Source organism: Coffea arabica, chromosome 6c (genome assembly GCF_036785885.1).
Source record: "Coffea arabica cultivar ET-39 chromosome 6c, Coffea Arabica ET-39 HiFi, whole genome shotgun sequence".
Lineage (NCBI taxonomy): Eukaryota > Viridiplantae > Streptophyta > Magnoliopsida > Gentianales > Rubiaceae > Coffea > Coffea arabica.
This window is the reverse complement of record NC_092320.1, coordinates 62,867,313-62,977,143: the sequence shown is the minus strand read 5'-3', so window position 1 is coordinate 62,977,143 and position 109,831 is coordinate 62,867,313. Positions and strand designations below refer to the sequence as shown.

Genomic DNA, 109,831 nt, shown 5'->3' with positions numbered 1-109,831 from the left:
AAATTTAATTTGTGAACCCTAATTTTTGCATAAATTTGGCATTGGATCCATTTTTATTGAATGTCTTCATATAGGACTAAATTTGAAGTCAAAAAAAAGGTATCTCTGCCAGCATTTCAAGAATCATTCACCGGATTGCTTAAATGTTATACAAAAATGATCCTTGAAGAGATGAGATTTGGAATCAATAATAATATTATGTTGCACCAATCTTTCAAATTTCTAATGCATAACCATGCATTACCAATTAACACTATTTCCAGCTACTTCAAGACCTAATTGGCTTCATATTCTCCAATGTTGTATGCTACTAATGAGCTATTTATCTCATGAGAATTCTAGCTACATTATTTATGTGGTTCAGTTTGACTTGAACAGGAACCCACTCAAATTCTTCCTCCTTATTATGCTTACGAAACCTCTTTGATCTTGGCCTGTCTATCTTTTGTGCAACTATTTTTGTTAACTTTCACGATAGAAATTGATGAAAGAGTTTAAAAAGGACGGGGAATGATGAGGAGTTGAAAAGTGGAAGAAGAAATGTGGGTTATAAGGATGGGCGGAGAAAAGAGCGAAGAAAAAATGAGATTGCAGAGATATAATAGAAATGACAAAAAAAAATAGAAAAAGTGGCACCATGATAAAAAGTATGAAAGTCGTAAAAGGCATCTGATGACTAGATGGCGATCAAGAGATGAAGAAAAGAATGGTGATTTTTAATAATTTTTAGAACTCTAAAAACATATGTTACAGAGATTTTTTTTTTTAAATTTACGTTAAAGTATATGAAAAATGTTAAACTAAATGCAGTCAACAATTTTAGGGGCACAAGATAGGAGAAATATTTTTTTTTCTAAAAATCGAAGAAAATGAATTGGTTATAATTTTTTTTTTGTTATAAGTTTTGATATATGGGTATAACATAATATGTTTTGTCGAATATTGATAAATTGATTTTTTTTTTAAAAAAAAACTCTTCTCACCTTACCACCCAATCTAACTCTCTCCTTAATTGTGTTAACAATTCCTATATCATGTAAATCATTATAAATTAAAAAATTTTCAACATGTTAAGCATACACTTCTTTAAAATTTTTAGTCTATATATTTTATTTTTTATTTATTATTCTGTACCACAATATATAAATATATACAATATTATTTTGATTTGAAATATAACCCGTGCATAGCACGGGTCAAAATACTAGTGTATATATATATATATATGTATGAATTAGCCACATTTGAAAGAATTTTTTTCTTTAAAAAAGGTTATTTATTTTTTACATTTATTTATAATTAAAGTTAATATTTGATGTTTTTAGATGTCATGTATTTAAATAAATAGAACTTATTTTAAATATAACATATTAAGATAATTTTTTAGGAAAAATTTTGGCCCCTCCTAAGAAAAAAAATCCTAACTCCGTTACTGATTGAAATGTTGTAGGTGGGATTCGTCCAGGGTGAGAGTATGATACAAGTTTCGGTTTTTTTTTTCTCACTGTATTGGTTTATGCGGATGCCGAATGAAAATGGGTTAGTGATCTTTAGTTTTGTGAATAATTATGAGTGTAAAATACGTTACGATAATAATATACGTGGAATTGTGGGAATTGTAATTTAAATGGGCTCTTAAATTTTGGATATGTAATTTTCATAATGGTAAGTTTTTTAAATTATTAGTTAGTTATTACTATCAGTTGTGTGATAAGTGTCAGATGTTATTATCCGTCAATCAAAATTTTGGATTTTTTATTATGTGGTTTGGCAAGTGGGAAGGGATAAGCAAAAGCAATAAAGATTAGTGAATTAGAATTATAATAAATCTAAAATTGTAGTAAAAATGAATTCAGGCTTCTGACGCTGGAGGCTCCTGGTAAAAAATCTGTCCTCTAATACATGTAGATATAGATATATCTGTAGATATAGATATAGATTACTCCAATTCATTTCACTATGGATTAGTATGAGAAGGCTAGTTTCATATATCATATATATTTGAACTCCTACTATTGTATATACAAAAATTACACGTATAAACTTAATTACAAACCTTGTCATGAAATGTATATCCAATGAAGGTAACCTTATCATTTTTATTCACAATTTTGAAGTTTAAATTCATGAATTCTTTCATAAGTTAAACAATTCTATTAGTTAAATTATTCAATATTACATTTAATAAAAATACAATTTTGGTTCCCTATGTTTGCTTTATTTATCCAACTAATTAATATTTTGACCAAAACAATATCATTTTAAAAGTTTTGATATTTGGTAAAGTAGGACAATTAATAAAAAAAAATCAACAATAGCTAACAATCAAAATCAAATTAGGTTGGTCAAAAGTTTTCCCTTCACATATTTAATCTCTAATGTTTAAAGTTATAGATTTATATGATCCCTTAAGTTTCTAATAGTTATTGATAGGATTTTAAGATGAAATAAAATGTGAATTAAATTAAATATATATGATATATTCCAAAATGCCTAATAAACCAAAGCTTAGATAACAATTTTTTTTTATCATATGTATGATATTGAAAATAAAGACTCAATAATATGTATTTTCATTAAACTATAAAATACTTATCATACTAGTGATATTTAAAAACAAAATTTTTTTAAAAAAAACCCTGATAAAAGTATGGAAAAACACTTCATTTTGGCACTATAGTTTCCTCTAATCTTAAGAACACAATCTTTGTCACACTAGTTTCAATTGAATAACAATACACATATCATAAGGAAAAAAATAATGTGTATTATTGAAAGAATAAGATAATTCTTTAATATAACGTTATTCGAACTAATACAACACAAAATTCACATGACTTGTAGATGTAGATTATAAATGGTTGTAGTTAGAGATTGCGATTACAAACTAAGAAAGGGTAAAGAAATGCCTCGAGCTAATGTTTGAGTACTAGGTGCTACGGTATTGAAGTAACCCACGTCATCCTCCCAAGAAAAGATCGAAAGTAAATACATGTCAAGTATTTTTTAGAGATTTTTTAAAAAATATTCCCTTTATTTCTTCTTATCTTTCCTTTTTATTGAAATCTATTATTTCATCATTTCTAGGTGTTTCATTTGCATGCATATATGCTGATGATTTTGTTTAATATTCGAAATAGTTCTATTAAAAATCTATATCATTTGAAACTTAATTGATAGTCTATTAAAATACAAAAAAAAAAAGAAAAAGAATTAGCAAGATTATCAATTTAGTCCACGTATAATATATATTGCTTATATTTAAAAGGACTATTTAACTTAGTCTTTTTAATTTTCAATATAAACGAAACATGAAAAACTTATCATCATCAGCTATTCACAATGAAAAACAACATACACGTACATGACATGACATTTGAAACAGTGAGATTAAGTAGATGGGATAATTTAGAAACCTCCCCTGAGGTTTCTGACGTTTTCATTGACATCTTCTGAGGTTCTAATAATTTCACTGACCTCTCTTGCTTTTAAGTTTTTGATAACAATCAAGTCCAAATCACATTAAATTATTATTTTCATGAGTGAGATGATATTTTTATTCCATGGATGCCCTTTTGGCCCTTATATTAGTAGAAGATTGAACGAAGATTAAAAGATTACAATGATTACTAAAGTTGAGGGGGTGTAAGTGCAATACAAAAACTTTTGTACACCAGATGCAAAATGAAGCAGTGATTTAGCAGCAATTGCAACGGCTACTACGAGTGTTCCAATGGCCAAATTTTACTTTCAGCATCAATAGTATATAAATTAGGAGAACTATCTCTATACCCTCAAGCTATCATCATTCTTTGTAGCAAGTTTTGGAGTGCTAGCAAAGTTAATCTCTTGTGCTGCATTTATAGCTCATGGTGAAAAGTTTTAGCAGAAATTATGGCTTCTTCAAGTCATAAGGAAGAATCAAGGGATTCACCCACATCTTTCGCCATTAAAAATAGATATTGCCACTATAATTGCAAGGCAACAGTGAAAATACCTGAGAGTGAAAAGAATCCGGACGAGCATTTCTGTTGTGCAAAGTGTAGGTATTTTGAATGGTATGATGAAGGTGAAGAAAAAGAAGGTAATAGTAGAAACCGAGATAGCATTTGAGCGAGGCAAATTGAGGGCCAATGCAAGAGCCAAAGCAATTTCTGAAACCAAAAGGCTTAGGGAATGTCCTCCTCATCATCAATCTCACATTGCTAGCTATATTTATTTTCATTCAAATTGTAAAATCAATTGGATGAACTCATGTAAATCTGCTGTAACATTGTACCAACCAAATGATGCCTTTCCTGGTGATAGGAGATTCAAACCAGAAGGCTATGGTAGTTGGAATTCTTTTAAGCACCAATGTTAAACTCATGCATGCATGCAGCAGCATGTATAGACTTGAGAGTGAAACAATGAAATAGCTACATTATTTGACTCAATCATGCACTAAGCTAAGCTAGCAAACAATTATCTATGAAAAGTAAGTAAATGAAAAACTAGATTAAAGATCTGACAGGGACATTACATTAGCTAAAATGCCTTGAGCATATCAGTAGTAGGACCACAAGAGCATCAATACAATTCGACAATACAAAAATTTACTGTGGCTACAACTATCTCGGAAGAACAAAAATCTTCACTTTGCCGCTTCTAGTCCAACACATATTAGGAGAAGAAAAATCTTTACTTTGCCTTCATTTTGTGAGTAAGTTAGTCCTCTATTTCTTCTCCTCTATATTTCTTTCCTTCCACTTTATAATATATGGCTAGAAGTCACACAAGTGATCCCAGCAGTCAGAAAAATGGCGCCTGGTCGCGCTTGGTGCCTTTCACTAATCCAGGCTAAATTGATGCCTTTCAACATTTCGTGTTATTGCCTTTAAACGCAGCAATTAACTACTTTAGATCTTTCTTTTTTCCGTAACCATGCAATGGTAATAAACCCAAACTCCGTAGGATATACTAGTAATTTTAGCCTTCACGAGGTCAGCAAAGGGTCCCAAGTTTTTGCTACGGGAGGTCAATGAAATTTTTAGAAGCTCGAGGAATGTCAGTGAAAGTGTCAGAAACCTTCCTCAGATTTTTTAAATTATCCCTAAGCATATAAAAGAATTGATTCCAAGTTTGCAAAAAAAAAAAAAAATTAGAAGAAGCACATGACAATTGTAAATATTGAACGAGAACAGAAAAACAAATGATAGGAAAAAATATTCAATTAGTTTTTCCAAGTTTTTTTTCATGAAAATTCTTAATACACATCTAGCACGTATTTGATATAATCTGCATCTTTTTTTTTTTTTTTTAAGTGAGAGGACTTGAATTTAAGACCTTCTACTTACAATTCTCTTTCCTTTACCGCCCAACCCTTCCTCCAATGTAATCCGCATCTTATTTCTTCACGAGGCTATCACTATCACTAGTTTGAAATTTAAAGATCTGTCATGTTTCAATTCCAAAACATTGACAAAACTTGCAACGTCAAAATTTTTTAACATCATCAAATTGATTTGGATGGTTAGCAAATTAATACATTTTTGTCAATTGTCCTACTCTGCTTAAAATTTAAAAAGTTTTGGACTAATTCTTTCTAACTGTGTAATTAGATCCATAGTTATCAAAATATAGGATGAGTATAATATGTACTTGTATTATATGAATTTTTGTTCGAAAATATAACTCAAAGTTTGGTGTAAAAATACGAGTACAGCCAAAATTATGCATATGAATTTACACGTGAATAGTATGACTATATTTGAAAGTCACAAAATTAAAAATATGGGTAAAATTATTGCAATTTTTAGAAATTATACTACATTAATACCACTTTTAACTCTTATTCTTTTGTATTAGACATTAAATTTATTAAAATTTTATCACCTTGTTATGTTTATATTTATAAATCTACTAAAATTATGACATACGCACAAGGATAGAGATAGGGGATGGGGAGGGGCAGCCATCTCCACCCTTCTCCCCTCCTTAAAATCTTTTTGAAAATTCTATTTTTGTATATACTTATTTAATGCAACTTAATAAAATCTCATTATTTTGAGACCATACAATTAATTTTTCACATTCTTTCTTTACATAATTTTCATGTAATATAGAAAACCTTTAATCTCTTAAATAAGATAAAATATCAGTCAAAATCTAATTAAACTAAACTGAAATACCAATTAGTAGTCAGTCCAGAATAATTGAACCTGCCATCGCTAACGGCTAGTTGGGGAGATGACGCCCTAACGGTCACCTGGAAGAGAATCGTCGGCAAATTTGAAGTTGACACATGCTGGAACGCGGTGGTGGCGCACCTCCCGACAAAACATTTACACTGGAAAGTGGAAAGCCCTACCAACAAGCCTTTTTTTTTTTTTTTTAGGAACCAGAAAAAGCATTTCAAGTAAATTATTAGTATTATATTCTTATACGTATAAACAAAGGGATAAAGATTACTAAAAGCCAAGAAGATTACATCATAATTCAACAAAATTTGTATGATTGAGGAACTAATAAAACCATTATACGATATGTAGATCAATAGGTTAGTACTAAAAACAATTAACAAACCAGTTAAGTATATGTTTTTTCTTTCCAACAACCTCTAGACAATTGATTCCCAACATCACATCTTTATCCTCTCAATTTCCAAACTATAATTAATTTAAGAGCAAATCTTATATACACTGACGGTGTATACACTATCACGGTTGAATATACGACACATATACAAAATTTGAGTCTCAAATTCAAATTCGAATTATGTGTCATGCATCTAATGATGAAAGTGTATACACTGTCAAGTGTACAAAAGATTAATCCTTAATCACATATATTATACTAGTTAGAAGACAGCTCATGGGCAGGAAGTCAATCTCTTAGTAATTGGCTTGGTGACCAACGCAGGTGTAAATGTCTTACATTACATTGGGGGTATTACACGGCCACCCATTGTGAGTGGCCGTGTAATGGGTGGCCCTCGCTACAAAATTCTCACGTGCCTGACTCACAATTTCTAGCCAGCAACGTTCATTTTTTTATTTGGTCGGCAAGTTTCATCAGGTTTTAGCAACGGTAAATTTGCAACTCCTACGGTGAGATTTTAGCTTTCTATATAAACACGCAACACATTTTGAGGTATCAGATATTTGTTTAATTTTTTGCATAATTATTTTTGAAAAAATAACAATATATTATTTTTGAGAGATAGAAAAATATATATTATTCAAAAGGTACAAAATTTAATGAAAGTTAGTACTTTTATTTTTTAAAAATAACAAAATTATTTTTAAAAGTTACTTTATTTATTTATGGGATATGAGTTATGCATTATGAAAATAAATATTTGATTTAATTGTGAACCCATGCTATTACACCTTGTGGAGTGTAATCCATTGTGAGTGAAAGTGTAATAAAAGAGGAGAAAGTGGAATGGTGACGTGACATGTGGATTACACTCTACAAGGTGTAAACCATTGTGAATGCCCTTAGTGCAAGTTTAATTATTTATTCAGCTTCGACTTGACACCCAAAATTCAAAACCTTTCTTTTTAAGCTTTTTTTGTAGTAATATGCAAAACCATTCAAGAGCAAAGACAACCATCCATTCATTCAATATGCGCCACTCTCTTAGAAAGATTTTTTTTTCTTTAAACGAAAAAAATGTATGATAAAATCACTTTATTACTAGGGCTCTAATGGATTAGATGTATACTAGGATTTAACTCAAATAGAATCTATTTTTTGAGATTTTTTATGTGTCATCCAAACCCATTGCTCCATATTTGATCCGTTTTAGATTTGGATGACATTAATACGAAGATTCCGATAAATATATGTACTATACAATTCATTATACTAGTATTTTTGAGTTTGTTATAAATACACCTATTTTTCTTTTTTTTTTTTGAAATAATCATCGTAATGTAATGTATACGAAATAAAAAGATGACTAAAAAAATAAAATGAATATTAAAATATATATTTATGATGCAAATAAATAATTTTTATTTAACCTTGGAAGCCTCCCGTTGTGAATAATTCGGGTAACTGAGAATTGAGGATGAGTGTATGGGTCGGGGGCCCGACGAGAAGTTTCTGACCGAGGCCCCACTACCAGATTCATAATTCAACATGCTGCTTATTACTCGTATAATTTATTTTAATTTTTTTCTTTTGTCGCTCTCTAGGCGCTCTCTCTCTCAAAACTAATCAATAAATCGCCGAGTTAATCATTTGTATCCGCAACATCTGTGCACTGTATAGCAGTAGTTGCATAATAGCAGTGGTCTTGTAGCAATGCAATCTCATTTTTCTGAGTTCTGGTAATCCGTAGGTTTAGTATTATTCCATCCAGTCTGAAATTGAAAAGCCAAAGAAGGTGGAGCGGAAGGAGGGCTTGCAAATCAAATTTCTGCCCTCTAAACTACCCCGCTCGCTCATCAATCTAAATTCCGAGGTACAATTCTATTCTCTTTCATCCGGCCCTTCTTTTCTTTCCTGATTGAGATCACTTCTGGACAATTTATTTGAACTATTAATTGAATTATCGCTTTTCCTTTTTTTTTTTTCTTGATCTTCTATCGCTTTTCTGTTTCATCTTTTGTTTTATTTTTCCCTCTTAGCTATCTCCTTTCACGGTGATTGAATTAACTGGTCTGCGTGGGGGGTCTTTTGCTGTTTCAATTACCATCTCAGTTTTGTTACATTTATGTATGTCTTTGAAAAAGCTTTTCTTTACGCAGGTCCTATTGAAAGTTATTTTCTTGTTGCCTAGCCTTATGATTTGATTTTTTCCACATTCATAATAATTGTTATCCTCATAAAGATTGGACTTTTATGAATCTCATAATTATCATTTTTTACTGACTTCCTTCCTGGGCATTTGTTGTCTATGTATCCTCTCGCCTTTAGCGTGTTATGACGTTCGGTGGGTTTCAAGAACGCAACTATTTCTACTAATGGGAAGATTAATTATCTGACAAGCTGAACTTGGTTAGTTGGCATAACCAAAAACATACTGCTAGTCTGCTAGTTGTCTTCTTCTCTACCTGGTTTTTGTGCCGCGGACTATTCTGGCCTAATTAGTTATTGGATTTTGTTGTTTCATATAGGCATCTTGGTACTAGTTTTAAGACCCAAAAAAAAAAAAAAAAAACTACTGTATCCAGTGGACAAAGGCATCATCCCTCTTCGTCTTCCTATTCCTTTTGTAGTACTTGGAACACGAATTAATTCTTAACATGCTGGCAAAAAACTTGGTTACGTTTTTAAGTTTTACAGTTTTGGTTTACATTTATATGTATGCTGCTTGAATGCTTCAAAAAAGTGAGCGTATTCTCTATGGACAGTGGTAATCAACAGGGCTAATTATGTTAGTTCCTCAATGGGTCTGATTACCAAGAACATTTTTGTTTCTTTTGCAGGATTTCCATTTGTTGGCTCGATAACCTTTTGTTGTGTCAAAATTTTGTGACCAAAGTTTCAAGCAAAGTCGGTTGCAACGGGCTCAGATTTTCTAGTCTCATCATGGTAATGGATCTATTATTCCTTCCTTTCATTTTCAAACAGAAATCTATTATTCCTTCCCCCCCCCCTCCTCTCTCTCTCTCTCTCCCCCTTTTTTTCTATGTTAATCAAGATATGCTTGACTCAATCTATAAGTGATGTATAAAGTTGTTCTTTATGGAAGTCTTTATTTGATTATTAAGTGTTGTATTAAGCAAAAACAAGTTTCTTGTTTTATTTTACTTGTTGGAGCTTGACATCATAGACTAGGATATGGGCAAGTCCAATGCTCGTGCTGTACTTTGATGGTCTTTTTCATTTGGTGCTTCCTTCACACATTGACACTTATTCCTTTTTTTTTTTTGTTCTTTCTTTGAAAGTAAACAATATATAATTACATATTTTGAATTAATTGAACTTATTCTTCTCCTTTGCCAACTGAAATATTGTTTTAAATTTCTTTAATACAGGCAACAAATGAGAATCTTCCGCCAAATGTGATTAAACAACTTGCTAAGGAATTAAAGAATCTTGATGAAATACCTCCTGAGGGCATTAAAGTTGGTGTAGATGATGACAATTTTTCGACTATATATGCTGACATTGAGGGCCCAGGTAGTGCTTCAACCGTAAGAGTTCCCACTCTTGAAAAAGTTTTATCTTTATCTCACTGATATTTTCTGTTCATTGCAGCTGGAACTCCATATGAGAATGGCATTTTTCGTATGAAGTTGATATTGTCTCATGATTTCCCACATTCACCCCCAAAAGGTTGGTAAACTGGCATTTTTGAACGTCTAATTTTCTCCTATGTTTGTTAAGAGTGGAAGTGGTGTGCTTCTTTCTGGCCTACACAGTTTTGCCCTACACAGTTTTGCTCTACAGCAAAAACCTTTGCTTTTATCTTTCTATTCTTGGGTACTTATTCATTTGTAGTTGTTAATTTTTTTCTCTTTAAATTTAGACATGGTACAAGCGTTCTCACCTTGCTCAGTTAATTGATTTGGTGTTGGTTTGCATGTTTCTATGGGTTACTGTTGTAATCCATGCATGCTTTCCCCCCGTGTTTTCTCTTCTCCATGCCTTTTTATCATATTGATGTAATGTGTCCTATACTATGAATGAGGATCCCTTAAGCAGTCAGAAAATTCCATTGTCTTTGTACGGCATTGAATGTTACTATTACCATAAGGTAATACCTAGGCTTCATGGTTCATTCATGTGATTGGCCTCGGGTTGCATTAAACTTTCTTGACTCACAATTCAAGTACAAACCTTGTTCTCCATCATCTATGGTATCAACCATATTTCATTATTCAAAGAACTATTTGTTTGAGATAGCCCTTTGAGGTTTCAGCCTTATTTGAAGTCCTCAATTTTGGCTAAATATGTGTCAGTTTAGAGGTCTTGTTTTCAATACCTTGTGTGGTCTTCTTGCTTTTACTGCAGGGTACTTTCTTACAAAGATTTTTCATCCAAATATTGCAACAAGTGGTGAGATCTGTGTGAATGCATTGAAAAAGGATTGGAATCCTAGCCTTGGCTTGCGGCATGTTTTAATGGTATTTTTCTTTCTCTTTAAATTGATTTGATAAAAATTATTGGTTTGAGATTGTCAAGCAATCGCAACAAATTTAGTTACTTGTCAGTTTGTTGTCAATTAGCAAAACTTTTGTCTGCTAACTCTTTTCTTTTTATAACAGGTTATTAGATGTTTGTTGATTGAACCATTTCCGGAATCAGCCTTGAATGAGCAGGCTGGCAAAATGTTACTTGAAAATTATGAGGAGTATGCCCGGCATGCAAGGTGAGGTCTTGTTGCTTCATTGATTTTGGTTTTTTTGGTGTGGAGATGTCTTCTTTGTTTGGTGCTGTTGTACTCACCTGTCTTCTGTGTTTGATGCTGTTATACTCAGCTGTCTCTTTTCTGATTCTGCATGAGTCGTATTACACTGATAGTATTTTAACTAGGTTGGCCAAAAGCAGTACTTGATATAATGTTTGCTTCTAACATTTTGTCCTCAAGCCTTGGTGGATTTTTTATATTTAGCCTACTTAAATCATAGTTAAAATTCAGTTCTTTTAATCTACTTAAGAAGGGCTTGGTAGTTTGTATCCTATGATTGGAATTTATGGACAGGAGGAAGAAGAGAAGGAAGTGGGAGGAGTGGATAATTTGTAGTTGGGAGCTTTGTGTAAGGAGTTTTAGGTTTATACTTGATTTAACTGTGGAGTATGATAACTGTGGATTCCATTCTATATACTTCTTGTCAGTATGATTAGCCATTTTGCATGTAAAATGCAGCATTTTAGGGGTCTAGCTGCTGAGTTGATTGTCCTTGATTAGACAAGATAAGGCTTGGTAAAAAGCGAGTATGTCCTAATGGTCATACTATGATGGTCTTCTACATTATACTAGTTGTTTTGTCTTACATTGATGTCTTTCTAATCCCAATGGAGTGTTTCGGGATATCCTGCCGTGTATTCTGGTTGTCAAGTATAATAGCATTTTAAGATACTCTTTAATCTATGCATACATGAGCATTTTCACTCGTAAAAGTCATCCCATTGTTTGTTGGAGCACAGACTCTAATATACTTTTAGCTTTTCAACAAGTAGTAGAGCCAAGGTGTACATCTAGAAATGTGGCAAGATTTCTGTGTTTCACTGCTTGGTGAATATGGGAACAAGCTCCACTAGAAGTTCTGGAATTATCTGCCTTTTTGTATATTTGACATTTAATCTTTATAACACAGAAGAATTTCTTTGAAATTAATACAATTTTGCATCACATAATATCTAACTTAATGCTGTTTGATTTTCATATAATGCATTTGAGTAACACCTGGGAATGTGGAAATATGGAAAGTTTTGCGATATACAGTTTGGATTGGTGGATGAGTTATTATACTCGAGTTCTATGTACTGAACAGCAGCCCAAGTACCATGACTTTGATCTACCAAGAAGATGTTAAGCCAAACCTGGTTAACAATCTTCTCCAGCATGCGTGCTTCTGGAAATGACCCTGTGACAATGAGTCTGATGACACTATTTAAATTGCCGCCTCATCTGAAAGCTCTTGTACGGTTCGGCTGTTATGAGGAAAGAAATATATCATTTTTGAGGTCCTTCCGTCTGATACTTTGAATTGTATCATCATTTAAGAGTTCAAGTTGTTAAATGGGAGATTAATAAAATGTATCTTATACGGCACACATGTCTTCATCCTAACTTCAATTTTGCAGGATCTACACGGGAATACATGCACTCAAATCAAAGCCAAAGTTCAAAACAGGAGGAATTTCTGAGTCTACAACTGCCTTAAAAGTTGACCATCTGAATAACTCAGCTTATAGTGTTGATCCCAAGAATGCGGTATCAGGTGCAGCTCTTCCGCTTCCAGTTCCAGTGGTAGTCCCTTCTGCAAATGCCACCAATGGAGGAAATAATCATGATCAACTGGTTGACCTTCCTTCAGCCATGGATGCAGGAGTAGGTGCATCAGCAACACCTTGTATGCAAAAGAAGGAAGTTTTATTCGCCAAAGTTCCTTCTGACAAGAAGAAAATGGATGCAAGAAAGAAAAGCTTGAAGAGATTGTGAGGTTTTGTGTGTCTAGTGGCCCCAATTTTCACTTATTTGGTAAATGATAAAAGGAACAATGCATAACTGGCACTGTTATGTACCAATTGAGAGCTCCCTTCCCTCCTCTTTCACTCCATTTGTAGATCTTCCAATGTTTTTAAAGCATTCTGCAACGGTTGTCGCTCTCGGAAGAATTCCTTATATAACTTTTTCTAAAATGTTTTCTTTAGTTTGGTATTTATCTCCCTTTTGTTGCATTTACTTTGCCTTGTTTGTTTGTTGGAACTGATGCTGGTTGTATCATGTTTGTAGTCCCGTATCTGTAAGATCAAAACTTTTTTCACACACACATCTTATTGTATGCGATGCGCATATGCTGTCGTCAAAACTCATCTTCACTCAGTAATATACACCAAGGTAAGATGCTGCAATGGTAAATAAAAAGAAGCAGCCAGTAGCAAATTACTACACATGCAGGATTAGGACATGACATTAAAGAAAACCAAACGCATTCTCCATCAGTCAAACAACAGCTTACAGCTTTACAACCAACGTTTGCCAGAAAGGGCAAAATTTTGGAAAAGATTCACCCTATGACATAAAAAGCGAAGAACGGAAAGGGGAGGGGAGAAGAAAACTCGGACGTCATTACAACAGAGAGACCATTATGCTAAAGATGTTCAACCTTTAAAACCAGCAGACAAGTAGTAAAAGTACACTAAAAGCATTAAACCAGTTGAATCTTTTTCCACTCCTAAATGTAGATCTATTCAGTTTAATGCAGGATTGCAGGCAGGGATATCACTTGGCCATCATAACCTTGACAAACTCTTCATAGTTGATTTGTCCATCACCATCAACGTCAGCCTCTCTGATCATCTCATCAACTTCCTCGTCTGTAAGCTTCTCCCCAAGGTTAGTCATGACATGGCGAAGCTCAGCAGCAGAAATAAAGCCATTTTGATCCTTGTCAAAAACTCGGAATGCTTCTTTTAGCTCCTCCTCAGAGTCGGTATCCTTCATCTTCCTTGCCATGAGATTTAGAAATTCTGGGAAATCTATGGTCCCATTTCCATCAGCATCAACTTCATTTATCATGTCCTGGAGCTCAGCCTCAGTAGGGTTCTGCCCCAGCGACCTCATCACTGTCCCAAGCTCCTTAGTGGTGATGCAACCTAGAGATCAGTAGAACATTCAACTAATCAATGCAGACCTTCAATGGTACAAAGATTCTAAATATGATAACTCAGCCTGGGTAAGGAATGAAGATTGAGAATGAAATAAAAAAATAAAATTTTCAGCTATCTACACCATAACTTCTACAAACTAATTCACAGCTTGCAATGGTACAAATGATGCATAGCTATCCAAAAATTGACAAAACACACACCAACGTATCATTGCAAGCTAATAACAAGGCACACTAATATTTGAACATGCACACGTACGGTCATAATGACAAAAGATGATTCGATAGAGAAAAACATAGAGAGACACATTTTTTGAAACAAGGGCAGATTCAAATCCTGTAATGTTACTAGAAAAGTTTTAAGCCCATAACCACTGCCGTGATCAATGACCTGGAGTTCTGTAGATGCTGTTTATTTTCAGCACTCAGAGAGTAGTCATTAGCCAGAGAGGATGTGAATTGCTGGACTGGTGCATAACCACAACAATCATTGACTGTAACAATAGTTGACGACAAGCGGCAAAGCAGCATGCAGTTGCAAAGCGACATAAGATTGCTCACAACTCACAAAGACCAGTTATAGGAGGTCAAACAATTTCCATCACTAGCTCATTCAACCTATAACATACAGTTTCAAGAAAAGAAACGATTTCAAATTCAAAAAGTTTCGAACCACATAACAGAAAGCTGATCTTTGCCGGTGTTCAGCAAAAGCACCAATCGGTTAAAAAAAAAAGTTGTCAACTTTGTTGCTCGAGAGTCAAGAGCAAACCAAATGTACACCAGAAAAGAATTGACTGAAATTTGAAAGAAAATCAATGTGGCAAAGAAGAAGAGAAGGAATGATAAAGGAGCACTTTCGTAGAAATTCGGATTGATAACGTTCTTGCATTTATTGTTGTTCACAATTTTCCCTCGAAGAAAAGTTTCCCTTTCCTCCAAACGGGGCCATGAAAGTAGAGCCTGCTGTTAATTAATCTTTCTCCGCAGAGTAACAAAATTATGAGAATTAAAGGAAAGGGTTCATTAAAGCCAAATAAGTCAACAGCAGCGAGAAGGGTTAAAGAACCAACAACGACAAGATAGCATTATGATATGAATAGGCAACCAACAAAGAAATAATAGTAAAACAAGAACCCCCAGAAGAGAACCCACCCCATCCAACCCCCCAGATCCGATAATCATATGTAAATTATACTAGAACAAGTTTCAATCTGATCTCATGTAGGGACAAAAAGGGTACCATCTCCATCCTTGTCAAAAAGGCTGAAAGCCTCCTTGAACTCAGAGATCTGATCATCAGTCAGCTGATCAGCCATTTCTCCTTTTATTTTTCCTTTTTTCGGTTTAATTTAATTATTTCTCAGGATGATGATGAGGCCACAAACCAATCGATAGATGAAAAAAGGAACACCAAAGGGTATGGAACGAGTGAAGGAAGGAAGAAAGAACGGAAGGAAGGATGGAAATGGATGGAAGGTCTGCAGCTCTTTCGGCCTTGAGAAAAGGGACTATGAATTTATACTACTCGTAGTCCATAGTCTACCACTACCCATGAAGAAAAAAAAAAAAAAAAAGTTTGCAATTTCCGATAGAAAATGGATAGGAGCAATAAAGTAGTAGGAGACTTGGAGTAATAAATTACTATTTCGGCAGTTATATTCAAATTTTACGTAATTGTTACCATTGGTTCCGTTTGAATTAGTTATTTTTAGAATTATTTTAAAATATTTTATTATAGTAATATAGGTGAACAATTTTTACTGTAAATAAGACTGTTTTGAGATTTTTTCTTATATTTTTAAGTTGTTTATAGTAATTTTGATATTATTTTTATTTGTATATTACTATAACATAGTATATAAAAAAAATTTGTTTTAAAAAAATGATCAATTTAACAATTTATAAACTGTTAGTATAAAAAATATTAATATATATTGACATTGTCAAAATTATATATATATATATATAAAATCTTACTCTAAATTAATTAATCTGCAATGGACCCTGCCGCTTGGGGTTTACCACTTTGCCCTCTACAGTAATGTATTGTTCCCCCAAGTTTTAGAAAGTTTTTTGTTTTCGTTTTAAAAAGATTTCATATATTTCACATCAGTCCCTGAAATTGTTAGTTCTAATCTAAATCACGTCATCTTCAGCAGCTAGTGTTACAATTTTCTTTTATTTCACAAACGTGGGACTACACGTTTGCTCCTAAATCATTGCTTTCAATGAAGGCATAGAAGTTGTGAATTATGCACTTCCTATATGACAAAGATAAATTCAACTTGGTGGTGGTTGGTCTAATTATACCATATTGCAAAACATTAATAAATTTTGGTGCCACTGATCCAATTAAACAATGAAGGGACAAAGTGAGAATTATGTAATTTTGACGGTGCGTTTTGTAAATTATAATTAACCCTTTTTGACATGCACATGAAAGGTGAGTTGTGTCTTTGAGACAAAAAAAAAAAGTTTGATAGTGATAGTTCTAGAGCAAAACAATCACATATGGGTCATATTAGAATTACCATATTGCAATGGTGGGGATATTTTATTAGAAGAATCACATCACAAAGACAAAGTACGTTGACAGTCCGTGTTTCATTCTCTTCCACTGGCATGGACGCGGTTCCGCGCTTCTCACGCGGTGGCATTGTAAGTTCACTGACAGGCTAGAGCTATCAAAACGAACTGGTAAGTTTGATATTTTAGATTCTTTTCAAGTATTTTCACTGAAACTCTTGTTTGGATAGAGAATATTATTTAAAATAATTATTATAGCACTTTTTTGTGATGTGATATATGTAAAATAAAAAAATAATTGAGAATATAAAAAAATGAGTTGAAAAATATATTTATAACACAAGTGAAATATTATTTGCAAAATTTTGATATCCAAACTCGTTTTATTCGAATTAAAACCCAGATTCAAATCAAGTTCTCTCAAAATCCATATATATATATATATATATATATATATATACATGCGTGCACACACACACATACATATGCACACACAAAAAATTTATAAAAATAATCTAATATTCTATACCATTATAATTGGTACAAATATATTTTCATGAAAAAGAAAAACATAAAAGTAAACAAATGAAAGATTGAATAAATTGGTGGGTGAATCAACTGCTGACATCCCTGCGCCAATATATGGTCCAAAAAATTAAATTTCTACCCCTACAAACCTTTTGGTTTTGAAAAATGTTCTTCATCCAAAACAGTTCAAAAACTTTATGCCGACTCCAAAATCCATCTATGGTTGTCTCTGGTGATTATGATGTTGGGTCATGATTTGTTTGTTCTTTTATAAAAGAAATGGTATCAGCCGAAGGAATCAAAAAATGTTTCAAATGCATAGTAACAAAGGAAAGGTTACTGGTATAAATTGTGAAAAATAATTTCCAAAAATTTGCCGCTGACCCCTATTGCGGTTCAACAATAAAGCCAGCCAAAGAACACTCACATTACGCCCGGAAAATTCACATTGAATGGCTCTCAAAACTATCAATTAATTGTGCTTTAACTTGAAATCCCACCCACATTTCGGTTCTGGAAATTCACACTATTCAGTTCTAAATAGACCACAACTAGACAGTATGCAACAAATATGGGAAGCAACCATATAAAGGACCGGCTGGGATTTTGTAGTTCAAAGACATTATTCTATCTACGCATTACACGGTGCCGTTCTCGCCTTCGGAACCGCTCAAGCATGAACTCATCCGTGGCAGCCTGTCTTTGAACTGCTGCCTCCGCACCTGATTCCACCGGTCTAGACTCCTGATCGCTTTTCTTTAGATCCTTGTCTTTGTACAACTCTGGATGTTCTGCAAAATTTTGTAGCTCGGTTCAATGGAAACCACAACAATTAGGAAAGGGAACATGGATGTAGAAAGGCAAGTCATATGCAAAGCAGGATCAACATAATGTGCTTTAAATCTTGAGAAACCCACCACTAGGCTACCTCATTGCCCTTAATCTTTATGCTTACAAAACTTTGATGCAATTGAGTAAAACTATACATGTGAGGTGTTCAAATTCATTATTTTGAACCAATATACAATATCACCCATTTGCCCACAACCCAGCTACGTCGGGCCACAACATTATTCACTTCTAAGACCAACCCCCTGCCCTCAACATAAAAAGAAGGGAAAAAAAATGTTAGTATTACATCAGGTTTGTCAGAACATATATGCTTTCCCATACATAGCACCCATCTACTGCACAAAAGGATTGATTGGAAGGAGCGTAAGGGCTTTAAGGGGTGATTAAATCTCCCAATTGTTATTGGAGGGAAAGGATGGGTGCTACAAGCAGGGTTTACCAAATGAAGCAGGGCCAAAACAATAACCATTATCCCCAAATCTATGCAAACAAGAACGGATTTCAGATACCATAGCAAATATGGAGGGAAAAAAAAAACCCCTTTGGCAAACATGAACAGGTACAGATTTGCAGAATAGAGTGGCAAATGCCACAGCAATGTAGATCAGCTCCTGTAAGAAGTTATTTTCTAGAAGTCACTAGGCTAAGTTAACTAAGCTGTTGCAATGGAGGATCTGAGGGGTAGAAAGTCTAGTTAAACTAACCTAAGAGCATCTCCATAAGAATAACCGGTAAATCAGAAATATGTACTGTCACAAGCACATATTCCAAAAGATAACCATTTAGCACGTGTACAAATCTTATGCACAAGGAACCTGATGAACGAAGCATAACCTATTTCCTTTTTTTCTTTTTTAGCTTATTTTAATCATTACTTCTCTTACTTCTCAAAGGTCATCCTCAGTTTTCCTTACCATTCTAAATACGGCCAGATCTGCTTCCAAAAAATTTCTGATCTTTTATATAACGATATGATACAACAATCAATGAGTATGCGTCCAAACACAAAAGTTTCGCATACAGCTAGTCTTCCAATAATGTGTAAATCACGTAAGAAAGTTTCCTACTTGTGGTATAAGATTTAAAAAGGTTCACTTGAATGCGTAATATCAAAATGTATTCAACCAACTACAAAAGGATTAAGTTAGACTGGATTCCCTCAAGGTTTGCCAGGTACTCTTTCCTCTCCCTTCACCTCACCTCCTCGGCTGTCTTATCTCTTCCCCTTGAAGACCCCCCACCTTTTGGCCAGTCTAGTGAGGAACCATCTCAGACCATAAAGTGAAAAAAAAAAAAAAAAAAAAAAAACATAAATGCGGCAACGTGTACAGAATTGATAATACACAAATCTGGAGTCAAGTACAAAACCATTTGCACTTTAAGCCTCTTATAAAAATATATTAAAGTGGGTGTCCCTTCTTTTTGGAGATATCTACCTATAATTGCTGCTCCTACAGTTCGAATAGAAAAGCATTGTAGAACTAATATTATAACTCTAGAGGTTTACACTTTCTTTACACATGAGAGACGTCATACTAGATCATTCAATATTTGTTTCCAATGAGATTCCAACTTCAGAAAATTAAATCAATATACATGAAACAAAAGAAATAGAGGTCGTAAGGCAATATCACATATATAACAAGGTTAAATGTTTAACGTAATTTAGATTTTATTCTATAATCACTCACAATCCCATATTATATAAAGTAATAGAGTATCTTCCATTTCCAATCTAATCAAACTAGAGAATGAGCTAATTAATATGGCGCTTTTTGCTATAGTTGAAAACTCCCCAAGTGAACTGCCAATTCACATAACCAAGCCAGTTTGGTTTTGTTCAGACAACTTCTATACTGAAGTTAACAGTTCAGCTTGAAAGAGCAACTAAGGGTGGTGTTTGATAACCCCATTAAGCACTTAAACTTAATGGATTAGGCGTTTTTCCTATTAAGTTTGTTTGATAACAAAACTCCACAACATCTGAATCCATTAAGAGACACTTAATTTCTTTGAAAAATTTTAAGTGAAAATTTAATCATTTAATTTGCTGAATGTTTGAACTAGGGTAATATTATTCATCAAAAATATTATTTCACATACTAGCACACTTTCATACATGCACACAGCCTCTTTCTCTTTCACACACACGCACACACATATAGTCTCTCTCACGCACACTTTCTCTCTCTCTTTGACACACACACTCTCTCCCTCTCACATATACTCTCTCTCTCTCTCTCTCTCTCAGGCACACTTGTCTCTCCTCTCTCTCTCTCACACGCTAACATTTGTTGTTTAGCATATTTTATTTCAAACATAACTCGCTTATTATACACAGACATGCATTTTTGTTCCCAACATGTATTTGCATACATAAACACCATACACTATTCGTATTGGAATTTCAGTTTAACAATATTAATGAATGATATTTAAACTTCATAATTTGTGTATAATAAAATTTTTTCACTCAGTCCATATAATTTATGTATAATAAAAGTTTTCATTCAGTGCTCAAATTCAGCAGATTATCAAACCGGTTTGACTTAATGAAATCAGCAACGTCAGTACGTAAATTTCAGCCTTCAAATTTCAGTTTTATCAAACACCCGTAAATCAAATGAAATTGAACCATGGATCACCCCAACCCCTGATCCCACCATTCCAATCTACAACCTCAACTAACCCACAGCAAACCCCCCCCCCCCAAAAGAAAAAACTCCCTCACCTGCTCGCTAACCCTTCCTCTCCTTCACAAACTTGCCTGCCACCCATTGACCCCAGTCTTCCCCATGCTTGTCCCTCTCCCTGAAAAAGAATCTAAGCTTGATTTGCCACTTCATGGAGGCATATATGGCATTGACATTATTCTTCTTGGTTTTGAGTGATGACATCAGGTGGGGTAAAAACTATCATACTGAGGCTAATGGCAGAGGCTGAGGATAGCACAAATGATCAGTGCCAAGTGTTGCAATATTCCCTAAGCAATCAACCAGGCATGCAAACATACTCAGGTATACATACATACTTAGGCAAACATCAGATCATAGAACCAAATAAGCATTTTAAGTGAGTAATTGCCACAAACCTCTCCTAAGCTTCTCGGCATAGTCCTTCCCACGTTGCAAGTAATCTGCACTATAACTTGAGGGAATACTAGAGTCAGTTTTGGTGCGACCCATGAGCCTTTTTTCTTGTAAGAGCTTTTTGGCAGCCTCAGTTTCCTCAATATTCCTCAATTTGTATCTGTCACAAATGAAAGAATTTGAGCACAACTTATTGCATAGAGATCTGCAAGCTGAACCTATCTGTATAATGTTTCAACAGAAATTAAGATGTTCTATTCTTGACACAGACAACAAATGCCACCTCAAGACATTTTAGTTTTCCCAACCAAAATTAAATAAAAAGTTTGCAGTAGAGATACATCATGTTGTATAAGACAAATTAAGATATGCCTAGTCACAGTGAGGAAAATTAGCATACTCCATGGGAAGCTGAACCTCGGCAATACCAGTAGTCCACTGCGTAGAGCTTTCCTCTGAATTTCGCCTCTTAACCTAAGGGAAACATTAGGACACTTCATAAAAAGAATATTAAGTAGATAAATCTTAAAAGGATATTGAACACAATAAAGTGGGAAAAAATGACTAATTTCAGTGACCACAACTCCTTAAGTAGATGGTAAACTGAATGCCCCATGTACAAAATCTGCACTTGATTAGGGCCAAAAAAGTACATAGTACAATTTCTTTGCTTTCGATTGATGCTGCAGTAATCATCTACAAAATCTTACTTTTACAGTTATACGCATGTGGTATGATACCAAAAAAGTTCTTCACTAAGTTTTTATGGCCATTCGTCACTTTATGAAAAGGTTGTTTCTGTATCCCCATACAGTTTTCAGCCATAAGCAGTGACTAACTATTTTTGGAAGGTATTGATCCTTTTATCCAAGGGGAATAGCTTCTCATCACATTGCAGCAGGGACATTGGGCATATTCGCTTTTAAATTAAAATTCTGTCCTCTTAGTATTAATCCCTCAAGAATAAACTATTTCCTCTGTAAATCTCCCACCTTTATTTTCTGTACCATCTTAACAGGACAATAGAAGTGGAACAGCATATTGGCTTATTGTGTTAGAAAATATAATATCGGTATTCCTAGCCTGAAACTGAAAGACTGAGGAAAGGGTACGCACATGTAGGTACAGACGTTAATTTTTTAAAAGATCTACACTGTTTGTCCTTAACGCATCACGTCATCCTCCATAAGGAGACTCTGCAATAAGGTAGAGATTTTCAATTTGAAGAATAAACTTGGAATTAATGTGAAAGACAAGACAAAAGGCTCTATCTTACTTAACCAACAAAAACAGATATATGAAAGAAAAAAATAAACTATTGACATCCCTTTTTAAATGGGAAAAAGAAATGAAGGATTGATGCAATTAAAAACTAATACAAAACCTTAATAGAAAGAAACCTAAGAAGATTATTTGCGGAAAAAATTTGTGTTTTTGTTTTGTAGAGACCACTCATCAATTACTTCACCTGTGACATGTAGTGAAGTCAAGTAGCACAAAGATGAGTGTTATCTTCAGTTGAAGGCCAGGAAGATAACCTTAAGACAAAGAATTACTAAATTAGCTAAAACCACTCATGTAGCACTCGTCAATTACTGCACCTGTGACATGTAGTGAAGTCAAGTAGCACAAAGATAAGTCTTATCTTTAGTTGAAGGCCAGGATGATAACCTTAACACAAAGAATTACTAAATTAGCTAAAAGCAATCAAATTTGCAGTTGAGGTTCTTTTTCTCTCATTCTTCTGGTTTTTAAGGAAGAGCAAAAGAATGTAGCACACTTACTTTAAGGTGCTCTGGAATTTCATAGAGTTCATCTTCTGCACGTTTTATATCAGTCTCAACTTCATTCTCTACACCAATATTCCTGCCTCTTTTCTTCGCCAATTCTTGTTCAACATATCTCAACCTGCTCATACAAGAAGATAGCAATCAATTGCAGCATCACATTGCCTATCTATCTTTATGAATTTCTGCTTTATTTTGTTCATTGCCTCTGTCAATGACAACTGTACAGACATGTAAAAAGCAAGAAAAATGGACAGTTATGTGCATTTAAGCTGTCAAAATTGTCTGAGACAGGTGCAAAAGGGTTATTAAAATTGGTTGGTTTTTTATGGTTCTGAGTCAAAACTTTTGTGCATTTCCAGTTTCATCAGAGTGTTAAACATTTTGCTTACTTTGAAATGCAATCTGGTTGAATCAGTTATCAGACCAGGTCTTCCTTGGCTTCGGATTTTGTTGACGTGGATTAAGCTTTTTGATAGATTTCAAGTCAACAAAACTCAGAACTATGGATAAGGAGCAAGAAGTGATTTCATGTAATTTTGAGGAGCTTGATGCTGGAACTAAAAAAGCCATGGGAGATCCCCCATGTGGGCCAGTGAGATTTTGAGAAAACACAGCCCATATTTGGAGTGTGCAAAAGGATTTGAGCCAAACTTTAACATATCTCTCTGATATTGTAAATTTTATTTCTGGTCAATGCAAAAAAGAATTACCAAGAGACCATGAAGCTTCTAGCATTTCATAGTAATTAAAAATACCCTGTCATTTCCACAGAGACCGATCTGTTCCTACTGAGAAAACTAGCAACAAAACAAAAAATGGAGATTTTGGACAAGTACACAAAAATTCCATAATGTGATAATATAAACACATGGAGATAAATATATTAAAGAAAAATACCTTTTCACATGGGAATTTACTTGACGTTCCCTTCTCCCCAGTAGTTTCAGTTTATACAGTTTAAAATGTTGACCTATTTTTCCCACATCTAGCATGATGACAAATTGGGTTTAAATGAAAACCAACCCAAAAAGTGTAACTTAGGGAGTCAGAGAACCTGAGGATTGATTGTTTGTAACTAAACTTTGAGAATTATCTATGTAGAAGCATATAAAGAAGAAAGAGCTCTAAACAAAAACATACAATGAAATGAACAAGTCAAAAGAGAAAAAGAAAATAATGAGTACAGAAGATTTCATACATATTAGGGTCTTCAACCATCACAGCAGTTTCCTGAGCAAAAGTATCCTGCAAAACCAAGTCATCCTTCTCCCCATCCCCATCAGTCTTGTCATTTCCTTTCCGGATCAAACCACCACTGTTGCCGTTGCTAGCCCCACCCACCTGAGTTGTCATAGAGATGGCTGGAATTCCTGACTTTTTCTCCCTCTGTTTCTGAAGGAACTTCACCTCCTCTAGCACCAATCTAAATGCATGTTTTAGCAGCACTTCCAAGAAGCATCATAAGAGTAACAAGACTAGCAAGTTAACGGTACCTCCTTTCTTGGTCATCATCTGAATCGCTTTTGCTGTTATGAACAGAGTCTTCCCCTGATTCAGCTGTGCTCCTTTTGCGAAAATTCTTCTCCTTCATCTTGTTTTCTTTTGTGTTCGAAAAATTAATCATACACATATATCAGCATTGTTTAAAGCTCAAAGAACAGAGAATACAATGAAATAATTCAAATCTCTGCAGAATTCATTGACTGCTTCACAAAAAAATTTCCAATCCAAAAGTCAAAGCTTTAACACAGAACCATTAGTGATCATGCACGTTAATGTATTAGCACCAACAGATAAATACAAGAAAGACCATAACTAAGAACCTGTTATATCAGTTTTGTCAAAAGTGATCACATAGTATATTCATCTTTTCGGGCTCTTCGCTAAGCATGAAGGGTTCCAACATCCATTGGAGGAATTAGAGGAAGCATGTTGGGTCATGCACTGGCTGGGTGATGAGGAGAGAGATAAATTTCATCTGTAGGCAGGGAAGGGGAAGAGAGCTGTATTTGAATATGTGAGAGCAACTTTCTAAGAGTCACGTTCTTCAAACAGTATTTAACGAGAACATTAGCCCAAGTGAATTCATGGAAAACTTGTGTCATCAGTGAAGAAAGAGAATATTAGCCCTTTTTGAGAATATAACAAATTGTCACATAACTCAAAATTGTCACATTTTGAGAATATCACTCTTCAGAAAATAAAGAAAAAGAATATTAGCCCTTAGGGATTTATGTAGGAACTAATGCCATAAATTATCTAATAATTGCCATGTCTAGAAGATTCAGTCTCCTATGGAAATGTAAAATTCAGAAAAATCTTCTATTTGATACACCTCAAAGATCTTAATTATACAACACATATGAACTCCTTAAAGAGAATGAAGAATGGATAAACTGCAGCCATAATTAGAGCTGTCAATTCCCACCTATTGTGCAAACCTCCTCAAACCTACCCTATAGATTGCCAGCAAAAAACCACTACCATGCCATCACAGCACCAACACAGGTCAGCCACCAGACATAAAATTTTTCAAATCGGCCATGATCAACTCTCAAAAATCAATAAGAATTCTTGAGCAGGTCTATAAGCAGAGCTATGATTATGTGTTCATAAGTAAGAGAACGAAGTGACTTGCTAGAGATCCGAACTAGAAATAGGAATGACATAACAGAAATAGATGAAGACTCGAACTGAAAAAATATTGACTAGCAACGTCTGGTACCTAAAGAATTTGTAGTTTGAGAAAAGACAATGAAATGAGGGAAGATCAGAAAGTCACATAACTTTAAAACTGGCAAACTAACCGTCAGCGAGTCTACCTTTTCTCTACCTGTTCCATTTACATGAAGAAACAACCAGGAAGAAGTCTTTGAACACAAGGCTTTCAATCACAAGGCTTGCAATCACATCAGATAGATGGTTGGACAAGCATGAATGAGAAATTTTAGGCATTCCTTCCGGCCTCCCCGCCCCCCCCCCAACCCCCAAAAACAACACACAAATAAAACCGAAAAAAAAAATAAATGAGAACAGGATCCTTAGCCGACATTGGCATGCTAAATTGCTTGCTATTTCCCAAACGCAAGAGTCATAAATTAAAAAAATATATATTAAGATGTTACAGTTAGCTATTACCCAGAAACAACTAAACGAAATTTAGATGCGAACTTACCTAGCCAAGGGAGCTGTTATGCGTTCTTCGATTTCTCAACGTCCACGATACAAAATTGACTAAGTTACTGACCGAGATAACTTGCAGAAGGGGAATTAGGGTTGAGGACAACAAAACTGTGAGGACTTACAAAGGCAGAAGCTGCAAGTGAAGAAGACGACGACGAAGCAGAATGAAAAACGAGACACAGAGAAAGAGAGACTAACCGGTAACCATCTACCATTTCTCGGAGATCGGGTATTTTGTCGAACTATTGAGGGCTGGGCTTGGGTCTAAAAACAGGTTTAGACTAGAATCATATTGGCTGGGATTTGGGTGTGCTGCAACCCAGGCCCACTTCTCAAACCCAGTTGCGTCCTAGGTATACCCATCTATTTTTTTACAAACAAATTGTGACAATAAAGCCTGTTTGGATTCCATTTTTTGGGAAGTCTTGGGAAAAACATTATTGTGGCACTTTTTAAAAATGTGATGTATATGAGATAAAAAAGTGATTGAAATTTATGTTTAAAAAATATTTATGAAAAGTGAAAATTTTTTCTTGAAAAATATCACAATCCAAACTAGGCATATATATTTCTGTGCATGTAAAACTTTGAACTTGTAAGTAGGACTGTCAATGGGGTTAGGTCAGGCCAAACTTTGCTCGTTTAGCTCGATAAAAAGCCCGATGAGTTAGATCTTTTAGTGAATCGGTCTGAGTTTAACCCTAAAAATTAGATCCGAATTAAATATGAGTCGAGTTTGAGTCTTATTAGGCTCAAACCAGATATAGGTCTGGGCCGTCTGGCCCTTTAATTACCTATATATATAATATTTATATTTTGATATTATGTATAATTATATATCCAAATATATATAAATTACAAAATATAAAAATACATCTAAAGACTTTTTCATGAACTTTCTTAAGAGCCAATATTAGTAATGCATAACTGAATCTCTAACTTTTCTTATTGGTTGAGTAAATTTTTGTGTTGGCATAATATTGATTGATTTTTTTTTTTGTCTATAAACACAAATCATCAAACATGTTTGGATTCAAATCACAAGATTATAAAAATAAAAAAAAAAAGTTTCAACTTTTAAAGATGAACTGACTTATGATCGTGTGTTTTATTACTATTTTTCATGCATTTTGAATGAATTAAATATAAATATTGTTGAAGAACTTTTGGTTTATATACTTTTTGAGAACTATTATTGGTTCATGTTTAGTTTGAATATTATAGTCTTGTAAATGTTAAATTAGTTTTACAACTTAATAGTTATAATAATTATATTAAGAAAATTAATGAGTAATAAGTGAGTTTGGACTAAACCCGATTAAGGCTCACAACCCGAATATTATGTGAGTTAAGTATGAGTTTCACATTTATGAATCCGAAACTCATAACCTAAAACCAGAAAATATTCCAAATTAAATGAACTGAACTTGATGTTATAAAAGTTTGGCTCATTAGACCCGATTATAGGCCTACTTGCAAGTAGGGATAAGAGACGAACTTATAGAGTTTTTGGATTACAACTCCGGCAAAATAAAGATTTTTTTGGAATATTTTTTGATATGCATTTTTGAAATACTTTTTTTTACTTTGCATATAAAATATTACTACAATAATATATTTTTTTTAAAAAGTAAAAACTTACAAGCGAAATAGGACCTTAGTATGTCACATGATGATGCCCAACTTGGGTTGAAAATTTGCAAAACCGGTACATAACTTGGTATGTGATGTTTTAGTATAATGTCTTCAAGTGCCCAACTTGGGTTGAAATTTTGCAAAGCCGGTACATAACTTGGTATGTGATGTTTTAGTATAATGTCTTCAAGTGACGTGCATACCAATTACCAAAGACGGTATTATAATTTTCAAGTAATGAAATTTATCTTAAAATGAAAATTTGCTCTCCCTCCCTCCCTCTTTCTTCTCTTCCATCCTCTTCTCATTCTTTCTCCGTCTATCTCCTCCACTCCCTTTCCCTCCCCCCCTCTCCTTGGCACCATTCCCCTTATAAATGACGACCAAAGGGGAGGAGGAAGAAGGAAAATGAGAGGGAGAAGACAAGACGAGTGAAGAAAAAAAAGAGGAGGTTGGCATCGACTAGCGATCAAGGTGGTGGTGGTGGTGGTGGATTGAGGGAAAAGGAGGAACAAGAAGAAAGGAATGAAGGAAATTTTTTTTTTGTGTTTTTTGGAATTTTGAAGTGTATATTTTAAAACTTTAAGGAGTTTTTTAAGGTTATTGTAATTAAATTTTTAAAAAAAAAAACTTGTAGAAGAAAATTTGGTAAAAAAAAATCATTTACCAAACAAGGCCTGAGATTTCACTGGATCACTAGTTTAGTCAATGTTGATGATTTTCTATCACTCTCCGGCTTTGGCATACAACTAGACCAAGGTTACCACCGATTTGCATTTCAATCAATCAAACCGGCTAGCCTGTTTGAATCTAAAAACACATCATAATGGCATATATTAGACCTAATACTTGGGTGGATTAGGCAATTTTTAGGTTATACCCATCTAAGTACAGATTGGATTGACGTTGGATTGGATCATATTAGGTCAATTTAAATATAAAATCACTTAAATATAACCCAACATGTTATTTCATATATTTTAATACATAACTACAATGTTGCCCGTGCCTTAGCATCGTCATTTTTTATTTACTGGGAATATATACAAATACAAATAATTTAAATACAAAAATTAACAACAATTTTACATGTTCATCTATATTAATTTGAAAAAATAAATGTACTCTAAGGCTCCGTTTGATAACACTGCATCTGAATTCTGAATACTGAAATAATTAATTTGCTGAATTTTAAGCACTGAAAAGAGATATATGAATGTCTGAATCTTAATGTTGAATCTATTTATATTGTTTGATAAATATTCATAACTTAATGCTTAATAAGCTAAATTGTACAATTTTGCCCTTCTATCTTTTAATCCAAAAAGGGAATAGAACCTATGATTTAATTAACTTAAAATTGTTAGGTATGAAAATGACAATGATTGTGAAGAGCAATGCATACAATGACAATGTTTCTTTGTGTGGGAAAAGGGTATGGTTTCATCGTTTTGAGAATGGGAAAACAAGCTTGTAATATTCCAAAAACACGTTCAATTACATTTCTCAATCTTGCATGTACTTGGTTAAAGCGTTCTTCTTTTGATATTGGACGAGAAGCATTTCGAAAATCAGACAACCAATATCTAATATTTCGATATGGTGTCATAAAGCCACGTGTGTGTGGATAAGCTGCATCACATAAATAATATTTATCTGCACAAAAAATATATATATATATATATATATATCAAAATATAAATATTTGTGGATGAAAATTATTGCAAAAAAACACTATTGTTAAAAAAAAATTTTTGAATAGAAAATATCAGGTTGTTTTGTTTAATTAGATAAGGATTTTGAATAGGGATTATGAGATTGTTTAATTAGATAAGGATTTTGAATGTAATTAACAAACAGGGATATATTTGATAGATAAGATAAAGTAGTTGAAGTAAATCTCTTGATTCTTATCAAATTAAGCATTCTGCTACAATTCTTGTGCTGAAAAAAATACATACAAATTCATCACCACTTAATAAGTTCAGCAGGTGAATTTTTATTTATCAAACACCCACAACATCTGAATGTCTGAATGAATTCAGTTTCAGCACTTTTTATGTTATCAAACAGGCACTAAATGTTCAATTATTTACTAATTTTTAAAAATTTGTTTACATACTTTCACTATAATATGATAGTATACATCAAATCTTGTACTCCATATTAAAAATTTAGTAGATATTCTTTTTTTTTACAAATATTGTTTTAGATAATTTAAATTTTTATAATAACCATAGGTCTAAAACTATATATTCATATTTAATTAAGTAGAAAAAATACAACAATTCATTTTTTATCAATAAATATTTAATTTCCAACAATATTAATAAATCTATCAGTATAACAGTTAATTTTTTTTTGCACTAAGTTAATTCAAAATTAAGAAAAGAAATGATGAACAATTTGAATACTAATCACGGTATGGTAGTGAAAGAAAGTAATTTGAGATATGTAGATTTCAATAATTATAATTTAAAAAATATTTTACTATAATTCTATATGTAATAATTTGATAGAAAACAAAATCATTAAAATAAGATTACTTGTTTTTTAAAACAATATCTTTAAAATAAGATTAGTTAGTTTTAAATTTATATTAAAATTAGAGATAATTTATAAACATATAATATAATCCAATTGTGATTTAATATCGGTAAAACTGAAATGATTCGTAACCCGTTAATTCTCTTCAATTAAGCATGTCACGTAGGAATGAAAAACAACTCTGATTAAAATAGATACTTTCATATATATATATATGGGAAAATCTTTCAAAACATCCATCGCATTTTGTAAAATGACTTCTTTCGACCCTCACATTCAAAAATATATTTTTACGTCAATTACAAATTTACATTGATCAAATTTGGTTCCTACCTAGATTTTCGACTAGTTTTTTACCTGAATTCATCACGTGCCTTGCATGTGATCATTTTAGGGATAAAAATTAACAAATTAAAATTTAAATAATTCGATCTATAGTTCCTTACATTTCACAAAATAAATTGTTTCGTCCCTCACATTTTACAAAATAAATTTTTAATCTCTCACATTTGACAAAATGAATTTTTTCATCCCTCATTGACCATGTGTATAAATAGTTTTTTTTTAAATCCATATATATATCTATTTAATTTCATCTGAACAATACGAATAGCATATAATATATCTCTATGTGATTTCACCTAAACAGACTAATTGTAATTATATACATGCTATTCAATAAATATATATATGGGTTTAAATCTAACAATTGTGTTTTAAACCCCCTCCCACACAACACACACACACACACACACACATATATATATATATATATTTGATAATTTTGATTATACCATGTGAATCTGTTCAATATTTGTAACATTTCTCTTTTTATAATAATTCATTTATTGAGTTGTGTAATAAGACCATCTAATTAATTGATCTTATTTCGAATTCTATAGTCATATTAACAAATTATAGTTTAAATCTGAAATTTTTACTCGCCACAACAGTTGAATTTCTTATCTTGTAATTGATTTAAAATTTGAATGTGTCAATCACTTATTTCTTTTTGTCATACTTTTCATTTGTTTATTTTTTCTGTCTAAATTTAATTCGATATAAACACTTGATAATGTTTAGAATTAACTGTCTTTTTTATTTTCAATTTTCGAGTAAAGGGAAATAAACATGAGTGAAAAACTAATAATTTTTTAAACTCTTATATATATCTATTTAATTTCACCTAAACAGTATATTCTGACAAAATCAATTAGAGATATATTACATGCTATTCGTATTATTCAGGTGAAATCAAATAGATATGTATATATATATATATATATATATATATATATATATATGAGTTTTAAAAAAAGTTGTTCGCACACATGATCGATGAAGGATGAAAAATTTTATTTTGTAAAATATGAAGAATGAAAAAATTCATTTTGTGAATTATGAGGGACAAAAAAGGTTGTTTTATGAAATGTGAGGGACAATTGATCGAATTATGTAAATTTTGATTTAAAAATTTTACCCTTAAAAAATGATCACGTATAAGGTACGTGGTGGATTCCAACAAAAAACTAGTCACAAATTTAGATAGGAACTAAATTTGATCAATGTGAATTTGTAAGGGACGTAAAAGTACACTTTTAAAAGTGAATGATGAAAAAAATCATTTTATAAAATGTGAGAGATGTTTTAAACGATTTTCCCTATATATATATATATATATATACACACACACACACACACTCCTTGGATGGGAACACATCATTTTCACACTAAAACACATACTAACATACTTTCACACATATAGACACACACACACACAAATTTTTGAAATTGTTTTGATGGACACATTATTTACGATTTGAATCTATAATGAGGTCAATTAGCATGCTTATAAGATATCGTGGAGAACACCGCGACACCACAATCTTATCCCCTCAATTGCTAATCACCAGCCGTCATAATTAATAGTTAAAAAAAATACCCCCAAATTCCTCCATTCATGAAAAGGTCTGCCTACATCAAATACATAATTATTAATTAACATTCGGGATAATTGCAGAAACCTCAGGGGAGGTTTCTGACACTAGCACTCATCTCCCCTATGATTTCTAAAATTGCACTAACCTCACTTGGGAGGAAATTGGACCTATTACTAACAATAAATTGTATGATTGTACTTTTATACCATAACTAATTGCAGAAACTTAATGAAAGGATTTTAGAAAGGAAAAATAATTTTATCAACAAATTGAATGACTAATTAAACTAGATTACCTATGAGTGTTAGCATCATTAACCATTGTAAACAAAACTAAGGAATGGTGCCAATTGAGGGGAGAAAACGACGTACATGTTTCTATATTATGCTTTTTTTAAATCAGTCAATTTAAGTCTAATTTTATACAACTGCAGAGAGAAATGCTAGTAAGCAATTTTTGAGGTTCTACTAAAGTAAGTATAAAGAGAACTTGCACAAATATATCTGCTCAAGTTATTTCTACTTCAAAATCTTTTCTAGTTCAGTCTACTACTACTTCTCAGGTTGTTACGTCTCTTTCCATTAATATAATTATAGCCCTATAATTTGGAAATATCAGCAGCAGCACTAGTTTTAGTATGTGGTTCTAATGCACTTATCGTAGTTTTTATTTACTAAAGACAACTTTATCTTATTAGTATGCACTTCTAATTACTTGTAATTAGACTTATCTCATACTCAGTAACTTTTAGTGATGCTTAAGTATGTTGTTAATTAGTTGATTGTTCAGTGATATTTTTTTGTTGTATGTGATTGGTGCTAACAACATAAGCAACCGTGTTATCCCTGCAAATAGCTATTCATATTACTAATAGAGAGTTTTAAAAGTAATGCGTATTCTTTATAAACTTTACTGCAAGAACTTGGATATATAATCATTTAACTAGCCATCCATCGTTGCAAGAACTTGGATATATAATCATTTACCTAGCCATCCATCGTTGCTTCATGTATTATTGGTAAACTTTATTCAATTGCACTTATACCCCTTGAATTTTGTTAATTCTTAATAGCTTTCCATATTTTGTCATTTCTCTGTTAATATAACTTGACAAGCAGCATGAAAGGTAAATTTAATACGAATTTCTCCTCTCACTTCTTAAAATATTTTTTTAATGGTAACTTTTCTGGTATGGGCTGAATTTGCAACACAAACCTCAAGTTTAAGGGTGGTAAGTGCTATTTTCTAAATCATAAGGGAAGTGAGTGCTAATATTAGAAACCTCAGGGGAAGTTTTTGCAATTATCCCTTAACATTATTCTAACCAAACACTGGTTAAGGAATGAAAATCGTAAAACAAATTGAGTATCATCCCAGTTAAAACATTTCCTGGCGGAAAAGTAGCCAGGGCAATCACGTTTCACAATAAATCATATATGCAAATTTGACGAAGTGTCATGCGAATATAAAGGAATCATGCATTACATTGAATCATCTTTCAATTTTTTGCGCTGAACTGGTTCGTCTAACAAATAGCAAGACTGAATAATTGCAAACTGATTCCATCTTCCAGCCATTAGCAACTTAGGCTCTTCGTCAGCACTCAATACACAAATTTTTCAGCGCTCCACGTTGACCTGGACTGAGTAACAAGCTGAAAACCTTAAAAAAACTGAAGGCGTGTTAAGTCAATAACCAGATAAACAAAAGCAAACTTGGTGAATTCCGAAAGACACTCAAGATTCTCTAGTTCACAACTGTAGCATAAACAATTAATTAGTCAGATAACTCGATCACCGCCCCATAAGGGCATGGATTATGGTACTTTTTGCTAAGTTTAAAGCACATTGTTAGTTCAAAATTGTACACGTAAAAGAATTATAATTTCTCTATATACCTCTTTTTTACTAGAAAATATATGGAAATTAACCATTTTAAAACTCGTAACTGCTATCAAATGGAAGTAGTTATTAATTGGAAGATCCAAATGCAACTAAGGCATCCCATCTCAAAGGAGTATTAATCTGTTGTATACGAGCACGTAATAGTTTTGTTGATTAGAATGGGTTGTCCAGGTCACATCCATCATAAAAGTCAAATACCAAATATTTCGATTTGGTGGAATTTAACCTCACAAAAACAATCTAACAAAAAGTTTGACAATGATTCTAAACCCATACCTGAACCAACAAGAGCGTTGAATGTACAACAAAGTGTCGTCCCCAACGGCCGAGTTTGTCAAGATCATCTCACCAGGTGGGGCTATCCATTAATCAAGGTTCGCCCAAGTATATACTCTGTAAATGCTGGAACCAAGTAAAGTTCCGTACTATCTCTTTTGAGGATCATCAGACATGCCCTGGACAAAGGACATACAAAGAAAGATGTAACCACATAACTTGGTAGAAAACTTGTCCCAGTAAATGTTTAACATCATGTACCACTAGCTGGTAGACTTTGAGGAATTGTTGTCAATAGATATTGATGTTATAAATCGATAAACAGGATCATAGAGATTTGGTCAATCTGACGCCAGATAAACCCCAGAACCAAGGGCAGATCCACATAATTTTGAAAAACTGGACAAGTCTCTGGCAATTTCCAAAATTTTCAACTCTGCCCCGCTAAATTTTAAGAAATGTAAACATACATAACTTACTTTATAATTTGACGGAAATGTAGTACAAAATAATCTGAAACCATATGCCTTTTACTTTAGTCTTTAATTCCCTTGGAACTCGTTACATTTTACTACTCCTATGCTAAAGGAGTTGTTTGGGCTTTTTTCAATATAACAAAAAGTACATTACTTCAATATGCCTAGAAAATGATTAGTACAGCCTAGCAAATCAGAGGTGACATATCCTAATAAAACAAAAAAAAAAATGTAATCCTGACTATCACAAAAAATCGCAGGGACAAGGGAAATTGAAATGTTGTGTATGCTTTTTGAAAGAAAATGATTCTTGTATTGGCGAATTTGAGTCTGTTATTTCCGGTTCTATTATACATGAAATAGTTGTACTACTATTACTTGTTATGTGAATTTCGTTGTTATATCCAAAGTTTTTAAAGGAAGAATTGCCCCCACATGAATCTATACTTCTCAGAAATGAAGCATGAGAAGCCAAAGAAGGAGAAGGAAAAGAAGAATAAAACTAATCAAGCTTGGTGCAAGATGCACCAGGGTCAACACTTTTACAAGTTTTACAACGAAATGTATTTAACAGTGTTCTAAACACTTTCATAATGATGTAAACCTGGAAGCTGCAAAGTTTAGTGCAAGCAAATAAACTAGCATTTTTTTTTCGCACATCAGTGTGCAAAGAATACCAAAAAAGGAGAGCAAGTGCTCCAGAAGATGCTTCACAAAATTAAACAACCTTGAGGTGGGTCCTTATATTCTTTTGCCAAGTCTTATAATCAGTTTTGTTTGACATGCAAAGTTTCCATGACAGGACATGTGGAAACAAATAATGGTCATTTGTGGATCAATACATGGTAAAGCTACATGGTAAAGCTTAAATAGAGATCTAAATGTTTGTATGCATGAATAATTTGAATAGATTGCTTTGAAAATTAGACGAACTGAAAACAGTGGATATAAAAATTCGTTTCTGATTCTCGTGCGCATAAATCTCTGAGAGAGCTGTTCGCTAATTCTAAAAGCTGAATCTCAACAATGTAAGAAGGGAATAAACCACGTTGCTGATGTGTTGTTGGCAACTAAACCGTATATGCCCCAAAGCTCTGGATTTTGAGAAGAGTGAGGGCCTCATGATTCATGGGAAGACACTCCTAGGCCAGTTATTCACTAAAAATTTGGAAAAGACAGAATAAGATTGCCTCTTTCATAAGCTACTAACAATCAAAATCGGCAATCAGTCCCCTGTACGACCAATATAACAGTCTTTTGGAAGTAGTAATGCAAAGGAAACAGGATGAAATAATTAGATATGAACTGCATACTGAAGAGTTAATGACTACATTACCTCGTAAACTTGAACTGGCACTAAATACATGCAGAAGGGTGGGTTCAAATCCCAGAAGTGCAGGACTTTTGGGATTTCTAAGTAGGTGTCCAGCAAGATAGGGAATAAATTATTCGCCCTTTCCATCCCAGCAGCAACCACTGACTGTCTTCATCAATGACAAAATCTTTGTGGTAACCTGACGTCACCTTTTCTATTGCCTTTTTCATGATTTCCCGATCTAGAGGGATTTGCCTGAAGCCTGCCCTTAGATTACGGACTTGCCACTGCTTATATGTTTCTGGCCTCTCAACTCTCTCCCAACCTTCGCAAGCTATGACATTCAGAGCTTCTCTCCCAAAAATTTCTTTCTCAATTAATGTTCTTTCTGGAATCTCCCTTGGTACAATAGTTTCAAGCATATCAAAAAGAGCTGAAAAGTGGAAGAGAGCCTCTCGGAAGCGGGTGACAAAAAAGGGAGCACTGTAGGCTCCATTCACAATCCCATGGATGAAGATATCTGGATTAATGCTTCTTATCAGCTTAAGAACGATAGTTCTTGAACTCTCTACAGCCACAGTCTCATCAAATAAGTTCTTAGATCGGTATATACAATTCACCACAACAAATTCACCCTCTTCAATCTTAAGATCCTCAAGTTTGATTGTTTCCCATTTCTTAGCTACTGCATTGTATTCGAATGGCACCTTAAACATCTTAGCATATTCTGCCAAACGATGACCTGTCTCCTGAATGCGCTCTGCTGGTCGGAATCCAGGTTGAGGAAACTCTATGCCTGTAATCCGAACCTTCGGAGGGCCACCCTCTCTTCCTGCAATACGTTGAAAAAAGGTGGGCCACTGGAAACCGTACAGGATACCAAAATCTATGACATGAACCCTCACGGCATTTTTTGATTCAATCATGATTGTTTTGTTTGAAGCAAAATTTGAGATCTTCCTGAATGGGCATGATGCTAGATATAGATGAAAAGCTTTTAAGAAATCAGCAGCAGATGTCCTTTTATTCACAAGGGCCTTATATATCTGGCTACCAGTGCCAGCTATCCGTGCCTCAAGACCTTGGGCAAAGCAATGAGCTAACCTTTGATTCCCATCACCAAAAGGAGAAGCATGCTGCCTGATCTGTTTGAGCAGCTCATTTGCACTCCTATGGTCATCAGCAGCAACAGCCTGTGCACAATGAATCATGAGGGTTCTTAAATCTATTACCTGCTTCTTCACATTTTGTTTCTTTCTACGACCCTTTCCCCCACTAGATCCCTTCAGTTTCGGTTGCCCATTCTGAAGCATAACTTTGCTCTTGGCAGTCCTCAAGTTTTCTTGATAAGCTGCCAGCGCAACCTGACCCTCTCCCATGCTATGAAGCAAGACTATATCAAACTCCTCTGATCGCACAGTTGATTCAGTGAAAACTGCTGCCAGCTTGCTACTCCTCTCCTCTAAATCTGTATCCCCGCCATGAGGGTTCTTCCTGCCCCTTGACCCAGTTGGTAGGAAGTTCACGTCATCTCTTCCCTCTTCCTGAAGTATTGGCTCCTCAATTTCTTCCGCCAGCTCCAGGGGAAACAACCCATTGATGCTGAAGTTTAACAACTTATTGCCATCTGGAAGAAACTTGCTAGCTTCTTCAACACCCTTCTTGAAATTCCAAACAGAATGGCTCCCATAAGGAGGACTAGACGGAGAGTCCAGGAAGCTATTCACCATTGATGAGCTAAGTGATGAGCTTGGAGCACGATGAGCACGGTGACAGTGAACAAGAGAGGTAGCGTCGTAATGAGCAAGGTTGTTCAGGGAACTAGGTTCTGCTATGTAACTTCCAGGATTGCTGCTTGTACTTGTCAGGTTACACTGATCCCCAGAAAAGCATTCATCAGGGCTAGCACCATTTTGGAAGATAAAAGTAGGATGCGGCTCAGGGGAAGGAGGGTACTTCTTGCCAAGGGCCTCATAAAAAGACTTTTCTTTTGCTTGGAGATCCAAGGATTCTTGAAGCATATACGCCTTATCCTCCATATCTTCTTCCATAAGCATCTGGTTTATGTACCGCAGAACTGCATCGGAAAAATCAAGGTCTTCACTGAAATCATCCTCAACACCCAGACTGGAAGTTGAGGTTAAGTTACTCGGGGAGGGATCGCTGGGAAGGAATTCTACTCCTCCATCAAAGTTGTATTGGAGAGGGGCATTTTTAGTTGTAAGGCCGTGATTCACCCGTTTCTGGTCCAGATAAAGAGTCTCAAATGTGGGTCCATTTGGATTCAAGTCCCCAAAGGTGGACAGGTTTTGATTCCTCAATCGAATCCCTCTTGCAGAAGCCGGAATCCCAAGAAAACTCGGATCCATACCAATCGCCAACTAACTAGAATAAGAAAAACTCGAACAAGACTCTTTGTGAGTTCGTCAACCCTGAGATTTAGTTATAACCTACAAAGTGTATTCCGTAGTCAGAAAGGTGTCTTGAGAATTTGTCCCGAACCCTACAGCAAAGAAGAGGAGGAGGTAGCGGTACCAGTCAGGATTTAATTGACTTCATCACTCTCCCAAAAAAAAAAAAAAAAAAATCATATCGAGAGTCAACAAGATCGTTTATTCTTATTAATTATTGTCCTTTTTCTTTTTCGGTGGGTAAAGAGAAGAACTATGACGAAATCTGTACATACTGGAGTCCGATTCACAAGTGGAATTTAGGTTGGATATGTAACATAGGTCCCCCTAAATGCTGCAAGTTGAAAATTATTGAGTCATTTTGATTGTAAATAAAGATATAGAGATGAGCAACAGCATTCACCGGACAAGAAGAAGAAGAAGAAAAACGCAAGAAACGTACCATTCGCCCTAGCCATCGTCATTGCGACATCTATGATCACTTTATCGTGTGTGGATTAAATACTACTAGTACTCAGTAACAGCACGAGGAAACAGCGTACAATAGAATAGACAAGGAAATCGCAAAAAAAAAAAAAACAGAAAAAGAAAAAGAAAGTGGTGGTGGAACCTGGGAGTGGGCGGTGGTCTGGTGGGAAGACGGAGGAGAAAAATCGAGATGGACTGAGCAGAAGTTAAATAAACGAGCGAGAGGACTGAGCAAAAATCGAGATGGACCTGTACGCTTTTAGGAGAGCCTCCTTAATTCACAGGCTATCATTCTACAGTATTCATAAATAAATTTTTTAAAGCGGTATTTTTTTTAGTAATATTAAAGCGGTCTAATCTAGAGAAACACGTACAATCAGAGCCGTTGAGGTGAAGGTGACATGCAATTGCAGCTGACCAAGGTTTTGGGTGTATTCTCCAAAAAAGGTTTTGGGTGCTCGCAGGGGGGGAAAAAAAAAAGGAAGGAAAAAGAATCTTACGATTATGACCTATTAGAGATAATTTGGGTAAATTTCATTTTGAACTCCTAAAGTGAATGCAATTTTTGACTTCAATCTCTAAACTTCAAAATAGAACACTTAAGTCTCCAAACTGTTGAATCCGTTCCAATTAATTAAATTGTTAATAGAATCCAGAATATCGTCCGAATTTTTTGAGCGTGTAAAACACTCCATTGACCAAGGGCAATAATGAAAATTTAGAAAAAAAATATAATAAAAAAGAAATTTAGGTTTTTGAACTCTTCTTGTAGGACATGATTTTTGAACTCTTCTTGTAGGTTTAGAATGTGTTTTACCCATTTTTTTTGGATATCCATATATCTTTTTGGTTATGCCGAAATCATTTAAACAGAACAAAAGAAACTTCTGGATCTCTTAAAATGGACATAGTTGATTTATTATTCATTTACTGGTAAATAGGATAAACAGTTATTACTGGTAAGTTCTTCAATTTCAACTTTCCAAATACCTGCATGATCTGTCCTCTTTATAGGAGTTCTTATTTCTTAAAATTCCTTTACAACTCAAATTGAAAAGATACACTGGAGGGAAAAAAAGTATGATGATATAACTAATGCTTTGATATGACTTAGCGATTTTCTATGCTGTTCATTTGGACTATTGGACATTGTTGTACTTTCTTTGACATAGCGTCTGCAAGTCATATCTCGAGGAAGAACTTTCAGCTTCCTGACAGCCCAGAGGGATGGGCCTTTCTATCCATCATGTCTTGTCTACTAGTCCGATTTTCCTCTTCAATTTTCTTCAAATTGTTTCATGGACCAATTACTCATTTCATGGCCCTGTCGTTTGGTTTCATGTCTTAGGTAAAGCTCCCACTATTTAGGTGATATCCCATTCTCCCATTTATGTCTCATCTGCATATTAGTGGGCCAAGAATTCACAAACCTGCATACAAAGGCTGTTAGTTGATCTATGAAGTCCCTCCAATCCTCTAAGCGCATAAGAATGAACTCCTAAGATTAAAACATCATTAATCTCAAATTTGCATTCTTGATTCTTGTAATTTAAATTTTGGCTCTATTGAAAACCCTTCATTTTGTTACTATCCATTGCACCCTCTTAAGTGCTGGAGGAGCCAATAGCGCATGCCTATCTCCTTTTTTTTTTCTAGAAATTGAAATCCGGAAATTTTTTGGGCCCTCACTACTGTAGACATCATCCGCTTAATTGAATTGATTCATGCTGTCAAAAGGAAAGAGAGGGGAAAGTCAATGAATATAAATACAAATATTTAACTGGGAAAAGAGGTAATGTAATAAGTAAAGGAACATATTTACAGAACAGTGATGCATTAAGATGGAAGTGTAAGCAGTTTCATGGTAAAATAATATTTTTTGAGAAATAAGTTTTTAGGGATGACAATTAATGCTATAGGAAATATTTTGTTTGTAACCTGTTCATCTGAAAACATGAGTCTGATGAACCAAGATGTTTGATCTTTTCCTGGGTAGATTGGTGATTTTTCAGTGACAATCACCTTGATCATCCAATCCTTTGTTTCATGAGTCAAAGTGCTAACAGGAATATATCTGCTGGTCATAACTACATAATATCGAACATATAAATTGGTGAAAGTGGTTAATAATACTGATGGCTGAAAATTATATGACGTGAATAAGCTAAATAGAATGGACAAAGAAGAATGCAGTGGAAATCATTAAAATGCAAGCACACATATATTAATTCTAAAATACACAACAAGCAAAGTGATGAGCATAATTACTCAAGTGAGTGTTGCAGCTGTAAGGATTTCTTGATAAACAATGTTTCGGGTGGTATTCTGTGGTATGCATTCAAGAGTAACTGGTCTTATAAGTATTTTTAGTTTTTTTGCAGTTCTTGCTCTGGACATTGCAACATACAATTGACCATGTGAAAAGACTGGCTCTTTTAAATATATTCCTACAAAATCAAGTGTCTGTCCTTGTGATTTGTTAATGGTCATTGCAAAACACAGAGATATGGGAAATTGAGTTCGTTTGAATGGTATTGGATAAGACTCATCATTTGAGCTATGAAGTGGAATGCGAGGGATGAAAACTTGTTTTCCAATGTGATTTCCTGAAGCAATTTGTGCATGAATAAGATTACGAGCAAAATTCAAACAAGTTAAACGTGTTCCATTACACAAACCTTCAGCAGGATTCAAATTTCTCAAAAGAATAATAGGACAGTAAGGTTTCAAAATTAATTCATGGGGTGGTAATCCGGGTGGTTGGATAGTGTTCAGAAAATCTCCATGATCAGCTTGTTTTGAAGGGTCAATTGTTTGATTGAAGCTTATGTATCTTGTTTCTTGACCAGGAAATCTTTGAATCAAAAGGTTGTTTATATGATGGACAAACTCATTTGTTGTAGTAAGAATGGCTCTATTGATAACAGCGGAAGTATTGTAAATGAAATCAGTAAGTGAAGGATAGACAGCACTTATCAATTCATCGAGAGAAGCAGCATCGTCAACAAAAGGTATCAGAATAGATGATGGCAATTGAATTCTGCTATCTCCAACTGTTGGTTGTGTGCCATTCCCAATTCTAAGCAGCAAATCAGAAAATTGAGGGTCCAATCGTGCTCGCATATTTTCAGTTAGCTGTATTTTTTCTAGATAAGGCCAAATGTAAGAATTGATCAGTGATGCAGATATATAATCTTCTTTCTGACCTTTTTGAACAACAGGGAGAGTTTGTCGAAAATCACCACCAAAGACAATAGTTTTGCCATCGAATATAACATCAGAATCCAGAATATCACGAAGCATCGTATCAAATGATTCAATTGCATATTTCTTAGCCATTGCTGCTTCATCCCATATAATTAACTTTGCAAGTTTTAGAAGCTTACCGATGCTACTTTGCTTTGAGATGTTACAGGTTTGGCTATTGTCTTGGTGAAGTGGAATCTTAAAGCGAGAATGCGCCGTCCGTCCTCCAGGTAACAATGATGCTGCAGCACCAGAAGTCGCTGTTGCTAGTGCAATATGACCCCTTGATCTCACAGTTGCAAGTAATGCTTTATATAAGAATGACTTGCCAGTTCCACCAGGGCCATCAATAAAAAAAACACCAGGAATATTTCTATTCAGCTTTTCGATTATTCTGTCAAATGCAGACCTTTGCGCTTTGTTCAACATTGAAACTGAAGCCAAATCTTCATCGGAAACAGGTATTTGGTACTCAGTTTCAATATCTTTAGTGCAGCTATCTGAGCACAAGAGATGGTAAGGAATGTCTGTCAAGTTGTAGTCATCTATATTTTTTCCCATAATTTGCATATATTGATCAATGAGTCTGAGCACTTGAATTTGTACTTGTTCGTTTGATAATGCCAAATTCTTTTGAATGTCTTCTGATAGATGATTTCTGTACTTCAACCAAAGAGCTCTTGGATTTGTTGGTGGAGAATGCACAAGCAACACAGCAAAAAGTTGTCTTAATGAACTTGGCATGTTGTATACAAGTGCCTCAGATAAGCATTCATCAAAACCATTGTTTACTTGAAGCAGTCCACGAACTTCTGCTGCCTCTTTGTATGTAGATGATATATGACCATGAACAGATTTTAAGTCATCAAAGGAAGTTGGTTTTCTTACGTGCATGAGTAACATTCTGAGGTAGTATCTTTCTCCTTCAATAGGATGGGCTGTGTTAACACGGCCAATGACTTCTCCACGTTTTCTGTCCATCCATATTCGATCACCTTCATCCCAAGTGAAATATTTGGGAAATTCTTTGTAGAGACAATTCAGATCCTGTGCTCTCTTATTTGTTTGATTCATAGAGAAGAATTCTGTTAACATTGTCCTTGAATTTCTCTCATTAGCAAGAACATCATCCAATGTTTGATTTTCAGCAAATGATATCGACTGATGATTTTGTAAATGCAAGTGCATTGTCATTACTGATGGATGAATATTGGTTAAATCGAATGCAAATATCCTCCACATGGCTTCAGGAGCACAAATCCATCTAGCAGATTGGAAATTGCGAATCTCATCAATGATATTTTCAGTTTGTTGAGAAGTGATCTGATACATAACTTTGTCGTGTCCTTTGTAAATATACTTGTAAATATACTTCACTGCTTCAATACCAGAGCATATCTCTACATTGATGTGGCAATCAAATTTTGCAAGAAGATATGCGTTGTATGGAACAATCCATCGATTATCAAGTGTGTGATTTCTGATAATAACACTTCTTCCATCATTACGTCTTCTGTAAATGGGATAAGAGTTTCTTCCATGTTTAGTGTATGCAGAAAAATCTTTTGGATAGTTATTTCTGCACTTGCGATTTTGACGCATACATGGAGAATTGGGATTTAGAAGACCACATGGTCCATGAACCATATGTTTTAGCACCAATGAATGTAAATAAGGTGACTCTTTTGGATCTGGTAACTCTGCAGAAACAATCCTATCATATGCTTCAGGAGAAAACATCTTTGATCTTTGTTTGAGGATAATTAGAAAATGAGCGTGTGGTAATCCTCGTTTATGGAATTCAATCACATAAGTATAAGCTGCAACTTCACCAAATAGATTCTTCTTGAACAAATCATCCTTTAATTGCTCAATTTTTGCTCGAAATACTCGAGAAACCAAATCTGGTCTATTTTGGATTTCATCTTCATCTGCTAAATGTTTTTTAATCTCTGGCCAAGATGGATTGCATGTCATTGTAAGGAAAATATCAGGTTTTCCATACCGTTGAACAAGTGACATAGCATCCATGTATCTTCGACGCATATCTCTGGGACCTCCTATAAAACTTGCTGGAAGAATAATTCGCTTTCCAATGTTTGATGCAGAAGTTTCACCACCAATTATAGTATCCATCAGTCCTTTATAAACCTCAGTTCTCAAGTTTTGCTGCCTATGTTTGTGAAATTCCAATCGTGATGTCTCTAGTTTAATATATGTTTCCACTGAATATTGCTGCAGCAATCTTCCTATGTGTAACATATTTGATCTATCATGGTCCCTTATTTGGAATTTGTATGCGTAGTATTCACGGCAAGAGACCGTTGGTCTCTTGGTCTTTTTTTTTTTGTTGCTGTGGAAAGCAGATGAAAATATGAAATACAAATTAGATGTGAAAAATTTAAATATAAGTAAATTTGTATGAGTAGCTTGGAATTGTAAGCAGAGAATAAATAGACAGAAATTATATAGACATGTCTGAAATATAAGAGAATATGTATCTGAATTTTCCAGTCTTGATTAGCTATAAGGAACAATAATATAAAGCTGCAATTCAATGCAATATAGCATAATAGAAATAAATCTAAATCAGTGTTTTGGTACTATAGATAATGATGAATTTGTTATTTATACCTTTTTCTTCAGCAGATATAACTTCATCTATGTGTGAGCAATTCTGGAGTGATACAATATTTTCCTTCTGACATGTTCCGGATGCTTGGTTCAGAATATCAGATTTTGGTATTCGGAGTATGCCTTTGTGCCATCCGGTCTCACCTCTTGCAAATATAAGAGGATATTGGAGGCTATCATAGCATCCATAGTACTGTTTTAGTATACGTTTATTTCCTGCTCTTGTGAAAATCTGGATGTCTCGAATGCCATCACCAGTGTTATAATCATTTTCATTCTATATTGCTGCTACTTGAGATACTGTAGGAAGATTGTAAACTCTTTGATCCATACCTGGATCTGATTTGAGGGAAATCTTATAGTGTTCAGCATCATGAAGGTCGATCAAACTTCTTATAAAAGTGGAGTAAGGATTATCCTGTAGAATATCCTTAAGCTGTTCCACAATAGATTCTTTGAACTTGCTAGAAATTGCCATGCGATTTGCTATTTCATGTTGTGTATCATAGAAATATAACTGCAGATTTGTTGCTCTCTCACCTTCAGAAGGAACCAATGGATTGATGAAGTGATAAACTTGGCCTTGCACTCTGAATGTGTATATACCATTATTCCTTCTGCTTAAATCTTTGTCGTAATGAACCCCCAAGGATGTAAAGGCAAACATATTGTTGTAACTACGGATGCACAATCGAAACTCTCTAGCTTCAGGAGTATTTGCCTTATAAAGGTGAATTAATTTATCTGGCATTTCAGTTTCGACTAAACGAATTTCACCTGCCGAGCAACAGAATCGCGGTGGTCCCATATAAAAGCGCTTAGCACGACAAAATATGCAATCTGAAACCTCTGGCAAAACACTTGGCTCAGATGGTATTTGTTCTAATAATGGTATTTTCCTTCGTCTGTGATGAACATCTATACCATATGAAATACAAGCCGTTCTAAGAAATTGAAAGAATAGACAGGCTGTAAAACATCGAAAATAGGAGCACACAGAGATTTTCATGTAGGCACTTAAAGTATATAAGTACCATTTGAATGTTGTGGATTGCTGGTGGACGAAGAGCCTTCATGTAGAAGAGTTGGTAACACAGGTGAAGAATGGCTCAGGCTATTTGTTTCAAAAGTAGTGGAAGAAACGGTGTTATCAGAAACCACATGGTCAATTGTTGTAATAGCTGTTCATATAGCAAAAACAAATAGTGGTAGGTTGTTGGTTATCATTAAATTTCATAACCAATATAGGATATAAATTCAGGAGGGTGGAAAATACTCTGATCAATAGCATCATTCGTAGAGCTGCATTGGACGATTGGCTTATCAGAAATATCAGTGACAGGAATTTCATAGCACATGCACTTAGCTTTCAATAAAGCTGAAAGTGATACATGATTGTCAACAGGCACATCAACAACTGTATGGTCTGTTGGAGAAACAGGCATAACATCTGTGTTGCAGCTGTCCTTGTTTTGACGTTCACCACTGTCTTGTATGTGGTTCTGTTTCTCTGTTACTTTTTTAGCATATCTTTGTCGCCGGCGCTCATTAGCTTGTATACGACATTCATCCTCAGATGTATACTTGCGTTTTCGACCCATATTAGAAGATGGCTCTTCATAGGAAAAAGCGTACAGGGCATAATAGACGCGATAGAAAGTTTCTTGTAGTATAGGACAGATAATAACTCCAAAGAAGAAAATTTATAGGAGGAAAAAGTAGAAATATCATAGCTAAAAGAAATTGCGAACAATGATCGCATTTAAACGAAACACAAACAAAGCCACAGAATCAGAGTACATTATGCAGCAAAACACACAGTCAGAGTAAATTATGGACATAGTTGATGGAAATGCAAAATTTGAGTATAAAACAAATGTTAGTACCTCCAAAACGCTGCAACAAAAGTCCAGAGCGTAAATTAGAGGGAAGGCAGCTGATACAAAAACACATAACATAAAGGAATGTCAATATTTTTGACACAAATAGAAAGCAAGAAGAAATAGCACACACCAAACAAATTTCAAAATGACAAAGGAAAAAAACCGCAGCAACACAGAAAGCTAGTTAAAAGAGAGAAAGGGGAAAAATGCATACAGAGCACAACATGCATGGAAAAGCTCATCACAACGAAAAAGCATGAGGACAGGAAAAAGCAAGATAAAGGACAGATAAATCAAGATGGTAACTGACCAGTAAGAGAAAGGATATGGTAGCTCACCAGTAACACAAAGGAAGACAAAACGGAAGAGGCAAACGAAGCAAAAGCACAGAACACTTGTAGAATTTTTGCAAAACAGAGAAGAAATAGAAGATAGGGAAAAGAAAAAGAACGACAATAATGGAAGAACTCCAAATCAGCGAGGAACACAGATGAGATAAGATGGCTTAAATGTCTAAGATATTAAGAATGAAAGGTTAGCTGAAGATAGCTGGCTATCCATGCAAAGCACACGCGGCATGCATGCAAAATATATCCTACGTTAATGACCCTAATGCAACAGCAGTGGAGTTGCTGAGGAACCGAGTGGAAGACAAACAGAAGAGTCACACAGATAGCTGGAAAAAGAAAGCGAAATCGATAAACAACTGAGCAGAATATAGAAAATGGAGAAACCTGACATTAACATTTAATACAGATGAAAATGGCTCAAATCTTAAACTGAACAACACTGAAAGATAACTTCAATATAGCTGATTATCCACGAAAAATACACGCGGCATGCATGCACTATATACTGGCAATGACATGTATATGAAGAGGTGGCTGACTTCATATTCATATAGATGAAAATGCGCAAAGCCAGATGAAAACGCGCAAAGCTAGAGTAAGAATGATGGCAGGCAAATATGGATAGAAATGGATTTTGGTCGAAGATAATGGTGATCTTGCGGGGAACAGAATGATAAGAAACATGTGCTATCTGATGCCTCCCAAAGCATTAAAAAGACCGTGATGTCCAAAATGCATATATAAATAACAGCATAACCAGGACAAAGGACAAAAAAGTCCAAAAGAAAGTCAACCAAGGAAAATGAATCAGAGGAAAATAGAACCCATACAAGGCTGCAGCTGAAAAATGACAAGAAAGGGAACAAATGTGAAATAAATTACAAAATAACCGGCACAAATCACTGTTCATCGCCCTTCCACGGTTTATGTAGTGTAGGATTTATCTATGGGCTTGTTACTAATTTTTGAGTGTTGCATGGTAGATAAGTAATTTTGTAGCTTCTAGAAATTATAGAGATTTACAAGAAAGGTTCATTAGGGGTTGCTTTTGGTAATTCTACAAGGTTTAAGCAAAGAGTACCAGTACATACAAGGCTTAGAAGTTAGGTGAATTGTTTAAAGTTTTGTCCTTTGCATGCAAATATTGGACTCTCATTTAACGACTTTGTACTGTAGCATTTGATTTGAATATTGCGAGTCACTTGGAATGCATCTAGGCTGGTTAAAAATCTGGAATATTGTCAATGGATTTAAGATAAATACTGTACAGGAGAAAAAAGGTCAAGTAGAAACTCAATCTTCGGTTTCTGAAAAAATGTTCATTTTGAGGGGTTTTCCCCTTTCCATTTTACAAGGCTTAAGGCGATGATTAAACAGAACACATACTAAGTTTTAGAAGTTTGCTGCTAGCGGTGTGCGGAGTTTTCTTACCATTTTTCAAGGATTACGGCAACAATCAAATAGAACATACTACGTTTAATTAGAAGTTTGCTAGTGTTGTGCACTTTTGTCCGTTAAATAGAACATACTACGTTTAGTTCCTGTTTTCAAAGAGGGAAAAAAAAAAAGAAATTCAAGGATAAAAGAGACCTTAGATATTCAAGTATCCATTTTCTATTACTTGTTTGTTAAACAAGTAACAAATTACGTAATATATAAGCCATTCATAAATATAACAAGAACTTTATATAAATTCCAAAAACTCATCTTATTTAATTTGCATGTTGATAATGTACTACCAGGTAACATTAAAATGAAAACTGGAATTAACCAAACACAATTCAATCATGGATTCCACTTCAAGAACAATCTAAGAGCAGGATATTTGACTGCCAATAGGTTTAAAGGGGTACTGATTATCGGCTGCATAATTGAAACTGAAATTGCCGTGTGTAACACCATAATAGATCGGTTGGCCACCATTAACGAGGCAAGAGCCGCCGCCATTTTGAGACAGGACGGCGGGATTAATCTTTTCAACACTTTGGAAGCCGGAGCAGGATAGCTTGACCTGGGTCTGAGTGCAAGTGCAATCGTTAAAGATGGTGAGTTTGAACTCCGGCTTGGATTGTACCTTTGCCCCTGTTGGAGTCTGCAATATGATCAGACTTGATAGAGAGCATCCTTGAGCATTTGCAGTGCCTGCAAGTTAAAAGTTAAAATGAATTACTACTACCAATTAACAGCGTAACATATATTATTTATTAATTTCAAAGATAAATACATTATACACATACATATTATTATTAAACTAATAATGAAATGCATGCATCAAAAAACATGGAAATACATGCATTGTATGTCAAAACTGGACCAGCCAAAAGAATAGAAGTTGATAACACTACTATTTTATCTCCCACCTAAAAAAAAAGATGTTTTGAAGTATAGATTTTAATGAAAATTTATCAATACACATATCTAATTTCTTTTTCTTTTTTTTTCAAAATTAAACGTGCACCTGCTCGACACAGCGTGCACACGCATATATATATATATATATATATATATATATATGTATATGTATATTTATATGTATATGTATAGTTTCTATGATTGTTTTCGAAATTTGCCGCAGTTGATATAGTGATGCATTTAGAAGCTCTACCTGCGCTCAATAGACCAAGAAAGAGAGACAAGCAAAGGATCTTGAAAATGGCTGCCATCTTCTTTGTTCTTGTCTCTTTTCAAAGATTCTGAATCTTAAAGTGTGCTACTTTTATCTGCATATGCATAAGAGAACTTAGGAATTTATATATGCAAGACTTTTAGATATATATGGAAAAACGAGCATTAGAGGATAAGAATTAATTTGCATGCGAAGGCCAATCCATATACATGGGATGGTACATTCACAGTCGACCAGCTTCAAAGGTGTCTGTCTGGTTATCAGTGAAACAATTAAGACACCAAAGATTTTTGCTAAAAAACAAAGAATCTCTCTATGCATAGGAACCCGATTATATTTCATTAAATTAGAGATTTTATTATATCAGCGGTGCATTTGACACATTAAGAGAGGCATTAGGTGATCGATTTGGTGTTTTCCTTTTTTCTTTCTTTGCATGTTAAAGTGACTAAATAAAGATAGTGGAATTAATGTGATTGCGTGCATTTATATAGCAAATGAGATACAATTGTTAGGAAAATCCTTTAAAAGATGGAGAGTTATTAATGTACCTTTGATTGACATCCCAAAATTCCACTTACTGTGATTTCATATCATTTTATTTAAAATGTCCCAGATTGAATTGTTTTAAATGTTAAAAGAAGATTCTCATTAGCACATTAATTCCCTTGATTTCTGTATTTAAAAGGCAATCGCTTTCAGTTTATATTTGATTCTCATTAATTTATTTCCCGCAATGATTTGTATCCTCATTTACAGATCTCTTTTCATTTCCTAATTTTTCCCTACATTCTAACCTAAGTTCTTCCAGGCAGCAAGTTTGGCCGTATTTCGGACTGGACATTTCTTGCCATCACCATCACAACATGGGGTGTTTTTGGCCCACCCATTTTTTTGAAACGGCTTTTACAAGCATTTAAGGGAACAATTAGCAAATTGTTCTTGCTGTAACATAAATAAATGTTAAGAGTTCTAGTATAGAATGTTATCTCCAGCTATTGGATAAATTATGGTAAATGGATTTTCAGTCAGAAATCCATTGATGTTTGGACTTTTCGTGGTAATAGATCGTGTGTTAAAACTCCTTGCAACTTGGAATTCCTTGCAGAAGTCATGTGTTTTATCTAATAATATTAATTCTGCCGGATATAATTAATTACCAGAAAGGAGAAAATACCATCCCGTAGAAATACATGTGCGCGTGCATGCGCATACAAACACGCACACACACAAATACACACACAAAGCTGAGTTTGATGTTATAAAAGTATCAATTTCTATCATCTAAACAGACTATTGTAGTGTGTTGTAAAGTAATCTCACTCCGGTAAAACAAATAAGATAATCTTAGTTCAAGTGTATCTGCATGTTAGTTTTTGCACTGCCATTACTGGATTAGTTATAATCTGTGATACAAATTGTTTGTTCACACGTCTTACCTTGGTTAATTGCAATACTATCAGAAAGAAAATTAAAAGGAAATTTATTTAGAGAAGGGCTCCCCAAGGTGATACGAATTCTATACGAGACCCGAACCTAGAAGATTGACTGGTAACACGTTGGAAAGACGGAATTGAGAACGACACAAAGAACCGCTCGAGCATCAAAACAAAGGTAGAAAGACACCGCGATTGAGTGTGTTTCTCAATCGATGAGTCTACGAGCACCTCAGGAACAGCACTAAGATTCTGTAGCTAGCTTTTGCAAGCCATGAAAAAGAGGTTTTCCTAACAGCACTTTGCTGGAAAATTCACCAAACTCTCATCTCCCAAAACGAAAGAAAAATACAAATATAAATAACCTACCAACTCCCAAGATGGGTTGAGCCACGGCTTGACCCAACTACCCTAACTACTAAAGACTAAATTCGGGCCTAATAAGGCCTTAAGCTGGCCGAACTTAACCTACTAATTAGCTAACAAAATGACATCTATCAACATGAGATTTTGGACCGAACTTTATTCCTACTAACTAAATAAATATCACAGTAAAAGTACTAATAATAATAAGGTATGATAACTTGAATCACTTGAGCTCATTTGTCTTGGATGAATTAAACAATTGGAAGCTCCATTTTACATCATTCCCCTCCTCTTGAAAAGATTTGTCCTCAAATCGTGGATAGGATGATTGAAAAGCAGCAAGTGATTGATGAATTCCTTGACGAAACAGCCACACATTGGTTCTCATTGAATGGATGATGCTCATAGATGTCAACATCCACACAATTGTTTGGACATGTCGCTAGGATAGCTTGTAGAAGTTCATGCACCAAGTACATATTGCATGTTCAAGAACCCTCCAATAGCCTCGGACCTCTTGCGAACAAGTAATATAGCAAAATGTCGACCATATCTTGAAAAAGACTAACAAAATAGCATGTCGTCTATGCAAGCGGAAGATGCACACGACCTCAAGTTGCACATCAAAAACTTAGCTCTTGTTGGTAGCAACATGAAAGAATGGGAAACAATCACTTCGCATGAACATGTAGACGGCATCGTAGAAATGAAGGACAACGATTGTCTCAAATCCGTAGGTGAATGGAGGTCTAAACGCTCACGAACCATGGCTAAAACCCTAATTGTAATTGAGAAATAACAAAATAATAAAAAAAGTCAGGAGCTACATTGCAAAAATTAAAAAAATTTTGGGATCAAAATATAATTTTACAAAAGATTGAGGGTCAAAATTCAATAAAAATAAAGTTTGAGGGCCAAAATATAATTAAATTAAAGGTCTAAGTGAAAGAAATTCAAAATTTTTGAACCACAAGAAAATTACTCAAAAGATCACGAGCCAAATGGCTTAACTGATTACACAAGAAAACAATATTAGGCCATTTTATACATTTGGGCCATGTCACTTCGGCCCAAGAAAAATAGGCAAATCCATCTTATTTATAGATAGCCCAACCCAATTCATTTTTACAACCCTAAACCTAATAAAGATATTGGGCTTGAGTTTCAAAGCCCATATCACAAACTTAACAAAAAATAACATATCAGCCCATTTCTTATCTAATTCATTTGCATAAATTTTTAAAATTGTCTAATTAAGTTATCTAAAACCAACAAATTCTATTCAAAGCCCCAACTATACTCTAAAAACCCAAATTAATTTAGTCAAAACATGCATAAACATATGAAAAGAAATTAAGGCTTTGAAGGGAAGAAATTTAATCCATTTTCACAATCTTTTGAACCTTAGTGCAATTAAACCAAAATTAGGGAGAGGGGCAAAATGCAAATATTCATTATCATCCTCCAAACTCAGGCGGAATCAGCAAACTAATGAAGACTCTAAGTGTTCAACCAGCCAAGAAAACATTCAAATGAAACACCAAAAATAACTATTCAATCTTGAATAAAAGGGAAAAACCAAATATTTTTTTTTTCTGGCCAAACACAAGCACAAGATCATTCAACCCCAAACACCAACACAAGATTCAAACGTCCAAAGGCAAGATTTTGGAACCCAATACAAGAATATGTAACATGAAGTGGAGAAAAATGAAACATGCACAGCAAAGGCAAGACTTTTGATCTCATATTTAATGGATGTAAATGCAGATGTGAGCTTATATCCAAAGGAAAGTATGAATAAAGGTTATCTGTGATGCTTATTGAGCGTTGCAAAGTCCCAGAAAAGTGTGTAGATGTCGAAACGAAGCAAGATCCAGTGGCTGCTGTTGGTGCCCAGAATTGCCAAGGGAGCAACTTCAAGCTCTGATTTGATCGTCTTGAAGCTGTTTTTCTTGAAACCTCTCAACGCAAAAGTTTCTCTAATGAAATGTAGAAGACGCAGAAACATAGAAATCACCAGAAAGATCTCAATAGAAGCGGGAAAATGATGACGAACATGACTGGTCGACCAGCCTGTTCACTGTTTTGGAAGAAAACTTTTTTAGGAAGGCAGTTTCAGGCTTCGATTTGAGGGCTCCGTACTGGTTATCAGAAAAATATTTCAACACAAAATTTATTCCTCTATATCCTTAGAAGGTGCATAAAAAATAATCACTAGATCAATAAAGAGAGAGAAAATCAAATTGGAAGAGAGCTGGTCCACTAGCTTGTTTCCAGATTTTGCAGAAAAAGCTGCTTTTGTTTTCTTGCCTTTTCTCTCTCCTCACACTCCCAGATCTTGTGCAACCGCCCCCTCACTCGTTTCCCTTTCTTAGAAACCCTAAAATCTCTCTTTGCTAGATATTTAAATGGAATAGAACTCCCAAAGCCTAAGAATAAGGGTTTGGATTGAATGTGGGTTTATGTTGCTTATTTTGACCCTTTTGATCTGCTTGTTGACTTGATTTTTGGATAGAAATTCGAGTGATGAACTAGTCCTGTACTATCCAAAACATGGAGAGAGAAAAGGAGGAAAAATCCATCAAATAAAATCTGCCCCAAAATTTCCAGCTATTCTGCATTTGTGCTTCTGGTTTCATACTTTGCATGAAAAAGGAATGCGTGCGTGAATAGAGATTTTTTTTTTTTTTTTGGAGAAATGAACTGGGCCAATGGACCTCCTTACTTCCAGGCTATTGCTTGGGTTTTGCATGGGTTTTGTTTGGGTTTTGGGTAGATTTTTGGTTGAGTTTTGGATAAATTTAAGATTTTTTTTGGTTGAATTTTGATTGGATTAAAAACAAAAAAACCACTACTACTTTTCCAATTTTGAATCGCATTTTTCTTTTCTCCTTTTCACCTTTTTGCACAAACCTATAAAAAGTAAAAATTAAAGCAACTACTTAGGCACTTTTGTAAGTGAAAAATAAAAATAAAACTAAAAGTAATTGAGTTGAAATTAAGAAAAATTTAGTGTCTACGATTACTTACCTGGGATCTTCTCAACCTACAATTTCCTGCCATCCCTGGCCAATACGAATATGTCGTTCACGAAAGATCCCAGCATCCCGCTAGGAAGCACCTGAGGATTCAGAACCATCTTCAAGTAATGATCACCCACCTCTGGTATGCGTGTTTTTTTGTCAATACCTCATCGCAGACAGATCTATTGTGCGAGATTGCTGTCCGATCAGCAGCTGATGTTCAACTGATAACAGAAAAAGGTAAATTTAATTTTAAAATATTATGACATAACTCTGTAAAAAATGCATATATTATAAAATTAAACCATGCTCTCAAATATAAAAAAAAATGAGCTTAATTTAATTAGAATGGGCAGAAATCTAACTGAATAAGTGCTCTGTAAATGCCTTTACACTATGTAGCATCTTTCCTTTTCAGTTGAAGTGTTTCATACAAAAAGAAAAAAATTGTTTCCATCACCTTAGAAAAAACACTTTTTGCTTTCAAGGCCTAGTGCACCTGCACCATGCAAAGTACACAAACAAATGCACCATTTAGAAATGTAGACTACCCACATTTGGAAAGCAGCCACTCGATTATCCAGCGTCTTAACCTATGCATCGTCGTGAAAGAAAATTCAGGAAATCTCCCAGCAAATTAACCTAGACTACTGTAAAATGCATGTTCTGTAATTCATCATTAACAGAATTTTTGACAAAAAGGAGAAGAAATGAGTCTCCAGAATTGGGCTAGAATCCAGAGGCCTGTATTCAACTTTTTATATCCATTCATTTCTGGTAAACCATATAGGCCTCCTGCCCAGATATCCGATAAAGGCCATCCCCCAATAGTACAGAAAGTGAAAAAAAAAAAAAATTTTACCAAGGGCATATGACAAGCAGCAAAGTCTCTAACAAGTTTATTTGTAACAAGAACCATGCGTATAATCAGGAAAAGAATTTATCTTCTACCAGAAAAATAATCTTAATTAATGTAAAAAGAAAACCAGGAACGGAATTAGTGCGTAACCATATAATCTTCCCTAATTGTAGGATTACAGTCAAACAAGTTTATGTCGAACAAGTGTACCGTAGCTGGACAAATGATAGGAAACAAGGTCTAAAAACTTGGAAGGAATTCCCTGATTTGGCCTAGAGTAAGTTCCCAGATTATTGTGTGGATTTTTTTGCTCATAAAGTATGACCAATGATCATAGCTTTGGCTTCACTACCCCCCCTCTTCTTCCCTCTTTCTCTTTTCAAATTTACATCTTGCCAGACAATCTATTGCAATTTGCAATAGATTGCTGTGCGGTCATGTTGGTGACATAACCTCTAAACCCATTTCAAATAATTGATAAACATGGTAGTGGCTATCATCCTGGGAACATAAATCAGTAGGCGTATCATCCTTTGAAAGCTGCAATATAACAAAGAAAAGAACAGATATATGACATAGTGACACATGCACTTTGACTATTTTGAGAGACACAAATCGTTTGGAAACTGTAATCAGAACAGGCAGACCTGTTTTGAAGTGTACCTGCTGTGCTATTAATTTATCTATGCATATAGCAACATAGTTAAAATGATTAGATGTACGAAATGTTTATTGAGCTGTCTGGTTGTAGAGTTAAGGTTAGCAATTACCTATTAAAATTTCAGTGTTTACTTTCTTGGACACTGCAGTATTCAGTTGATTTTCTTCTGATATTTGGTACTTTTGTCCTCTTTATCTCTTCTCCCCTATTCCTTTTTAATCATCTTCCTTAAATCAATTGGTATCACAACCTCTGTTGTATACAATTTATTTACAGCAATTGTGTTAGTTTTCAATTTTTATTCTACATTTGTCTGCTGTTGCATGCTCAATCAGTATCCTGATGTTAGAGAGCTTTATGCTGTCCACTAATATACGGTTGCCTCCTCTCAGCCTTTGAAAGTTTTTGTATCTCTTTAAATTTAATTTAAACAAAATTTCAATACCATCATGCTGCAAGCAGTTTTGAAATGTAAATTTTCACTGGTGACATTGCATAACATTTATCACTTTTACTTTCCACAAATGGAGACACCATCCATCCTTGTCCTTTTATGTAAAGAACTAGCAGATTAAGATCCCAAGAAAAGGGTAATATGGATTACCCTTCAACTGTATCTTTGATTTATATTATGCTTCGTTTACGTTTCTTGAATATTTTCCTAACCGATGGAAAAATGATAGTCAAAGCTAAACAAAATTCTGGATTTAAAGAGAAGAGTTAGAGGGTTTAGGGAAAACTCATGATGATATACTCCCATAATAAGGATTTGACATATATAACTCTAAGATCCAATTCTGAAACCTTTTGACAAAAGATTAATAGAAGATGTTAGCAGGCCTAGTAGACATTTAGCATAGACCAAGGAATGACAATGGCAATGACACCCTCAATGGTAATAGATTTATGAGAATTCCTTTTTCTGAATATTATGTTTGGTATTTTCACCGCAATGGCAATCTACCAAATCTTAGTTTTATCATTTTTTTTCTTCATCTTTTGCTGCTTTTCCTTGTAAGTTTTGTTTTCCTTATTTTCCTCCCCCAGACTCTTTTTTAATCCGTTTCAACAATAAACCCTAATATAGAAAAATGACAGCTCCCTGGCTAATATTAAATTCTCCATTGATCTCATTTTTCATATCAAGTTGACAAAAACTCGAGAAGAGGCCAAAAACCAGCACTCAACTTGTTGAGGCTCCCTCCAACCAAATCAAAGCATCAAAATGATCATCTTCATGGTAATACAGCAATATACATACTCAATCAACAAATATCAGTCCCATAAGTTTGTAGCACGTTCAGGCAAATAAAAACCTTAGCTATGCTGAAGCCCAGTGCAAGACTTATAACAATAGTTGAAGAGTAAGTGTTTAAACTGGCAAATATTGAGTTCAAATTTCAAACGTGAAAAAATGTCATGGTAGCATAATGACAATTATTGCCTTCTGCTGCTGAGGAGGTTGGGGGAGAAGGGAACCAAGTATTGATAACATACACGGTGAAGGGAAGGGAGAAAGGAACGGGTTTAGGTGAGGGGAGATTGGAAAGCCATGAAGATTTTTGGGGAGAGAAGTGAAGCATAGCTGAGGGTTCCCAAGTACTGATAACATACACGGTGGAGCGAAGGGAGAAAGGAAGGGGTTTAGGTGAGGGGAGATTGGAGAGCCATGGAGATTTTTGGGGAGAGAGGTGAAGCATAGATGAGGGCTGGTGGGGTCTTGCTTATTTATTTATTTCATTTTGTTGGTTTTTCAAGCAATAATATTCCGGAATAATGACCATTGCCAAGTTTTAAGTCTTCCATAGTGATGGAAACAAACCCATAGATGCTAACCAAACATTTATGAGATTCAAGACCTTGAAAGCATAGTGGGATAAACTGTATTCCAAGATGAAGTACAATATTTTAGTTTTCATATAAATGTCTTGTAACTCTTATCTATTAATCACAGGGTTTAGGTTTACACTACTTCTTGTGGCAAAATGAGTCTGGCCAGGAATCAATTGAACTCCATCCGCTCTTTTGCTCTATAGGGATAGGGAGCCTTATACAATTTTTCAGGAAACATGGGCATTGAAAATCTTAAAAACCCATAGGTTCCCAATTTTAAGGTTACGGATCAGGAATAATAATTAAAATTGAAAGAAAATTTGGCGAACTTAATATCAACAGACCTATGCAAAGAGGCTCAAAAGGGCATCAAAGTTGCTTCAATATGCCCTAGAAAGTTATGAGAATTCAATATGCTTCAATAGTCAATACTCTGCTGGCTCTGTTACCTCTCCAACCTTCGAAAACTCTGCTGGTGCCAAGTCAATACTCACCCAAACCCCATTGTACATAACCCACTCAAACGGCAAAAGCCTTCCTTCTGCCCACCCCCACAAAACAAGAAAAAAGAAAGAACCAAAAAAAGATCACCGAGGGAGCCACCAAACCCTACCTAGTCTCCCCTCATGGCATTCTCTAACTGCACTATTCCCACTTCAATGCTTGTCGCACACCAGCTGTCCATTCCTCTTCATCTGGAACCACGCGCCCGTACCCTGACCACCAAATCACTTCCTCACCTCACCGCAAATATCATGCTTAGCCTCAAATCACACATGTTCTATTCCCCTCTAGTACCACAGCCGACATATCCATTGCCACCAATCTGATCCCTGTCTGCTTTGAGTGAAGTTTGAGTTTATTTGTAGATTTATTTTTTGTAAATTCAGGTAAATGACTTATTTTGTTGTGGAGAATGGTCCTGATTTAACACATTTTCTTGTGTAAGTTTAGTGATAGAATAAATTAGAACTATCAGCAGCTCCATTAATGGAGTTAAAAATTGAGAACTACTTTTAAGTCATCTGACACAAATCAACACCTAAAGGTGTAAATTGACACCATTATTAACAGAATGAGGCAACCTTGAACTGGATCCTTAGTTCAAGGAGGTTTATTGTATTGTACCATATAATCTAAGTACACTGGTTTCCAGTTAATACTAGACCAACAAATAGTTTGCAAATACTTATAATCTGATAACCCTTATCTTGTACAGATAGGACAGTTAGAAAAAGCATTTTTTTGCTCTGGAACCCAGTGCACCTGTGCCACAAGGAACGTACACAAACAAATGCAGCATGTAGAAACCAAAACTACCCACATTTGGAAAGCAGCAAGGAGACTATCCAGTGTATTAACGTATGCATCATCTTCAAAGAAAAATCACCTTATCTTTCCAGAAATGATTCAATCAGAATGAAAACTAGCCTAGAGCACCATAAAGAGCGTTTTGTATATTTCACCATTTTTCCAGGAACTGGGCTGGAATTTAGAGTTTTTATTCAACTGTTATAACCATAGTTTTCTGGTAAACCAAGTAGGGCTTGCTCCCATGCAGAAGACACAAAATAATTATTACATCAGGAAAATGGGAATTCACATCTGGCTTGAGACCGGACGAGTTAAATGCACAAGCCCCTTGTGGTAGGTATAGTTACTTTATTGACTACAAAACGCTTGAGACTATAAGATAATGAAGAATGACGTGTGGAACAAAACGTGCAAAGCCAACTTACTAGGGGCAGATCAAAAGCAGCAAAGTCTCCAACAGGTTTATTTGCAACAGAAACCACGCGTGTATTGGACAACCCTTTGCTTTGACATGTCCTCCTTGAGCTCTGAGAGACAAAAGGAGTTAATTTTCTACCCAAAAAAAAAATCAGTATTAATGTAAAAGGAAAATCGGGAATGAAATTAGTGTACAAACATAGAATCTTCCTTAATTGTAGGATTATCATCAAACAAGTACCATATATTAGCAATGCACTGATTTAAAACCAGTTGCAGGAAAGGATCATAAATGTTAAGTGGTATGGTCAAATGATAGGAATGAAGCCTTTGGAGTGAAGAATACACTGATTTGGCAGAAAGGAAGTTCCCAGATTTTAAATTATTCAGTGGATTTGTTGGCCCATCGTGTAATTAGCCATGTTTACATCTGAAGGAATACTGCTTTTTGATATTTGTTGTGGTATAATATCTTTTCAAAACCTAAGAAAAGTCTATCACTGTTGACAGTATCGGTTTGAACATGTGTATATCAAACTATCAGGATTATCCTTCTGACACAGAAATATAAAACGCACCCGCTTTAATAATTCTGAATAGCGCTTCTCAGGTTAAAGTGTGCCATCCTGTTTTTAAAATAATTTTTACACTGCCAAGCAGATACATCTGCAATCCATAGTTACAATTATGCATACGATGTGAGAGTTACATACGAGGATAACACCTTCCAAGGCCTTCCCCTAGTTTGATATGTCTGTATTTAAACAACCCATGGCCACAAAGAAAAAGATACCCATTGAAGAACCAAAACCTAATTAATCGTCTGCATCCTCAAATCGGGTATAAATACAAGAATTATCCGCCTAGGATGAAATACATCACCCGACTTTCCATGATTACTACAAAACCGAACAGGAAAAGATGCCGAGAAGGGAAAAACAATTCGGTTTTTTCAGTGTAACAGCCGAAACAAATTCGATAATAGGGCGTCTTACCACAGAGGGATGAATTTGATTTGGTCCCATAACTTTAATAAGGAAAATCTGAGGAGGAACGGTAATTGCTTACCCGGGGATGTTGTCAACCTCGAACTCGACGCCATCTCTGGCTAATACGAACATCACGGGCATTCTGTTAGGAAAGAGCAGAGGATTCAGAGGCATCTTCGAATAATGAACAAAGTCTCAGCGCAACTTAACTTTTTATTTTATTATTATTTTTTTTTTAACGGATCAATGAGAAGAGATTGCCTTGCACGGAAAATGGGTGATGTAATTTGATTTAAAAAGATCAAGCAACGAGGTATCAGTAGATGCTATATACGTCATAATTAGGAATTCGTTTCCGCAATTAAAGAAAAGTTACATCCATCATTCTGTACAACCTTCTTATTAGTATTTCGTTTTATTGTAAATTTTTATTTTATTGTGTTATTTTTGCGCAAATGTTCACGTTCATCCGGACAAATTTTAGATTAATTTAGAGCTCACACCCCTAGACTTTGGGATAATTACGACATCATGGCCTAAACTTTGGAAATATGCAAAATTACCCAAACACAATTGAAGGGTTTAGGGTTTAGGGTTTAGGGTTTAGGGTTTAGGGTTTAGGGTTTAGGGTTTAGGGTTTAGGGTTTAGGGTTTAGGGTTTAGGGTTTAGGGTTTAGGGTTTAGGGTTTAGGGTTTAGGGTTTTTAGGGTTTAGGGTTTAGGGTTTAGGGTTTAGGGTTTAGGGTTTAGGGTTTAGGGTTTAGGGTTTAGGGTTTAGGGTTTAGGGTTTAGGGTTTAGGGTTTAGGGTTTAGGGTTTAGGGTTTAGGGTTTAGGGTTTAGGGTTTAGGGTTTAGGGTTTAGGGTTTAGGGTTTAGGGTTTAGGGTTTAGGGTTTAGGGTTTAGGGTTTAGGGTTTAGGGTTTAGGGTTTAGGGTTTAGGGTTTAGGGTTTAGGGTTTAGGGTTTAGGGTTTAGGGTTTAGGGTTTAGGGTTTAGGGTTTAGGGTTTAGGGTTTAGGGTTTAGGGTTTAGGGTTTAGGGTTTAGGGTTTAGGGTTTAGGGTTTAGGGTTTAGGGTTTAGGGTTTAGGGTTTAGGGTTTAGGGTTTAGGGTTTAGGGTTTAGGGTTTAGGGTTTAGGGTTTAGGGTTTAGGGTTTAGGGTTTAGGGTTTAGGGTTTAGGGTTTAGGGTTTAGGGTTTAGGGTTTAGGGTTTAGGGTTTAGGGTTTAGGGTTTAGGGTTTAGGGTTTAGGGTTTAGGGTTTAGGGTTTAGGGTTTAGGGTTTAGGGTTTAGGGTTTAGGGTTTAGGGTTTAGGGTTTAGGGTTTAGGGTTTAGGGTTTAGGGTTTAGGGTTTAGGGTTTAGGGTTTAGGGTTTAGGGTTTAGGGTTTAGGGTTTAGGGTTTAGGGTTTAGGGTTTAGGGTTTAGGGTTTAGGGTTTAGGGTTTAGGGTTTAGGGTTTAGGGTTTAGGGTTTAGGGTTTAGGGTTTAGGGTTTAGGGTTTAGGGTTTAGGGTTTAGGGTTTAGGGTTTAGGGTTTAGGGTTTAGGGTTTAGGGTTTAGGGTTTAGGGTTTAGGGTTTAGGGTTTAGGGTTTTTAGGGTTTAGGGTTTAGGGTTTAGGGTTTAGGGTTTAGGGTTTAGGGTTTAGGGTTTAGGGTTTAGGGTTTAGGGTTTAGGGTTTAGGGTTTAGGGTTTAGGGTTTAGGGTTTAGGGTTTAGGGTTTAGGGTTTAGGGTTTAGGGTTTAGGGTTTAGGGTTTAGGGTTTAGGGTTTAGGGTTTAGGGTTTAGGGTTTAGGGTTTAGGGTTTAGGGTTTAGGGTTTAGGGTTTAGGGTTTAGGGTTTAGGGTTTAGGGTTTAGGGTTTAGGGTTTAGGGTTTAGGGTTTAGGGTTTAGGGTTTAGGGTTTAGGGTTTAGGGTTTAGGGTTTAGGGTTTAGGGTTTAGGGTTTAGGGTTTAGGGTTTAGGGTTTAGGGTTTAGGGTTTAGGGTTTAGGGTTTAGGGTTTAGGGTTTAGGGTTTAGGGTTTAGGGTTTAGGGTTTAGGGTTTAGGGTTTAGGGTTTAGGGTTTAGGGTTTAGGGTTTAGGGTTTAGGGTTTAGGGTTTAGGGTTTAGGGTTTAGGGTTTAGGGTTTAGGGTTTAGGGTTTAGGGTTTAGGGTTTAGGGTTTAGGGTTTAGGGTTTAGGGTTTAGGGTTTAGGGTTTAGGGTTTAGGGTTTAGGGTTTAGGGTTTAGGGTTTAGGGTTTAGGGTTTAGGGTTTAGGGTTTAGGGTTTAGGGTTTAGGGTTTAGGGTTTAGGGTTTAGGGTTTAGGGTTTAGGGTTTAGGGTTTAGGGTTTAGGGTTTAGGGTTTAGGGTTTAGGGTTTAGGGTTTAGGGTTTAGGGTTTAGGGTTTAGGGTTTAGGGTTTAGGGTTTAGGGTTTAGGGTTTAGGGTTTAGGGTTTAGGGTTTAGGGTTTAGGGTTTAGGGTTTAGGGTTTAGGGTTTAGGGTTTAGGGTTTAGGGTTTAGGGTTTAGGGTTTAGGGTTTAGGGTTTAGGGTTTAGGGTTTAGGGTTTAGGGTTTAGGGTTTAGGGTTTAGGGTTTAGGGTTTAGGGTTTAGGGTTTAGGGTTTAGGGTTTAGGGTTTAGGGTTTAGGGTTTAGGGTTTAGGGTTTAGGGTTTAGGGTTTAGGGTTTAGGGTTTAGGGTTTAGGGTTTAGGGTTTAGGGTTTAGGGTTTAGGGTTTAGGGTTTAGGGTTTAGGGTTTAGGGTTTAGGGTTTAGGGTTTAGGGTTTAGGGTTTAGGGTTTAGGGTTTAGGGTTTAGGGTTTAGGGTTTAGGGTTTAGGGTTTAGGGTTTAGGGTTTAGGGTTTAGGGTTTAGGGTTTAGGGTTTAGGGTTTAGGGTTTAGGGTTTAGGGTTTAGGGTTTAGGGTTTAGGGTTTAGGGTTTAGGGTTTAGGGTTTAGGGTTTAGGGTTTAGGGTTTAGGGTTTAGGGTTTAGGGTTTAGGGTTTAGGGTTTAGGGTTTAGGGTTTAGGGTTTAGGGTTTAGGGTTTAGGGTTTAGGGTTTAGGGTTTAGGGTTTAGGGTTTAGGGTTTAGGGTTTAGGGTTTAGGGTTTAGGGTTTAGGGTTTAGGGTTTAGGGTTTAGGGTTTAGGGTTTAGGGTTTAGGGTTTAGGGTTTAGGGTTTAGGGTTTAGGGTTTAGGGTTTAGGGTTTAGGGTTTAGGGTTTAGGGTTTAGGGTTTAGGGTTTAGGGTTTAGGGTTTAGGGTTTAGGGTTTAGGGTTTAGGGTTTAGGGTTTAGGGTTTAGGGTTTAGGGTTTAGGGTTTAGGGTTTAGGGTTTAGGGTTTAGGGTTTAGGGTTTAGGGTTTAGGGTTTAGGGTTTAGGGTTTAGGGTTTAGGGTTTAGGGTTTAGGGTTTAGGGTTTAGGGTTTAGGGTTTAGGGTTTAGGGTTTAGGGTTTAGGGTTTAGGGTTTAGGGTTTAGGGTTTAGGGTTTAGGGTTTAGGGTTTAGGGTTTAGGGTTTAGGGTTTAGGGTTTAGGGTTTAGGGTTTAGGGTTTAGGGTTTAGGGTTTAGGGTTTAGGGTTTAGGGTTTAGGGTTTAGGGTTTAGGGTTTAGGGTTTAGGGTTTAGGGTTTAGGGTTTAGGGTTTAGGGTTTAGGGTTTAGGGTTTAGGGTTTAGGGTTTAGGGTTTAGGGTTTAGGGTTTAGGGTTTAGGGTTTAGGGTTTAGGGTTTAGGGTTTAGGGTTTAGGGTTTAGGGTTTAGGGTTTAGGGTTTAGGGTTTAGGGTTTAGGGTTTAGGGTTTAGGGTTTAGGGTTTAGGGTTTAGGGTTTAGGGTTTAGGGTTTAGGGTTTAGGGTTTAGGGTTTAGGGTTTAGGGTTTAGGGTTTAGGGTTTAGGGTTTAGGGTTTAGGGTTTAGGGTTTAGGGTTTAGGGTTTAGGGTTTAGGGTTTAGGGTTTAGGGTTTAGGGTTTAGGGTTTAGGGTTTAGGGTTTAGGGTTTAGGGTTTAGGGTTTAGGGTTTAGGGTTTAGGGTTTAGGGTTTAGGGTTTAGGGTTTAGGGTTTAGGGTTTAGGGTTTAGGGTTTAGGGTTTAGGGTTTAGGGTTTAGGGTTTAGGGTTTAGGGTTTAGGGTTTAGGGTTTAGGGTTTAGGGTTTAGGGTTTAGGGTTTAGGGTTTAGGGTTTAGGGTTTAGGGTTTAGGGTTTAGGGTTTAGGGTTTAGGGTTTAGGGTTTAGGGTTTAGGGTTTAGGGTTTAGGGTTTAGGGTTTAGGGTTTAGGGTTTAGGGTTTAGGGTTTAGGGTTTAGGGTTTAGGGTTTAGGGTTTAGGGTTTAGGGTTTAGGGTTTAGGGTTTAGGGTTTAGGGTTTAGGGTTTAGGGTTTAGGGTTTAGGGTTTAGGGTTTAGGGTTTAGGGTTTAGGGTTTAGGGTTTAGGGTTTAGGGTTTAGGGTTTAGGGTTTAGGGTTTAGGGTTTAGGGTTTAGGGTTTAGGGTTTAGGGTTTAGGGTTTAGGGTTTAGGGTTTAGGGTTTAGGGTTTAGGGTTTAGGGTTTAGGGTTTAGGGTTTAGGGTTTAGGGTTTAGGGTTTAGGGTTTAGGGTTTAGGGTTTAGGGTTTAGGGTTTAGGGTTTAGGGTTTAGGGTTTAGGGTTTAGGGTTTAGGGTTTAGGGTTTAGGGTTTAGGGTTTAGGGTTTAGGGTTTAGGGTTTAGGGTTTAGGGTTTAGGGTTTAGGGTTTAGGGTTTAGGGTTTAGGGTTTAGGGTTTAGGGTTTAGGGTTTAGGGTTTAGGGTTTAGGGTTTAGGGTTTAGGGTTTAGGGTTTAGGGTTTAGGGTTTAGGGTTTAGGGTTTAGGGTTTAGGGTTTAGGGTTTAGGGTTTAGGGTTTAGGGTTTAGGGTTTAGGGTTTAGGGTTTAGGGTTTAGGGTTTAGGGTTTAGGGTTTAGGGTTTAGGGTTTAGGGTTTAGGGTTTAGGGTTTAGGGTTTAGGGTTTAGGGTTTAGGGTTTAGGGTTTAGGGTTTAGGGTTTAGGGTTTAGGGTTTAGGGTTTAGGGTTTAGGGTTTAGGGTTTAGGGTTTAGGGTTTAGGGTTTAGGGTTTAGGGTTTAGGGTTTAGGGTTTAGGGTTTAGGGTTTAGGGTTTAGGGTTTAGGGTTTAGGGTTTAGGGTTTAGGGTTTAGGGTTTAGGGTTTAGGGTTTAGGGTTTAGGGTTTAGGGTTTAGGGTTTAGGGTTTAGGGTTTAGGGTTTAGGGTTTAGGGTTTAGGGTTTAGGGTTTAGGGTTTAGGGTTTAGGGTTTAGGGTTTAGGGTTTAGGGTTTAGGGTTTAGGGTTTAGGGTTTAGGGTTTAGGGTTTAGGGTTTAGGGTTTAGGGTTTAGGGTTTAGGGTTTAGGGTTTAGGGTTTAGGGTTTAGGGTTTAGGGTTTAGGGTTTAGGGTTTAGGGTTTAGGGTTTAGGGTTTAGGGTTTAGGGTTTAGGGTTTAGGGTTTAGGGTTTAGGGTTTAGGGTTTAGGGTTTAGGGTTTAGGGTTTAGGGTTTAGGGTTTAGGGTTTAGGGTTTAGGGTTTAGGGTTTAGGGTTTAGGGTTTAGGGTTTAGGGTTTAGGGTTTAGGGTTTAGGGTTTAGGGTTTAGGGTTTAGGGTTTAGGGTTTAGGGTTTAGGGTTTAGGGTTTAGGGTTTAGGGTTTAGGGTTTAGGGTTTAGGGTTTAGGGTTTAGGGTTTAGGGTTTAGGGTTTAGGGTTTAGGGTTTAGGGTTTAGGGTTTAGGGTTTAGGGTTTAGGGTTTAGGGTTTAGGGTTTAGGGTTTAGGGTTTAGGGTTTAGGGTTTAGGGTTTAGGGTTTAGGGTTTAGGGTTTAGGGTTTAGGGTTTAGGGTTTAGGGTTTAGGGTTTAGGGTTTAGGGTTTAGGGTTTAGGGTTTAGGGTTTAGGGTTTAGGGTTTAGGGTTTAGGGTTTAGGGTTTAGGGTTTAGGGTTTAGGGTTTAGGGTTTAGGGTTTAGGGTTTAGGGTTTAGGGTTTAGGGTTTAGGGTTTAGGGTTTAGGGTTTAGGGTTTAGGGTTTAGGGTTTAGGGTTTAGGGTTTAGGGTTTAGGGTTTAGGGTTTAGGGTTTAGGGTTTAGGGTTTAGGGTTTAGGGTTTAGGGTTTAGGGTTTAGGGTTTAGGGTTTAGGGTTTAGGGTTTAGGGTTTAGGGTTTAGGGTTTAGGGTTTAGGGTTTAGGGTTTAGGGTTTAGGGTTTAGGGTTTAGGGTTTAGGGTTTAGGGTTTAGGGTTTAGGGTTTAGGGTTTAGGGTTTAGGGTTTAGGGTTTAGGGTTTAGGGTTTAGGGTTTAGGGTTTAGGGTTTAGGGTTTAGGGTTTAGGGTTTAGGGTTTAGGGTTTAGGGTTTAGGGTTTAGGGTTTAGGGTTTAGGGTTTAGGGTTTAGGGTTTAGGGTTTAGGGTTTAGGGTTTAGGGTTTAGGGTTTAGGGTTTAGGGTTTAGGGTTTAGGGTTTAGGGTTTAGGGTTTAGGGTTTAGGGTTTAGGGGGTTTAGGGTTTAGGGTTTAGGGTTTAGGGTTTAGGGTTTAGGGTTTAGGGTTTAGGGTTTAGGGTTTAGGGTTTAGGGTTTAGGGTTTAGGGTTTAGGGTTTAGGGTTTAGGGTTTAGGGTTTAGGGTTTAGGGTTTAGGGTTTAGGAGCAGCACAGCTGGCCTGTACAGGGTGCTGACGAAGTACCATCAACTCCAACGCAGCGGCACCAGAATGAGTCGATATAGATTCAACCGCCACAACAAAATCTTCGGCAACAGAGAAAAACCCAGAAAACTCATTCCACACAGGATAGAACATGAGAGAAAGGCGACGCACCATTCATCCTTACTACTGACTACAATGCGCCCGTAAACAAAAAGAGCAATATACCCAGTCTGAAGCGCTAATCGCCTCCGACGAAGCCAACCAATGGAACGAACAACCCGATCGCTCCAAATAAAATTTAAAACTAAAAACGACACAAGTGAGAAAATGAAAACCAGAAAAAACATCACGAACTGTGGATTGAAGCCAAGAATCAGAAGAGATGACCAAAGGTCAACTGATAAGACGAATATCAATGCAATAACATATCTAATATATTCCTGAAACACCTACAAAGACATAAAATAAAAGTATATATAAAGTTTTTTGTGGTTAATTAGAAGAAAAATAAAAAAGAAAGCAAGTTACCATTTGAACAAGTGCTGCGGTTTCCCCGGAAAGAGCTCACCTACTGAGCTCGACGTGCTGACGGGAAGAGTGTGTCCAAACCCTGCGAAACACACAAGAAAAGGTCTCTAGGGTGACTAACAGGAGAGTCCCGAGGTTGTACCCGGGGAAACTTCGACGGTCAAGTTAGTCTTCCGGTGAGTGGAATTCACGGGAAGTCATCCAAGAGGCCGGGCTGTCTTTAGCCAAGACTTCGATCTGTTCGATACTTTTTTGGGGGACTACCTCCACCAAAACCTCTTTGTTCAGGTGAGCAAACGAGGAAGACGCCAGTTTTGACAGAGCGTTTCAGTAGGTCAGCTCGGTCTGTACAGGGTGCTGACTAAGAACCGTCAACTCCAACGCAGCGGCACCAGAATGAGTCGATATAGATTCAACCGCCACAACAAAATCTTCGATGACAGACAAAAACCCAGAAAACTCATTCCACACAGGATAGAATATGAGAGAAAGGCGATGCACCATTCATCCTTACTACTGACTACAATGCGCCCGTAAGCAAAAAGAGCAATATATCCAGTCTGAAGCGCTAATCGCCTCTGACGAAGCCAACCAATGGAACGAACAACCCGATCGCTCCAAATAAAATTTAAAACTAAAAACGTCACAAGTGACAAAATGAAAACCAGAAAAAACATCACGAACTGTGGATTGACGCCAAGAATCAGAAGCGATGACCAAAGGTCAACTGATAAGACGAATATCAATGCAATAACATATCTAATATATTCCTGAAACACCTACAAAGACATAAAATAAAAGTATATATAAAGTTTTTTGAGGTTAATTAGAAGAAAAATAAAAAAGAAAGCAAGTTACCATTTGAACAAGTGCTGCGGTTTCCCCGGAAAGAGCTCACCTACTGAGCTCGACGTGCTGATGAGAAGAGTGTGTCCAAACCCTGCGAAACACACAAGAAAAGGTCTCTAGGGTGACTAACAGGAGAGTCCCGAGGTTGTACCCGGGGAAACTTCGACGGTCAAGTTAGTCTTCCGGTGAGTGGAATTCACGGGAAGTCATCCAAGAGGCCGGGCTGTCTTTAGCCAAGACTTCGATCTGTTCGATGCTTTTTTGGGGGACTACCTCCACCAAAACCTCTTTGTTCAGGTGAGCAAACGAGGAAGACGCCAGTTTTGACAGAGCGTTTCAGTAGGTCAGCTCGGTCTGTACAGGGTGCTGACTAAGAACCGTCAACTCCAACGCAGCGGCACCAGAATGAGTCGATATAGATTCAACCGCCACAACAAAATCTTCGATGACAGACAAAAACCCAGAAAACTCAGTCCACACAGGATAGAATATGAGATAAAGGCGACGCACCATTCATCCTTACTACTGACTACAATGCGCCCGTAAGCAAAAAGAGCAATATATCCAGTCTGAAGCGCTAATCGCCTCTGACGAAGCCAACCAATGGAACGAACAACCAGATCGCTCCAAATAAAATTTAAAACTAAAAACGTCACAAGTGACAAAATGAAAACCAGAAAAAACATCACGAACTGTGGATTGACGCCAAGAATCGGAAGCGATGACCAAAGGTCAACTGATAAGACGAATATCAATGCAATAACATATCTAATATATTCCTGAAACACCTACAAAGACATAAAATAAAAGTATATATAAAGTTTTTTGTGGTTAATTAGAAGAAAAATAAAAAAGAAAGCAAGTTACCATTTGAACAAGTGCTGCGGTTTCCCCGGAAAGAGCTCACCTACTGAGCTCGACGTGCTGATGGGAAGAGTGTGTCCAAACCCTGCGAAACACACAAGAAAAGGTCTCTAGGGTGACTAACAGGAGAGTCCCGAGGTTGTACCCGGGGAAACTTCGACGGTCAAGTTAGTCTTCCGGTGAGTGGAATTCACGGGAAGTCATCCAAGAGGCCGGGCTGTCTTTAGCCAAGACTTCGATCTGTTCGATACTTTTTTGGGGGACTACCTCCACCAAAACCTCTTTGTTCAGGTGAGCAAACGAGGAAGACGCCAGTTTTGACAGAGCGTTTCAGTAGGTCAGCTCGGTCTGTACAGGGTGCTGACTAAGAACCGTCAACTCCAACGCAGTGGCACCAGAATGAGTCGATATAGATTCAACCGCCACAACAAAATCTTCGATGACAGACAAAAACACAGAAAACTCATTCCACACAGGATAGAACATGAGAGAAAGGCGATGCACCATTCATCCTTACTACTGACTACAATGCGCCCGTTAGCAAAAAGAGCAATATACCCAGTCTGAAGCGATAATCGCCTCCGACGAAGCCAACCAATGGAACGAACAACCCGATCGCTCCAAATAAAATTTAAAACTAAAAATGTCACTGTGAAAAAATAAAAATCAGAAAAAACATCACGAACTGTGGATTGACGCCAAGAATCAGAAGAGATGACCAAAGGTCAACTGATAAGACGAATATCAATGCAATAACATATCTAATATATTCTTGAAACGCCTACAAAGACATAGAATAAAAATATATATAAAGTTCTTGGTGGTTAATTAGAAGAACAATAAAAAAGAAAGCAAGGTACCATTTGAACAAGCGAGGCGGTTTCCCCGGAACGAGCTCACCTACTGAGCTCGACGTGCTGATGAGAACAGCGTGTCCAAACCCTGCGAAACAAACAAGAAAAGGTCTCTAGGGTGACTAACTGGAGAGCCCCGAGGTTGTACCCGGGGACACTTCGACGGTCAAGTTTGTCTTCCGGTGAGTGGAATTCACGGGAAGTCATCCAAGAGGCCGGGCTGTCTTTAGCCAAAACTTCGATCTGGTCGATACTTTTTTGGGTGACTACCTCCACCAAAACCTCTTTGTTCAGGTGAGCAAACGAGGAAGACGCCAGTTTTGACAGAGCGTTTCAGTAGGTCAGCTCGGTCCGGCGAAGCCGCAGCGCTTCTTCAGGATGCAAATTTGGATGAAAAATTAAGCTAAAATCATTAAAAAATGTAACAATAACCGGAGTACTTTTGAGTGCTAAAATTTTTCGGGACTTCCAGCCAGTCAACTTTTGCCGTTAAACATGCGGTTCCGCCAGCAGATCTCCTTCTACCAGCAGCCTCCACCCGTGGTTCACCCGGGGTAGAGGAAGGTCAGGCATCCAAGGAACGCTGTTGGGTCAGCACCAACGCACTGCAAACACAAAGTGCCATTTTAATTCTAAATCACAAATTCTAATTAAGGCAGTTTTTGACAGAAAAGCACCAAACGTAGAAGAAGATAAAAAGTTGGTCGCAGACCTACCATTATAGCTTTCGCCAAGATATACAGGCCAGCAGCACAGCTGGCCTGTACAGGGTGCTGACGAAGTACCATCAACTCCAATGCAGCGGCACCAGAATGAGTCGATATAGATTCAACCGCCACAACAAAATCTTCGGCAACAGAGAAAAACCCAGAAAACTCATTCCACACAGGATAGAACATGAGAGAAAGGCGACGCACCATTCATCCTTACTATTGACTACAATGCGCCCGTAAGCAAAAAGAGCAATATATCCAGTCTGAAGCGCTAATCGCCTCTGACGAAGCCAACCAATGGAACGAACAACCCGATCGCTCCAAATAAAATTTAAAACTAAAAACGTCACAAGTGACAAAATGAAAACCAGAAAAAACATCACGAACTGTGGATTGACGCCAAGAATCAGAAGCGATGACCAAAGGTCAACTGATAAGACGAATATCAATGCAATAACATATCTAATATATTCCTGAAACACCTACAAAGACATAAAATAAAAGTATATATAAAGTTTTTTGAGGTTAATTAGAAGAAAAATAAAAAAGAAAGCAAGTTACCATTTGAACAAGTGCTGCGGTTTCCCCGGAAAGAGCTCACCTACTGAGCTCGACGTGCTGATGAGAAGAGTGTGTCCAAACCCTGCGAAACACACAAGAAAAGGTCTCTAGGGTGACTAACAGGAGAGTCCCGAGGTTGTACCCGGGGAAATTTCGACGGTCAAGTTAGTCTTCCGGTGAGTGGAATTCACGGGAAGTCATCCAAGAGGCCGGGCTGTCTTTAGCCAAGACTTCGATCTGTTCGATGCTTTTTTGGGGGACTACCTCCACCAAAACCTCTTTGTTCAGGTGAGCAAACGAGGAAGACGCCAGTTTTGACAGAGCGTTTCAGTAGGTCAGCTCGGTCCGGCGAAGCCGCTGCGCTCCTTCAGGATGCAAATTTGGATGAAAAATTAAGTTAAAATCATTAAAAAATGTAACAATAACCGGAGTACTTTTGAGTGCTAAAATTTTTCGGGACTTCCAGCCAGTCAACTTTTGCCGTTAAACATGCGGTTCCGCCAGCAGATCTCCTTCTACCAGCAGCCTCCACCCGTGGTTCACCCGGGGTAGAGGAAGGTCAGGCATCCAAGGAACGCTGTTGGGTCAGCACCAACGCACTGCAAACACAAAGTGCCATTTTAATTCTAAATCACAAATTCTAATTACGGCAGTTTTTGACAGAAAAGCACCAAACGTAGAAGAAGATAAAAAGTTGGTCGCAGACCTACCATTATAGCTTTCGCCAAGATATACAGGCCAGCAGCACAGCTGGCCTGTACAGGGTGCTGACGAAGTACCATCAACTCCAACGCAGCGGCACCAGAATGAGTCGATATAGATTCAACCGCCACAACAAAATCTTCGGCAACAGAGAAAAACCCAGAAAACTCATTCCACACAGGATAGAACATGAGAGAAAGGCGACGCACCATTCATCCTTACTACTGACTACAATGCGCCCGTAAACAAAAAGAGCAATATACCCAGTCTGAAGCGCTAATCGCCTCCGACGAAGCCAACCAATGGAACGAACAACCCGATCGCTCCAAATAAAATTTAAAACTAAAAACGACACAAGTGAGAAAATGAAAACCAGAAAAAACATCACGAACTGTGGATTGAAGCCAAGAATCAGAAGAGATGACCAAAGGTCAACTGATAAGACGAATATCAATGCAATAACATATCTAATATATTCCTGAAACACCTACAAAGACATAAAATAAAAGTATATATAAAGTTTTTTGTGGTTAATTAGAAGAAAAATAAAAAAGAAAGCAAGTTACCATTTGAACAAGTGCTGCGGTTTCCCCGGAAAGAGCTCACCTACTGAGCTCGACGTGCTGACGGGAAGAGTGTGTCCAAACCCTGCGAAACACACAAGAAAAGGTCTCTAGGGTGACTAACAGGAGAGTCCCGAGGTTGTACCCGGGGAAACTTCGACGGTCAAGTTAGTCTTCCGGTGAGTGGAATTCACGGGAAGTCATCCAAGAGGCCGGGCTGTCTTTAGCCAAGACTTCGATCTGTTCGATACTTTTTTGGGGGACTACCTCCACCAAAACCTCTTTGTTCAGGTGAGCAAACGAGGAAGACGCCAGTTTTGACAGAGCGTTTCAGTAGGTCAGCTCGGTCTGTACAGGGTGCTGACTAAGAACCGTCAACTCCAACGCAGCGGCACCAGAATGAGTCGATATAGATTCAACCGCCACAACAAAATCTTCGATGACAGACAAAAACCCAGAAAACTCATTCCACACAGGATAGAATATGAGAGAAAGGCGATGCACCATTCATCCTTACTACTGACTACAATGCGCCCGTAAGCAAAAAGAGCAATATATCCAGTCTGAAGCGCTAATCGCCTCTGACGAAGCCAACCAATGGAACGAACAACCCGATCGCTCCAAATAAAATTTAAAACTAAAAACGTCACAAGTGACAAAATGAAAACCAGAAAAAACATCACGAACTGTGGATTGACGCCAAGAATCAGAAGCGATGACCAAAGGTCAACTGATAAGACGAATATCAATGCAATAACATATCTAATATATTCCTGAAACACCTACAAAGACATAAAATAAAAGTATATATAAAGTTTTTTGAGGTTAATTAGAAGAAAAATAAAAAAGAAAGCAAGTTACCATTTGAACAAGTGCTGCGGTTTCCCCGGAAAGAGCTCACCTACTGAGCTCGACGTGCTGATGAGAAGAGTGTGTCCAAACCCTGCGAAACACACAAGAAAAGGTCTCTAGGGTGACTAACAGGAGAGTCCCGAGGTTGTACCCGGGGAAACTTCGACGGTCAAGTTAGTCTTCCGGTGAGTGGAATTCACGGGAAGTCATCCAAGAGGCCGGGCTGTCTTTAGCCAAGACTTCGATCTGTTCGATGCTTTTTTGGGGGACTACCTCCACCAAAACCTCTTTGTTCAGGTGAGCAAACGAGGAAGACGCCAGTTTTGACAGAGCGTTTCAGTAGGTCAGCTCGGTCTGTACAGGGTGCTGACTAAGAACCGTCAACTCCAACGCAGCGGCACCAGAATGAGTCGATATAGATTCAACCGCCACAACAAAATCTTCGATGACAGACAAAAACCCAGAAAACTCAGTCCACACAGGATAGAATATGAGATAAAGGCGACGCACCATTCATCCTTACTACTGACTACAATGCGCCCGTAAGCAAAAAGAGCAATATATCCAGTCTGAAGCGCTAATCGCCTCTGACGAAGCCAACCAATGGAACGAACAACCAGATCGCTCCAAATAAAATTTAAAACTAAAAACGTCACAAGTGACAAAATGAAAACCAGAAAAAACATCACGAACTGTGGATTGACGCCAAGAATCGGAAGCGATGACCAAAGGTCAACTGATAAGACGAATATCAATGCAATAACATATCTAATATATTCCTGAAACACCTACAAAGACATAAAATAAAAGTATATATAAAGTTTTTTGTGGTTAATTAGAAGAAAAATAAAAAAGAAAGCAAGTTACCATTTGAACAAGTGCTGCGGTTTCCCCGGAAAGAGCTCACCTACTGAGCTCGACGTGCTGATGGGAAGAGTGTGTCCAAACCCTGCGAAACACACAAGAAAAGGTCTCTAGGGTGACTAACAGGAGAGTCCCGAGGTTGTACCCGGGGAAACTTCGACGGTCAAGTTAGTCTTCCGGTGAGTGGAATTCACGGGAAGTCATCCAAGAGGCCGGGCTGTCTTTAGCCAAGACTTCGATCTGTTCGATACTTTTTTGGGGGACTACCTCCACCAAAACCTCTTTGTTCAGGTGAGCAAACGAGGAAGACGCCAGTTTTGACAGAGCGTTTCAGTAGGTCAGCTCGGTCTGTACAGGGTGCTGACTAAGAACCGTCAACTCCAACGCAGTGGCACCAGAATGAGTCGATATAGATTCAACCGCCACAACAAAATCTTCGATGACAGACAAAAACACAGAAAACTCATTCCACACAGGATAGAACATGAGAGAAAGGCGATGCACCATTCATCCTTACTACTGACTACAATGCGCCCGTTAGCAAAAAGAGCAATATACCCAGTCTGAAGCGATAATCGCCTCCGACGAAGCCAACCAATGGAACGAACAACCCGATCGCTCCAAATAAAATTTAAAACTAAAAATGTCACTGTGAAAAAATAAAAATCAGAAAAAACATCACGAACTGTGGATTGACGCCAAGAATCAGAAGAGATGACCAAAGGTCAACTGATAAGACGAATATCAATGCAATAACATATCTAATATATTCTTGAAACGCCTACAAAGACATAGAATAAAAATATATATAAAGTTCTTGGTGGTTAATTAGAAGAACAATAAAAAAGAAAGCAAGGTACCATTTGAACAAGCGAGGCGGTTTCCCCGGAACGAGCTCACCTACTGAGCTCGACGTGCTGATGAGAACAGCGTGTCCAAACCCTGCGAAACAAACAAGAAAAGGTCTCTAGGGTGACTAACTGGAGAGCCCCGAGGTTGTACCCGGGGACACTTCGACGGTCAAGTTTGTCTTCCGGTGAGTGGAATTCACGGGAAGTCATCCAAGAGGCCGGGCTGTCTTTAGCCAAAACTTCGATCTGGTCGATACTTTTTTGGGTGACTACCTCCACCAAAACCTCTTTGTTCAGGTGAGCAAACGAGGAAGACGCCAGTTTTGACAGAGCGTTTCAGTAGGTCAGCTCGGTCCGGCGAAGCCGCAGCGCTTCTTCAGGATGCAAATTTGGATGAAAAATTAAGCTAAAATCATTAAAAAATGTAACAATAACCGGAGTACTTTTGAGTGCTAAAATTTTTCGGGACTTCCAGCCAGTCAACTTTTGCCGTTAAACATGCGGTTCCGCCAGCAGATCTCCTTCTACCAGCAGCCTCCACCCGTGGTTCACCCGGGGTAGAGGAAGGTCAGGCATCCAAGGAACGCTGTTGGGTCAGCACCAACGCACTGCAAACACAAAGTGCCATTTTAATTCTAAATCACAAATTCTAATTAAGGCAGTTTTTGACAGAAAAGCACCAAACGTAGAAGAAGATAAAAAGTTGGTCGCAGACCTACCATTATAGCTTTCGCCAAGATATACAGGCCAGCAGCACAGCTGGCCTGTACAGGGTGCTGACGAAGTACCATCAACTCCAATGCAGCGGCACCAGAATGAGTCGATATAGATTCAACCGCCACAACAAAATCTTCGGCAACAGAGAAAAACCCAGAAAACTCATTCCACACAGGATAGAACATGAGAGAAAGGCGACGCACCATTCATCCTTACTATTGACTACAATGCGCCCGTAAGCAAAAAGAGCAATATATCCAGTCTGAAGCGCTAATCGCCTCTGACGAAGCCAACCAATGGAACGAACAACCCGATCGCTCCAAATAAAATTTAAAACTAAAAACGTCACAAGTGACAAAATGAAAACCAGAAAAAACATCACGAACTGTGGATTGACGCCAAGAATCAGAAGCGATGACCAAAGGTCAACTGATAAGACGAATATCAATGCAATAACATATCTAATATATTCCTGAAACACCTACAAAGACATAAAATAAAAGTATATATAAAGTTTTTTGAGGTTAATTAGAAGAAAAATAAAAAAGAAAGCAAGTTACCATTTGAACAAGTGCTGCGGTTTCCCCGGAAAGAGCTCACCTACTGAGCTCGACGTGCTGATGAGAAGAGTGTGTCCAAACCCTGCGAAACACACAAGAAAAGGTCTCTAGGGTGACTAACAGGAGAGTCCCGAGGTTGTACCCGGGGAAATTTCGACGGTCAAGTTAGTCTTCCGGTGAGTGGAATTCACGGGAAGTCATCCAAGAGGCCGGGCTGTCTTTAGCCAAGACTTCGATCTGTTCGATGCTTTTTTGGGGGACTACCTCCACCAAAACCTCTTTGTTCAGGTGAGCAAACGAGGAAGACGCCAGTTTTGACAGAGCGTTTCAGTAGGTCAGCTCGGTCCGGCGAAGCCGCTGCGCTCCTTCAGGATGCAAATTTGGATGAAAAATTAAGTTAAAATCATTAAAAAATGTAACAATAACCGGAGTACTTTTGAGTGCTAAAATTTTTCGGGACTTCCAGCCAGTCAACTTTTGCCGTTAAACATGCGGTTCCGCCAGCAGATCTCCTTCTACCAGCAGCCTCCACCCGTGGTTCACCCGGGGTAGAGGAAGGTCAGGCATCCAAGGAACGCTGTTGGGTCAGCACCAACGCACTGCAAACACAAAGTGCCATTTTAATTCTAAATCACAAATTCTAATTACGGCAGTTTTTGACAGAAAAGCACCAAACGTAGAAGAAGATAAAAAGTTGGTCGCAGACCTACCATTATAGCTTTCGCCAAGATATACAGGCCAGCAGCACAGCTGGCCTGTACAGGGTGCTGACGAAGTACCATCAACTCCAACGCAGCGGCACCAGAATGAGTCGATATAGATTCAACCGCCACAACAAAATCTTCGGCAACAGAGAAAAACCCAGAAAACTCATTCCACACAGGATAGAACATGAGAGAAAGGCGACGCACCATTCATCCTTACTACTGACTACAATGCGCCCGTAAACAAAAAGAGCAATATACCCAGTCTGAAGCGCTAATCGCCTCCGACGAAGCCAACCAATGGAACGAACAACCCGATCGCTCCAAATAAAATTTAAAACTAAAAACGACACAAGTGAGAAAATGAAAACCAGAAAAAACATCACGAACTGTGGATTGAAGCCAAGAATCAGAAGAGATGACCAAAGGTCAACTGATAAGACGAATATCAATGCAATAACATATCTAATATATTCCTGAAACACCTACAAAGACATAAAATAAAAGTATATATAAAGTTTTTTGTGGTTAATTAGAAGAAAAATAAAAAAGAAAGCAAGTTACCATTTGAACAAGTGCTGCGGTTTCCCCGGAAAGAGCTCACCTACTGAGCTCGACGTGCTGACGGGAAGAGTGTGTCCAAACCCTGCGAAACACACAAGAAAAGGTCTCTAGGGTGACTAACAGGAGAGTCCCGAGGTTGTACCCGGGGAAACTTCGACGGTCAAGTTAGTCTTCCGGTGAGTGGAATTCACGGGAAGTCATCCAAGAGGCCGGGCTGTCTTTAGCCAAGACTTCGATCTGTTCGATACTTTTTTGGGGGACTACCTCCACCAAAACCTCTTTGTTCAGGTGAGCAAACGAGGAAGACGCCAGTTTTGACAGAGCGTTTCAGTAGGTCAGCTCGGTCTGTACAGGGTGCTGACTAAGAACCGTCAACTCCAACGCAGCGGCACCAGAATGAGTCGATATAGATTCAACCGCCACAACAAAATCTTCGATGACAGACAAAAACCCAGAAAACTCATTCCACACAGGATAGAATATGAGAGAAAGGCGATGCACCATTCATCCTTACTACTGACTACAATGCGCCCGTAAGCAAAAAGAGCAATATATCCAGTCTGAAGCGCTAATCGCCTCTGACGAAGCCAACCAATGGAACGAACAACCCGATCGCTCCAAATAAAATTTAAAACTAAAAACGTCACAAGTGACAAAATGAAAACCAGAAAAAACATCACGAACTGTGGATTGACGCCAAGAATCAGAAGCGATGACCAAAGGTCAACTGATAAGACGAATATCAATGCAATAACATATCTAATATATTCCTGAAACACCTACAAAGACATAAAATAAAAGTATATATAAAGTTTTTTGAGGTTAATTAGAAGAAAAATAAAAAAGAAAGCAAGTTACCATTTGAACAAGTGCTGCGGTTTCCCCGGAAAGAGCTCACCTACTGAGCTCGACGTGCTGATGAGAAGAGTGTGTCCAAACCCTGCGAAACACACAAGAAAAGGTCTCTAGGGTGACTAACAGGAGAGTCCCGAGGTTGTACCCGGGGAAACTTCGACGGTCAAGTTAGTCTTCCGGTGAGTGGAATTCACGGGAAGTCATCCAAGAGGCCGGGCTGTCTTTAGCCAAGACTTCGATCTGTTCGATGCTTTTTTGGGGGACTACCTCCACCAAAACCTCTTTGTTCAGGTGAGCAAACGAGGAAGACGCCAGTTTTGACAGAGCGTTTCAGTAGGTCAGCTCGGTCTGTACAGGGTGCTGACTAAGAACCGTCAACTCCAACGCAGCGGCACCAGAATGAGTCGATATAGATTCAACCGCCACAACAAAATCTTCGATGACAGACAAAAACCCAGAAAACTCAGTCCACACAGGATAGAATATGAGATAAAGGCGACGCACCATTCATCCTTACTACTGACTACAATGCGCCCGTAAGCAAAAAGAGCAATATATCCAGTCTGAAGCGCTAATCGCCTCTGACGAAGCCAACCAATGGAACGAACAACCAGATCGCTCCAAATAAAATTTAAAACTAAAAACGTCACAAGTGACAAAATGAAAACCAGAAAAAACATCACGAACTGTGGATTGACGCCAAGAATCGGAAGCGATGACCAAAGGTCAACTGATAAGACGAATATCAATGCAATAACATATCTAATATATTCCTGAAACACCTACAAAGACATAAAATAAAAGTATATATAAAGTTTTTTGTGGTTAATTAGAAGAAAAATAAAAAAGAAAGCAAGTTACCATTTGAACAAGTGCTGCGGTTTCCCCGGAAAGAGCTCACCTACTGAGCTCGACGTGCTGATGGGAAGAGTGTGTCCAAACCCTGCGAAACACACAAGAAAAGGTCTCTAGGGTGACTAACAGGAGAGTCCCGAGGTTGTACCCGGGGAAACTTCGACGGTCAAGTTAGTCTTCCGGTGAGTGGAATTCACGGGAAGTCATCCAAGAGGCCGGGCTGTCTTTAGCCAAGACTTCGATCTGTTCGATACTTTTTTGGGGGACTACCTCCACCAAAACCTCTTTGTTCAGGTGAGCAAACGAGGAAGACGCCAGTTTTGACAGAGCGTTTCAGTAGGTCAGCTCGGTCTGTACAGGGTGCTGACTAAGAACCGTCAACTCCAACGCAGTGGCACCAGAATGAGTCGATATAGATTCAACCGCCACAACAAAATCTTCGATGACAGACAAAAACACAGAAAACTCATTCCACACAGGATAGAACATGAGAGAAAGGCGATGCACCATTCATCCTTACTACTGACTACAATGCGCCCGTTAGCAAAAAGAGCAATATACCCAGTCTGAAGCGATAATCGCCTCCGACGAAGCCAACCAATGGAACGAACAACCCGATCGCTCCAAATAAAATTTAAAACTAAAAATGTCACTGTGAAAAAATAAAAATCAGAAAAAACATCACGAACTGTGGATTGACGCCAAGAATCAGAAGAGATGACCAAAGGTCAACTGATAAGACGAATATCAATGCAATAACATATCTAATATATTCTTGAAACGCCTACAAAGACATAGAATAAAAATATATATAAAGTTCTTGGTGGTTAATTAGAAGAACAATAAAAAAGAAAGCAAGGTACCATTTGAACAAGCGAGGCGGTTTCCCCGGAACGAGCTCACCTACTGAGCTCGACGTGCTGATGAGAACAGCGTGTCCAAACCCTGCGAAACAAACAAGAAAAGGTCTCTAGGGTGACTAACTGGAGAGCCCCGAGGTTGTACCCGGGGACACTTCGACGGTCAAGTTTGTCTTCCGGTGAGTGGAATTCACGGGAAGTCATCCAAGAGGCCGGGCTGTCTTTAGCCAAAACTTCGATCTGGTCGATACTTTTTTGGGTGACTACCTCCACCAAAACCTCTTTGTTCAGGTGAGCAAACGAGGAAGACGCCAGTTTTGACAGAGCGTTTCAGTAGGTCAGCTCGGTCCGGCGAAGCCGCAGCGCTTCTTCAGGATGCAAATTTGGATGAAAAATTAAGCTAAAATCATTAAAAAATGTAACAATAACCGGAGTACTTTTGAGTGCTAAAATTTTTCGGGACTTCCAGCCAGTCAACTTTTGCCGTTAAACATGCGGTTCCGCCAGCAGATCTCCTTCTACCAGCAGCCTCCACCCGTGGTTCACCCGGGGTAGAGGAAGGTCAGGCATCCAAGGAACGCTGTTGGGTCAGCACCAACGCACTGCAAACACAAAGTGCCATTTTAATTCTAAATCACAAATTCTAATTAAGGCAGTTTTTGACAGAAAAGCACCAAACGTAGAAGAAGATAAAAAGTTGGTCGCAGACCTACCATTATAGCTTTCGCCAAGATATACAGGCCAGCAGCACAGCTGGCCTGTACAGGGTGCTGACGAAGTACCATCAACTCCAATGCAGCGGCACCAGAATGAGTCGATATAGATTCAACCGCCACAACAAAATCTTCGGCAACAGAGAAAAACCCAGAAAACTCATTCCACACAGGATAGAACATGAGAGAAAGGCGACGCACCATTCATCCTTACTATTGACTACAATGCGCCCGTAAGCAAAAAGAGCAATATATCCAGTCTGAAGCGCTAATCGCCTCTGACGAAGCCAACCAATGGAACGAACAACCCGATCGCTCCAAATAAAATTTAAAACTAAAAACGTCACAAGTGACAAAATGAAAACCAGAAAAAACATCACGAACTGTGGATTGACGCCAAGAATCAGAAGCGATGACCAAAGGTCAACTGATAAGACGAATATCAATGCAATAACATATCTAATATATTCCTGAAACACCTACAAAGACATAAAATAAAAGTATATATAAAGTTTTTTGAGGTTAATTAGAAGAAAAATAAAAAAGAAAGCAAGTTACCATTTGAACAAGTGCTGCGGTTTCCCCGGAAAGAGCTCACCTACTGAGCTCGACGTGCTGATGAGAAGAGTGTGTCCAAACCCTGCGAAACACACAAGAAAAGGTCTCTAGGGTGACTAACAGGAGAGTCCCGAGGTTGTACCCGGGGAAATTTCGACGGTCAAGTTAGTCTTCCGGTGAGTGGAATTCACGGGAAGTCATCCAAGAGGCCGGGCTGTCTTTAGCCAAGACTTCGATCTGTTCGATGCTTTTTTGGGGGACTACCTCCACCAAAACCTCTTTGTTCAGGTGAGCAAACGAGGAAGACGCCAGTTTTGACAGAGCGTTTCAGTAGGTCAGCTCGGTCCGGCGAAGCCGCTGCGCTCCTTCAGGATGCAAATTTGGATGAAAAATTAAGTTAAAATCATTAAAAAATGTAACAATAACCGGAGTACTTTTGAGTGCTAAAATTTTTCGGGACTTCCAGCCAGTCAACTTTTGCCGTTAAACATGCGGTTCCGCCAGCAGATCTCCTTCTACCAGCAGCCTCCACCCGTGGTTCACCCGGGGTAGAGGAAGGTCAGGCATCCAAGGAACGCTGTTGGGTCAGCACCAACGCACTGCAAACACAAAGTGCCATTTTAATTCTAAATCACAAATTCTAATTACGGCAGTTTTTGACAGAAAAGCACCAAACGTAGAAGAAGATAAAAAGTTGGTCGCAGACCTACCATTATAGCTTTCGCCAAGATATACAGGCCAGCAGCACAGCTGGCCTGTACAGGGTGCTGACGAAGTACCATCAACTCCAACGCAGCGGCACCAGAATGAGTCGATATAGATTCAACCGCCACAACAAAATCTTCGGCAACAGAGAAAAACCCAGAAAACTCATTCCACACAGGATAGAACATGAGAGAAAGGCGACGCACCATTCATCCTTACTACTGACTACAATGCGCCCGTAAACAAAAAGAGCAATATACCCAGTCTGAAGCGCTAATCGCCTCCGACGAAGCCAACCAATGGAACGAACAACCCGATCGCTCCAAATAAAATTTAAAACTAAAAACGACACAAGTGAGAAAATGAAAACCAGAAAAAACATCACGAACTGTGGATTGAAGCCAAGAATCAGAAGAGATGACCAAAGGTCAACTGATAAGACGAATATCAATGCAATAACATATCTAATATATTCCTGAAACACCTACAAAGACATAAAATAAAAGTATATATAAAGTTTTTTGTGGTTAATTAGAAGAAAAATAAAAAAGAAAGCAAGTTACCATTTGAACAAGTGCTGCGGTTTCCCCGGAAAGAGCTCACCTACTGAGCTCGACGTGCTGACGGGAAGAGTGTGTCCAAACCCTGCGAAACACACAAGAAAAGGTCTCTAGGGTGACTAACAGGAGAGTCCCGAGGTTGTACCCGGGGAAACTTCGACGGTCAAGTTAGTCTTCCGGTGAGTGGAATTCACGGGAAGTCATCCAAGAGGCCGGGCTGTCTTTAGCCAAGACTTCGATCTGTTCGATACTTTTTTGGGGGACTACCTCCACCAAAACCTCTTTGTTCAGGTGAGCAAACGAGGAAGACGCCAGTTTTGACAGAGCGTTTCAGTAGGTCAGCTCGGTCTGTACAGGGTGCTGACTAAGAACCGTCAACTCCAACGCAGCGGCACCAGAATGAGTCGATATAGATTCAACCGCCACAACAAAATCTTCGATGACAGACAAAAACCCAGAAAACTCATTCCACACAGGATAGAACATGAGAGAAAGGCGATGCACCATTCATCCTTACTACTGACTACAATGCGCCCGTTAGCAAAAAGAGCAATATACCCAGTCTGAAGCGATAATCGCCTCCGACGAAGCCAACCAATGGAACGAACAACCCGATCGCTCCAAATAAAATTTAAAACTAAAAATGTCACTGTGAAAAAATAAAAATCAGAAAAAACATCACGAACTGTGGATTGACGCCAAGAATCAGAAGAGATGACCAAAGGTCAACTGATAAGACGAATATCAATGCAATAACATATCTAATATATTCTTGAAACGCCTACAAAGACATAGAATAAAAATATATATAAAGTTCTTGGTGGTTAATTAGAAGAACAATAAAAAAGAAAGCAAGGTACCATTTGAACAAGCGAGGCGGTTTCCCCGGAACGAGCTCACCTACTGAGCTCGACGTGCTGATGAGAACAGCGTGTCCAAACCCTGCGAAACAAACAAGAAAAGGTCTCTAGGGTGACTAACTGGAGAGCCCCGAGGTTGTACCCGGGGACACTTCGACGGTCAAGTTTATCTTCCGGTGAGTGGAATTCACGGGAAGTCATCCAAGAGGCCGGGCTGTCTTTAGCCAAAACTTCGATCTGGTCGATACTTTTTTGGGTGACTACCTCCACCAAAACCTCTTTGTTCAGGTGAGCAAACGAGGAAGACGCCAGTTTTGACAGAGCGTTTCAGTAGGTCAGCTCGGTCCGGCGAAGCCGCAGCGCTTCTTCAGGATGCAAATTTGGATGAAAAATTAAGCTAAAATCATTAAAAAATGTAACAATAACCGGAGTACTTTTGAGTGCTAAAATTTTTCGGGACTTCCAGATAGTCAACTTTTGCCGTTAAACATGCGGTTCCGCCAGCAGATCTCCTTCTACCAGCAGCCTCCACCCGTGGTTCACCCGGGGTAGAGGAAGGTCAGGCATCCAAGGAACGCTGTTGGGTCAGCACCAACGCACTGCAAACACAAAGTGCCATTTTAATTCTAAATCACAAATTCTAATTAAGGCAGTTTTTGACAGAAAAGCACCAAACGTAGAAGAAGATAAAAAGTTGGTCGCAGACCTACCATTATAGCTTTCGCCAAGATATACAGGCCAGCAGCACAGCTGGCCTGTACAGGGTGCTGACGAAGTACCATCAACTCCAACGCAGCGGCACCAGAATGAGTCGATATAGATTCAACCGCCACAACAAAATCTTCGGCAACAGAGAAAAACCCAGAAAACTCATTCCACACAGGATAGAACATGAGAGAAAGGCGCACCATTCATCCTTACTACTGACTACAATGCGCCCGTAAGCAAAAAGAGCAATATACCCAGTCTGAAGCGCTAATCGCCTCCGACGAAGCCAACCAATGGAACGAACAACCCGATCGCTCCAAATAAAATTTAAAACTAAAAACGACACAAGTGAGAAAATGAAAACCAGAAAAAACATCACGAACTGTGGATTGAAGCCAAGAATCAGAAGAGATGACCAAAGGTCAACTGATAAGACGAATATCAATGCAATAACATATCTAATATATTCCTGAAACACCTACAAAGACATAAAATAAAAGTATATATAAAGTTTTTTGTGGTTAATTAGAAGAAAAATAAAAAAGAAAGCAAGTTACCATTTGAACAAGTGCTGCGGTTTCCCCGGAAAGAGCTCACCTACTGAGCTCGACGTGCTGACGGGAAGAGTGTGTCCAAACCCTGCGAAACACACAAGAAAAGGTCTCTAGGGTGACTAACAGGAGAGTCCCGAGGTTGTACCCGGGGAAACTTCGACGGTCAAGTTAGTCTTCCGGTGAGTGGAATTCACGGGAAGTCATCCAAGAGGCCGGGCTGTCTTTAGCCAAGACTTCGATCTGTTCGATACTTTTTTGGGGGACTACCTCCACCAAAACCTCTTTGTTCAGGTGAGCAAACGAGGAAGACGCCAGTTTTGACAGAGCGTTTCAGTAGGTCAGCTCGGTCTGTACAGGGTGCTGACTAAGAACCGTCAACTCCAACGCAGCGGCACCAGAATGAGTCGATATAGATTCAACCGCCACAACAAAATCTTCGATGACAGACAAAAACCCAGAAAACTCATTCCACACAGGATAGAACATGAGAGAAAGGCGATGCACCATTCATCCTTACTACTGACTACAATGCGCCCGTTAGCAAAAAGAGCAATATACCCAGTCTGAAGCGATAATCGCCTCCGACGAAGCCAACCAATGGAACGAACAACCCGATCGCTCCAAATAAAATTTAAAACTAAAAATGTCACTGTGAAAAAATAAAAATCAGAAAAAACATCACGAACTGTGGATTGACGCCAAGAATCAGAAGAGATGACCAAAGGTCAACTGATAAGACGAATATCAATGCAATAACATATCTAATATATTCTTGAAACGCCTACAAAGACATAGAATAAAAATATATATAAAGTTCTTGGTGGTTAATTAGAAGAACAATAAAAAAGAAAGCAAGGTACCATTTGAACAAGCGAGGCGGTTTCCCCGGAACGAGCTCACCTACTGAGCTCGACGTGCTGATGAGAACAGCGTGTCCAAACCCTGCGAAACAAACAAGAAAAGGTCTCTAGGGTGACTAACTGGAGAGCCCCGAGGTTGTACCCGAGGACACTTCGACGGTCAAGTTTATCTTCCGGTGAGTGGAATTCACGGGAATTCATCCAAGAGGCCGGGCTGTCTTTAGCCAAAACTTCGATCTGGTCGATACTTTTTTGGGTGACTACCTCCACCAAAACCTCTTTGTTCAGGTGAGCAAACGAGGAAGACGCCAGTTTTGACAGAGCGTTTCAGTAGGTCAGCTCGGTCCGGCGAAGCCGCAGCGCTTCTTCAGGATGCAAATTTGGATGAAAAATTAAGCTAAAATCATTAAAAAATGTAACAATAACCGGAGTACTTTTGAGTGCTAAAATTTTTCGGGACTTCCAGATAGTCAACTTTTGCCGTTAAACATGCGGTTCCGCCAGCAGATCTCCTTCTACCAGCAGCCTCCACCCGTGGTTCACCCGGGGTAGAGGAAGGTCAGGCATCCAAGGAACGCTGTTGGGTCAGCACCAACGCACTGCAAACACAAAGTGCCATTTTAATTCTAAATCACAAATTCTAATTAAGGCAGTTTTTGACAGAAAAGCACCAAACGTAGAAGAAGATAAAAAGTTGGTCGCAGACCTACCATTATAGCTTTCGCCAAGATATACAGGCCAGCAGCACAGCTGGCCTGTACAGGGTGCTGACGAAGTACCATCAACTCCAATGCAGCGGCACCAGAATGAGTCGATATAGATTCAACCGCCACAACAAAATCTTCGGCAACAGAGAAAAACCCAGAAAACTCATTCCACACAGGATAGAACATGAGAGAAAGGCGACGCACCATTCATCCTTACTACTGACTACAATGCGCCCGTAAGCAAAAAGAGCAATATACCCAGTCTGAAGCGCTAATCGCCTCCGACGAAGCCAACCAATGGAACGAACAACCCGATCGCTCCAAATAAAATTTAAAACTAAAAACGTCACAAGTGACAAAATGAAAACCAGAAAAAACATCACGAACTGTGGATTGACGCCAAGAATCAGAAGCGATGACCAAAGGTCAACTGATAAGACGAATATCAATGCAATAACATATCTAATATATTCCTGAAACACCTACAAAGACATAAAATAAAAGTATATATAAAGTTTTTTGAGGTTAATTAGAAGAAAAATAAAAAAGAAAGCAAGTTACCATTTGAACAAGTGCTGCGGTTTCCCCGGAAAGAGCTCACCTACTGAGCTCGACGTGCTGATGAGAAGAGTGTGTCCAAACCCTGCGAAACACACAAGAAAAGGTCTCTAGGGTGACTAACAGGAGAGTCCCGAGGTTGTACCCGGGGAAATTTCGACGGTCAAGTTAGTCTTCCGGTGAGTGGAATTCACGGGAAGTCATCCAAGAGGCCGGGCTGTCTTTAGCCAAGACTTCGATCTGTTCGATGCTTTTTTGGGGGACTACCTCCACCAAAACCTCTTTGTTCAGGTGAGCAAACGAGGAAGACGCCAGTTTTGACAGAGCGTTTCAGTAGGTCAGCTCGGTCTGTACAGGGTGCTGACTAAGAACCGTCAACTCCAACGCAGCGGCACCAGAATGAGTCGATATAGATTCAACCGCCACAACAAAATCTTCGATGACAGACAAAAACCCAGAAAACTCAGTCCACACAGGATAGAATATGAGAGAAAGGCGACGCACCATTCATCCTTACTACTGACTACAATGCGCCCGTAAGCAAAAAGAGCAATATATCCAGTCTGAAGCGCTAATCGCCTCTGACGAAGCCAACCAATGGAACGAACAACCCGATCGCTCCAAATAAAATTTAAAACTAAAAACGTCACAAGTGACAAAATGAAAACCAGAAAAAACATCACGAACTGTGGATTGACGCCAAGAATCAGAAGCGATGACCAAAGGTCAACTGATAAGACGAATATCAATGCAATAACATATCTAATATATTCCTGAAACACCTACAAAGACATAAAATAAAAGTATATATAAAGTTTTTTGTGGTTAATTAGAAGAAAAATAAAAAAGAAAGCAAGTTACCATTTGAACAAGTGCTGCGGTTTCCCCGGAAAGAGCTCACCTACTGAGCTCGACGTGCTGACGGGAAGAGTGTGTCCAAACCCTGCGAAACACACAAGAAAAGGTCTCTAGGGTGACTAACAGGAGAGTCCCGAGGTTGTACCCGGGGAAACTTCGACGGTCAAGTTAGTCTTCCGGTGAGTGGAATTCACGGGAAGTCATCCAAGAGGCCGGGCTGTCTTTAGCCAAGACTTCGATCTGTTCGATACTTTTTTGGGGGACTACCTCCACCAAAACCTCTTTGTTCAGGTGAGCAAACGAGGAAGACGCCAGTTTTGACAGAGCGTTTCAGTAGGTCAGCTCGGTCTGTACAGGGTGCTGACTAAGAACCGTCAACTCCAACGCAGCGGCACCAGAATGAGTCGATATAGATTCAACCGCCACAACAAAATCTTCGATGACAGACAAAAACCCAGAAAACTCATTCCACACAGGATAGAACATGAGAGAAAGGCGATGCACCATTCATCCTTACTACTGACTACAATGCGCCCGTTAGCAAAAAGAGCAATATACCCAGTCTGAAGCGATAATCGCCTCCGACGAAGCCAACCAATGGAACGAACAACCCGATCGCTCCAAATAAAATTTAAAACTAAAAATGTCACTGTGAAAAAATAAAAATCAGAAAAAACATCACGAACTGTGGATTGACGCCAAGAATCAGAAGAGATGACCAAAGGTCAACTGATAAGACGAATATCAATGCAATAACATATCTAATATATTCTTGAAACGCCTACAAAGACATAGAATAAAAATATATATAAAGTTCTTGGTGGTTAATTAGAAGAACAATAAAAAAGAAAGCAAGGTACCATTTGAACAAGCGAGGCGGTTTCCCCGGAACGAGCTCACCTACTGAGCTCGACGTGCTGATGAGAACAGCGTGTCCAAACCCTGCGAAACAAACAAGAAAAGGTCTCTAGGGTGACTAACTGGAGAGCCCCGAGGTTGTACCCGGGGACACTTCGACGGTCAAGTTTGTCTTCCGGTGAGTGGAATTCACGGGAAGTCATCCAAGAGGCCGGGCTGTCTTTAGCCAAAACTTCGATCTGGTGGATACTTTGTTGGGTGACTACCTCCACCAAAACCTCTTTGTTCAGGTGAGCAAACGAGGAAGACGTCAGTTTTGACAGAGCGTTTCAGTAGGTCAACTCGGTCTGTACAGGGTGCTGACTAAGAACCGTCAAATCCAACGCAGCGGCACCAGAATGAGTCGATATAGATTCAACCGCCACAACAAAATCTTCGACGACAGACAAAAATCCAGAAAACTCATTCCACACAGGATAGAACATGAGAGAAAGGCGACGCACAATTCATCCTTACTACTGACTACAATGCGCCCGTAAGCAAAAAGAGCAATATACCCAGTCTGAAGCGCTAATCGCCTCCGACGAAGCCAACCAATGGAACGAACAACCCGATCGCTCCAAATAAAATTTAAAACTAAAAACGTCACAAGTGATAAAATGAAAACCAGAAAAAACATCACGAACTGTGGATTGACGCCAAGAATCAGAAGCGATGACCAAAGGTCAACTGATAAGACGAATATCAATGCAATAACATATCTAATATATTCCTGAAACACCTACAAAGACATAAAATAAAAGTATATATAAAATTTTTTGAGGTTAATTAGAAGAAAAATAAAAAAGAAAGCAAGTTACCATTTGAACAAGTGCTGCGATTTCCCCGGAAAGAGCTCACCTACTGAGCTCGACGTGCTGATGAGAAGAGTGTGTCCAAACCCTGCGAAACACACAAGAAAAGGTCTCTAGGGTGACTAACAGGAGAGTCCCGAGGTTGTACCCGGGGAAATTTCGACGGTCAAGTTAGTCTTCCGGTGAGTGGAATTCACGGGAAGTCATCCAAGAGGCCGGGCTGTCTTTAGCCAAGACTTCGATCTGTTCGATGCTTTTTTGGGGGACTACCTCCACCAAAACCTCTTTGTTCAGGTGAGCAAACGAGGAAGACGCCAGTTTTGACAGAGCGTTTCAGTAGGTCAGCTCGGCCTGTACAGGGTGCTGACTAAGAACCGTCAACTCCAACGCAGCGGCACCAGAATGAGTCGATATAGATTCAACCGCCACAACAAAATCTTCGATGACAGACAAAAACCCAGAAAACTCATTCCACACAGGATAGAACATGAGAGAAAGGCGACGCACCATTCATCCTTACTACTGACTACAATGCGCCCGTTAGCAAAAAGAGCAATATACCCAGTCTGAAGCGATAATCGCCTCCGACGAAGCCAACCAATGGAACGAACAACCCGATCGCTCCAAATAAAATTTAAAACTAAAAATGTCACGGTGGAAAAATAAAAATCAGAAAAAACATCACGAACTGTGGATTGACGCCAAGAATCAGAAGAGATGACCAAAGGTCAACTGATAAGACGAATATCAATGCAATAACATATCTAATATATTCTTGAAACGCCTACAAAGACATAGAATAAAAATATATATAAAGTTCTTGGTGGTTAATTAGAAGAACAATAAAAAAGAAAGCAAGTTACCATTTGAACAAGCGAGGCGGTTTCCCCGGAACGAGCTCACCTACTGAGCTCGACGTGCTGATGAGAAGAGTGTGTCCAAACCCTGCGAAACACACAAGAAAAGGTCTCTAGGGTGACTAACAGGAGAGTCCCGAGGTTGTACCCGGGGAAACTTCGACGGTCAAGTTAGTCTTCCGATGAGTGGAATTCACGGGAAGTCATCCAAGAGGCCGGGCTGTCTTTAGCCAAGACTTCGATCTGTTCGATGCTTTTTTGGGGGACTACCTCCACCAAAACCTCTTTGTTCAGGTGAGCAAACGAGGAAGACGCCAGTTTTGACAGAGCGTTTCAGTAGGTCAGCTCGGTCCGGCGAAGCCGCAGCGCTTCTTCAGGATGCAAATTTGGATGAAAAATTAAGCTAAAATCATTAAAAAATGTAACAATAACCGGAGTACTTTTGAGTGCTAAAATTTTTCGGGACTTCCAGCCAGTCAACTTTTGCCGTTAAACATGCGGTTCCGCCAGCAGATCTCCTTCTACCAGCAGCCTTCACCCGTGGTTCACCCGGGGTAGAGGAAGGTCAGGCATCCAAGGAACGTTGTTGGGTCAGCACCAACGCACTGCAAACACAAAGTGCCATTTTAATTCTAAATCACAAATTCTAATTAAGGCAGTTTTTGACAGAAAAGCACCAAACGTAGAAGATGATAAAAAGTTGGTCGCAGACCTACCATTATAGCTTTCGCCAAGATATACAGGCCAGCAGCACAGCTGGCCTGTACAGGGTGCTGACGAAGTACCATCAACTCCAATGCAGCGGCACCAGAATGAGTCGATATAGATTCAACCGCCACAACAAAATCTTCGGCAACAGAGAAAAACCCAGAAAACTCATTCCACACAGGATAGAACATGAGAGAAAGGCGACGCACCATTCATCCTTACTACTGACTACAATGCGCCCGTAAGCAAAAAGAGCAATATACCCAGTCTGAAGCGCTAATCGCCTCCGACGAAGCCAACCAATGGAACGAACAACCCGATCGCTCCAAATAAAATTTAAAACTAAAAACGACACAAGTGAGAAAATGAAAACCAGAAAAAACATCACGAACTGTGGATTGAAGCCAAGAATCAGAAGAGATGACCAAAGGTCAACTGATAAGACGAATATCAATGCAATAACATATCTAATATATTCCTGAAACACCTTCAAAGACATAAAATAAAAGTATATATAAAGTTGTTTGAGGTTAATCAGAAGAAAAATAAAAAAGAAAGCAAGTTACCATTTGAACAATTACTGCGGTTTCCCCGGAACGAGCTCACCTACTGAGCTCGACGTGCTGATAAGAAGAGTGTGTCCAAACCCTGCAAAACAAACAAGAAAAGGTCTTTAGGGTGACTAACAGGAGAGTCCCGAGGTTGTACCCGGGGAAAATTCGACGGTCAATTTAGTCTTCCGGTGAGTGGAATTCACGGAAAGTCATCCAAGAGGCCGGGCTGTCTTTAGCCAAGACTTCGATCTGTTCGATGCTTTTTTGGGGGACTACCTCCACCAAAACCTCTTTGTTCAGGTGAGCAAACGAGGAAGACGCCAGTTTTGACAGAGCGTTTCAGTAGGTCAGCTCGGTCTGTACAGGGTGCTGACTAAGAACCGTCAACTCCAACGCAGCGGCACCAGAATGAGTCGATATAGATTCAACCGCCACAACAAAATCTTCGATGACAGACAAAAACCCAGAAAACTCATTCCACACAGGATAGAATATGAGAGAAAGGCGATGCACCATTCATCCTTACTACTGACTACAATGCGCCCGTAAGCAAAAAGAGCAATATATCCAGTCTGAAGCGCTAATCGCCTCTGACGAAGCCAACCAATGGAACGAACAACCCGATCGCTCCAAATAAAATTTAAAACTAAAAACGTCACAAGTGACAAAATGAAAACCAGAAAAAACATCACGAACTGTGGATTGACGCCAAGAATCAGAAGCGATGACCAAAGGTCAACTGATAAGACGAATATCAATGCAATAACATATCTAATATATTCCTGAAACACCTACAAAGACATAAAATAAAAGTATATATAAAGTTTTTTGAGGTTAATTAGAAGAAAAATAAAAAAGAAAGCAAGTTACCATTTGAACAAGTGCTGCGGTTTCCCCGGAAAGAGCTCACCTACTGAGCTCGACGTGCTGATGAGAAGAGTGTGTCCAAACCCTGCGAAACACACAAGAAAAGGTCTCTAGGGTGACTAACAGGAGAGTCCCGAGGTTGTACCCGGGGAAACTTCGACGGTCAAGTTAGTCTTCCGGTGAGTGGAATTCACGGGAAGTCATCCAAGAGGCCGGGCTGTCTTTAGCCAAGACTTCGATCTGTTCGATGCTTTTTTGGGGGACTACCTCCACCAAAACCTCTTTGTTCAGGTGAGCAAACGAGGAAGACGCCAGTTTTGACAGAGCGTTTCAGTAGGTCAGCTCGGTCTGTACAGGGTGCTGACTAAGAACCGTCAACTCCAACGCAGCGGCACCAGAATGAGTCGATATAGATTCAACCGCCACAACAAAATCTTCGATGACAGACAAAAACCCAGAAAACTCAGTCCACACAGGATAGAATATGAGATAAAGGCGACGCACCATTCATCCTTACTACTGACTACAATGCGCCCGTAAGCAAAAAGAGCAATATATCCAGTCTGAAGCGCTAATCGCCTCTGACGAAGCCAACCAATGGAACGAACAACCAGATCGCTCCAAATAAAATTTAAAACTAAAAACGTCACAAGTGACAAAATGAAAACCAGAAAAAACATCACGAACTGTGGATTGACGCCAAGAATCGGAAGCGATGACCAAAGGTCAACTGATAAGACGAATATCAATGCAATAACATATCTAATATATTCCTGAAACACCTACAAAGACATAAAATAAAAGTATATATAAAGTTTTTTGTGGTTAATTAGAAGAAAAATAAAAAAGAAAGCAAGTTACCATTTGAACAAGTGCTGCGGTTTCCCCGGAAAGAGCTCACCTACTGAGCTCGACGTGCTGATGGGAAGAGTGTGTCCAAACCCTGCGAAACACACAAGAAAAGGTCTCTAGGGTGACTAACAGGAGAGTCCCGAGGTTGTACCCGGGGAAACTTCGACGGTCAAGTTAGTCTTCCGGTGAGTGGAATTCACGGGAAGTCATCCAAGAGGCCGGGCTGTCTTTAGCCAAGACTTCGATCTGTTCGATACTTTTTTGGGGGACTACCTCCACCAAAACCTCTTTGTTCAGGTGAGCAAACGAGGAAGACGCCAGTTTTGACAGAGCGTTTCAGTAGGTCAGCTCGGTCTGTACAGGGTGCTGACTAAGAACCGTCAACTCCAACGCAGTGGCACCAGAATGAGTCGATATAGATTCAACCGCCACAACAAAATCTTCGATGACAGACAAAAACACAGAAAACTCATTCCACACAGGATAGAACATGAGAGAAAGGCGATGCACCATTCATCCTTACTACTGACTACAATGCGCCCGTTAGCAAAAAGAGCAATATACCCAGTCTGAAGCGATAATCGCCTCCGACGAAGCCAACCAATGGAACGAACAACCCGATCGCTCCAAATAAAATTTAAAACTAAAAATGTCACTGTGAAAAAATAAAAATCAGAAAAAACATCACGAACTGTGGATTGACGCCAAGAATCAGAAGAGATGACCAAAGGTCAACTGATAAGACGAATATCAATGCAATAACATATCTAATATATTCTTGAAACGCCTACAAAGACATAGAATAAAAATATATATAAAGTTCTTGGTGGTTAATTAGAAGAACAATAAAAAAGAAAGCAAGGTACCATTTGAACAAGCGAGGCGGTTTCCCCGGAACGAGCTCACCTACTGAGCTCGACGTGCTGATGAGAACAGCGTGTCCAAACCCTGCGAAACAAACAAGAAAAGGTCTCTAGGGTGACTAACTGGAGAGCCCCGAGGTTGTACCCGGGGACACTTCGACGGTCAAGTTTGTCTTCCGGTGAGTGGAATTCACGGGAAGTCATCCAAGAGGCCGGGCTGTCTTTAGCCAAAACTTCGATCTGGTCGATACTTTTTTGGGTGACTACCTCCACCAAAACCTCTTTGTTCAGGTGAGCAAACGAGGAAGACGCCAGTTTTGACAGAGCGTTTCAGTAGGTCAGCTCGGTCCGGCGAAGCCGCAGCGCTTCTTCAGGATGCAAATTTGGATGAAAAATTAAGCTAAAATCATTAAAAAATGTAACAATAACCGGAGTACTTTTGAGTGCTAAAATTTTTCGGGACTTCCAGCCAGTCAACTTTTGCCGTTAAACATGCGGTTCCGCCAGCAGATCTCCTTCTACCAGCAGCCTCCACCCGTGGTTCACCCGGGGTAGAGGAAGGTCAGGCATCCAAGGAACGCTGTTGGGTCAGCACCAACGCACTGCAAACACAAAGTGCCATTTTAATTCTAAATCACAAATTCTAATTAAGGCAGTTTTTGACAGAAAAGCACCAAACGTAGAAGAAGATAAAAAGTTGGTCGCAGACCTACCATTATAGCTTTCGCCAAGATATACAGGCCAGCAGCACAGCTGGCCTGTACAGGGTGCTGACGAAGTACCATCAACTCCAATGCAGCGGCACCAGAATGAGTCGATATAGATTCAACCGCCACAACAAAATCTTCGGCAACAGAGAAAAACCCAGAAAACTCATTCCACACAGGATAGAACATGAGAGAAAGGCGACGCACCATTCATCCTTACTATTGACTACAATGCGCCCGTAAGCAAAAAGAGCAATATATCCAGTCTGAAGCGCTAATCGCCTCTGACGAAGCCAACCAATGGAACGAACAACCCGATCGCTCCAAATAAAATTTAAAACTAAAAACGTCACAAGTGACAAAATGAAAACCAGAAAAAACATCACGAACTGTGGATTGACGCCAAGAATCAGAAGCGATGACCAAAGGTCAACTGATAAGACGAATATCAATGCAATAACATATCTAATATATTCCTGAAACACCTACAAAGACATAAAATAAAAGTATATATAAAGTTTTTTGAGGTTAATTAGAAGAAAAATAAAAAAGAAAGCAAGTTACCATTTGAACAAGTGCTGCGGTTTCCCCGGAAAGAGCTCACCTACTGAGCTCGACGTGCTGATGAGAAGAGTGTGTCCAAACCCTGCGAAACACACAAGAAAAGGTCTCTAGGGTGACTAACAGGAGAGTCCCGAGGTTGTACCCGGGGAAATTTCGACGGTCAAGTTAGTCTTCCGGTGAGTGGAATTCACGGGAAGTCATCCAAGAGGCCGGGCTGTCTTTAGCCAAGACTTCGATCTGTTCGATGCTTTTTTGGGGGACTACCTCCACCAAAACCTCTTTGTTCAGGTGAGCAAACGAGGAAGACGCCAGTTTTGACAGAGCGTTTCAGTAGGTCAGCTCGGTCCGGCGAAGCCGCTGCGCTCCTTCAGGATGCAAATTTGGATGAAAAATTAAGTTAAAATCATTAAAAAATGTAACAATAACCGGAGTACTTTTGAGTGCTAAAATTTTTGGGGACTTCCAGCCAGTCAACTTTTGCCGTTAAACATGCGGTTCCGCCAGCAGATCTCCTTCTACCAGCAGCCTCCACCCGTGGTTCACCCGGGGTAGAGGAAGGTCAGGCATCCAAGGAACGCTGTTGGGTCAGCACCAACGCACTGCAAACACAAAGTGCCATTTTAATTCTAAATCACAAATTCTAATTAAGGCAGTTTTTGACAGAAAAGCACCAAACGTAGAAGAAGATAAAAAGTTGGTCGCAGACCTACCATTATAGCTTTCGCCAAGATATACAGGCCAGCAGCACAGCTGGCCTGTACAGGGTGCTGACGAAGTACCATCAACTCCAATGCAGCGGCACCAGAATGAGTCGATATAGATTCAACCGCCACAACAAAATCTTCGGCAACAGAGAAAAACCCAGAAAACTCATTCCACACAGGATAGAACATGAGAGAAAGGCGACGCACCATTCATCCTTACTACTGACTACAATGCGCCCGTAAACAAAAAGAGCAATATACCCAGTCTGAAGCGATAATCGCCTCCGACGAAGCCAACCAATGGAACGAACAACCCGATCGCTCCAAATAAAATTTAAAACTAAAAACGACACAAGTGAGAAAATGAAAACCAGAAAAAACATCACGAACTGTGGATTGAAGCCAAGAATCAGAAGAGATGACCAAAGGTCAACTGATAAGACGAATATCAATGCAATAACATATCTAATATATTCCTGAAACACCTACAAAGACATAAAATAAAAGTATATATAAAGTTTTTTGTGGTTAATTAGAAGAAAAATAAAAAAGAAAGCAAGTTACCATTTGAACAAGTGCTGCGGTTTCCCCGGAAAGAGCTCACCTACTGAGCTCGACGTGCTGATGGGAAGAGTGTGTCCAAACCCTGCGAAACACACAAGAAAAGGTCTCTAGGGTGACTAACAGGAGAGTCCCGAGGTTGTACCCGGGGAAACTTCGACGGTCAAGTTAGTCTTCCGGCGAGTGGAATTCACGGGAAGTCATCCAAGAGGCCGGGCTGTCTTTAGCCAAGACTTCGATCTGTTCGATACTTTTTTGGGGGACTACCTCCACCAAAACCTCTTTGTTCAGGTGAGCAAACGAGGAAGACGCCAGTTTTGACAGAGCGTTTCAGTAGGTCAGCTCGGTCTGTACAGGGTGCTGACTAAGAACCGTCAACTCCAACGCAGCGGCACCAGAATGAGTCGATATAGATTCAACCGCCACAACAAAATCTTCGATGACAGACAAAAACCCAGAAAACTCATTCCACACAGGATAGAACATGAGAGAAAGGCGATGCACCATTCATCCTTACTACTGACTACAATGCGCCCGTTAGCAAAAAGAGCAATATACCCAGTCTGAAGCGATAATCGCCTCCGACGAAGCCAACCAATGGAACGAACAACCCGATCGCTCCAAATAAAATTTAAAACTAAAAATGTCACTGTGAAAAAATAAAAATCAGAAAAAACATCACGAACTGTGGATTGACGCCAAGAATCAGAAGAGATGACCAAAGGTCAACTGATAAGACGAATATCAATGCAATAACATATCTAATATATTCTTGAAACGCCTACAAAGACATAGAATAAAAATATATATAAAGTTCTTGGTGGTTAATTAGAAGAACAATAAAAAAGAAAGCAAGGTACCATTTGAACAAGCGAGGCGGTTTCCCCGGAACGAGCTCACCTACTGAGCTCGACGTGCTGATGAGAACAGCGTGTCCAAACCCTGCGAAACAAACAAGAAAAGGTCTCTAGGGTGACTAACTGGAGAGCCCCGAGGTTGTACCCGGGGACACTTCGACGGTCAAGTTTGTCTTCCGGTGAGTGGAATTCACGGGAAGTCATCCAAGAGGCCGGGCTGTCTTTAGCCAAAACTTCGATCTGGTCGATACTTTTTTGGGTGACTACCTCCACCAAAACCTCTTTGTTCAGGTGAGCAAACGAGGAAGACGCCAGTTTTGACAGAGCGTTTCAGTAGGTCAGCTCGGTCCGGCGAAGCCGCAGCGCTTCTTCAGGATGCAAATTTGGATGAAAAATTAAGCTAAAATCATTAAAAAATGTAACAATAACCGGAGTACTTTTGAGTGCTAAAATTTTTCGGGACTTCCAGCCAGTCAACTTTTGCCGTTAAACATACGGTTCCGCCAGCAGATCTCCTTCTACCAGCAGCCTCCACCCGTGGTTCACCCGGGGTAGAGGAAGGTCAGGCATCCAAGGAACGCTATTGGGTCAGCACCAACGCACTGCAAACACAAAGTGCCATTTTAATTCTAAATCACAAATTCTAATTAAGGCAGTTTTTGACAGAAAAGCACCAAACGTAGAAGAAGATAAAAAGTTGGTCGCAGACCTACCATTATAGCTTTCGCCAAGATATACAGGCCAGCAGCACAGCTGGCCTGTACAGGGTGCTGACGAAGTACCATCAACTCCAATGCAGCGGCACCAGAATGAGTCGATATAGATTCAACCGCCACAACAAAATCTTCGGCAACAGAGAAAAACCCAGAAAACTCATTCCACACAGGATAGAACATGAGAGAAAGGCGACGCACCATTCATCCTTACTATTGACTACAATGCGCCCGTAAGCAAAAAGAGCAATATATCCAGTCTGAAGCGCTAATCGCCTCTGACGAAACCAACCAATGGAACGAACAACCCGATCGCTCCAAATAAAATTTAAAACTAAAAACGTCACAAGTGACAAAATGAAAACCAGAAAAAACATCACGAACTGTGGATTGACGCCAAGAATCAGAAGCGATGACCAAAGGTCAACTGATAAGACGAATATCAATGCAATAACATATCTAATATATTCCTGAAACACCTACAAAGACATAAAATAAAAGTATATATAAAGTTTTTTGAGGTTAATTAGAAGAAAAATAAAAAAGAAAGCAAGTTACCATTTGAACAAGTGCTGCGGTTTCCCCGGAAAGAGCTCACCTACTGAGCTCGACGTGCTGATGAGAAGAGTGTGTCCAAACCCTGCGAAACACACAAGAAAAGGTCTCTAGGGTGACTAACAGGAGAGTCCCGAGGTTGTACCCGGGGAAATTTCGACGGTCAAGTTAGTCTTCCGGTGAGTGGAATTCACGGGAAGTCATCCAAGAGGCCGGGCTGTCTTTAGCCAAGACTTCGATCTGTTCGATGCTTTTTTGGGGGACTACCTCCACCAAAACCTCTTTGTTCAGGTGAGCAAACGAGGAAGACGCCAGTTTTGACAGAGCGTTTCAGTAGGTCAGCTCGGTCGGTCAGCACCAACGCACTGCAAACACAAAGTGCCATTTTAATTCTAAATCACAAATTCTAATTAAGGCAGTTTTTGACAGAAAAGCACCAAATGTCGAAGAAGATAAAAAGTTGGTCGCAGACCTACCATTATAACTTTCGCCAAGATATACAGGCCAGCAGCACAGCTGGCCTGTACAGGGTGCTGACGAAGTACCATCAACTCCAATGCAGCGGCATCAGAATGAGTCGATATAGATTCAACCGCCACAACAAAATCTTCGGCAACAGAGAAAAACCCAGAAAACTCATTCCACACAGGATAGAACATGAGAGAAAGGCGACGCACCATTCATCCTTACTACTGACTACAATGCGCCCGTAAGCAAAAAGAGCAATATATCCAGTCTGAAGCGCTAATCGCCTCTGACGAAGCCAACCAGTGGAACGAACAACCCGATCGCTCCAAATAAAATTTAAAACTAAAAACGTCACAAGTGACAAAATGAAAACCAGAAAAAACATCACGAACTGTGGATTGACGCCAAGAATCAGAAGCGATGACCAAAGGTCAACTGATAAGACGAATATCAATGCAATAACATATCTAATATATTCCTGAAACACCTACAAAGACATAAAATAAAAGTATATATAAAGTTTTTTGAGGTTAATTAGAAGAAAAATAAAAAAGAAAGCAAGTTACCATTTGAACAAGTGCTGCGGTTTCCCCGGAAAGAGCTCACCTACTGAGCTCGACGTGCTGATGAGAAGAGTGTGTCCAAACCCTGCGAAACACACAAGAAAAGGTCTCTAGGGTGACTAACAGGAGAGTCCCGAGGTTGTACCCGGGGAAATTTCGACGGTCAAGTTAGTCTTCCGGTGAGTGGAATTCACGGGAAGTCATCCAAGAGGCCGGGCTGTCTTTAGCCAAGACTTCGATCTGTTCGATGCTTTTTTGGGGGACTACCTCCACCAAAACCTCTTTGTTCAGGTGAGCAAACGAGGAAGACGCCAGTTTTGACAGAGCGTTTCAGTAGGTCAACTCGGTCTGTACAGGGTGCTGACTAAGAACCGTCAAATCCAACGCAGCGGCACCAGAATGAGTCGATATAGATTCAACCGCCACAACAAAATCTTCGACGACAGACAAAAATCCAGAAAACTCATTCCACACAGGATAGAACATGAGAGAAAGGCGACGCACAATTCATCCTTACTACTGACTACAATGCGCCCGTAAGCAAAAAGAGCAATATACCCAGTCTGAAGCGCTAATCGCCTCCGACGAAGCCAACCAATGGAACGAACAACCCGATCGCTCCAAATAAAATTTAAAACTAAAAACGTCACAAGTGACAAAATGAAAACCAGAAAAAACATCACGAACTGTGGATTGACGCCAAGAATCAGAAGCGATGACCAAAGGTCAACTGATAAGACGAATATCAATGCAATAACATATCTAATATATTCCTGAAACACCTACAAAGACATAAAATAAAAGTATATATAAAATTTTTTGAGGTTAATTAGAAGAAAAATAAAAAAGAAAGCAAGTTACCATTTGAACAAGTGCTGCGATTTCCCCGGAAAGAGCTCACCTACTGAGCTCGACGTGCTGATGAGAAGAGTGTGTCCAAACCCTGCGAAACACACAAGAAAAGGTCTCTAGGGTGACTAACAGGAGAGTCCCGAGGTTGTACCCGGGGAAACTTCGACGGTCAAGTTAGTCTTCCGGCGAGTGGAATTCACGGGAAGTCATCCAAGAGGCCGGGCTGTCTTTAGCCAAAACTTCGATCTGTTCGATGCTTTTTTGGGGGATTACCTCCACCAAAACCTCTTTGTTCAGGTGAGCAAACGAGGAAGACGCCAGTTTTGACAGAGCGTTTCAGTAGGTCAGCTCGGCCTGTACAGGGTGCTGACTAAGAACCGTCAACTCCAACGCAGCGGCACCAGAATGAGTCGATATAGATTCAACCTCCACAACAAAATCTTCGATGACAGACAAAAACCCAGAAAATTCATTCCACACAGGATAGAACATGAGAGAAAGGCGACGCACCATTCATCCTTACTACTGACTACAATGCGCCCGTTAGCAAAAAGAGCAATATACCCAGTCTGAAGCGATAATCGCCTCCGACGAAGCCAACCAATGGAACGAACAACCCGATCGCTCCAAATAAAATTTAAAACTAAAAATGTCACGGTGGAAAAATAAAAATCAGAAAAAACATCACGAACTGTGGATTGACGCCAAGAATCAGAAGAGATGACCAAAGGTCAACTGATAAGACGAATATCAATGCAATAACATATCTAATATATTCTTGAAACACCTACAAAGACATAGAATAAAAATATATATAAAGTTCTTGGTGGTTAATTAGAAGAACAATAAAAAAGAAAGCAAGTTACCATTTGAACAAGCGAGGCGGTTTCCCCGGAACGAGCTCACCTACTGAGCTCGACGTGCTGATGAGAACAGCGTGTCCAAACCCTGCGAAACAAACAAGAAAAGGTCTCTAGGGTGACTAACTGGAGAGCCCCGAGGTTGTACCCGGGGACACTTCGACGGTCAAATTAGTTTTCCGATGAGTGAAATTCACGGGAAGTCATCCAAGAGGCCGGGCTGTCTTTAGCCAAAACTTCGATCTGGTCGATGCTTTTTTGGGTGACTACCTCCACCAAAACCTCTTTGTTCAGGTGAGCTAACGAGGAAGACGCCAGTTTTGACAGAGCGTTTCAGTAAGTCAGCTCGGTCCGGCGAAGCCGCAGCGCTTCTTCAGGATGCAAATTTGGATGAAAAATTAAGCTAAAATCATTAAAAAATGTAACAATAACCGGAGTACTTTTGAGTGCTAAAATTTTTCGGGACTTCCAGCCAGTCAACTTTTGCCGTTAAACATGCGGTTCCGCCAGCAGATCTCCTTCTACCAGCAGCCTCCACCCGTGGTTCACCCGGGGTAGAGGAAGGTCAGGCATCCAAGGAACGCTGTTGGGTCAGCACCAACGCACTGCAAACACAAAGTGCCATTTTAATTCTAAATCACAAATTCTAATTAAGGCAGTTTTTGACAGAAAAGCACCAAATGTCGAAGAAGATAAAAAGTTGGTCGCAGACCTACCATTATAACTTTCGCCAAGATATACAGGCCAGCAGCACAGCTGGCCTGTACAGGGTGCTGACGAAGTACCATCAACTCCAATGCAGCGGCATCAGAATGAGTCGATATAGATTCAACCGCCACAACAAAATCTTCGGCAACAGAGAAAAACCCAGAAAACTCATTCCACACAGGATAGAACATGAGAGAAAGGCGACGCACCATTCATCCTTACTACTGACTACAATGCGCCCGTAAGCAAAAAGAGCAATATATCCAGTCTGAAGCGCTAATCGCCTCTGACGAAGCCAACCAGTGGAACGAACAACCCGATCGCTCCAAATAAAATTTAAAACTAAAAACGTCACAAGTGACAAAATGAAAACCAGAAAAAACATCACGAACTGTGGATTGACGCCAAGAATCAGAAGCAATGACCAAAGGTCAACTGATAAGACGAATATCAATGCAATAACATATCTAATATATTCCTGAAACACCTACAAAGACATAAAATAAAAGTATATATAAAGTTTTTTGAGGTTAATTAGAAGAAAAATAAAAAAGAAAACAAGTTACCATTTGAACAAGTGCTGCGGTTTCCCCGGAAAGAGCTCACCTACTGAGCTCGACGTGCTGATGAGAAGAGTGTGTCCAAACCCTGCGAAACACACAAGAAAAGGTCTCTAGGGTGACTAACAGGATAGTCCCGAGGTTGTACCCGGGGAAACTTCGACGGTCAAGTTAGTCTTCCGGTGAGTGGAATTCACGGGAAGTCATCCAAGAGGCCAGGCTGTCTTTAGCCAAGACTTCGATCTGTTCGATGCTTTTTTGGGGGACTACCTCCACCAAAACCTATTTGTTCAGGTGAGCAAACGAGGAAGACGTCAGTTTTGACAGAGCGTTTCAGTAGGTCAACTCGGTCTGTACAGGGTGCTGACTAAGAACCGTCAAATCCAACGCAGCGGCACCAGAATGAGTCGATATAGATTCAACCGCCACAACAAAATCTTCGACGACAGACAAAAATCCAGAAAACTCATTCCACACAGGATAGAACATGAGAGAAAGGCGACGCACAATTCATCCTTACTACTGACTACAATGCGCCCGTAAGCAAAAAGAGCAATATACCCAGTCTGAAGCGCTAATCGCCTCCGACGAAGCCAACCAATGGAACGAACAACCCGATCGCTCCAAATAAAATTTAAAACTAAAAACGTCACAAGTGACAAAATGAAAACCAGAAAAAACATCACGAACTGTGGATTGACGCCAAGAATCAGAAGCGATGACCAAAGGTCAACTGATAAGACGAATATCAATGCAATAACATATCTAATATATTCCTGAAACACCTACAAAGACATAAAATAAAAGTATATATAAAATTTTTTGAGGTTAATTAGAAGAAAAATAAAAAAGAAAGCAAGTTACCATTTGAACAAGTGCTGCGATTTCCCCGGAAAGAGCTCACCTACTGAGCTCGACGTGCTGATGAGAAGAGTGTGTCCAAACCCTGCGAAACACACAAGAAAAGGTCTCTAGGGTGACTAACAGGAGAGTCCCGAGGTTGTACCCGGGGAAACTTCGACGGTCAAGTTAGTCTTCCGGTGAGTGGAATTCACGGGAAGTCATCCAAGAGGCCGGGCTGTCTTTAGCCAAGACTTCGATCTGTTCGATGCTTTTTTGGGGGACTACCTCCACCAAAACCTCTTTGTTCAGGTGAGCAAACGAGGAAGACGCCAGTTTTGACAGAGCGTTTCAGTAGGTCAGCTCGGCCTGTACAGGGTGCTGACTAAGAACCGTCAACTCCAACGCAGCGGCACCAGAATGAGTCGATATAGATTCAACCGCCACAACAAAATCTTCGATGACAGACAAAAACCCAGAAAACTCATTCCACACAGGATAGAACATGAGAGAAAGGCGACGCACCATTCATCCTTACTACTGACTACAATGCGCCCGTTAGCAAAAAGAGCAATATACCCAGTCTGAAGCGATAATCGCCTCCGACGAAGCCAACCAATGGAACGAACAACCCGATCGCTCCAAATAAAATTTAAAACTAAAAATGTCACGGTGGAAAAATAAAAATCAGAAAAAACATCACGAACTGTGGATTGACGCCAAGAATCAGAAGAGATGACCAAAGGTCAACTGATAAGACGAATATCAATGCAATAACATATCTAATATATTCTTGAAACGCCTACAAAGACATAGAATAAAAATATATATAAAGTTCTTGGTGGTTAATTAGAAGAACAATAAAAAAGAAAGCAAGTTACCATTTGAACAAGCGAGGCGGTTTCCCCGGAACGAGCTCACCTACTGAGCTCGACGTGCTGATGAGAACAGCGTGTCCAAACCCTGCGAAACAAACAAGAAAAGGTCTCTAGGGTGACTAACTGGAGAGCCCCGAGGTTGTACCCGGGGACACTTCGACGGTCAAATTAGTTTTCCGATGAGTGAAATTCACGGGAAGTCATCCAAGAGGCCGGGCTGTCTTTAGCCAAAACTTCGATCTGGTCGATGCTTTTTTGGGTGACTACCTCCACCAAAACCTCTTTGTTCAGGTGAGCTAACGAGGAAGACGCCAGTTTTGACAGAGCGTTTCAGTAGGTCAGCTCGGTCCGGCGAAGCCGCAGCGCTTCTTCAGGATGCAAATTTGGATGAAAAATTAAGCTAAAATCATTAAAAAATGTAACAATAACCGGAGTACTTTTGAGTGCTAAAATTTTTCGGGACTTCCAGCCAGTCAACTTTTGCCGTTAAACATGCGGTTCCGCCAGCAGATCTCCTTCTACCAGCAGCCTTCACCCGTGGTTCACCCGGGGTAGAGGAAGGTCAGGCATCCAAGGAACGCTGTTGGGTCAGCACCAACGCACTGCAAACACAAAGTGCCATTTTAATTCTAAATCACAAATTCTAATTAAGGCAGTTTTTGACAGAAAAGCACCAAACGTAGAAGAAGATAAAAAGTTGGTCGCAGACCTACCATTATAGCTTTCGCCAAGATATACAGGCCAGCAGCACAGCTGGCCTGTACAGGGTGCTGACGAAGTACCATCAACTCCAATGCAGCGGCACCAGAATGAGTCGATATAGATTCAACCGCCACAACAAAATCTTCGGCAACAGAGAAAAACCCAGAAAACTCATTCCACACAGGATAGAACATGAGAGAAAGGCGACGCACCATTCATCCTTACTACTGACTACAATGCGCCCGTAAGCAAAAAGAGCAATATACCCAGTCTGAAGCGCTAATCGCCTCCGACGAAGCCAACCAATGGAACGAACAACCCGATCGCTCCAAATAAAATTTAAAACTAAAAACGACACAAGTGAGAAAATGAAAACCAGAAAAAACATCACGAACTGTGGATTGAAGCCAAGAATCAGAAGAGATGACCAAAGGTCAACTGATAAGACGAATATCAATGCAATAACATATCTAATATATTCCTGAAACACCTTCAAAGACATAAAATAAAAGTATATATAAAGTTGTTTGAGGTTAATCAGAAGAAAAATAAAAAAGAAAGCAAGTTACCATTTGAACAATTACTGCGGTTTCCCCGGAACGAGCTCACCTACTGAGCTCGACGTGCTGATAAGAAGAGTGTGTCCAAACCCTGCAAAACAAACAAGAAAAGGTCTTTAGGGTGACTAACAGGAGAGTCCCGAGGTTGTACCCGGGGAAATTTCGACGGTCAAGTTAGTCTTCCGGTGAGTGGAATTCACGGGAAGTCATCCAAGAGGCCGGGCTGTCTTTAGCCAAGACTTCGATCTGTTCGATGCTTTTTTGGGGGACTACCTCCACCAAAACCTCTTTGTTCAGGTGAGCAAACGAGGAAGACGCCAGTTTTGACAGAGCGTTTCAGTAGGTCAGCTCGGTCTGTACAGGGTGCTGACTAAGAACCGTCAACTCCAACGCAGCGGCACCAGAATGAGTCGATATAGATTCAACCGCCACAACAAAATCTTCGATGACAGACAAAAACCCAGAAAACTCATTCCACACAGGATAGAATATGAGAGAAAGGCGACGCACCATTCATCCTTACTACTGACTACAATGCGCCCGTAAGCAAAAAGAGCAATATATCCAGTCTGAAGCGCTAATCGCCTCTGACGAAGCCAACCAATGGAACGAACAACCCGATCGCTCCAAATAAAATTTAAAACTAAAAACGTCACAAGTGACAAAATGAAAACCAGAAAAAACATCACGAACTGTGGATTGACGCCAAGAATCAGAAGCGATGACCAAAGGTCAACTGATAAGACGAATATCAATGCAATAACATATCTAATATATTCCTGAAACACCTACAAAGACATAAAATAAAAGTATATATAAAGTTTTTTGAGGTTAATTAGAAGAAAAATAAAAAAGAAAGCAAGTTACCATTTGAACAAGTGCTGCGGTTTCCCCGGAAAGAGCTCACCTACTGAGCTCGACGTGCTGATGAGAAGAGTGTGTCCAAACCCTGCGAAACACACAAGAAAAGGTCTCTAGGGTGACTAACAGGAGAGTCCCGAGGTTGTACCCGGGGAAACTTCGACGGTCAAGTTAGTCTTCCGGTGAGTGGAATTCACGGGAAGTCATCCAAGAGGCCGGGCTGTCTTTAGCCAAGACTTCGATCTGTTCGATGCTTTTTTGGGGGACTACCTCCACCAAAACCTCTTTGTTCAGGTGAGCAAACGAGGAAGACGCCAGTTTTGACAGAGCGTTTCAGTAGGTCAGCTCGGTCTGTACAGGGTGCTGACTAAGAACCGTCAACTCCAACGCAGCGGCACCAGAATGAGTCGATATAGATTCAACCGCCACAACAAAATCTTCGATGACAGACAAAAACCCAGAAAACTCATTCCACACAGGATAGAACATGAGAGAAAGGCGATGCACCATTCATCCTTACTACTGACTACAATGCGCCCGTTAGCAAAAAGAGCAATATACCCAGTCTGAAGCGATAATCGCCTCCGACGAAGCCAACCAATGGAACGAACAACCCGATCGCTCCAAATAAAATTTAAAACTAAAAATGTCACTGTGGAAAAATAAAAATCAGAAAAAACATCACGAACTGTGGATTGACGCCAAGAATCAGAAGAGATGACCAAAGGTCAACTGATAAGACGAATATCAATGCAATAACATATCTAATATATTCTTGAAACGCCTACAAAGACATAGAATAAAAATATATATAAAGTTCTTGGTGGTTAATTAGAAGAACAATAAAAAAGAAAGCAAGGTACCATTTGAACAAGCGAGGCGGTTTCCCCGGAACGAGCTCACCTACTGAGCTCGACGTGCTGATGAGAACAGCGTGTCCAAACCCTGCGAAACAAACAAGAAAAGGTCTCTAGGGTGACTAACTGGAGAGCCCCGAGGTTGTACCCGGGGACACTTCGACGGTCAAGTTTGTCTTCCGGTGAGTGGAATTCACGGGAAGTCATCCAAGAGGCCGGGCTGTCTTTAGCCAAAACTTCGATCTGGTCGATACTTTTTTGGGTGACTACCTCCACCAAAACCTCTTTGTTCAGGTGAGCAAACGAGGAAGACGCCAGTTTTGACAGAGCGTTTCAGTAGGTCAGCTCGGTCCGGCGAAGCCGCAGCGCTTCTTCAGGATGCAAATTTGGATGAAAAATTAAGCTAAAATCATTAAAAAATGTAACAATAACCGGAGTACTTTTGAGTGCTAAAATTTTTCGGGACTTCCAGCCAGTCAACTTTTGCCGTTAAACATGCGGTTCCGCCAGCAGATCTCCTTCTACCAGCAGCCTCCACCCGTGGTTCACCCGGGGTAGAGGAAGGTCAGGCATCCAAGGAACGCTGTTGGGTCAGCACCAACGCACTGCAAACACAAAGTGCCATTTTAATTCTAAATCACAAATTCTAATTAAGGCAGTTTTTGACAGAAAAGCACCAAACGTAGAAGAAGATAAAAAGTTGGTCGCAGACCTACCATTATAGCTTTCGCCAAGATATACAGGCCAGCAGCACAGCTGGCCTGTACAGGGTGCTGACGAAGTACCATCAACTCCAATGCAGCGGCACCAGAATGAGTCGATATAGATTCAACCGCCACAACAAAATCTTCGGCAACAGAGAAAAACCCAGAAAACTCATTCCACACAGGATAGAACATGAGAGAAAGGCGACGCACCATTCATCCTTACTACTGACTACAATGCGCCCGTAAGCAAAAAGAGCAATATACCCAGTCTGAAACGCTAATCGCCTCCGACGAAGCCAACCAATGGAACGAACAACCCGATCGCTCCAAATAAAATTTAAAACTAAAAACGTCACAAGTGAGAAAATGAAAACCAGAAAAAACATCACGAACTGTGGATTGAAGCCAAGAATCAGAAGAGATGACCAAAGGTCAACTGATAAGACGAATATCAATGCAATAACATATCTAATATATTCCTGAAACACCTTCAAAGACATAAAATAAAAGTATATATAAAGTTCTTTGAGGTTAATCAGAAGAAAAATAAAAAAGAAAGCAAGTTACCATTTGAACAATTACTGCGGTTTCCCCGGAACGAGCTCACCTACTGAGCTCGACGTGCTGATGAGAAGAGTGTGTCCAAACCCTGCAAAACAAACAAGAAAAGGTCTCTAGGGTGACTAACAGGAGAGTCCCGAGGTTGTACCCGGGGAAACTTCGACGGTCAAGTTAGTCTTCCGGTGAGTGGAATTCACGGGAAGTCATCCAAGAGGCCGGGCTGTCTTTAGCCAAGACTTCGATCTGTTCGATGCTTTTTTGGGGGACTACCTCCACCAAAACCTCTTTGTTCAGGTGAGCAAACGAGAAAGACGCCAGTTTTGACAGAGCGTTTCAGTAGGTCAGCTCGGTCTGTACA

General features: G+C 38.7%; 5 protein-coding genes and 1 long non-coding RNA gene across 19 annotated transcripts; 1 reads left to right on the top strand and 5 right to left on the bottom strand.

Moving 5' to 3' along the window:
* The first annotated feature begins 8,263 nt into the window (after window positions 1-8,263).
* LOC113695461 (ubiquitin-conjugating enzyme E2 22-like) lies at window positions 8,264-13,316 on the top strand. Its single transcript, XM_027214575.2, has 7 exons — window positions 8,264-8,452; window positions 9,420-9,525; window positions 9,972-10,116; window positions 10,195-10,272; window positions 10,951-11,063; window positions 11,205-11,308; window positions 12,748-13,316. Exons 2-7 carry the CDS (start codon window positions 9,523-9,525, stop codon window positions 13,103-13,105), a joined length of 801 nt encoding a protein of 266 aa, XP_027070376.1. The 5' UTR covers window positions 8,264-8,452; window positions 9,420-9,522; the 3' UTR covers window positions 13,106-13,316.
* Window positions 13,317-13,579: 263 nt separating this feature from the next.
* Window positions 13,580-15,881, bottom strand: LOC113695462 (calmodulin-7). Its single transcript, XM_027214576.2, has 2 exons — window positions 15,520-15,881; window positions 13,580-14,262 (listed from the first exon to the last, which is right to left on the bottom strand). The coding sequence occupies exons 1-2, from the start codon at window positions 15,593-15,595 to the stop codon at window positions 13,889-13,891; spliced, it is 450 nt and encodes a 149-aa protein (XP_027070377.1). The 5' UTR covers window positions 15,596-15,881; the 3' UTR covers window positions 13,580-13,888.
* Window positions 15,882-17,775: 1,894 nt separating this feature from the next.
* On the bottom strand, window positions 17,776-26,471 carry LOC113697430 (protein COP1 SUPPRESSOR 2-like). Of its 4 annotated transcripts, XM_027217037.2 has the most exons (8): window positions 26,240-26,471; window positions 24,888-25,042; window positions 24,558-24,663; window positions 24,263-24,487; window positions 23,059-23,182; window positions 21,675-21,748; window positions 21,277-21,434; window positions 17,776-18,124 (listed from the first exon to the last, which is right to left on the bottom strand). In XM_027217037.2, exons 3-8 carry the CDS (start codon window positions 24,653-24,655, stop codon window positions 17,961-17,963), a joined length of 843 nt encoding a protein of 280 aa, XP_027072838.2. In that variant the 5' UTR covers window positions 24,656-24,663; window positions 24,888-25,042; window positions 26,240-26,471; the 3' UTR covers window positions 17,776-17,960. The 4 variants fall into 4 exon arrangements, with proteins under 4 accessions (XP_027072838.2, XP_027072836.2, XP_027072837.2 ...); XM_027217035.2 differs by lacking the exon at window positions 24,888-25,042 and having other exon boundaries at window positions 26,240-26,470; XM_027217036.2 differs by lacking the exons at window positions 24,888-25,042; window positions 26,240-26,471 and adding an exon at window positions 25,898-26,031.
* A 7,275-nt stretch (window positions 26,472-33,746) lies between these two features.
* On the bottom strand, window positions 33,747-39,518 carry LOC113696260 (scarecrow-like protein 9). Of its 9 annotated transcripts, none has more exons than XM_027215685.2 (5): window positions 39,362-39,517; window positions 39,027-39,085; window positions 36,362-38,843; window positions 34,550-34,728; window positions 33,747-34,041 (listed from the first exon to the last, which is right to left on the bottom strand). In XM_027215685.2, exon 3 carries the CDS (start codon window positions 38,707-38,709, stop codon window positions 36,439-36,441), a length of 2,271 nt encoding a protein of 756 aa, XP_027071486.2. In that variant the 5' UTR covers window positions 38,710-38,843; window positions 39,027-39,085; window positions 39,362-39,517; the 3' UTR covers window positions 33,747-34,041; window positions 34,550-34,728; window positions 36,362-36,438. The 9 variants fall into 9 exon arrangements, with proteins under 9 accessions (XP_027071486.2, XP_071910118.1, XP_027071485.2 ...); XM_072054017.1 differs by having other exon boundaries at window positions 36,362-38,790; XM_027215684.2 differs by lacking the exon at window positions 39,362-39,517 and adding an exon at window positions 39,194-39,355.
* Window positions 39,519-41,487: 1,969 nt separating this feature from the next.
* Window positions 41,488-44,727, bottom strand: LOC113696963 (uncharacterized). Its single transcript, XM_027216340.2, has one exon. It carries the CDS (start codon window positions 44,725-44,727, stop codon window positions 41,488-41,490), a length of 3,240 nt encoding a protein of 1,079 aa, XP_027072141.2.
* Window positions 44,728-49,074: 4,347 nt separating this feature from the next.
* On the bottom strand, window positions 49,075-61,114 carry LOC113697480 (uncharacterized). 3 transcript variants are annotated; one of them, XR_011816292.1, is made up of 5 exons: window positions 60,939-61,114; window positions 59,879-59,980; window positions 54,794-55,010; window positions 49,938-50,052; window positions 49,075-49,474 (listed from the first exon to the last, which is right to left on the bottom strand). It is a non-coding gene; the product is annotated as an uncharacterized lncRNA (long non-coding RNA). The 3 variants fall into 3 exon arrangements; XR_011816290.1 differs by lacking the exons at window positions 49,075-49,474; window positions 49,938-50,052 and adding an exon at window positions 51,645-54,676; XR_011816291.1 differs by lacking the exons at window positions 49,075-49,474; window positions 49,938-50,052 and adding an exon at window positions 51,645-52,538.
* Window positions 61,115-109,831: the final 48,717 nt, after the last annotated feature.

Bases quoted from the DNA above. Each gene is read 5' to 3' on its own strand.
- LOC113695461 (XM_027214575.2), top strand. The intron at 10,117-10,194 runs GTAGTGCTTCAA...TGTTCATTGCAG, and splicing joins TGCTGACATTGAGGGCCCAG to CTGGAACTCCATATGAGAAT. The intron at 11,064-11,204 runs GTATTTTTCTTT...TTTTTATAACAG, and splicing joins GCTTGCGGCATGTTTTAATG to GTTATTAGATGTTTGTTGAT.
- LOC113695462 (XM_027214576.2), bottom strand. From the start codon at position 15,595: ATGGCTGATCAGCTGACTGATGATCAGATCTCTGAGTTCAAGGAGGCT. The intron at 14,263-15,519 runs GTACCCTTTTTG...ACTGATCTCTAG, and splicing joins TTTTGACAAGGATGGAGATG to GTTGCATCACCACTAAGGAG.
- LOC113697430 (XM_027217037.2), bottom strand. From the start codon at position 24,655: ATGAAGGAGAAGAATTTTCGCAAAAGGAGCACAGCTGAATCAGGGGAA. The intron at 23,183-24,262 runs GTATGAAATCTT...TTGTATGAGCAG, and splicing joins ATGGTTGAAGACCCTAATAT to GTTGAGATATGTTGAACAAG. The intron at 18,125-21,276 runs GTTTGTGGCAAT...AAAATTTTGCAG, and splicing joins TGCCGAGAAGCTTAGGAGAG to AACATCCAGAGTTGTACAAA.
- LOC113696260 (XM_027215686.2), bottom strand. From the start codon at position 38,709: ATGGATCCGAGTTTTCTTGGGATTCCGGCTTCTGCAAGAGGGATTCGA.
- LOC113696963 (XM_027216340.2), bottom strand. From the start codon at position 44,727: ATGTTACACATAGGAAGATTGCTGCAGCAATATTCAGTGGAAACATAT.